General features: G+C 40.1%; 1 protein-coding gene across 4 annotated transcripts; it reads left to right on the top strand.

The window, feature by feature from the left end:
- Nucleotides 1-32266: 32266 nt before the first annotated feature.
- On the top strand, nucleotides 32267-79921 carry LANCL1 (LanC like glutathione S-transferase 1). Of its 4 annotated transcripts, none has more exons than XM_055573354.1 (10): nucleotides 32267-32388; nucleotides 32699-32795; nucleotides 36172-36289; nucleotides 54116-54323; nucleotides 66524-66659; nucleotides 67068-67214; nucleotides 70305-70487; nucleotides 75540-75716; nucleotides 76180-76252; nucleotides 76850-79921. In XM_055573354.1, exons 2-10 carry the CDS (start codon nucleotides 32715-32717, stop codon nucleotides 76924-76926), a joined length of 1200 nt encoding a protein of 399 aa, XP_055429329.1. In that variant the 5' UTR covers nucleotides 32267-32388; nucleotides 32699-32714; the 3' UTR covers nucleotides 76927-79921. The 4 variants fall into 4 exon arrangements, with proteins under 4 accessions (XP_055429329.1, XP_055429328.1, XP_055429331.1 ...); XM_055573353.1 differs by having other exon boundaries at nucleotides 32344-32490; XM_055573356.1 differs by lacking the exon at nucleotides 32267-32388 and adding an exon at nucleotides 32503-32524.
- Nucleotides 79922-121271: the final 41350 nt, after the last annotated feature.

Below are 121271 nucleotides of genomic sequence, written 5' to 3'. Positions count from 1 at the left end.
ATTCTTTTTAATGGCTGAGTAATATTCCATTGTGTATATATATACCATAGCTTTCTTATCCATTCGTCTACTGATGGACATCTAAGTTGCTTCCATGTCCTGGCTATGAAACTAGAACACTTTCTAACACCATACACAAAAATAAACTCAAAATGGATTAAAGATCTAAACATAAGACCAGAAACTATAAAACTCCTAGAGGAAAACAGGCAAAACACTCTCCAACATAAATCACAGCAGGATCCTCTATGACCCACCTCCCAGAATATTGGAAATAAAAGCAAAAATAAACATTAACTATTAATTTAAAGAAAGACTTTTTCTAGTATTTTTTGGTTTTTAACTTTTTTTGTTTTTGGTTGGTTGATTGTTTTGTTTTTTTAATGTAGATTGATATGGGATGCTGCCAGATGGAGATCAGAGTATAGTAAACAACAAGAGTTCTTCACGGGTGGACACACACGATGCTTTGCTCCACTGTTCCGGGCAGTGACCCACTGGTATGTGTCACTCAGGAAAGAAGAAAGCACAATGGTATATCCTGGCACCAACAGCAAAGCGTCTCCCTGAACGACAAGCAGCTGGGCTGGAACAAAGCCATGGAAGGAACACAATCTCTTTGAGAGGAAAAAAAAATCACAGCACATCTTCCTATTTTGACAGCCCAGGGAGAACAGGCAGCTCTACAGAATAAAGCAGCAAGTGCGCGCTTTGAGATCTTGGGATACAAAGCAGTGGAGAAGCACTCCCTATTATTGTGCAAAACCCCTACTTATATGTGCACCCAGAGGTTTGGCCCTCACCCGAATTCTGCTGTAAAAAGGAGAAGATTTTGACTGTTTTTCTCTGATAGGGCACATAAAATTCTTCCTTTCTTCCTGGATTTGGCTGATGCTGCCATAGATGTTAGAGAAGCCCCCTGAATAAGAATTTTTCTGTTGTAACCTGAATATGTTCCTCCTCCTAAAAATGCTAGATCTGAATCATTTTTAGGTTCCTGAAATTTTTATCAACCACAAAGGCAGCAAAAGAAATTGTATTCCCTCATTAGTTATTATAACCAAATTTTACACAAAGGCTAGAGGCAGAAATCAAGAAAAAAGAAGAAAGGAAAAGAGAGGCCATCGACAGAAAAAGAGAGAGAAAAATACAGAGAACAGAGAAGGAGCACACACACACACTGGAAATAAGAAAAATGTGAGCTAATAGTTATGCAGGGGTTCACTTTCTCTCGTCAGATGACAGAATGCTTATTTAATGAGTCTCTATTGTCTAAGAAAACAGTTGCACCTCTGGGCCTTTAGCTCAGGGAAAGGAACTAACATGTTATGTCCCCATGAAGCTTCCTAAGCTCAGTGTCTCAAGTATATTACACAGGGAAAACAAAAATCCAAAATAACCAGAATCTTCTCCGTCCCTAGAGTTGCTAACGCCATCTAGTGGCAGTATATAATATAACATCCTAGCGACAACAGAAATCCCTAGGGATTCTGATTTGACTTTTCACAGAGTTGGAAATCAGCCCTGAATATTCATTGGAAGGACTGATGATGAAGCTGAAGCTCCAATACTCTGGCCACCTGACGCAAAGAGCTAACTCTCTGGAAAAGACCTTGATACTGGGAAAGATTGAGGGCAGAAGGAAAAGGGGGTATTGTTGGATAGCATCATGGACATGAGTTTGAGCAAACTCCGGGAAACAGTAAAAGACAGGGAAGGCTGGCATGCTGCAGTCCATGGGGTCACAAAAAGTCGGACACGACTAAGCAGCTGAACAAGAAATATCTAGTTATTCACCCAGTCACAAGCTGTCAGTGCTGGGAGAGACATGAGTGAGACCAATGGTCTAGACTCTGGCTGCAGAAAAGAATGGTATGGAGAGCCTTTAAAAAATATCCTAGTGCTCGGGTCTCATGCCCAAATGCTTATTGCAATAAAAAATAACTTAAAAAAAAAGCAATTCATTCAAATAAAATGAGTCAGAATTTCCAAGGAGGAACTGGATTTTTTTAAAGCTCTTCATGTCACTTAAGCTGAATCCAGCCTTGAGAATGGCTGAGCTAATCCAACCCCTCCTTTTAAAGTGTGGCAAGGAAGTAAGAATTACCCTTCCTCATTCAGTTTCTGGAGGAGCTGAGTTGGAAATCAAGGCCCTTTTCAAATTTTGAGATCTTATTAGATGAAGGTGAAAATCATGACATTATGAAGGATCAAAGGGTTGGGCTAAGGGGGAGGCAAGAGCACCATCCATATGGAAATCATGACTTCCTCTTAGAGAGACTTGGTTTTGCTCTTTTATTTTTTCTCTCCCCTGTCCTAAAATATGCCCCAAAAATGTTCAAACTAAATCAATGTATGCTGATATAAATTAACATTGTATTCATTTGAAAAGATGCTCTTTACAATAAAAAAAAAGTGTAAACTTCTCCAAAAATAGAATGTGGAAATTTTTAAAAACAATTTAATTATATTTATTAAACTTCTTTTTAAAAACCTATATGTACACAAACTTTGCTGGTATGAACAAGTATAAAGATAAATTCCTTATCTACAACTTGCCCCACTTCAAAAAAGATCTGGAACAAAAGTAGATATAATTTTAAATTAGAATAAAGGGGAATGAAAATCAAATAGTAAGACAAAGTCAGGAAGGGTTAGCACACAGTTCTTTAATTAGATCTTGCACAAATTCTGCTGAGCTTATGAAAGCTAATTTTTAAAAGAGAGGGAAGGAAATACAATCAGTTAAAAAGATTCCCATTCCCAATTTGATAAAAACAGATCAATTGTTTGGTATTCCTTGACAGAAAATAAAGTAAATCAATAACGCATAGTATTAGATAGTGATAAGTGCCAGGAAGAAAAAATAGAGCAGAGAAGGATAGGCGTTAAGTATTAAAATTAAACAGGGTGGACACAACAGGTGTTGCAGAGAAAACAAGGCACAGAGCTAAGCATTGATCAGCACAATGGGTTTATCTTTTGCTCACGTGATGATTTTGATCCTCCTTCCGGGCACATGGTAATGCTTCCCATGTTGTGGCCTAGTTCTCCCCCGGATCTGCAATGTTCCTCTCTCCATTTAGCTGGAAAATGTAGAAAGAGAAAGAGTGGGGGAGGACACACACTCCTCCACCTGAGGAGGCAGGCAACATCCACTCTCATACCAGTGGTGAGGACCAGTCTTACAGCTCCTCCTGGGTGCCGTGTAGACAAGTGCTGTGCCAACCAAGGAGGGAAGAACATACACCTATTTAAGCACTAGCAGCTCCTGCCCACAACCAGGTAGGAAGCTACTGCAGTTATCCAGAGGGAAGATCATGCCGATTGGGACCAGGACCATGACAGTTGAGCTGGTGAAAACTAAAAGAATTCTGGGTATATCCTGAGTTAGAGTTGATAAGTTTTACTGAAGAGATGGATGTGGAGCACGTGGGAGAAAGAGCAGGGTCAAACTTAAAGCCAAGACAGATGAGCTGTTGATGCTTGGATGTTCCAGGGGCTCCTTGAGAAGACTGTTTGCCTGAGTTAACTCATGTGTGGCTCTTAATACCCATGTGGCCAGAGGAGGAAGAATATTTTATTCACAAAGACCAGGGAACAGAGACAGGAAATATTGACAACACAATGATGGTTCTTCCTCGACCACAAAGTTCTGAGAGGTGGATGGAGGATTTCTTTCCCCAAAGGGCTCTGGAGACAAAAACACACACCTAACCTTTTGTTAGTCACTCAGTCACTCAGTTGACACCATGGGCTGTAGCTCACCAGGATCCTCTGTCCATGGAATTCTCCAGGCAAGGATATTGAAGTGGGTAGTCATTCCCTTCTCCAGGGGATCTTCCCAACTCAGGGATTGGATCTGGGTCTCCTGCACTGCAAGCAGATTCTTTGCCATCTGAGCCACCAGGGAGACACACACGGGTTTTTTTAATTTTTCAACTAGTAAAATGTGGAGTGGGAAATTTGAGCATCCTCTCGTGTACATCTAAGATGGAAGCACATGCCAAGGATGCTTCTAGTGCATTGGAAGCACCCTGCTGGGTTGAAATTTTGGGTGAAGAACCTATATAAGACCTACTCAAAGAAATACTTGGTATTTGGTATAAGAGGGCATTTTAGTGACAAAATCATTATTTTTGAAAAATAATATAAATGCTTTGTGTTCTCCATCAATTTGCCTTTATTTTTTTTAAATTGGACCACAGTTGCTGTATACCACTGTGTCAGTTTCTGCTGTACAGCAAAGTGAATCAGCCATACGTGTACATACATCCCTTCTTTTTGGGATTCCGTCCCGTTTAGGTCACTATAGAGCCCAAGTCATTCCCTGTGCTGTACTGTAGGCTCTCGTTATGTTCTCATCGTTATCTATAGTATACATAGTAGTGAACATATGTCAATCCCAACCTTCCAATTCATCCTACTCCTCCCTCCCCACTTGCTATCCATAGGTTTGTTTTCCACATCTGTTTCTCTATTTCTGCCTTGCAAATTAGACCACCTTTACCATTTTTCTAGATTCCACATACATGCATTAATATGCAATCTTTGTCTTTCTCTTTCTGACTGATTTCACTCTGTGTCTTAGTGTCTGGGTCTATTCATGTCTCTGCAATTTGTTTTTATTGAATGAGAGGAAAGAAAGAGTGAGAGAAAGGAAGAAAGAAGAAAGGAAGGAAAGAAAGGGAGAAAGAGAGAAAGAAAGAAAAGAACTTATGATACCTTCTTCCCCCATACACACACACACACACATCACAAACTACACACACACGTACCTTGGGTAATGTATTAAATGTTCAGTGACAAAGAGAGGTGTAGCAAATTGAAAAAAAACTCAAAGTTGCCCACTAATACCTTTCTTTATATACTTTGCTTTCAAATGTCTAAATCCATTTTGGGGACAGGGATAAGACGAAATATTCTCGAAAAGATCAAATATGCAAGCCAAATATGCCAGCATGATGGCAAAAGGACTTTTCTTGGATTAAATGAGAGTTCCTCAACTAGAAGGCAGGAAAAAAATGCAGTGTTGCTAGAGAGGCTATATTTCCCACAAGGAGAATGCCTGATGATGGAGGGTATATAGCTCCTATCTTACTTTAAAATTTTGATATATTGTTCATCATGGATTTTTTGCACTAATTTATATTTTGTAAATGTTTCATTAAAATGTGATTTATGTGATAAGTGAATTTGGTACCACTCCCTTAGCCCAGTCCTGGTGCCTGGACAAAGCACAACATGGAAAGACTCCAGTGCTCCAAGCTCTGACACCACTTGACCCCAAGCATCATGTGAAGAGTGGACACCCAATGGTAACCTCACAGGACAGATGACCGACAAATAAAGAGGCTCCTCTGATCTTCCAATTTTGTGCTATTTAACAACATTGAACTGTGTGGGGGAGAGGATAAGTAAACCATAAGAAAGACTGAGGTTAATAGCAAACTTGAGATTAGCAACAAAAAATAATTTGAGTTCAGTTTCTTGACCACTTGAATTCAAGGACTGATATTCACATCTGTTTTGCCAATAATTCTCAGCAACTGCCTGCACATTAGAATCACCTAGCATATTTTAGTGCATACCGAAGACAAAGTCCCACCACCAGAGATTCTGACTCAATCGGTATGTTTTAAAAGATTTTCAAATTATTTTAACATGCAGCCAGGGCTGAAAACCACTGCTTTATGCTATTAAGCATCAATGGGGCCTGTGATGTACACTCTAGACCGTGAGCCAAGCAGAGGTCCAGCAAGACAGCAACTTCCACTGTCTTCCATATCTTCCTCTCTCTTGTGGCTCCAAAACAAATTCAGTGCATACTGCAGTGAACCATAAAACAAAACCAAGCTCACTACAAGAGTAGGAGAGCTTGAGAACATAATTAAAACAACAAATTTAAAAGAATGCCTTCACCTAAAGCTCATAAGATGTCAACTCTTTAAAAAGTGTGTTTACACTTACGTGATCATTTCTTCCAAGATGTCAAAGCCATTTTATAGTTAGACAAGTTAGGTAATAAAGAACACACGTTTAGAATAAAATAGCACAAAACTCACTTTAGTTCTTTTTTATGAAATTCATTTATTGTGATAGCTTAAATATTTTCTCTGTGCTACATAACAGTAACAAACACTGCATCACCTTTAAAACTTAGAGGTGAAGTGTACTTCCCGACTCTGTGTTGAAATGGGCCTGGTTTACACAAGGTTTAACCCTAGTTTTCAAGGTACTTATAATCTAATAGACTGTTGGAGGTTCAGCATTCCACATCATGGCCATGATGGATGTCCTGAAAATAGCTTTTGAACCCTGTTACAACCTCAGACAGCTTTGTTAACCCATCTGTTCACTCATATGAATAAAATCATTCCTCTACAATGTACAAATGACTATCACCTCAAATGACACCACTGCAAATGAGATGTTCAACTTGAGGGAGTATTTGCCTGCCCCTAGGGAAATGTTACTGCCAGGATAAGTAGAACCAAGAGCAAATGGAAAAAGAACTACTTCCTCTGTTTGCCAAATAAAACCTACACCTGGCATAGAAGTAGATAAGAAAAACAGTCAAGGAGGATGAGACTGAAAGGTATCAGTAACGATCAAAAATATCCCCTTATCCATCTACCCAAGTGCCAAGGAACCCAAAAGTCCATCACTGGCATCGGGTTCCTTTGGATTAAATAGTACCTTTTCCCTGTAGCCTGTATGTAAACATACATTCTTCAGTTCAGTTCAGTTCAGTCTCTCAGAAGTGTCTGACTCTGCGACCCCATGGACTGCAGCACACCAGGCTTCCCTGTCCATCACTAACTGCCAGAGCCTACTCAGTCTCGTGTCCATCAAGTTGGTGATGCCATCCAACCATCTCATCTTCTGTCTTCCCCTTCTGCCTTCAATCTTTCCCAGCAACAGGGTCTTTTCCAATGAGTCAGTTCTCATCGAGTAGCCAAAGTATTGGAGTTTCAGCTTCAACATCAGTCCTTCCAATGAACACCCAGGACTGATCTCCTTTAGGATGGACTGGTTGGATCTCCTTGCAGTCCAAGGGACTCTCAAGAGTCTTCTCCAACACCATAGTTCAAAAGCATCAATTCTTTGGTGCTCAGCTTTCTTTATAGTCCAACTCTCACATCCATACCTGACCACTGGAAAAACCATAGCTTTGACTAGACAGACCTTTGTTGGCAAAGTAATGTCTCTGCTTTTTTAATATGTTGTCTAGGTTGGTCATAGCTTTTCTTCCAAGGAACAAACGTCTTTAATTTCATGGTTAATATGGCTACTAAAACTAAAGCACTTACAATTACAGCTAACTGAATGGATCACATCGCTCAGAAGCAGTGAGCACCTGACTTAGAGGAAGATTAGTAGAAAGAACAGTGAATGAACAGAAAAAAAAAAAAGAAAAGAAAATCTCATCAGTTTCTAATTTGATCTAGGGTTCACCCAGTCTATGCTCTGACTGCAGTCCTCTGCTAACTCCAATCAGTTCTTCAGTGAAGCTACCAGTTTGCTCCCTATTTGAAAATCTATTGGGGACACCTATTTGAATATCATTCAGAGAAGCAGGTGATGAAAGCTGACTTGGAAACTCAAAGTTTCTTCATCGTGAACCCACAGAAAGGGGCCCAGAGATAGAATTCAAAGGATTCATGAACTTGAGTTTTTAATTAAACTACATAATTTATTTTAACTAACACTTGATTGAAATTTAGTATCTCATTCAAATATAAATGCAGGTCCCAAACCACCATAGTATCAGCAGCATTTGTAACCTTGTTATAGATAGAAATTACTGATGTTTCTATTTCTCCTTGAAATTTTTCCAGATATGTTGAAATACTGTATATGTTACTACTTTAAGTTTATGATTGTGACTTCCCTGGTGGCTCAGATGATAAAAGTGTCTGCCTACAATGTGGGAGACCCAGGTTCAATCCCTGGGTCAGGAAGATCTCCTGGAGAAGGAAATGGCAATCCACTCCAGTATTCTTGCCTGGAAAATCCCATGAACGGAGGAACCTGGTAGGCTACAGTCCATGGGGTCTCAAAGAGTTGGACACGACTGAGCAACTTGACTAAGTTTATGATGATTATTAGGCCAGCAATTAGATTGTGCTATTTAATGCATAAATAAGAAACATGTATTACTATATCAGAATTTTTAATTATTTTGATAACTGTATTTCAGTGTGGTAAAAATCCTTTGTATTTTATATTGTGCATTTTAAAACATTATGCTGAGGAGGAATGACAAGCTTCACCAGACTGCCAAAGCAGTCATAGCACACACACAAAAAACTTAAGAACCCCTAAAATAAACCCATCCTTTCATTGTAATCAGAACTTTGTGTACTCTTACCACATATTCCAAGTATATCATCCTAAAATTCATATTAGCAAGGCAGGCAAGTAACAAAATAGATTCTCTTCTACCCTCTGGGCTAGCCCTCTGGGCTTCGAGGTAGAATAAAGAAGGCAGATAGCCTTTATGCTTTATTCAAATAACACATTAAAGTTATTTTCTGCATATGATCAAATGTCAGTGATATGAAATGCTTGTGCTTGCATTTCTTAAAAAAAGGAAAAACTGTCCTTCATAGTAGTTATCCTGTTTCTGAGATCTCTAGTGACTTGCTAGAGGACTATAGCAATAACATCTTGGAACCTCTACTTCCTCTATATGTAAAAAGCAAAAGGCAAACAAACAAAAAGGAAAAAGCTGTAGGTCATTAAACTATATAACTAGATCTAAAGGTTCTGGCTGCACGGCACCAGAGAGGCTGAGAGGAGATACCCCGCATCCAAGGTCAGGAGCAGCGGCTGTGCTTTGCTGGACCAGCCGTGAAGAGATACCCCAAGTCCAAGGTAAGAGAAACCCCACTAAGACGGTAGGCACTGAAAGAGGGCATCAGAGGGCATCAGAGGGCAGAGAGAGTGAAACTATAACCACAGAAAATTAGCCAATCTGATCACATGGACCACAGCCTTGTCTAACTCAATGAAACTAAGCCATGCTGTGTATGGCCACCCAAGATGGACAGGTCATGGTAGAGAGTTCTGACAAAATGAGGTCCACTGGAGAAGGAACCACTTCAGTATTCCTGCTTTAAGAACCCCATGAACAGTATGAAAAGGCAAAGAGATAGGACACTGAAAGATGAACTCCCCAAGTCAGTAGGTGCCCAATATGCTACTGGAGATCAGTGGAGAAATAACTCCAGAAAGAATGAAGGGATGGAGCCAAAGCAAAAACAACACCCAGTTGTGGATGTGACTGGTGACAGAAGCAAGGTCCAATGCTGTAAAGAGCAATATTGCATAGGAATCTGGAATGTCAGGTCCAGGAACCAAGCAAATTGGAAGTGGTCAAACAGGAGATGGCAAGAGTGAACATTGACATTCTAGGAATCAGCGAACTAAAATTGACTGGAATGGGTGAATTTAACTCAGATGACCATTATATCTACAACTGTGGTCAAGAATCCCTTAGAGGAAATGGAGTAGCCATCATAGTCAACAAAAGAGTCTGAAATGCAATACTTGGATGCAATCTGAAAAACTACAGAATGATCTCTGTTCATTTCCAAGGCAAACCATTCAATTTCACGGTAATCCAAGTCTATGCCCTGACCAGAAATGCTGAAGAAGCTGAAGTTGAATGGTTCTATGAAGACCTACAAGACCTTTTAGAACTAATACTCAAAAACAATATCCTTTTCATTGTAGGGGACTGGAATGCAAAAGTAGGAAGTCAAGAAACACCTGGAGTAACAGGTAAATTTGGCCTTGGAGTACAGAATGAAGCAGGGCAAAGGCTAATAGAGTTTGGCCAGGAGAATACACTGGTCATAGCAAACACCCTCTTCCAAAAACACAAGAGAAGACTCTACACATGGACATCACCAGAGGGTCAACACTGAAATCAGATTGATTATATTCTTTGCAGCCAAAGATGGAGAAGCTCTATAGAGTCAGCAAAAAACAAGACCAGGAGCTGACTGTGGCTCAGATGATGAACTCCTTATTGCCAAATTCAGACTGAAATTGAAGAAAGTAGGGAAAACCACTAGACCATTCAGGTATGACCTAAATCAAATCTCTTATGATTATACAGTAGAAGTGAGAAATAGATTTAAGGAACTAGATCTGATATTCAGAGTGCCTGATGAACTATGGACGGAGGTTTGTGACACTGTGCAGGAGATAGGGAGCAAGACCATCCCCAAGATAAAAAAAAGAAAAAAATGCAAAAAAGCAAAATGGCTGTCTGAGGAGGCCTTAGAAATAGCTGTGAAAAGAAGAGAAGCAAAAAGCAAAGGAGAAAAGGAAAGATACAAGCATCTGAATGCAGAGTTCCAAAGAATAGCAAGGAGAGATAAGAAAGCCTTCCTCAGTGATCAATGCAAAGAAATAGAGGAAAACAATAGAATGGGGAAGACTAGAAATCTCTTTAAGAAAATTAGAGATACCAAGGGAATATTTCATGCAAAGATGGGCTCAATAAAGGACAGAAATGGTATGGACCTAACAGAAGTAGAAGATATTAAGAAGAGGAGGCAAGAATACCCGGCAGAACTATACCAAAAAGCTCTTCATGACTCAGATAATCACAATAGTGTGATCACTCACGTAGAGCCAGGCATCCTGGAATGTGAAGTCAAGTGGGCCTTAGGAAGCATCACCACAAACAAAGCTAGTGGAGGTGATGGAATTCTAGTTGAGCTATTACAAATCCTAAAAGATGATGCTGTGAAAGTGCTGCACTCAATTTGTCAGCAAATTTGGAAAACTCAACAGTGGCCACAGGACTGAAAAAGGTCGGTTTTCATTCCAATCCCTAAGAAAGGCAATGCCAAAGAACTCTCAAACTACTGCACAATTGCACTCATCTCACACACTAGCAAAGTAATGCTCAGAATTCTCCAAGCCAGGCTTCAGCAATACATGAACCGTGAACTTCCAGATGTTCAAGCTGGTTTTAGAAAAGGCAGAGGAACCAGAGATCAAATTGCCAACATCCGCTAGATCATGGAACAAGCAAGAGAGTTTCAAAGAAACATCTATTTCTGCTTTATTGACTATGCCAAAGCCTTTGACTGTGTGGATCACAATAAACTATGGAAAATTCTGAAGGAGATAGGAATACCAGACCACCTGACCTGCCTCTTGAGAAACCTATATGCACGTTAGGAAGCAAGAGTTCAACTGGACATGGAACAACAGACTGGTTCCAAATAGGAAAAGGAGTAAGTCAAGGCTGTATATTGTCACCCTGCTTATTTAACTTATACAGAGTACATTATGTGAAATTCTGGGCTGGAAGAAGCACAAGCTGGAATCAAGATTGCTGGGAGAAATATCAATAACCTCAGATATGCAGATGACACCAACCTTATGGCAGAAAGTGAAGAACTAAAGAGCCTCTTGATGAAAGTAAACAAGGAGAGTGAAAATTTGACTTAAAACTCAACATTCAGAAAATGAAGATCATGGCATCTGGTCCCATCACTTCATGGCAAATAGATGGGGAAACAGTGGAAACAGTGTCAGACTTTATTTTGGGGGCCTCCAAAATCACTGAAGATGGTGACCACAGCCATGAAATTAAAAGGCATTTACTCCTTGGAAGGAATGTTATGACCAACATGGACAGCATATTCAAAAGCAGAGACATTACTTTGCCAACAAAGTTCCGTCTAGTCAAGGCTATGGTTTTTCCAGTAGTCATGTATGGATGTGAAAGTTGGACTATAAAGAAAGGTGAATGCCAAAGAATTGATGCTTTTGAACTGTGGTGTTGGAGAAGACTCTTGAGAGTCCCTTGGACCGCAAGGAAATCCAACCAGTCCATCCTAAAGGAGATCAGTCCTGGGTGTTCATTGGAAGGACTGATGTTGAAGCTGAAACTCCAATACTTTGGCCACCTGATGTGAAGAGCTGACTCAATGGAAAAGACCCAATGCTGGGAAAGATTAAGGTGGAGGAGAAGTGGATGACAGAGGATGAGATGGTTGGATGGTGTCACCAGCTCAATGGACGTGAGTTTGAGCAAGTTGAGGGAGTTGGTGATAGACAGGGAAGCCTGGTGTGCTGCAGTACATGGGGTTGCAAAGAGTCGGACACAACTGAGCAACTGAACTGAATCTATATTGTGGACGGTTTCTGGGTCAGAAGTAAGTCTGTATGCATACATACTGCTGCTGCTGCTAAGTCGCTTCAGTCGTGTCCGACTCTGTGTGACCCCATAGACGGTGGCCCACCAGGCTCCCCCAGTCCCTGGGATTCTCCAGGTAACAACACTGGAGTGGGTTGCCATTTCCTTCTCCAACGCATGAAAGGGAAAAGTGAAAGTGAAGTCACTCAGTCGTGTCCGACTCTTCGTGACCCCATGGTCTGCAGCCTGCCACGCTCCTCCATCCATGGGATTTTCCAGGCAAGAGTACTGGAGTGGGGTGCCATTGCCTTCTCCAGTATACATACATACACTCCCACAATCTTTGAGAATATTACTACTAGCAATAAGGCTCCAGTTCTAAGAAGTTTCCTAAACATTGTTCAGAGCAGCACAATGCAGATAACATTGTTAGGTGCTGATAACACAACTCAGAGAATGCTGATCACAGTTGGATCACTCTTTAACTGAAGCAAGACTATATATAAAGTTAAATTTTCTTCCTCTCTTTCTCTTTCTTCTTCTTCTTTTCCTGTCTTCCTTCCTCCCTTCCCTCTTTCCTTCCTTCCTCTCTTTCACTATTAGGACAGAAAAAGGAAAAGCTAGTATGATCAAGGTCCTGTAACTGGTTTATGGCTCTGTCTCCCCATTTTATGATATTTGGCTTAAACTAGATTTCCATATCTTTGATGGCTCCTTATCTAATATTTATTCACTTGCTCCCATGACCTCCACATTGGAAAATGTCAAAGTGCTAGCAGATAAGTAGGCTAGGGAAGGGAAGTTTCTCTCCTGCTCACATGAAAAGTGGAGCAGCCTTCTTTCTGGGTTGATCCATTCATGTGGAGTCAGTGTGTAGAGAAAAGTGTTCATTCCTGACATGTGTCAGGGGTGATGCAGTGCCAACACACCCATCCATACTGCACCCAACAGGAGATGCACTCTGTCCTCTGAAAGTTCTCTAGTCAGAAATTTAAAGCAAATTCAGCCACAGTTGAATACCTTACCCCTCAAGTCAAACCAATCCTGGGTACAAAGAGTGAAGGGAGGACCACTTCCCCTTTAAATCCTGGACTAAATATTCTTCAGTCCTAAAAGGTAAATCAAACTAAAGATTTCCTTCTGGGGCTGTTTGCAGTGATCCAGGCCTCCCCCAAATTTACTCATCATCTATACATTTGAAGTCTAGATCACATTCAAATGCTAAAATAATAATTTTCTTGCTAAGCTGTCTAATGAACAAATATTAATATTTATTAATAATCTATTATATCTTTAATTACAAAGATTTGTATGAAAGTAAAGATTAGAGGGATATTCATGAAAATATGAATCTGTAGTCCACAAAGATTTCTTTCAGGTTTGCTAGGAAAATCTCAGTAAATCTACTTGGGCAAATTTATTCACTTTTTTCCCCTATAGAACATAGAAAATTATAATTTCTGTTATTTTTCTAGCTATTAATTGCAATTATAAATAAAAAATTAATCACTATGTTGTTGCTATTGTTGTTGTTCAGTCACTAAGTCATGTCTGACTCTTTGCTACCCCACAAACTGCAGCACACCAGGCTTTCCTGTTTTTCACCATCTCTTGGAGTTTGCTCAAACTTATGTCCAAACTCGTGTCCATACTTATCTGCTAGCACAACCATCTCATCCTCTGTCATAACCTTCTCCTCCTGCCCTCAATCTTTCCCAGCATCAGGGTCTTTTCTAATGAGTCAGTTCTTTGCATCAGGTGGCCAAAGTATTGGAGCTTCAGCTTCAGCATCAGCCCTTCCAATGAATATTCAAGCTTTTGATGTCCTTAAGGATTGACTGGTTTGAGTGGGAAAGGGGATGTAGGAACAGATGTAAACATGAGCTTTTAACCCCCAGTTCCCAGAGGAAACATTAATTTCCCAAGAGAGATCTTTCAGTTATTGTCTGAAAGGTGGGTAGAATTTGTACAGTCACTAACAGACGCACTGGTTTATTTCTGCTCACAATGTGCCCTTAATATTTAAGGCAATGGTACCAATGGGCACAAACCAATCAGGACCACATCAGGGGAGGAGAAGTGTACAGACAAAACAGACAGCAGGCTAATAATGAGACTGCTAGAAAAACCACAATCTGTCAAGCCCTGGAAAAAAAAAAATGTCATGAGCAATTCAGTCTGCAATGAGAAGCAGGGATTTTATGGTAAGGGTCTGAATGAGAATGATGGGCCCAGACATATTTTGTCATCCTTCTTCACTTTTCAAACAGAAAGAATGTTCTTGTTTCCACTATGGCAGTAGAGACATTATTATACCACTATCTATTGACAACTAGTTGATCTCCCAGTTAAACCAGAAGAGGTGTATCTTTTACTCCAACATGAAAGGAAAGGTTCTGCCTATGATCTAACAAAGAGTAAGATTCCGTCCTGATTTTCTCTTTTCTGTTTCTCTCTTCTCTTTCAACCTTGGAGAACAGCCAATTTGTGCAGCAAAAAAAAAGAATAATGCAAGCAAGCCAAAGTAAAAAGTTGTCGAGCAAATCAGATATTTAATAAAGAAAGAAAAAGGCTATTTCAATGTAGATTCAATTAGTTTCAAGTCCAAAGGTTCCCACAGGTCCCCAGTACAGACCCATGAGTTATACTGAGTTTCAGTTGCTTTTTCTTTCTTTCTTTTTTTTTTTTAAAGAACTAGGACATATCCCTACGGCCCCTGACACAGGCAAGCAAACTGATTTACTGGCCTAATTCCATTCTTAAAACTTGAAACTCCAGTATTGCATTGGTGCCTTTGGGGCATATTCTTGACATTTCATTAATGCTAAACTATTCTCTATTTGGCTTTTTGCAAATTGATACATATGGCTGGGAGCAAAGACATGTGTAAAGGTAAATTTACTATCCAAACACTTGAATAAGGAAATACAAATTGTGGGGGAAAGAAAACTAAAAAAACAGAAACCAAACTTAGCTTTTATAAAAGGAGTGGGAGGGTGGGGGCAGTGCATCAAAATGTAATAAACAAAATCCAAGATAAACTTGACTTCCCTGATGGTATCAGTGGTAAATAATCTCCCTGCAATGCAGGAGATGCAGGTTTGATCCCTGGATTGGAAAGATCCCCTGGAGTAGGTAATGACAGCCCAGTCTGGTATTCTTGCTTGAAAAATCCCATGGACAGTGAAGCCTGGCAGGCTACAGCCCATGGAGTCACAAACATTTGGACACATCTGAACACACACACACAAGAGAAACATAAAGAGAGCAAGTCATTCAAAGAATGCCCCTGCTAAGACATGGCTTGGAGGAACATTAGTATAATTTCCACCACCTCCCTCATCTCTCATTTCTTCTTACAAACAATTGATGCTTTTTCTTTCCTCGGTAAAGGGTTTTGCAAATGCAGGTTCAGACAACCTCATTCTGTGCTTCACCACATCACACAGCTTCCTGAGCCACTCCCATGTATGAATTATGGAGCTGCCACAAAATTCTGATGACTCAGATTGAATCTGTTGTATCATAAAATCCATGCATGATTTGCAACATGGCTAGTTGTAGGACACCAGAACATAAATCCCACTACTGAAGATCTAAATGGCTGTGGTCAGAAAAGTGACAATAGTCTGGCAGGAAGGAGGTTTGGAGGTAGGGGGCACTACAGCTAGAGCCACATGAGAGGCAAGTAGAGTGGCACATGGTTCAGTAGATCCTTCTGATAACGTAATGCATAGATTCTTTAAGGAAACAAGAACGTAGGAGAAGGTTATGAATATTCTTGTGTAAGACTTGATTTCCAGAAATTGTAACTAGGGACCAAAATGTTCTTCAATGTACATTTTTGTGGGTGTGCTGCAGTCCAGGGGGACACAAAGAGTCAGACATGACTTAGTGACTGAGCAACAACAAAAGGGTAGGATTCCATTACAGAGTAAAGATTTATAGCAAGCAAAAGCAGACACAGGTCCTGCTTTAGGCGTGGTTCCTGGAAACTGACTCAGAGAAAAACTTGCATGTAGGAGGTTATTGTAAGGTATCCTTTGGAATAAGGGCTGTGAAGAAGAGAGAAGGCAGATTGAGCAGATGGAGAAGCTGACCCATAATGTAGTCACAATAGAAGCCCCCACTCATCCCATTGGTAGCTCTGGATCTAAGAGGTCACTTCAGAGTCATCCCAGATTAAAGCAAGGGTTCTGGGCATTTGTGCTCCCCCAAATAACCAGTCAGCTTTTCAGGTATCACAAGTGGTAAAGAACCTGCCTGCCAATGCAGGAGATGGAAGATACACAGGTTCAATCCCTGGGTTGGAGAGATCACCTAGAGAAAAGTAAGCCAACCCACTCCAGTATTCTTGCCTGGAGAATTCCATGAACAGAGGAGCCTGGCCAGCTAAAAGCCACAGAATCGCAAAGAATAGGACATGACTGAATCAATTTAGCATGCATGCATGCATGCAAATAACCAGTCATTAGATGTTCTTCAAAGACACTGTTAAGAAAAAGAAAAGACAAGTCACAGCTTTGGAGAAAACATTTGCAAATCACATATCTGATAAAGGACATGTGTCCAGAATATATAAAGAAGTCTCAAAACTACTAAGAAAATAAACACCCTAATAAAAAGAGGGGCAAAGGATTTGAATAGACACATCATCAAAAAAAGGTACATGGTTTGCAGAAAAGCATATGAAAAGATGTTCAAGAGTGTTAGTAACTAGAGGAATGAAAATTAAAACAATAATGAGAAACTACTACAAACCCACTAGGACAGCTAAAACTAAAGGGACTGAACACACTCTGTGTCAGTGAATATGTGGAGGAACTGGAACGCTCATACACAGATGGTGGCAATGTGAAATGGTACAGTCATTTTCGTAAACAGTTAATTCATTTCTAAACATCAAACACATACTGGGCTTCCCTGATAGCTCAGTTGGAAAAGAATCTGCCTGCAATGCAGGAGACCTTGGTTCAATTCTTGGTCAGGAAGATCTGCTGGAGAAGGGATAAGCTACCCACTCCAGGATTCTTCAGCTTCCCTTGTGGCTCAGCTGCTAAAGAATCCACCTGCAATGTGGAAGACCTGGGTTCAGTCCCTGGGTTTGGAAGATTCCCTTCTCCAGGGGAAGGCTACCACTCCAGTATTCTGGCCTGGAAAATTCCATGGACTATATAGTCCATGGGGTCACAAAGAGTTGGACACGACTGAGCAACTTTCACTTTCACTTACATTCTACCCCGTCATTCCATTCTTAAGTTTTAAGCCAAGAGAAACAAAAAGAGTGTACCCTTATAAAGACTTGTACATGCCCCTAGAACCTTCATTTGTAAATAGCAAATAACTGGAAATAGCCCAAATAAATGTTCATAAAGAATTACTCTCATCTCACACTCTAGTAAAGTAATGCTTAAAATTCTATAAGCCAGGCTTCAGCAATACATGAACCGTGAACTTCCAGATGTTCAAGCTGGTTTTAGAAAAGGCAGAGGAAACAGAGATCAAACTTGCCAATGTCTGTTGGATCATCAAAAAAGCAAGAGAGTTGCAGAAAAACATCTACTTCTGCTTTATTGACTATGCCAAAGCCTTTGACTGTGTGGATCACAATAAACTGTGGAAGATTCTTAAAGAGATGGGAATACCAAACCACCTGACCTGCCTCTTGAGAAACCTGTATGCAAGTCAGGAAGCAACAGTTAAAACTGGACATGGAACAACTGACTGGTTCCAATTGGAAAAGGAGTGCGTCAAGGCTTATATGCAGAGTACATCATGAGAAACGCTGGGCTGGAAGAAGCACAAGCTGGAATGAAGGTTGCTGGGAGAAATATTGATAACCTCAGATATGCAGATGACACCACCCTTATGGCAGAAAGTGAAGAAGAACTAAAGAGCCTCTTGATGAAAGTGAAAGAGGAGAGTTAAAAAGTTGGCTTAAAGCTCAGAGAAAATTAAGATCATGGCATCTGGTCCCATCACTTCATGGCAAATAGATGGGGAAACAGTGGAAACAGTGTCAGACTTTATTTTTCTGGGCTCCAAAATCACTATAGATGGTGATTGCAGCATGAAATTAAAAAAACGCTTACTCCTTGGAAGGAAAGTTATGACCAACCTAGATAGCATATTGAAAAGCAGAGACATTACTTTGCCAACAAAGGTCCGTCTAGTCAAGGCTATGGTTTTTCCAGTAGTCATGTATGGATGTGAGAGTTGGACTATAAAGAAAGCTGAGTGCCAAAGAATTGATGCTTTTGAACTGTGGTGTTGGAGAAGACTCTTGAGAGTCCCTTGGACTGCTAGGAGATCCAACCAGTCCATCCCAAAGGAGATCAGTCCTGGATGTTCATTGGAAGGACTGATGTTGAAGCTGAATCTTCAATACTTTGGCCACCTGACTCATTGGAAAAGACCCTGATGCTGGGAAGGATGGAGGGCAGGAGGAGAAGGGGATGACAGAGGATGAGATGGTTGGATGGCATCACCAATTCAATGGACATGGATTTGGATGGGCTCCAGGAGTTGGTGATGGACAGGGAGGCCTGGCATGCTGGGGTTCATGGGGTCGCAAAAAGTCGGACACAACTGAGCAACTGAACTGAACTGAAATGACGAGGTGAATGAAGAAGCAAATTGTGGTATATCCACAGAATAGAATAAAACTGAACATAAAAAAAAAAAGATGTTGATATTTTCAATGTGGATAAATCTTAAAACAATTATTTTGGGTGAAAAAAAAGGCAGAGTACATATGATACAATTACATATGTATATAGTATAGGAAATGCAACCATTCTAGACTGAAATGATCACCCCTGCTGATTTTTATTTAACTCATTGTTACATTTCCTTCCAGACTCAGTTCATGTATCACCTGCCAGGAAACCTCCCAGGCTGCCCCAGGTGGGGTTAGGTGCCTCTCCTATAAGTTCCCATAGGTGCCTGCACATCTTACAGGATAACCTATATGCAGATTGCACTCATCTCTTTACTTGTTCATCTCCTTACTAGACTGATACTTTAGGTAAAACACCACATCAGTTAGTTTTCTATTCCCAAAACCTAGGAAACAATAGATGTTCCAAAAACATCTACTTGAAACACCTATTTGAAAAGTAAAGAGATGAATGAATAAACAAAAGAACCAACCCAAATGTATCAGAGAATATAATTTGGAAGCATTATAGAGGTCCAGCCCTTTACCAGTCCCCACCCCCTACCCACAGGCAGGGCTAAATCTGAGTACAAATCAACTACACGGAAACAGATAAAATGTGATTTTTGCAGGCAAGTGTAAAATTTTACCTCCTGCCACATACATCTGCATCAGTTTATTTGAACTCGAATATTCAAAGCACCTTACCTTCCTCCTAAGAAACCTGTATGCAGGTCAAGAAGCAACAGTTAGAACAGAACATGAACAGCAGACTGGTTCAAAATTGGGAAAGGAGTACATCAAGGTTGTATATTGTCACCCTGCTTATTTAACTTATATGCAGAGTACATCATGTGAAATGCCAGGCTGGATGTAGCATGAGTTGGAATCAAGATTGACAGGGGAAATATCAATAACCTCAGATATGCAGGTAATACCACCCTTATGGCATAAAGCAAAGAGGAACTAAAGAGCCTCTTAAAGAAGGTGAAAGAGGAGAGTGAAAAAACTGGTTTGAAACTCAACATTCAAAAAACGAAGATCATGGCATCCGGTCCCATCACTTCATGGCAAATAGATGGGGGAACAATGGAAACAGTGACAGACTTTAGTTTCTTGGGCTCCAAAACCACTGCAGATGGTGACTGCAGCCAGGAAATTAAGACATTTGCTCCTTGAAAGTAAAGCTGTGACAAACCTAGACCACATATTAAAAAGCAGTAGGTTTTTCCAATAGCCATGTATGGATGTGAGAGTTGGAACATAAAAAAGGCTGAGTGCCAAAGAATTGATGCTTTCTAACTGTGGTATTGGAGAAGACTTGAATCCCTTGGACAGCAAGGCGATCCAACCAGTCAATCCTAAAGGAAATCAACCCTGAATATTCATTGGAAGGACTGATACTGAAGCTGAAGCACCAATACTTTGGCCACCTGATATGAAAAGCTAGCTCATTAGAAAAGACCCTGATGCTGGGAAAGATAGAAGGCAGGAGGAGAAGGGGATGACAGAGGATGAGATGGTTGGATGGCATCATGAACCCAGTGGACATGAGTTTGAGCAAGCTCCAGGAGATGGTAAAGGAGAGGGAAGCCTGGCATGCTACAATCCATGGGGTCACAAAGAGTCAGACATGACTGAGCAACTGAACAACAAATTCAAAGCAAGAGAAATACAGATTTGGAGGAGGAAGAATAAATAGGAATTTTTAAGGAATGGCAGGGATAGTGAGTAGCTGAGAGGCAGCACTGAAGCCCTAATGTCAGTGGAGGGCAAGGGTGGAAGCGCTGAGGGCTAGAGCTGCCCGAGTCCAAGGACAGGGATCATGTGGGAGCATACTGGTTCTCCATTTGAAAGGTCTAGGGCCACCCCTTGCTCCATGGTGGCCTTGGGAAAGTGTCTTCACTTTGTAAGTTTCACCTCCCTCGTCTGCAAAAGTGGGACATTAATAGTAGTGACAACTCACAAGACTGTTCCAAGTATCAAAGGAAACTCAAGGGAAGCCCCAAGAATACCAGGTCGCCATTCCTTTCTCCAGGGTATCTTCCTTATCCAGGGATCAAAGCCAGGTCTCCCGCATTGCAGGCAGATACTTTACCTTCTGAGCTGCCAGGGAAGCCCAGTAAAGTTCCCAGCACACAGTATAAAGGCTTTGTATACAGTAGATATTATTATTAGAATGGGACTGTGGACCAGTCTCTCTTCCTTGGCCTGTTTATAGCCCTATCAGCAACACCAAATGCTCCAGCAGGTTTATGAGTGGCAGCAACCTCCTGCTCCCTTCAGCACTATCTGCCTGGTTCTCAGCTTGATGAGTCAGGGCTTTATTAAAGAGCTCTTAGTTAGCCCCAGTATGAAAAGGTGTAAAATGCAATTATGTAAAACGCTGCCTGAAGAAAAACAAGCTGAAGTTTCAAAAAGACTTGTCCTGACAAGTTGTTCTCCATCTTGCTCAAAACATGTTTAAACTTCTGGTTGAAAAATATGTAGGTTAGATCTAAGAAAGAACTCCTGGAAATATGTGTGTGTACTCAGTTGCTCAGTTATATCTGATTCTTTGTGACCCCATGGACTATAGCCCACCAGGCTCCTCTATCCATGGGATCCTCCAGGCAAGAATACTGGAGTGGGTTGCCATTTCCTCCTCCAGGGAATCATCTTGACCCAGGGAACAAACCTGTGTCTACTACATTAGCAGGAAGATTCTTTACCACTAACACCATCAAAGATGTTTAAAATCCTAATTGGCTGTCAAAAGAAGTTATGATCTGGAAGGTTCTAGGGTGAAATAGCTCCCTCTAAGTGCAGTTTGTATTAGGTTAGAATGAACGGACATTTCTTTTTCCTTTCTATTTTATTTTCTAAGGGGGTTAGTGGGGGTTGCTTTTCTATTTTTTAACAATAGCCTCAGGAAATACTTTAGTGTTATGATATATCGAATGTAAATTAGAGAATATGATAACACAAAATTTCAGTCTAATTGTTACCATTTAGAACCATAGTTTTTCTATTCTTCCTCCCTCTTTCTTTCCAGCATTTTTCAAATTTTAGTCTGCAAGAGAATCTATCAAGAACTCATTTTTTAAAAATGCAGATTCAACCCCAAACTCCTGAATCAGTCTCTGGCAGTGAAGTGAGAAAAGCTGCATTTTTAATAAGTTCCAGAGTCAGACACAACTGAAGCGACTTAGCAGCAGCAGCAGCAAGGTGACATAATTATATCAATTGCTCTAGAACTTGCAATTACCTGGGGCAAAAGTAACTCCTTAGGCTCCAAGTCCTGTCCCTCAGGGGTCAGGAAACCTGCCTGAGAATTTGCCCCTGGCTTTCTCAGCCACTTCCAAAGAGCAGCTTTGGATCTAGGCTTCAAGGTTCAACCCAGATGTTGGACAGTGGTGAAGGAGCCAGCCCATCCCCAGACTGCAGCTCTTCTCTGGACCAAAGCCACTGGTTGACCAGCAATGTGGTCAGTTCCAGATAACCCCACGTGGCAGTGGCAGGGCAAATCAGCTGAATTGTTGTTTACTTTTTATTTTATATTGGATTATAGCTGATTAACAATGTTGTGATAGTTTCAGGTGCACCCCGCTGAATTCTTGAAGTTTCCTTCTAAATCTGTAAGTTGTACAGCAAAGTTCATAGACCCTGAAGTAGCAGTTTCTCCCATCTCTTTTTATAAGCTAATCTACTCACATAGTTACTCCCCGATCCATCTGAACTGTCACCTCTTATGGCAAATACAAAGGAAAGATGAAGTACAAGTAACGTGGCTACCAGGCAAGTCGGGAAATTTTGAAGTTTCTCTTTCAAATGATTGAAAAGTACCCGCTGTGAGGCAATTCTGGAGCTTAAAATGAAGGACTGTATGAACCAGAGTGTCTCTCTGTTGGGAAGCAGGACTGCCAGAGATGCCAAAAGAACGCCTTGAAATGGGACAACATTTTCCAAGGCTTTGGTAGTAAATCATTTCATTCCATAGGTGAGTTTTACATGCTTGAGTGGGGATGGAAGCAAATATAAACCGCCTGATTAATGATTGATTGTCATCAGAAGGCTGCTCATTTCTACCTTCCTTATGCATATTAAGCATATCGAAAATTGGAGATCTGCATAATTTTAACAACCAGTAGGGGTTCAACAATAACAAAGAAAACCTCTTTTTATTTTGCTTGTAAAGACATGAACTAACACTGTTGATCAAGATCCCTTCTCAAATGTGAGGTGTAGAGAGGAAAAGACAGTTTAAATGGTTGTACTTTTTTATCAACTTTCTGTACATAGTCTTTAATCTCGCAAGGAAACCCCAGCACACCTGTCTCACAAAATAGCAGTTCTCACCCAGCAGGTACATTTAGAGAAAGGAATCTGACAGCACACTAACAACACTCCTGACAAAGGAGGGAGGAAATGCTACCTTAGGAAATACTATCTCTGGGAAATTAAAAGTGTACCGTAGCGCATGTGGTGTATGACTGTTTATGTTCTTGTTTCCTCCTCTGGCAATATAGTTCCTGTCAATCCATGAATTCTGTACTGTAAATAAAATAGAAAATTGTTTTAATATTACACAGTCCCAGATGGATGTTAAACCAATAGCATAGTGATATTAAACTCAAACTTAGATAATGCTTGCTTTATACTTCTTTGAGCTGAAATGAAAATAGGGTACTCTCCACAGAAGAGATGATACTTACAAGAAAAGTAAAAAAAAAAAAAAAAATTCATAGCCATTTGCCTGGTTTTGTGCATATGTTTCAACCTATTTTGTTTTAAGAGGGGAGAATCTTCTAGAAAAAAAAAAAAATACGGAGTCTTACAATTTGTCTTCTATCATAAGTCAGTGACCCAGTCAATGACCCAGAAAGTTCAAGGGAATATGCAGGAGGAAACACAGATGATGTGGTTGCTAGGAGGTCAGAGGGAAAGGGAACACCACAGAAATTTAAGCATGTTGCCCCTTTGATGGGAGACACAGAGTATCAATAACTAGAATTTCCATTCTGCGTTGGAGATCAACTGTCCACCACAGTGAGTCTTCCCTTTCTTTTATTCTAGGTGGGCATTAAGCAGCTCAGCAAAGGACTTCATCCCACAACCACCCAGGCAGCTGGAGGTAGCCATGTGCCTGGATTCTCACAGATGGAATACTGTGGGAAGTGATTGGTTCCACTTCCTGCTGAGGGTGAAGGCATCGGATGGGTACTTCTCTGTTTTCCTGACCCTCCCACAACCTGGAAGACACATGCCTATGGCCAGCATGGATCCTGCAGATGAGGATAGCTCATTAATGGTGGAAAAAACAAGGAACCTAAGATGATAAATGGCTACAATGAGCTAAGCTACGCTCATGTAAGAGAAAAATAAATTTCTATTTATGTCAGTGATTGTGTTTTTGAGCCTCTTTATACCTGTAACTTAGTGTTCACCCTAGTACACATCATAGAACTTTGAAATTAAGATCTTAGAAGACAACTAAGGAGCTGACTGATGATACATGTTTTCTCAAGGAAGTTTAATATAACTTCCCAGATTTCCAGAGGTATTCTTTTTTAAAGGATATAAATAATACAATAACTGTTCCCTAAGGGTCCACACAACAGATTCACAAATTAAGACAAAGAACACTATAATGATTTTTTTTAAAATCCAAATTTATCAAAAGTGAATGGTCCTTGAAAAATAATCAACAATCAATCCGGTATTAACCACAGATGTATGCAGACACCATTCAGTCAGTTCAGTTCAGTAGCTCAGTCATGTCCGACTATTTGCAAACCCATGAATTGCAGCACGCCAGACCTCCCTGTCCATCACCAACTCCCGGAGTTTACCCAAACTCATGTCCATCGAGTCGGTGATGCCATCCAGCCATCTCATCCTCTGTCATCCCCTTGTCCTCCTGCCCCCAATCCCTCCCAGCATCAGAGTCTTTTCCAATGACTCAACTCTTCACATGAGGTGGCCAAAGTATTGGAGCTTCAGCTTTAGCATCAGTCCTTCCAAAGAACACCCAGGACTGATTTCCTTGGACTAGTTGGATCTCCTTGCAGTCCAAGGGACTCTCAAGAGTCTTTTCCAACACCACAGTTCAAAAGCATCAATTCTTCTGCGCTCAGCTTTTTTCACAGTCCAACTCTTACATCCATACGTGACCACTGGAAAAACCATAGCCTTGACTAGATAGACCTTTGTTGGCAAAGTAATGTCTCTGCTTTTGAATATGCCATCTAGGTTGGTCATAACTTTCCTTCCAAGGAGTAAGCGTCTTTTACTTTCTTGCTGCAATCACCATCTGCAGTGATTTTGGAGCCCTCAAAAATAAAGTCTGACACTGTTTCCACTGTTTCCCCATCTATTTCCCATGAAATGATGGCACCAGATGCCATGATCTTCATTTTTTGAATGTTGAGCTTTAAAGCCAAATTTTTCACTCTCCTCTTTCACTTTCTTCAAGAGGCTCTTTAGTTCCTCTTCACTTTCTGCCATAAGGTGATGTCATCTGCATATCTGAGGTTATTGATATTTCTCCCAGCAATCTTGATTCCAGCCTGTGCTTCTTCTCAGCCCAGCGTTTCTCATGATGTTCTCTGCATATAAGTTAAACAAGCAGGGTGACAATATACAGCCTTGACGTACTCCTTTTCCTATTTGGAACCAGTCTGTTTTTCCATGTCCAGTTCTAACCGTTGCTTCCTGACCTGCATATAGGTTTCTCAAGAGGCAGGTCAGGTGGTCTGGTATTCCCATCTCCTTCAGAATTTTCCAGTTTATTGTGATCCACACAGTCAAAGGCTTTGGCATAGTCAATAAAGCAGAAATAGATGTTTTTCTGGAACTCTCTTGCTTGTTCCATGATCTAGCAGATGTTGGCAATTTGATCTCTGGTTCCTCTGCCTTTTCTAAAACCAGCTTGAACATCTGGAAGTTCACAGTTCACATATTGCTGAAGCCTGGCTTGGAGAATTTTAAGCATTACTCTACTAGCATGTGAGATGAGTGCAATTGTGCAGTAGTTTGAGCATTCTTTGGCATTGCCTTTCTTTGGGATTGGAATGAAAACTGACCTTTTCCAGTCCTGTGGCCACTGCTGAGTTTTCCAAATTTGCTGACATATTGAGTGCAGCACTTTCACAGCATCATCTTTCAGGATTTGAAATAGCTCAACTGGAATTCCATCACCTCTACTAGCTTTGTTCCTAGTGATGCTTCCTAAGGTCCACTTGACTTCACATTCCAGGATGTCTGGCTCTAGGTGAATGATCACACATTCGTGATTATCTTGGTCGTGAAGATCTTTTTTGTACAGTTCTTCTGTGTATTCTTGCCACCTCTTCTTAATATCTTCTACTTCTGTTAGGTCCATACCATTTCTGTCCTTTATCGAGCCCATCTTTGCGTGAAATGTTCTCCTGGTATCTCTAATTTTCTTGAAGACATCTCTAGTCTTTCTCATTCTGTTGTTTTCCTCTATTTCTTTGCATTGATCGCTGAGGAAGGCTTTCTTATCTCTCCTTGCTACTCCTTGGAACTCTGCATTCAGATGCTTATATCTTTCCTATTCTCCTTTGCTTTTCGCTTCTCTTCTTTTCACAGCTAGTTTTAAGGCCTGCCCAGACAGTCATTTTGCTTTTTTGCATTTCTTTTCCATGGGGATGGTCTTGATCCCTGTCTCCTGTACAGTGTCATAAACCTCCATCCATAGTTCATCAGGCACTCTATCTATCAGATCTAGTCCTTTAAATCTATTTCTCACTTCCACTGTATAATCATAAGGGATTTGATTTAGTCATACCTGAATGGTCTAATGGTTTTCCCTACTTTCTTCAATTTAAGTCTGAATTTGGCAATAAGGAGTTCATGATCTGAGCCACAGTCAGCTCCCGGTCTTGTTTTTGTTGACTGTATAGAGCTTCTCCATCTTTGGCTGCAAAGAATATAATCAATCTGATTTCAGTGTTGACCATCTGGTGATGTCCATGTGTAGAGTCTTCTCTTGTGTTGTTGGAAGAAGGTGTTTCCTATGACCAGTGTGTTTTCTTGGCAAAACTCTATTAGCCTTTGCCCTGCTTCATTCTGTATACCAAGGCCAAATTTACCTGTTACTCCAGGTGTTTCTTGACTGCCTACTTTTACATTTCAGTCCCCTATAATAAAAAGGACATCTTTTTTGGGTGTTAGTTCTAAAAGGTCTTGTAGGTCTTCATAGAACCATTCAACTTCAGCTTCTTCAGCGTTACTGGTTGGGGCATAGACTTGGATTGCTGTAATATTGAATGGTTTGCCTTGGAAACAAACAGAGATCATTCTGTCATTTTTGAGATTGCATCCAAATACTGCATTTCGGACTCTTTTGTTGACCATGATGGCTACTCCATTTCTTCTAAGGGAGTCCTGCCCACAGTAGTATATATAATGGTCATCTGAGTTAAATTCACCCCTTCCAGTCCATTTTAGTCCGCTGATTCCTAGAATGTTGACGTTCACTCTTGCCATCTCCTGTTTGACCACTTCCAATTTGCCTTGATTTATGGACCTGACATTCCAGGTTCCTATGCAATATTGCTCTTTACAGCATTGGACCTTGCTTCTATCATCAGTCACATGCACAACTGGGTATTGTTTTCGCTTTGAATTCATCCCTTCATTCTTTCTGGAGTTATTCCTCCACTGATCTCCAGTAGCATATTGGGCACCTACCAACCTGGGGATTTCTTCTTTCAGTATCCTATCATTTTGCCTTTTCATCCTGTTCATGGGGTTCTCAAGGCAAGAATACTGAAGTGGTTTGCCATTCCCTTCTCCAGTGGACCACATTCTGTCAGACCTCTCCACCATGACCCGCCCGTCTTGGGTGGCCCCACACGGCATAGCTTAGTTTCACTGAGTTAGACAAGGCTGTGGTCCGTGTGAGCAGACACCATTGCCATATATGAAAACATAAGCACTATTATGGGTTGAATTGTGTTCCCCCAAATTCATTTGTTGAATTCCTGACTCCCAGTACCTAAGCACATGGCTAAATTTGGAGATGTAGGCTTTTCAAGGAGATAATTAAGGTGAAATGAGGTCATGGGGTGGGTCCTAATCCAATATGACTGGTGTTCTTATAACAAGAGAAGATTAGTTCGCAGACACTTACAGAGAGAAGACCATGTTAATACACAGGAGAAAACAACCATGTGCAAGGAAGGAGAGAGGATTCAGAGAGAGCAAGCCTGCTGGAATGTTATCTTGGATTTCCAATCTCAGAACTCTGAGATGATAATTTCTGTTGTTTAAACCAACTTGTCTGATTGTACTCTGTTATGGCCACCCCAGAAAGCTTATACAAGTATGTCAGTGTCAATCACTTTTCTTCTGAGTCAGAATCAAGGAGAAATTCTTTGAGTTGCTTCTAAAACAAGACAAATGAGTTCTATTTGATTTCTAGTCATTCCAATCTTTGGAATCTTTTTTTTTCTGATTAACAAAGAGAGGACTTGTCCTGCTTTGACTATATCTGAACTTTCAAAACAATTCTATACCCTTCCAAAATAATTTTGGATCCAGGCTTTACACTATATTCATAACTTAACTCCAGAGACATTAAAGACCTAAACATAAAAGTAAAAAACTAAAAAAAAAAAAAAAGTAAAAAGCTAATAAAATAAAATGTAAGTCACCTTTGAAACTTAGGAATGGATAAAGACTTTTTGAGCATGAAGTTAATCCTGAAATTACAGTGTTAAAGTTGAATTGGTTTACCTTCATTCAAATGAAGAATTCTGGTTCAATGGAGAAAATCTTAGAAAAAGTTAACAGATGAGAAGATATCTGTAACATCTAAAGCCAAAGGAGATTAATAACTGGAATAAACTCTCCCTCCATCCAAAAAAAAAAAAAAACAAAAACAAAAAACAAAAAACGACTGCTGTAAATCAACAAGAAAATAATACAATGCCCAAAGAAAAATGGGTAAAATATGTAAGTAGGTAAATCTTAGGGAAAGGTCAGCTTGTCTAACAAGTATACAAAGAACTCAACACTATTAGCAATAAAAATCCTGAAAGTTTAACAATCAGTGAGATTCCACATTGCCCAATGGAATTGCAAAAAACAGAATACTAGATAATATCAAGTCTTGGAGAGGACATGGGAATGTCAGATGCTATTAGATACTGTTGGAGGGAATATAAACTTGTCCATTAGTTCTGGGAACTAGTACTGGGAAAGTTAAGTATGAAGAGATCCTATGATCTAGAAATCCACTTATGGTACATATCTCAGAAAAAAATCACAACCAGATTCTTTTAAGCACAAGTAGTTGGATATTCCTGGCTGTGTTATTTGTGATATGGAAGTTAGAATCAATGCTTATCCTTGAGGGAAAGGATAAGTAAGATGAGTTGGAGACATGTCATAAAAAACCTGTATGCAGGTCAAGAAGCAACAGTTAGAACTGGACATGGAACAACAGACTGGTTCCAAATAGGGAAAGGAGTATGTCAAGGCTGTATATTGTCACCCTGCTTGTTTAACTTATATGCAGAGAACATCATGAGAAATGCTGGGCTGGAAGAAGCACAAGCTGGAATCAAGATTGCTGGGAGAAATATCAATAACCTCAGATATGCAGATGACACCACCCTTATGGCAGAAAGTGAAGAGGAACTAAAAAGCCTCTTGATGAAAGTGAAAGAGGAGAGTGAAAAAGTTGGCTTTAAAGCTCAACATTCAGAAAACAAAGATCATGGCATCTGGTCCCATCACTTCGTGGCAAATAGATGGGGAAACAGTGGAAACAGTGTCAGACTTTATTTTGGGGGGCTCCAAAATCACTGCAGATGGCGATTGCAGCCATGAAATTAATAGATGCTTACTCCTTGGAAGGAAAGTTATGACCAACCTAGATGGCATATTCAAAAGCAGAGACATTACTTTGCCAACAAAGGTCTATCTAGTCAAGGCTATGATTTTTCCAGTGGTCATGTATGGATGTGAAAGTTGTACTGTGAAGAAAGCTGAGTGCCGAAGAATTGATGCTTTTGAACTGTGGTGTTGGAGAAGACTCTTGAGAGTCCCTTGGACTGCCAGGAGATCCAACCAGTCCATTCTAAAGGAGATCAGTCCTGGGTGTTCTTTGGAAGGACTGATGCTAAAGCTGAAACTCCAATACTTTGGCCACCTCATGTGAAGAGTTGAGTCATTGGAAAAGACTCTGATGCTGGGAGGGATTGGGGGCAGGAGGAGAAGGGGACGACAGGATGAGATGCCTGGATGGCATCATCGACTCGATGGACGTGATTTTGAGTGAACTCCGGGAGTTGGTGATGGACAGGGAGGCCTGGCGTGCTGCAGTTCATGGGGTCGCAAAGAGTCGGACAGGACTGAATGACTGAACTGAACTGATACAAGTATCTAAAACAACCAAGTATACATAGAGCAACATGAATAGATATAAAATACAAGTTGTTATTTATAGCACTACCCCACTTATTAAAAATGCATACCTACACAACCCATGACATATTTTCCAAATATTATCTAAAGTAAATATAATGTTGTGATTGCCTCCTGAAGGAGAAAAATGAGTGAGAAAAGGGAATTAAGGGAAAAATTGAAATAGAATATCATCTTTCATGAGTTTCAGTGGTTTACAATCAGAGTCAATTTTGTACTTCCCTTTCCCCAGGGATACTTGGCATTTGGCAAAGTCTGAAAGCATTGTTAATATCACCACTCAGTGACAAGGTACTACTGTCGTCTAATGGGCGGGGGACAGGGATGCTGCTAAGTACACTACAGTGAACAGGATAGCTTCCACAGCAAAGAGTCATCCCTTCCAAAATGTCAATAATGTGAGCATGAGGGCCCCTACACTGTCTCACCACATTATCTACTCCTTTCTTTGGTTGAGAGGCTACCTTTCAAGCTGACTAAAATGTTTCTTTCTTCTTTTCCACCTTCCTCTTCTACTTTCTCTCCCTGCATCCTCCTTCCACTCTTCTTTCATTTCTGCTCGAGCACAATGTACTGTTTTATGATGCCTTCCTTCTTCTCAGCAGCTAAGTTGTGTCTGACTCTTTTGCAACCCCATGCACTGGGGCTCACGAGGCTCCTCTGTCCATGGGACTTCCCAGGCAAGAATACTTGTGGGTTGCCATTTCCTTCTCCACGGGACTCTTCCCAACCCAGAGATAGATTCCTAGTCTCCTGCATTGGCAGGTGGATTCTTTACCACTGAGCCACCTGGGAAGCCTGACTCCTCTAGTAGTCATGAGTATACATAAATATCACTCTGATTTTAATCGCTCAAAGACTGTGAATAGGATAAACTGATAGTAAGCCTTAAATAATTAAAGAAAAACAACTGAAAATGGCTCTCATTCCATTTCTTTCCTCTTACGAGTTGCTCCTCCACATATTCATCTATTATAATAAGAATAGTTCCAATTTAAGATTCACTGAGGGCTTCTACTAAATTTTCATGAATTTGATGAAGGAGCTAACAAGTGTCCTAGTAGGGCAGTGGTTCAAAAGAACAAACTGAGCCAGAGCAAGGGCAGAAGGAGACTTTGGGATGACAGCCACAGAGGAACAAGCTTAGGCCAAGGTGGGGGTGCGCTGGGGATTGAGCTTCCATAAGAGGTTTGGGGCTAGGGAACTTCATTGAAACATAAGGAAGGAAAGAGAAGAGAAAATGACTATTTTTGATCATTTAACTGAAATTTAAAATTCTCTGAGCAACAGAATAGACCTAATGTGTACCAGGTGGGATTTAAATTTAAATGAAAGCAAAATTTTTCAAATACTAGAGACTGTTAAACATTGAAATTGAATGTTATGAATTGAATGTTATGTCTTGCTCTATCAGACATTGTTATCTTTTTAAAGGGCTTGGGTATACAGTATTATGGTCTAATTTAAACTAAAGGAGCAGATTAAAGTTCTTAAGAGTTGTGATTTGTGCTTTCATGTTATTTTCCTTGAAGTTTTAGCAGCTGCCATGTGACACCTTGCCATTGGCCACTCACATTGACTGAGTGCCTTTGAGGTTAAATTATTATAAATTATCTCCAAAGATCTTTGTCATTAAGAGTGATGATGGTGTTTTATTACATTTTTTGTTTGTTTAAGAAAAAAAAAAAAGCTTGGCAAATCTCTGGAGAGACATAATCCTCCTCAATTTTATTCAGTCCTTCAGTCCTAGCAGTAGGACTATGAATGTGTTCAGAACTCAGTTTTCTTCTCTAAATTAAAAAAAAAAAAAGAAAAAAAAAAAGAATTCTTGCGAATCATCTGGACTTGAATTAGTTTACTTGATTTTCTTTTTTTAATTTAAAGGAGAATAAGGGTAGGAAACATTACCCACAGTTGCACGTTACTCTAAGATATGTTCCCTCTCCAGCTCTCCGGGAATTAAATCACTAGCCCCACCCTTTAGAAACAACACTTCTGTCTCTTTAATAAACTGAAAATGAGAAGGGGGCGGGCCTCCGGATTGGCGAAGGCTCTGATTGGTCCAGCTGGCAGGAAGTGGGCAGTGAAAGCGTCGCTTCAGTTTTTGTCCGGAGGCGGCGGGGTGAGTGGAGAGGCCGTACAGGGCTTTGGGACCTTGCACGGGCACTTGCTTGAAATCCCAAGAGTGCGAACGTGGGGTGCAGAACGGAACCCCTTCGTCGCGGTGGGTTGGGAGCCCTGGCAGCCCTTTTGCGGAGGTGCCACACCCTGACGGCTGGGCCGCTGGGGGCCAGGGGTCCACTCGAACCGCCAGGACCGCGCAGTGGCCGAGGGACTGGAAAGAAGGTGTTCCCCGGGCGCTGGCCTCCGCCTTCGCAACGCGGCCTTGGCCCGTATCTCAACGTAGATTCTCTTTTTCCCCTGTTCTGCAGGCTCGTTTCTGGCATCATGGCGCAAAGGGCCTTCCCGAATCCTTATGCTGATTATAACAAATCTCTGGCTGAAGGCTACTTTGATTCTGCTGGGAGGGTGAGTTTGGGAAATATCTGCCTCCATCCCTATCTCCAAACCCCAGTGTTTGGAAAGAAGTTCGATTTTGCCTGAAAGAAAGGGATGACCATCCCTTTTTAAAAAATACATAATTTCAGTATAAACATATAAAATACTTTAAATATATAAAGTACATATGAAAATAGAGCTCTAACATGTTGAACTTATATAAGAAGTTGTTGATAATATTTGTAATAGAAATTGATCATTGAAATAACTTCAGTCATTGATACTTAAATTATAAAAATTGGCAGCTCTGCAATTTACTGTGTGATCTTGCCTTTTTTTTTTTTTTTTTATCATTTTTGGTTTGTTTTTTAAGAGAGGTGAGAAATCCTGCTGGCTTTTCACATGCGCAGTGTTACTGTTTTATGATTGAACTGGAGTACCGGCAGGATGAGGACGAGAGTAAACCAGAATGCAATGAAGACATCTTTAAACTGCAGCTGCTAAGAGAGGTTTGGGACAGAGGCCTGAAATCTTTGTCCCATTTCCACTCAACCCCACAACTGGAAAATAAATAAATAAATGAATACATGAAAGTGGTCAGTTAAACTGATGGGCACCTCACAAGTCACTGTAAGCTTACAAAGAGAACCTGGGCTTGAGATTCCAGAGGCCTGTGTTTTCTCATGCCTGTGAACATAATTGTTAAGAGGGTATACACCTACTCGAGAAATCTTAAGTGGGAAGAGTGATCTCTTTAAATGTGCACACATTTTCAGATTTTACCAGCTAATTTCTTCTAGGCTCATGAGCCATACAAAAAGCATTTTGCTTGTGATTGAAGGGCCTTGGAGATTCCATATCGGCCAAATGAACTTTCAGTAATTCTGTTGATTCTTTCCTTAGCATTGTAGTTTAACTTGAGTAGTGCAAGTAGGAGGAATGAAAGAGATGGCAGAGAGTTGTAAGATAGAGGGCTGCCTAAGTGTATATGGAGCTGGAATCAATATGATTCTTTTAAGACCAGAATTAACTGCTGAAACAAAGCTTCTAATCATTACCTTGAAGCCAGATGGCTTCCTTTTGGCTTTTTGGACCTGTGTTCTGACTAGCTCTGCAGATCTTGAAGCTGAACCATTTGTCTTGTCTTGTCTTTTCTTGTCTTGTCTTTTTGGAGGAAGATCTGAAGCTTCATGTTTCTTGGCAAACGGAACAGTTGAGTTTGGATCCTAATGACAGAACCCTTCAATGGAACATAGCTCGCTGTTTAGGATGTTTATAAATTAAATGCTAAAGTAAATTACAAATTTAAGTCTGTATCTAAGAAAGAAAAATAACAATACTCATAAATTTGAACTCTGGCCCCAAAATAATAGTGTAATTTATTGCCTGACACATGGTTTTTGGACAATCCTCCTCCCACTTCTAAAATTGTTTAATGTTGAACACTAAGGAACAGACCCTGGAGATCTGTCCTCCTTAACTTGTTAATGCGAATATTTCAATAAGAAAGTGCTCTGTTTTCTGGCATCTATTGAAAAAGAGCTTTTAGAAACTCTTCATATTATTGCTAGATTTGAATAATTTTTTGGTCTGCCACAAGCAATCAATATTCTTAGGCAGGTCGCTTTTATTAAATGCAATTATGTGCCAAATAGAAGGTAATGTCCCTTCTTGAGGCTGAGGCATTCTCATTATTCTTGGTCGCTTACAGTAAGGTCAGGCAAGATGATAAATTATCCATGATCTACGAACAGAATATGACATGTTCTTATGTAGATGCACTCTTCTATCTAGTTAAGATTTATAGGCCTTTTATATTAATACTGAAGTATATTTTATCTTACTAAATGTATTTTTAAGGCTTGTTGAAATCTTAACGTCTTGGCAGACATTGTTAAATGATGGGAGTGCGTCTGCCGAACAATGTGGTTTCTTCTTCAGAGTGTGAAATAAGGGATCATAGTGATGCTTTAGAATAAATAACCCAGATATGGTTGATCATCTGATTTGCCTTATCAGAGGTACTCTTAAGTTATCACTAAAATTTAATGTCTTTTATTACCACTAATAATTCTGATACTGCCTTTCCTACATTTTTTTCCTATTGCCTTCCTACATTTTTTAAAAATGCCCTTTTTTAAAAAAATGAGGTTATGATGCCTGCAGGTCATTGTTACATATGTTTTTACCGTCCTTATGTGATGAATGTTTGTACCTTTGTAATGTTCCCCAACATTATTTCACTATTTTACTGCTTGGTGAAATCCAAGTCTGAGAATCAGAGCAGATTACTAAAAATAGAGGTATATATTAAACTGACCTTTTAAGACACTTCATGATTCAATGTATCCAGAACTTTCTAAATGTTTTCCAGTTATTAGAACAAATAACATAACTTTTTGGTAACCCTCACCATTTGCCCTTCACCTATGGTCCTTTATATGGATATCACCAACCCCACACCCCAGTCTTAGTGTGTTTTCAGTCTATATCCAAAATATTTTTATAGACCATTGGATTGCTTAAAATAGTAAAAATGTCAGCATTTAAATCCCTGAATGCGAAGGGTATGAGACCCACGATCTCATTTGGTCCTCAGTGCACCTTTGACATTGGTAGTCAGGTATTATTATCTTGACTTTACAAGGCAGCTGAAGCATAAAGAAGTTACAGGTTGAGCATGGTCACTCAGCTAATAGCAGACAAGGATGTGGCCTGGCTCATTCATTGAGCAGTATTTGTGAGGCCCGTAGCCTGCCAGGCACTGTGCTGGGCATGGGTTTTTGTGTCTTGATCCAATGTTCTTTCCACTCTGCTGAAGGCTCCTAATATCTGTGAATTTATTTAGCTTTTCTTATGCTACTTCTACAGTTTTTTTTTTAATGTTTATACATTTTTTTCTAAATGGATTTTTTTTTATAAATAATCATCATTTTTTAAACAACAGAAGCAATTAGTATTTCTTTAGGGAATTAACATTGCATCTGAATACTGAAAATCCAATTGCTTGAAAACAGCAAATATCTTCTGTTTTATGCTTAGTTTAATAAAATGGTTTTTATTATAAAAAGAAATATTGATTTAAATCATAGATGATTCCTAGTAAATGGAAATTACTGTGATCCTGTTTATCACTGGCAATCTAATATTTGATTAAAATTTTTATGTAAAACATTTAAGTTACATCAAAAATATTTCCTCACTTGAGTAAGAAAATACAGAAGTACTTTTACATTTTGTTAATTCATCCTTGTTGTTTAAGAATAAAGTAATTGTCCCGTTCTCGCAGGCAAAAAAACTGCAGCTTGAAAGGAAATGAAGCACCCTCCTATTTCTAACAGTCTATAGTCTAGGACACCAAGTGGCATATATTTTTTGATACTTGTTTTCCCTTTACTATCTACAGCTGACTCCTGAGTTTTCACAACGCTTGAACAATAAGATTCGAGAGCTTCTTCAGCAAATGGAGAGAGGCCTGAAGTCAGCAGACCCTCGGGATAGCACTGTTTACACTGGCTGGGCAGGTATGAAGTGCTGACTGGGTGCTGGCACAAGCATAGGAGAGGAGAGCTGCCTGGCTTAATGGTACACCCTTAAGTGCTTCCTGCATCTGCTGGTTGAGAATTAAGGAGTGATTGCTTCTGGGGAGAATGCTGTGCTCTCAGCCTAACCTGGTATCTTCTGGATCTTTAACGGTGTCCAGAATTTAGAGCAGAGTAAGCATATTCCTAGAATTCATGCCTGACACAAATTTGGATGGCTTTCGTACTTAGGTGAAAAATTGATGTTCACTGTTACATAGTTAATTCAGAAACGGAATTTCACTGAGAAGAGTTGGGAAGATTCCCAAAATGCAGTGCATGAAACAGAATTTACCCATGGAAACTAAAACATGTCCAAAATTGTCATTTTTTTTTTTTAAGTTACCATGGAACAGGTGTCTATACAGGAACTCAGGGTAGAGTATAGATTCCATGAACTAATCCTCCAATATAGTCATTGCTCATTGATGTACATTCACTGTTTTGCTGGTCATTGAGAGGTTGAGAAAGTTTGGGAGGAAACTGTACATAGATGTCAAAAAAGTGAGAAAGAGGGAAACCAAAGAAGCAGAGCTGAACTGCAGCTGGCTTACAAATGCAGAGAGCGGGAAGACAGCTTTCTAATCTTGAAGGAAACACAGCTTGGAGACTTAGTGTTTCCCAGTTATTCTGAAAAGAGGATAATAAGGAGGAATAGGTTTTTAGCTTAAGGAGTTTGGATTTGATTTTAAGGCAATGGTGCTTATCATAAAAATGCAGGTTCTTAGGCCTCACAGCAAGATTCTGCTTCAGTAGTCTTGAGCAGGACCCAGGAATCTGCAGTTTACAAGCCTCCATGGTCCTGATGCAGACGGTGATGGTCTTTCTCAGAGCATACTTTGAGAGCTTTTCTAGGAGAGGAATTTACTGTTAATAATAGCAGTCTCTTAGTAATCCTCTGTTATGGCAAGTGATTCTGTTCCTTCTCTTGAGTATGATAAGGCAGAGAAAATCAGTAAAATTTTAATCTCTCAGGGACATTTAAAGTCAGTATTTTATAAAACAAAAGGAGTGGTCTAGATAGTGTTATTATTAGTTGCTCAGTTATGTCTGACTCTTTGAGACCCCATAGACTATGGCCTGCCAGGCTCCTCTGTCCATAGGATTTTCCAGGCAAGAATACTGGAGGAATTACCATTCCCTTCTCCAGAGGATCTTCCCAAACCAGAGGTCGAACCTGGGTCTCCTGCATCGCAGGCAGATTCTTTACTATCTGAGCTACATGTTGGACCCTCCCTTTTATAGTATAGTGTTATAATTTTTGTGGATTTAGAAGCTTAACACAAGAAATGTTAAGATGAGAATAAAATGAAAGTATTTTGTTTCAAGAGAGACATTATAGCAACAGCTGTCATTTATCGAGTAGCTATACTGTGTTCCAGGAGTGTAGTCATTGGTAAATGAATCTTATTGATTAGCATTACTCTTCTTTATTTAAAATTATGAAGATTTGAACAGAACAGGACAACTGAGACAGATGGTTGGATTTCATTCCGTAACTGATTGTTAAAAGAATGACATAAATCTGTAACTCACCTCCTTCAGGTGAGCTTATATAATTATATATCATAAGGTACCTTGCTTTAGGAGCAAAAGAACTGGTGGTTGATTTCAAGTTTGAATTGATCGTTTGACAACATAAGGAAAATCTTCACTATTAGCAGAGCTGGTTGAGAATCAAAGGAAATTAAAATTTCCTTGGAAATAGGAAAAAGAAAAAGTTACTCCAAAGTAGAATGCAAGTTTGTTTAAAATTTTTCTGGCAATATGGAGTTTTTGGCATCATTTTCTTTGAATTGCCTGTGTCTTTCACCTCTTTTATCCTTCAGTATCTGATATTCATTGCTGTCTCCTGAAGGCAGGGGCAAATTGGCATAGTAAACAGTTAAGGATTTCTTCAGTTGCTGGTTATTTTATGATATAGCATAAAGTTTTCTAGATAAATTTGATAATGGCTTTCAAGGCAAGGTCCCTAATGCCTCCTGATCAAGCACTGTTATAAAGCCATTGTTCCCACATAGAATGGATCGTCTCCTCCAGTGTTTTCCTAAGTAAAATGCTTTCCTATGCAAATGTTCCATCTGAACAACATAAAATTTGTTGGGGGAGAAACTAAAGCTGATTCAACCACAGAATATCATAATATCATATTATGTCTTATCAATATCATCTATTCATAATTGCAATTTTATTAGCAAAAATACATTCATGACCATCTTAACACAATAAAAACACTTTGTGTTCTGTCTCAAAGCAGTGTTTACATAATAATGGGTGGCTTTGTATGTTACTTTTGTGCCTCATTTTCTTTCAGAAAGTAACTCTTTTGAGGAAAAGAGGATTATATATTTTTAACTTTGTTCACCAAATTTAGGGTCGTATTTCTATAAACATTATTATGTGCACTTCTTACTAATTTTTCCAAAATAACATTCCTTTGGGAAACACGAATTATAGAAATTTTTAAAAACTTTATTTCCTTCTTCAGCATTCACATCTATTAAATATTTATTATCACATACAGTGAAACTCTTTTCATATAATATGTAGTTTACTTGAGAAACTATGATTGTAATATGATTGTTACAATTAGAACCTTAAATTTCTATCTTATTTTGTTAAGTTTCATTCCCCAGTAGAAATACGGTCTGCTTTCTGTGCTGATTTGGATAGGATTGTTTTTGGAATAGGATTGGGTTCAGTTTCATATACCCAAAATAATCAAAATTACAGTGGCTCAAACACAGTAACATCATTTTTTCTCTGACATAAGAGCAGAGTCATTGCTTTGCTGAGAAAGGTCTGTGTAGTCAAAGCTATGGTTTTTCCAGTAGTCAAATGTGGATGTGAGAGTTGCATCATAAAGAAAGCTGAGTGCCAAAGAATTGATGCTTTTGAGCTGTGGTGCTGGAGAAGACTCTTGAGAGTCCCTTGGACAGCAAGTAGATCAAACCAATCAATCTTAAAGGAAATCAACCCTGAATATTCATTGAAAGGACTGATGCTGAAGCTCTAATACTTTGGCCACCTGATGCGAAGAGCCAACTCATTGGAAAAGACCCTGATTCTGGGAAAGATGGAGGGCAAGAGGAGAAGAGGGAAGTAAAGGTTGAGATGGTTAGATAGCATCACCGACTCAATGGACATGAGTTTGAGCAAACTCAGGAAGATAGTGAAGGACAGGGAAGCCTGGCATGCTGCAGTCTATGGGGTAGCAAAGAGTCAGACACGACTTAGCAACTGAACAAAACAAAAAAGATGTAAGAGAAAGCCAGAGGGAGGTGGTCCAGAGCTATGGTGATGGCCTCAGGATGTCAAAAGGAACCCAGGCTCATTTCTTTCTCTCCATCATCCCTCAGCCAATCCTTTGGCATGGCCCTTTTTTGGATTTCAGAGAGTCAGACACCACTTAGTGACTCAGCAATAGCTACAACATCCCTAGCTTCTCTCCTTTGACCAAATAGCAACTGAATATCCAGCCATTATATCAGCTTTTCAAGGCTGCAGGGAGGAAAAAGGCAAAGAAAAAATGTATTTCTTTCCTTTAAAATAAGACTTCCAGGAAGTCCTACTCAGCATTTCAATTCTACGTTCTTTGCATTGGGTAGAACTTAGTCACATGGTCATACCCCTTAACAAGGAAGGATGGTGAATGAGTCTAAGCTGGGATCTGTTACTGAAGGAAAGAGGAGCGTGGATTTGGGGTAAGACCTAGCAATCTCTCCTATAAGTTCTGTACAACATGAAAAAGGATCCTTTTTTGTTCCTATGTTTGCACAAGGCATGTAGACAGTAAGCCACAATTTTTCTATCTGCAAAAGGCTCTCTAACCTGGCTGTCTAATTTGGGAGAATTTTTATAAGGATAAATTTATCATTAACATGAGTTTGAGTAAGCTCTGAGGGTTGGCAATGGACAGGGAAGCCTGGCATGCTGCAGTCCATGGAGTCACGAAGAGTCCGACTCTTTCTCAGACTGAACTTCTGAACTGAACTGATAAATGTTTGAAATATGCTAAGCAATATTTTGCCTACTCTGTATTTCTAGGGAGATTAATATTTGGATTTTGATCGAAAATTTCTTACAAATTTCTTACTCACAAATTAAGTTCCTTAATTTCTGTAAGTAATAGTCTTTTCATAAAGCCTGCCATAGAAAGGAAGTATTCTAGAAATGCCAAATCATAAATCATTTTTCTAGAGCCAAGTGGAGCTTAAACTTAGAAATGGGGCTCCAGCACGCTCTAAACACTGAAACATTAGTGGTTTCTCAGCCTGAGTAGACAGCTCTCTGCCTCTCCTTTCCACTTCCTCTCAAAGTCTCACTGGCTTGTCACAGGGTTATGAAGTCCTTAATTTGTTTGTAACATTTATCAATCCACAGTACACCCTGTAGTCATGTATCTGTGTTTCTGGTTCATGACTCCAAAGACAACCACAGGGCTAGGCTGCCCAACTTCATGATACTTCATTCATGCTATGCCTAGATTTGTCTCAGTTGTTCAGCTTGATCTTGAAAGAGTTTCAGTGAAGAGAAAAAGCACCCATATGTTTTTAATGTTACATATGAACTTAAAACTGAAAAACGGGATTCACATCATTTTTTAATTTTCCAACAAAAATTGAGACTAATAGTGGTAGATTACTTTTCTGCTAGAGTACCTCTGTGTGTTGTATGTGCTTTAGAAAACACGATACTGTTTTACTGGTAAGGGTGACATATACAAGTTTAAATTGACACTCAAAAGAAGCAGATCATTGCTTTAGAAAGTACTTAACATACACTTTACAAACTCTTTTACAGCTAAAATTGTCTTGGCTTTTATTTTTAAATAAAAGCAGAGGATATAATATGGTGATGCGAGTGATTAACATAAACTTTTAATAGGATTCAGATATCATCTCTGAAGCCTTTATTTATCCCTGTGGGTTGTCATAGTGCAGTTTTACAAGCTGTATTCTTTGGTGTTTATCTTTTTTTATACACCGCAGAGAGGTAATATGCTTTGATCCTTAAGTAGGAAAGAAAGAATAATTTTAAAATCCCATAACTATCTCTTATTGGCAAATGAAGCAATTTTTACCACAAATCCCTCTGGTCTCTTTTTTTGCTTATTCAGGAATGAAGTGTTATGAATAATCAATTTTTTCAGTCAGTAATTGAGAGTTAACACATTATTACTATACATTAATGTCCAAAAAACAATTCAGTACTTCAATAATAAAATACATTGATTGAATGAATTTTGGCTCCTAAAGGAATGAGGATCATCAGTATGTAATTTCATGATTATTTGACTGTGGAAAGATAAGAGGAAAAATTAAAATTTGATTCTTGTTAATAAAATGCTAATAGGATTTACATTTGAATGACAGGAGCTGGTGTGTGTGTGTGCATGTATGCCAGTCACTGATGTTATATGCCAGTCTCCATGCAAGTGCTTTGCATTAAATAACGCATCTACATCTCAAAACAACTCCGTGGCATGCATACTATTCATACCCTGATTTTGCAGATGAGAAAACTGAATCAAAGCAAGGCTGAGTACCTTGTTCAAGGTTACACAGCTAGTTAGTGACAAAGATAGAGCCCTGCTCTTTAGTCCCTGAGAGTGTGTGTGTGTGTGTGTGTGTGTGTGTGTGTGGTGGCGGGAGGCAGGGCGGGGGTTGGAGTTTACTCTCCACTCCTACATTTGGGTTTACTCCATACATTTGATAGGTAAAAAAGTGAAGACCACCAACACATAAGCTAGGAAATGAAGTAATGTGAACCATACCAACATTTTAAGAAATGGCTAATGACTAGTCAGTTATAAGTGTTTTAGAAAAAATCAGAATAAGCCCTTCAAAAACATGACAGGAATTTGGAAAGATTGAGGGAATCATGGCTTGTTAGAAAGGCAAGAATAACTACTATTAAAATGTCTATAGAAAAAAGTTATTTGAGACTGGACATAGAGTAAAAACCCTAGAAAGATTTATGGGCATTTGCAGCTAGAAATGTGTAATCTTCGGCTTTGTTCCTTAGAGCGTTCTTCCCCTTTCTAATCCTAAATTAATATATTCAGAGCATGGCTTCAGGATAGAAAATTAACTGGGCCAAAACAGAAGCTTTTCCTTATAATTGCTTGTATTTGAAAAGGCTTGTTGAGGATCCTCTTGTGTAAAACATTACCCATAGTCTGAAAGCAATCAGTAGCTCCTGCAACTGTTAATAAGCGATATTTGAAATGAACAGCCTCTGTTCTTTTCACTGAAATCCTCCTCTGTAAAATCGAATACACTGAAGTACAGTGCATCATGATATTGATGTATGACATACACCAGCAGTAAGCACTGAGTTGTTCATTTTTAGCTTTATTCCTTACCCAGTAGAGTTTCAAGAGTTCTTTGCTGTACACTCCCAGCTTGGGAGGCAAGGGAAGCCATTTAGATCTTTAGGTGCCCCGTCAAGAACCTTTCAGTGTGCCCATGCACACAGCAGACAGTGTAGAAAAATAGCAGGCGTGGAAACCCCTTAAGGTCAAATCTGAAGTCCAGCTATTAAGTGATGGTAGGTGATGCCCCTGCCAGGGACTGAACCCATGCCCCCTGCAGTGGAATCATGGGATCCTAACCACTGGACCGCCAGGAAATTCCTATACTAGTAAATATACTTAATCACAAATTGAGATTGTTTTCAAAGGTTATTTTTAGGAGATAACTCCAGATCAAAGACCCAGCAAGGGTTAATCTATTTCTGTCCAGTAGCTTGTTTTTTGAACTATCCTGAAGCACTAACAGAAGACAAGGTATCAATAACTTTTAAGTAAATTATGGGTAAATGAGTTAAGTTAAAAAAAACTCATCTAATAATTTGCTCGCATTTTAAAATTGAATAGGGACTTCCTTGACAGTGGGCTTCCCATGTGTCTCAGTAGTGAAGAATTTGCCTGCCACTGCAGGAGATGCAGGAGACACGGGTTCAGTCCCTGGGTCAGGAACATCCCCTGGAGAAGGAAATGGCAACCCACTCCAGTACTCTTGCCTGGGAAATCCCATGGACAGGGGAACCTGCTGGGCTACAGTCCATAGGGTCCCAAAGAGTCATACAGGACTGAGCATGTATGCACACCAGTGATGTCCAGGAATCTATGGGGACTCACCAGAGGACATGACTCCCCCTGCCATCTGGGTTTTGCTCCAAGTAGATTTGTTCTAGGAGGGAGAAGATTGTAAAGTGCTTTATAAAATGGAAAACATGAAGCACTGATGAGGTACTGTTATTATAAAGGATTAAGTGAGCAGATAAAGTTTTCTCGTGTTAGAAATTAGCATTTAGTAGGAAAGATTGCTTCCCTTGCAGATAACAAAGTAAGAAAAGTAAGCCCAAGGGATGGCTGATCTCACTAGTGTCTTTAAGAGGGAATGAGGAAAAGTGCTAGCCCTCATTTAATTTCATTTTTTGCCACTCTTAACTCTGATAATTCCCAAGGAAAATAATGATCGACTCACACTTAAAAAATACACACAGGACTCTAGCAGCTTTAGTTCTAAAAGACATGACCCAATCTTCTGTACCAACTCACAAAGTTAATGAAGCTAAGATTGGCATATATTTCCTCTTTTCAAGTATTAGATAACATTTTAAATAAGAGGATGTGCAGTATAATCCCTAGAGTAATATTAACTCACACTCTAAATGCAAGTTATTAAAGTGTTTCAAGATGCTGTTCCTCTGATCTGCCAAATGTATGGCCTCTGAGCTACAGTTTTAGCATGTGGGTCTTAGTTTCTGCTGATGCCAGATATTTGAAAGGAATTGCTCTGGCCAGGTGTCTTTTCTTTGCAATTTGATATTCTTCTAACTAGCTCTTCATCAGAGCCAGCATTTCAGTGTCTAATTTGAGCCTTGACCAAGTGTCCTTCGCCATCATGAGAGGCATCTGTGCCTCCCACCCAGCACAAATGGAAGCAATCAGTGGTGTGGATCTCCATTGGGTCTGTGAGGGCCCTTCACAGTGATCACTAGATAGATGAATGCACTATGAATGTTGCCTGCTTTCTTTTTGCCTACAACTTATAAGGTGCTGATGTCATTGTGCTGTCAGTGATCTTATTAATAAATGGCTGACACCCAGGCTTGAAACAGCTGTAGGGTTTAGATATTACCAGTGTACTTGGGTGAAACACAGAGCAGGATGTAAGTGTTTGTAGGTAGATCAGAAGAACTGACAGCAGGTAAAGAAAGAAGACATATATCTAAGCATTTGATTTTTACCCACAATACCAGGTGGCATGTCTTGTCAATTTCATTCCATTAACTTTAGCAGTTAACACAATGCCAGGTCCATAGTTGGTGCTCAATAAATATTTGTTGAATGAATGAATAGATGAATGAAAGGGAAATAACCTGTCTTTTACTACTCTAGCTACCATCTGTGTAAACTAAAAACAATAACAAAACTAGGCAGAATGGGGAAAGGGTGAGACTCCAACTCATTTCATGTCTCAAGGATGTAAAAGAGTTAATCACATTCAATCTCTGATGCAGTTGAGAAGTGCACTCAGCAGTGAGACAGGGCTCATACATAATATTCACTTTATACGTGGCAGAGTTGGATACAGAGCATATCATTTAGACCTGGCCATGAGGTGGGCTTCCTCCTTGCCCCCAGTTTACACTTAACTGCTCTCGTGTGCATGCATGCTCAGTTGTGTCCAGTTCTTTGTGACCCAGTGGACTATAGCCCACCTAGCTCCTCTGACCAAGGGGTTCTCCAGGCAAGAATACTGGAGTGTGTTGCCATTTCCTGCTCCAGAGGATCTTCCTGACCCAGGGATCAAAACCCAAGTCACCTGCATCTCCTGCTTGTCAGGTGGATTCTTTACCACCATGCCAGCTGAGAACTCCCTAGACTTAAAGAGCCTCTGGACAGCCAAAGAGTGGATGACAACATGAAAACAGGATTGAGGAGAAGAGAGACGGCCTGATGTGGGGAAGATTTTCAGAACATGTGCAGGGAACACTTTGCTAACCCTCCTCAGAGGAGCCAGTGAGAGAGGAGAGGGGCAGGAGATAGGAGGAAGAAGAATATGGTTCCCTCTGTATTTATGTCCCTTTAGATCAGGCATCAGTGATGAGACAAAGCAACTCATTCAGCACTCAGAATCACAGACTAATGGGGGTTGGGCATTTATTGAGTAGTTACTGGGTGCTGGACACTGTTGTACTGATTAGAATGATTTACAGTAACTATGGAGTAGCTGGGCTTCCCAGATGGTGCTAGTGTTAAAGAACCTGCCTGCCAATGCAGGAGACATAAGAGACACAGGTTCAATCCCTGGGTCTGGAAGATCCCCTGGAGGAGGCATAGCAACCCACTCTAGTATTCTTGCATGGAGAATCCCATGGACAGAGGAGCCTGGCAGACTATAGTCCATGGGATCACAAAGAGTCGGACATGACTGAAGCGACTTAGCACGCACACACACATATATGGAGTAGCTACTGTTATTTAATATATAAAGATGCCCAGGCACAGAGAGGTTTAGTAAGTGGGTAAGATCACACAGCTAGGAAGTAGCATAGATAGGCTTCAATCTCAAGCACTGATTCATGAACCTGAATTAAGTTACTCTTAATAACTATTGTGTTAAAGGATTTATCACCTATTGCCTGGAAAATTCCATGGATGGAGGAGCCTGGTAGGCTACATACAGTCCATGGGGTTGCAAAGAGTCGGACATGACTGAGCGACTTTACTTTCTTTCTATAGCTCCTTTTGGAGAAGGAAATGGCAACCCACTCCAGTGTTCTTACCTGGAGAATCCCATGGGCAGAGGGGCCTGGTGGGCTGCCGTCTCTGGGGTTGCAAGGAGTCGGACACGACTGAGCAACTAACACATACACACACACACTGTAGTCTAAGGCCTACTGGGTGGCTCAAACGGTAAAGAATCTTCCTGCCATGTAGGAGACCCCATTCTATCCCTGGGTCAGGAAGACCCCCTGGAGAAGGGAATGGCAACCCACCCCAGTATTCTTGCCTGGAGAATCCCGTGGATAGAGGAGCCTAGCGGGCTGCAGTGCATGGGGTCACAGAGAGTCGGACACAACTGAGTGACTAACACTTTCACTTTTCATGGTAGTCTGAATAACAGAAGAGGAGCACTTCCTAATTTTACAGTTAGGAAGCAGTACACTGCAGGGCACTAAGGGAAGGAAGGAGGAAAGTATAATATCCCCCTTTTTAAAAATTTTAATCCCTTTTCCTGTTTAGCTCTGGGAATAGATAATGGAGAAAAGAAGACACCTCTTCAGCGTGCTCATTTGCCTTTTTTTATTTACAATTCCACCTCTTTATTTGGGTCAGTATTTTTAAATTAAGGATTTAAAGTCACAACTAGTTTCCTCCTCAGATTACCTGTATTAAAAGTACTGGAGTATTTGGAAAGCCAGCACTACGCCCAGCTTTAATCTGAAGACAGACTGGATGTACTAGTCAGTGCAGTGTTCACATCCAGGCTTTGTGGAGAATAACTTCAGGGACTGGGAACCCTGCACTAAAGACATTGTCATTTTGTTGAGGAAATGGAAACACACACACGCAAAACACACACAAGGTTAAGATAATTATTAAAAATACTGCATTAGAAAATACCAGCCTGCTTAGAAAGCAGGTGAACATACTCTATGGGGTTATTTAGAGAAAACTTTCATTTCTCATATTTCCATTAATCTGAATGAAAAAAAAAAATTGATGAGCTTTAAAAATTTCAACTAGGGAACAGTTTGTTTGAAACTTAGGGTGAAGCAACCCATCCCCCCTCCTTTAGGAAGTCCTTGTCTCTGTATCACTCAAAACTATTAAGACCCGTTCTTGGCCGTTGACAGAACATCTCCAGTGGTTGCAGCAGTATCCATAATCTGAACGTGATTTTTCCCACCAGAGCATACATGAAGAAGAGTCTTCAAAAGAACCTAACCTATAAGGAAATAACTTGCAGAACTGAAGTACCATGGAAGAGGTTTTTATATCAGTGTAGGCTGGTTGTAAAATAAATAAATAATGTTAAGGAATAATCTCAAATGCAGAATTACAGAGAAGTGCTTTGAGAGCTTCACACATCTGTGGAGATTTTTATCATCTCCATAGACATTTGAGATGCATCAAGGTCTTGATTGGTCAAGATGAATAGGACTAATGATCCCTCAGAAATTCAAAGGCTTCCTATTAATTACCTCTCAACAGCTGGCTATATTTATAGTACTGCTGGGGATAAGTAGCTGAGTAAGGAAATTGCAGATTTAGAAGTGTCCCTAAACAATTCACCCTCCCTTGCCAGAGTTGTAGCTACAGAAGGAGACAGAAAAAAATCTGGTTCAGAGCATCTATACTGAAAGCCAGGATGGATTCTATTATAGCAAAGTTTTATTTGTTTTTTGTCTTTCAATTAAATTAGTTTTCAACAGTTTAAAGCCAAGAGATTCCTGGGATGATCTGTGAGCAGTGCCAGACATCTGAACTTTTTATATAAAGAAGGACATCTGTCCCTAACGCATTAATGTCCTTGAACCTTTCTGCAGTGATGAATCTGTTTCTTTGCTGTCCATTCAGCAGCCACTAGCCATATGTTAATTACACTAGCCATATGTTAATTACATTTCCAAGTGTTGGAAATGTGGCCAGTGTGACTGGGAAACTGAATTTTAAATTTGTTAATTTTAACTAACTTAGGTTTCTGTAGATACTTATGGTTGCAGTCTGTCATAGTGAACACTGTAGTTTTGAGCAACCAGACAGATTCCACAAGTTATTAGATCAAAGTAATGGATATCTGGGTTTCTGCTGGCCTCTGAGATCACAGGAGATAATGTAGGTTCTTTTTTTTTATTTTCTGGAGGACATTTGTGCAACCTCTCTTCCCTAAACTCAGACCCATGCATCCTGCTGCCTACTTTATATCTCCACTGAGATGTCTAATGAACATCTCAGAACTGACCTGTCCAAGATTTGGCTTCCTCTTTCTGCCACTTCCCCACCAGGCCCTGTGTCAGACACTTCTAGTGCTCATTCATATTTGGTTGTCCCTCTCCTTCTTGGTTTCCAGGAGGGTTAGACCTCTCAACTTCTTTCTACTTAGGTGAGACCACCTCTTGTGGTCCAGGGGCTGCACATGGAAGCAGCATGCAATTGCTGGCATGATGCCCTGCAGTACCCTTCATGTTATGTATGTCCCTAGTGAAGTCCTATATGTTCAATCCCATCTTGCAGGGCCTAGACTAACACGTATAGCTAAATTTATCTTTGAAAAATACTGTTTTTGAATACTCCTTCACATAAATTAGCATTAAATCTAAATTTCTGTGTCTAGTTTTTAACAATTTGAACCCCCAAGGAGTCCAGTCTTACTAGCCAGGTCATCCCCTAATCTTGTCCACGTGGATTGTTTAGATGATTCCACATGCTGGGAGCACTCTCTGCATTTGCTCTGTTTCAGGCTTCCCACAAATGAAGCTTCCCTTTCAGTCCACACTCTGCCCATACCTACTTCCTGATGATGATTTTTTATCTCTGGGGTAGAAGAGGGTACTGTGTCCACCTGTCTGTTCCTTCTCCACCAAGTCAGCATCCGAGGCTATGAATAACTACAGAATTAACATGCAATTTCTAAAACAATTACTGACTTAACCATGCTTGATTCTAAAGGACACTTTATTGATTCATTTTTACTGATACTACTTAAATGTGTCTGATATTACATGTAAACTAGAGTTGGCAGCCCAATAACAACTTTCCTGTACTCTTTGGGAAATAAAGACACCATCCAGAGTAGGAATGGTCTCTTGTTCCTGAAGAAAAGTACTCATTGCTTAACAGAATTAGAATATTATCCCCAATACTTTTTATAAAGTCACCTTTAATGACTTGAAGATTAATGGGAAAATAATGGATTCGATTTTGCTTTACTAATAATCTTAGTGTATAGTTTCATGTGGATTATTTTCTCTTTTAAAATAGGTCATTATGTTTCCTAACCAGATAGTCAAATTAAGACCAAAAAGCATTAGTTTTCATAGTTTAGTGACAGTGGTTATCATGGAGTGGACCAACTAAAATAATAGAAGAATATTTTAACTTAAATTTTATATCAATGAAAACTTTATCCAGATTCATAAAAGGTGGGGCAGTCTTTCCTTTTTCTTAAAAACATAATTCTAAAGTCTAAAGCAATCCGGAGCATATTTTTACAATTAACTGCAAACAAATTTTAAATCTCATTTCAGTCTTTTCTGGTCTAGAATTTTCTTCTAGAAAATTCTACCTTTTCGGTGAAAGGGTAGAAAAAGGAAGGAAATCTTGATTATTCTACCATTTGCTTACCAAACAGTAGAGAAGGACATTTTATCTGCTGCTCAAATTTGAACCCAAAGATATTCTTGATTATGTAACATATTCTGTGATTGATGAAAACATTAAAAAGTTTAAACTCCATATATCATCCTGCATTGAGCCTCATGACCAGTTCTGATGGGTGTTATCCTAGAAACCACTAAAAAACATTTTTTCTCATTACATTAAATGTCCGATAGGAATTGGAATCATATTTGGGGGTGAGTTTATGAATGGATATAGCTGTAGTCCTCCCTCCTAAGTGGCCCTCCCCTCGCACCATCGCCCATCCAGCCACTGAAGTTAGGCATCTGGGAGTCATCTTGATATTTCCCTCTCAGTCATTCCCCAACAGGTTCTGTTGACTTGTACCTTCCAGACAGGTATCTTTGCCATTCAGTCTTACTTTATCTCCACTACAGCTACTCTGCCTCTCACTTGTACTCCTCAGCGATCCTCCTAACTGCTCCTCCTGCATCCACTGTTCCATATATTCTTTTCCAAATCTTACAGTGCAATTGCAGTGAATTTTTTTTTTGTATAAAATATTTTTTTATTTTTAACTGAAGGATAATTGCTTTATAGTATTACATTGGTTTCTACCAAACATCAACATGCATCAGCCATAGGTTTACCCATGTCTCTCCCACTTGAACATCTTCCCATCTCCCTCTGCAATGAAATATAAAAAATGCAAATTTAGTTGTGCTCTTAAATGGTGCTTTTCAAATAAAACCCCAAATCCTTAACTGGTTTACAAGACCCTATGTGTTCTACCTTCTGCCTACCTCCTGAGCTTTGAAGAGAACTATGTTTTTTAGGATTAGGCTTGCTTGCATAAAGGGAGTACACCTAAAATAACAGTGGCTTTAACACAACAGAATTTCTGTCTTGTGTAAGATAGTCATGGTGTGGCACCTTCCCAGCCCTCTGGGTTCTAAACTTCTTTGATCTTGATGTTTTACTATCCTCATCACAGAACTACCACTTCATGGTCTGAAATGGCTGCTCTAGGTACACCATCACCTCTACATTCCAACCAGGAAAAAAGAAACAGCTGGTCTGCTCCCTTCAAGAACATTTTCTGAAGTTACTCTATTATTTGTACTCTGTCTCATTGGTCAGAACTTACCCATGCACACGTTCTTACCCAGATTGTTCTGGGTAACCGTGTGCCTAGCTAAAATCCAAGGCATTATTGTTTACAGAAAAGGGAGATAAATTTCGGAGTTCCACTTAGCTGTCTCTATTGCAAGAGTTAAATCCTTATTTTCTGGAGTGTGAATCAGAAGTATTTGATGAAGAAAAATCAAGAGAAAGCACATAGCATATTAACGGAAATATGGAGACAGATACTACAGGAAATAACTAAAATTATTGAAAGTGGTTGCTTCTGGGAGGCAGGAATAGAAGTAGGGCAAGAGACTGCAAATGTATATTAAGCGTTGCAGTACTGTTTGACTTTTTCCATGAAGAACACATTTATTTTTATTTAAGAATTCCATTTGAAAAGAGAGTTTAAAAGCCTGGATTGAGGCCAGGATTGTGAGGAAATGTAAGGACTTGAGTTTACTCTGAGAGCATTGAGGTTGTATCTTTTATTTCCCACCTTGCCAGTTATCAGTCAGCCTTCAGTATTATGCAAAGATGATGTTGTATGCATGACTATTGTCAAAGGTTACAAGATCATAATCAAGTTCAAGATGTTTGGTCACAGACAATTCCCTCATTTTTTCTATTATTAGGCTCCCTGGGGTATAAAATATTGATGGGACATTAAATGTCTTTGATTTAATGCATCGTGCCTTATTTTCCTGACCTAGACTGATTTATGCTTCTCTGGTAACTCAGATGGTAAGGAATCTGCCTGCAATGTAGGAGACCTGGGTTTGATCCCTGGGTCAGGGAAGATCCCCTGAAGAAGGAAATAGCAGTCCACTCAGTATTCTTTCCTGGAGAGTGCCCATGGACAGAGGAGCCTGGTGAGCTACAGTCCACGGGGTCTCAAAGAGTCTGACACAACTGATGACTCCCACACACACACAGACTGATTTATAATAAGCTTGCCCAGGTAGATTTTTCTAATTGGCAGTAGCACTCCTTACTCAAAAGCCTTTTCACCTTGAGTGTCTCATAGCAGGGAAGAAGGTAGGTAGTGTAAACTACAAACCTGCAGAAGATAGGTTAATCAAAATATGTGGACACAGAGGCCCAGAATGAAAACACAGAAATAGAAGCTGAAGCTGTGGAAAGCTAATTTTCTGCTGATCAAAAAGAAATAAAAAAAATTTCCATCTAAGTGAAGTATCATGAGACTTGTAAATGATTATGCTTTTTCACAAGAAATGCATCAGATTTTAAAATTGAACATACCTTTAATGAGTTTTGTTTGTTAAATGTTCAGTCCAAAAGGAATTGTTGATGAGAGACAAAGGTCTGAAAAGGAAAACAATCACTGGGCTTGTATTTAATCATTTTTTATTTTCTCAGATCTCAGTCATGTCATTATCTGGCTTTGGTGCCTGCATAACTTAATTAGGGGAGTTCAGGCAGTGATGGGAACAGGAGGGCAAAATCAAAGAGTAACAGTTTAAACAGATTGTCTGCAGACACTTGGTATGGATGGAGATGAAGCCTATTAAGAACCTAATTCTAGAAGGAGCTCTTGACGTTGATCATTTGTGAAAAGGAGAATTTTTTTTTTTCTAACCCACATGCATGGTTTTGTACACTTATGTCTACAAACCTTAAGTATTGGTATGTCTGATCAGCAGCTTGTGGAATTACTAACACCAGGCCACTTTGAAAGAGCAGACAAGGTTATTAACTTTGGCAGGAAATGAAAATTTGGCCTTAATATACATGCGAAATTGAATTGTCTGTAGCACAAAGCTTTGGAGGTTACCCATGCAAAATGAGAAAACTATCTAAATTTAAAATTATCCTCAGTACAGTGAAAAGTAATTTTGCAGACTGCATTTTTACAGCCCCAAAATCCATGAAGAGATTGGCTCTATTAATTTAGATTTAAACAGAGGCTCTGTATCGTCTAAAAATGGTAAATGAGATGGAAAATGTACTTTAAGGGAAGAAATGAGTTTCTCGAAATGCTGCAGGCAGGCAGGCTCTCTACCCCACCTCTCTGAGTCTGCCCTGAGACCAGTCGGCTTCCGAGAAAAGGCTCTATCTACTGTGACAGGCATTTGGAATGAGGACATGCACACAAGGCCTCAGTTACATATAGCAGCCTTCAAGAGCAGGATAAGAAGCAAATCAAAGCCCAAAGCAAAAGTTATTGGCAGCTTTTCTAGTATAGTTCCTAAAGTGGCTGGGTCTTCAACAGGGTTAAAAAAAAAAAAAATTGAGAAACAGAATTTATTTTCTTAGATCTCAAATAACTTAATAGTTTTCATATAATCGCTGCCTGGAACGGTACTGGGATGGAGGATTTGGTTATTACTCTACCTACCTTCTCATGCAAAAAATGATCTTCTATACAAAGAAAAATTGAGTTTTTCATTCCCCAGTCTTTGAATTTTTTCAGCTCATAAGAACAAACATTTCTTGTTTATTATTAAGGAAATTATTATTTGTAAAATAGATAGGTGATGATTTATTATACCAAAACTTGGTGACGTATAATTTTTGCTATCAAAAACAATACATCAGGGGCTTCCCTGGTGAATCAGTGTTAAAGAATCCACCTGCCAATGCAGGAGACACAAGTTTCAACCCTGATCTGGGAAGATCCCACGTGCCATAGGGCAACTAAGCCCATGCACCACAACTCTTGAGCCTGTGCTCCAGAGCCTGGGAGCCACAGCTACTGAGCCCATGTGCCGCAACTACTGAAACTCAAGTGCCCTGAAGTCCATGCTCCACAGCACAAGAGCCACCACTGTGAGAAGCCAGCGCACTGCAACTAGAGAGCAGCCCTCGCTCGCCACAACTAGAGAAAAGCCCATGCGGCAGTGAAGACCCACGACAGCCAAAAATTAATAAATAGAATAGGAGGACTCTCAAGAAACGAACACAATAGCTGGAGTGTAACAAGGATTCATAGTAAACTTGGGTTTAGAGTTCCTATTTTAATTTTGAATTGATGAGGAAACTGAGAAAAGGTGAGTATTTTCCTACTGTTCTTAGAGCTGCTTAGTAATAAAGTTGAGTCTAGAACTAAGGTCATCTGAATTTCCAGATAATTTATATATTTGCTGTTAGCTTATCAAAAATCAACACTGCTGAGTAGACAATATCCTGTGAGTATAATATAATAATATTATATATATATAATAATAATATTATATATATATATAAAATATATATATATATATATAATAATACAGTCAGCTGCTCTTTCCTTATCTGTACATGATCTTCTTTTTGCTCTTCAGGTATTGCTGTGCTTTACTTACACCTCTACGATGTGTTCGGGGACCCTAACTACCTACGGATGGCACATGGCTACGTAAAGCAAAGTCTGAACTCTCTGAGCAAGCATTCCATGACCTTCCTCTGCGGGGACGGGGGCCCCCTGGCCGTGGCTGCTGTGGTGCATCACAAGATGAACAACGAGAAGCAGGCGGAAGACTGCATCGCCCGGTAATCAGGTTTCTTTTTGAGAACTACTATCTAGACGTTTTGCCGTAACTCTGTGTGTGTTAGCAGAAAAACATTTTATTGAATGTACTTTTCTCTCAGCAGTAAATCTTACTGCTGTCATTTGATCAATTCTCACATTATTCCTGAATTGTAGTTAAGAAACAATCTTTGTAATCCTTATTTATTGCAAGATGTAATGACACTGACATGTTCCAGATCAAACATCAGTTCCTTAACATAAATGAGATCAAAAGCCTAGTCATGTGATTACTAGTCCAGGGTGCTATCCAGGATCAGTAATTGGAAGAAATGTGGTGCATGTGCTGTAGTGGGCTGGGAGAGGCCTCCCAAGGGATCACAGAGCCAAAATGGCTCTTCTTACAGAAATAACGACTTGCAAATCCAGTTTCATTTTAGTGTAAATCAGGGCAGCCCTGAGAAGCTTTTGAATAATGAAGAATTATGAAACTTTTATACCAAAAAACTACAGTTTTTGCTTTAGTAAAGTTTATTGAACGCTTTCAGAATTCTACTAAGAAGTCTGTCTGCCATACAACTCTGCATGCCATACTGTTAAAGTGAAAGTTGCTCAGTCATGTCTGACTCTTTGAGACCCCATGGACTGTAGTCCATGGAATTCTCCAGGCCAAAATACTGGAGTGGGTAGCCTCTGCCTTCTCCAAGGGATCTTCCCAACCCAGGGATCGAACCCAGGTCTCCCACATTGCAGGCGGATTCTTTACCAGCTGAGCCACCAGGGAAGCCCAAGAATACTGGCGTGGGTAGCCTATCCCGTCTCCAGGGCTCTTCCCAACCCAGGAATCGAACCAGGATCTCCTGCGTTGCAGGCAGATTCTTTACCAGCTGAGCTACCAGGGAAGCCCAAGGCTCCCCCTAAATATTCTAACACACAGAGGGCTGCAATTCCAGCAAAGGTTTTTGTTTTGTTTTGTTGTTTAAAAAAAACAAAAGTACATTTAACAGACCTGACTTTTCAGAGCAGTTTTCTGTTCACAGCAAAACTGAGAGGAAGGTACAGAAACTTCCCATACATCCTCTGCTCTGTACATGCATAGCACCACCGCACCCCCCACCATTATCGACATCCTCCACAGAGCACACTAGCTACAGCTGATGAACCTGTGTTGACATACCGTATCACCCAAAGTGTAGTTTACTCTTGGCTTTGTACGTTTTATGGGATTGGATAAGTGTATAATGACATGTATACATCATTACAGTATCATACAGAGTACTTTCACTGCCCTTGAAATCCTCTGTGCTGTGCCTATTAACTTCTCCTCCCTTCTTCCTATTGTTCTTTTTACCATCTCCATGGTTTTGCCTTTTCCAGAATGTCATAGAGTTGGAATCGTATAGTATATAGTGTTTTCAGATTGGCTCCTTTCATTAGTAGTATGCATTTAGACTTCTCCATGTCTGTTCATGGCTTGATAGCTCTTATTTGTAGCACTGAATAATATTCCATTGTATAAAGGTACCATAGTTTATGTATTCATTCACCTATTGAAGAACACTTTGGTTTCTTTCAAGTTTTACCAGCTATAAACAAAGCTGTGAAAAACATCCATAGTCAAGTTTTTGTGTGGACGTATATTTCCAGCTCTTTGAAGTAAAATACCAAGGATCATAATTGCTGGATTGTACAACAAAGGTCCGTCTATAGTCAAGGCTATGGTTTTTCCAGTGGTCATGTATGGATGTGAGAGCTGGACTGTGAAGAAAGCTGAGCGCCAGAGAATTGATGCTTTTGAACTGTGGTGTTGGAGAAGACTCTTGAGAGTCCCTTGGACCGCAAGGAGATCCAACCAGTCCATTCTGAAGGAGATCAACCCTGGGATTTCTTTGGAAGGAATGATGCTAAAGCTGAAACTCCAGTACTTTGGCCACCTCATGCGAAGAGTTGACTCATTGGAAAAGACTCTGATGCTGGGAGGGATTGGGGGCAGAAGGAGAAGGGGATGACAGAGGATGAGATGGCTATATGGCATCACTGACTCGATGGACGTGAGTCTGGGTGAACTCCGGGAGTTGGTGATGGACAGAGAGGCCTGGCATGCTGTGATTCATGGGGTCGCAGGGAGTCAGACACAACTGAGCGACTGAACTGAACTGATGATAAGACTATGTTTCATTTTGGAAAAAACTTAAACTGTCTTCCAGAGCGGCTGTACCATTTTGCATTCCCACCATCTTTGTCAGCATTTGGTATTGTCAGTGTTCCAGATTTTGGCCATTTAAATAGATGTGTATTGGTATCTCATTGTCTTAATTTGCATTTCTGTGATGACATATGTTGAGGGGCATCTTTTCATATACTTACATGCCATTTTTTTAATAATTTTAAATTGGAGGCTAATTACTTCAGTATTGTAGTGGTTTTTGCCAAACACTGACATGAATCAGCCATGGGTATACATGTGTCCCCCATCCTGAAGCCCCTTCCCACGTCCCTCCCCATCCCATCCCTCAGGGTCATCCCAGTGCACCATTTGTATATCTTCTTTGGTAAAGGTTTAGCCCATTTTTCAAGTGGATCCAAGATTTTAATGAGTGATCATCTCCAAATTGACCGTGGGTTTTGATTCCCACTCTTCATTCCTATAAATTACTGTTAGAATAGCATTAGTATTTCTGGTTTTATTTGCTGAGGATCCCTCTGCTTTAGAGGTTCGCAAGAAAGTCTCATTCAATAAATCATTCTTAAGTTTCATAAAAATAAATTGTAGTAGCCTTGAAAACTCAGCAGTGGCCATAGGACTGGAAAAGGTCAGTTTTCATTCCAATCCCAAAAAAAAGCAATGCCAAATAATGCTCAAACTACCTCACAATTGGACTCATCTCACACGAAGGAAAGTAATGCTCAAAATTCTCCAACCCAGGCTTCAACATTATGTGAACCATGAACTTCCAGATGTTCAAGCTGGATTTAGAAAAGGCAGAGGAACAAGAGATCAAATTTGCCAATGTCTGTTGGATCATCGAAAAAGCAAGAGAGTTGCAGAAGAACATCTACTTCTGCTTTATTGACTATGCCAAAGCCTTTAACTGTGTGGATCACAACAAACTGTGGAAAATTCTTAAACAGATGGAAATACCAGAGCACCCGACCTGCCTCCTGAGAAATCTGTATGCAGGTCAAGAAGCAACAGTTAGAACTGGACGTAGAACAACAGACTGGTTCCAAATCAGGAAAGGAGTACGTCAAGGCTGTATATTGTCAGCCTGCTTATTTAACTTATATGCAGAGTACATCATGAGAAATGCTGGGCTGGATGAAGCACAAGCTGGAATCAGATTGCCAGGAGAAATATCAATAACCTCAGATATGCAGATGACACCATCCTTATGGCAGACAGCAAAGGAGCTAAAGAGCCTCTTGATGAAAGTGAAAGAGGAGAGTGAAAAAGTTAGAAAACTAAGATCATGGCATCTGGTCCCATCACTTCATGGCAAATAGATGGGGAAACAATGGAAACAGTGACAGACTTTATTTTGGGGGGCTCCAAAATCAGTGAAAACAGTGAATGCAGCCATGAAATTAAAAGACACCTGCTCCTTGGAAGAAAAGTTATGACCAACCTAGACAGCATATTCAAAAGCAGAGACATTACTTTGCCAACAAAGGTCCATCTAGTCAAAGCGATGGTTTTTCCAGTAGTCATGTATGGATGTGAGAGTTGGACTATAAAGAAGCTGAGCACTGAAGAATTAATGCTTTTGAACTGTGGTGTTGGAAAAGACTCTTGAGAGTCCCTTGGACTGCAAGGAGATCCAACCAGTCCATCCTAAAGGAAATCAGTCCTGAATACTCATTGGAAGGACTGATGCTGAAGCTGAAGCCCTAATACTTCGGCCACCTGATGCGAAGAACTGACTGATTAGAAAAGACCCTGATGCTGGCAAAGATTGAAGGCAGGAGGAAAAGGGGACAACAGAGGTTGAGATGGTTGGATGGCATCACCAACTCAATGGACATGAGTTTGAGTAACCTCCAGGAGTTGGTGATGGACAGGGAGGCCTGGCGTGCTGCAGTCCATGGGGTCACAAAGAGTTGGACACGACTAAGCAACTGAACTGAAATTCTACATAAAACGTCAACCTCTCTCAAAATATGTACAGCCAAATAGTAATAGTTTCATAAGTGACGAATGTTATGAGGTATTAAATGAAAACAAGATTTGTGTATTCAGATGCAGTGTGGAAATACTAATTAAAGTTACATGCATTTACTGGCTGCTGAGAGTCTTTAGTAGCTTTTAAACACAGGGGAAACTCAGGTGACTCTAGGGAGCACAATTTGCCACAGTTGTCTTTTAGGCCACCTTAAGACATCTTAGGGTCTATTGTTCTAAGAAACACTCTTTGGGGAATAATACCATTTATTAATATTGGCTTATTATAAAACAATAAAATTTCTTTTTTCTTGATACTTTGGCATTAAAAGTGTTATTTATATCATTTTTTGTTTTATGACATTTCAGCAATATTTTATTTATAGACTTAAGGTTAAAAATATAGAATGCAGGCGTATGATAGGAAAATACCTCTTTTGGGCCTCAGGTTTGATTTTTTAGATTCCTGAAGTTCATCGCAGACCAAAAAGAAACAGAATTATTTATAAATTACTTTCACATCTCCTCCCTTTTAAGGGAAAAATGTCAAAGTCTTTTCAGTTTAACTTCAGGAAATCCAAAATTACTTGATGACATGACATCAGTTATTTAATAAACCTGCTCACTTGTTTATTAAACTTGGAGGCTTCCTTGGTAGCTCAGTCAGTAAAGAATCTGCCTGCAGTGCAGGACACCTGCGTTTGACTCCTGATCAGGAAGATCCCCTGGAGATGGAAATGGCAACCCACTCCAGCATTCTTGCCTGGTAAATCCTATGGACAGAGGAGCCTGGTGGGCTACAGTCCATGGGGTCTCAAGAGTTGGACACGACCTGGTGACTAAACCACCACCACCACTTACTTATTTCACTTTGTGCCTAACCTTCTTCCTCTCCTCACACAGTCCTTTTGTTTCCAGAGACATTCATATGCTCCATGTGCCATTCATGTACTCCACTGCCAGCGTTGTGTTTCAGCTTACCATTCCTGTATTTTCTTAATATAGCAGCCTTCCAGAACCATGATCTTGAGTTTTAGAAACCAAAGGGACTTTGGGATTAATCCTTAGACGAATTGAAATCCAAAGAAATCAGTGTTTCCCTAAGGTAGAACTTCTTAGCTTTGGGATCTTGAGAAACTTAGGGCTTCCAGGGGTATATAGAAAACTCCTTAATTATATTCAGTATGTAGAGAACATTTATACTTTTCTTGGAGGGGTCTGTGACTCCCCAAAAGGAATGTGTGTGCACGTGTGTGTGCTTGTTCAAAACTGCCCGGCAGTTGGCTGAGGCAAGTGGAGAGGAAGATAGCAAATAGTGCTGGTTCTTCTACTGCTTGATTTATACTGTTTTCTCCCTCCCTTCTACACAGAGATAGTTGGTGCTACTACACGAATAAAGAGCGTTGCCTGTTTTGTGCCCAGTTAAGTGACTTACCCTCACACACAGCATGCTTTCAAGCTAGTACTTAGAGTGACGAAGAACTTTGGATTTCTGGTCAGAAGATGTATACCCTTTCTCTTTTGTAGCAGTGAATAAGAAAAGGAATTCTTTTTTAAAAGTTACAAACCTTTTGATGATAAAAGGCAAAAACTCTTCCCAGTAACACTCTGGGGAAATACTGCTAGGAGTGGAACAGAATTAGCCTGTTTTTATGTCTTTATTCTTGCTTCAGTGACATTTCAATGACTTTTCTCTTCTAGAGATCGGTTGCTATTAATATCCACATAGCAAAACAAATACATGGAGCTGCAATGATGTGCTTCTGGGTTTGAGAGTTTCTGAAAACACATAAAGTAACCATTATGATCGATAAATGCTATCATTTCTTCATTTTGTCTTAATAATATAGCATCTAAAGCATGATGTTAAAAGTCCTAATTTTAGTAATTGTTTTAGTCTCTTTCTGACTTTGTTTTTAATTTTTATTGAAGTATAGCGTGTGTTAGTCACTCAGTTGTGTCTGACTCTTTGCGACCCCATGGACTACAGCCCACCAGGCTCCTCTGTCCATGGAATTTTCCAGGCAAGGATATTGGAGTGGGTAGCCATTCCCTTCTCCAGAGGATCTTCCTGACCCAGGGATCAATGCTGGGTCTGCAGCATTGCAGGCAGATTCTTATTGTCTGAGCCTTCAGGGAAGCACTTATTGACATATACTTGATTTTATATACATATGGGCTTCCCAGGTGGCTCAGTGGTAAAGAATCTGCCTGCTAAGCAGGAGACACAGGTTCAATCTCTGGATCAGAAAGATCCCCTAGAGAAGGAAATGGCAACCTCCTCCAGTATTCTTACCTGGGAAATCCCATGGACAGAGGAACCTGGTGGGCTACAGTCTGTGGGGTTACAAAAGAGTCAGACACGACTTAGTGATTAAACAAATATATATATATATATATATATATATATATATATATATATATATATATATGTATATGTATATGAGTTCCCTGTGCTACATAGTATATCCTTGTTGATTGTCTGTTTTATCTATAGTAGTGTTTATATTTTAACCCCAAACTCCTAATTAATTCCTCCCTGACCCTTTCCCCTTTGGTAACCATATGTTTGTTAACTGTGTTTGTGAGACTGTTTCTGTTTTGTAAATAAATTCGTTTATATCATTTTTTAGATTCCACATATAAGCGATATCATATAATATTTGTCTTTCTCTGCCCAACTTACTTCATTTAGTATGGTAATCTCTAGGTCCACCCATGTTGCTGCAGATGGCATTATTTCATCCTTTTTATGACCGAGTAATATTCCATTGTATATATGTACTACATCTTCTTTATCCATTCATCTATGCCTGGACTCTGAGGTGGCTTCCATGTCTTGGCTATTGTAAATAGTGCTCTATGAACACTGTGTTCAGTTCAGTTCAGTTCAGTCGCTCAGTCGTGTCCAACTCTTTGCGACCCCATGAGTCGCAGCACGCCAGGCCTCCCTGTCCATCACCAACTCCCGGAGTTCACTCAGACTCATGTCCATCGAGTCAGTGATGCCATCCAGCCATCTCATCCTCTGTTGTCCCATTCTCCTCCTGCCCCCAATCCCTCCCAGCATCAGAGTCTTTTCCAATGAGTCAACTCTTCGCATGAGGTGGCCAAAGTACTGGAGTTTCAGCTTTAGCATCATTCCTTCCAAAGAACACGCAGGACTGATCTCCTTTAGGATGGACTGGTTGGATCTCCTTGCAGTTCAAGGGACTCTCAAGAGTCTTCTCCAACACCACAGTTCAAAAGCATCAATTCTTCAGTGCTCAGCTTTCTTCACAGTTAGATAAATGCAACTAGTGAGTTTTATGGAGAAGGAAATGGCAACCCACTCCAGTGTTCCTGCCTAGAGAATCTCAGGGACGGGGGAGCCTAGTGGGCTGCTGTCTATGGTGTCGCACAGAGTCGGACTCGACTGAAGTAACTCAGCAACAGCAGCAGCAGCAGTGAGTTTTAATGAATTGAAATCCATTAAAAAATGAGCTACTTCCTTAAGTACTCATTATAATGAGATGCACTGACCAGTACTTTCATTTTCAAGTATTTGAAAATAAGTACTTGCCATCTCCTTTGAACAACCAAATGTTTGGTTGCAAAATAATTGGTTTGCTAATTATATATCGCCACCTAGTGGTGCCTTATGGAAGCTACCGGGCTTTCCTCGTGGCTCAAACAATAAAGAATCTGCTGGCAATGTGGGAGACCTGGGTTGGATCCCTGGGTTGCGAAGGTCCCCTGCAAAAGGGCCTGGCAAGCCACTCCAGTATTCTTGCCTGGAGAATCCCCATGGACAGAGGAGCCTGGTGGGCTACAGTCCATGGCGTCACAAAGAGTCGGACATGACTGAGAGACTAAGCACACACCTAGTGGTGATGCAGGTCATGACAATGGTAAGTAAAAGAATGGTATTTTCTAATTCACTGGTTCAAACACATTTTATTTAGATGAGAACATCATTGGAGTTAATGCAATATGTAGTAATTGTTTTTAGTAACTTCCATAGAGCAGTGTTTATTTAAAAAATTGCTAGTGATTTCACTCTTTGAATAGTTCTTTCAATAATACCCTTTACAAAAATCAAAAGTGCTTCTCTATCTCTAAATTCTATGCAGTTTGATGCCTTTATATTAATACTTTATAATAAATTCTTATGAAAACTCTGGGATGTTTATTCTGTTTACTGCAACAGTTGAGTTTGTATCTAGTTAACAGATTTTATTTATTAAGTTCTCAACATTACTGAGCTTCCAGTTCTGGAGTGAGAAAAAAAATAGAATTTTTCTTAATAAATGTTTTTAAATTATTTAAAAATATTAGTGATTTGTGGGGATGAGGGAGAGTATTAAAGTAGAAAAAAACCACCCTGTGGTTATAGACCAGATAACCCTGTTGGCATTAGAGAGGGAAAAAATCAAGCAAGGTATTACAAGAAAATTGAAAGTAACCTCTGACCACTGTGTCCCTATTACTGATAGCCATTATTCCACTGAGAGTTTAATGCCTGTGTTTGTAATAGAAAGAAATGCATGAGCCAGCATTTGCATGTTTAACCAATTTGATTGAGATGACTCCATTTGTTGAGGTATAAATATGGAAACATCTAACTCTGTCAGTAACTGCAACCAGCCAAGCTCTTGCAAACCTCTCTTTCCTATAGGGGAGAGGATCCTTAAGGATCCTTTCCTAACTTTTTCTCAGTTATTGTTTCATAACTGTCAGCCCTTTTTACTCACTAAAATCATCTCATTCCTCTGGATGTGCCACAGTTCGCTTATCCACATCACCTACTGATGGACAACTTGGTTGATTCTGAGTTTGGGTAATTGTGAATAAAACTGCTGTAAACAGCAACAAAAAAATCAATTCATTCTGCTTATTAAAGTGTGTCTTCTTCATTTTTAATCCTAAGAGTTCCCCTCCCACCACAGTCTTGTGGAAGTGGTTGGGGAGGGTTCAGGAGAGGAGAGTTGTTTTCTCTTTCACAAGTACCTTCCTTTCAGAGCTAGGACTATCTACTGATGTATAGCCTGGTGGTAGCAATTGTTAGATTCTTGTTTTACTGTTTGTTTTTGTTGTTTGTAGATATTGGTGGCCTCCAGAAATCAGAGGTAGGGGGCTGTGCACCCTCTCAGCTATGACCTTCATTTTACCACTGAGTAAATGAAGGCACAAGCAGTTAAGCAAACTCTACCAAATGTACAAACATTTATTAGGAAGAAGACACACACACAGTTAGTCCTCTGCCCTGTTCTTGTGGCTCAGATAAAGCCACATCCTTCTCTGATCCTTCTTGGATCTTACTCATCAAACAGTGGCTAGAGCCTGTACCATCTCCCAAACATCCCACCCATCTTCACCACTCACTCCACCAATATTTCCTAACGTTCTTTACTGCCCATGTTATCAAATCCTCTGGTGTAAATTTTGATAAAGTTATTTGAAGTGCCAGGTATCTGAATGTTGATTCCTTACTAGAATACTTCAGTTCACTCACTCACTCGTGTCCAACTCTTTGTGACCCCATGGACTGCAGCACTCCAGGCTTTCCTGTCCATCAGTAACTCCCAGAGCTTACTCAAACTCATGTCCATTGAGTCAGTGATGCCATCCAACCATCTCATGCTCTGTCATCCCTGTCTCCTCCCTCCTTCAATCTTTCCCAACATCAGGGTCTTTTCCAGTGAGTCAGTTCTTTGCATCAGGTGGCCAAAATATTGGAGCTTCAGCTTTAGCGTCAGTCCTTCTGATGAATATTCAGGACTCATTTCCTTTAGGATGGACTGGTTTGATCTCCTTGCAGTCCAAGGGACTCTCAAGTCTTCTCCCACACCACAGTTCAAATGCATCAAATTTTTTGGCGCTCAGCTTTCTTTATAAAATAGTTGAGATATAACCAATCACTCTAGGGGTATGATTTTTTTGTTACTTCAAATGCTTATTAAACATTTTAGTATGTAGACTAAAGTTAGATAATATGTATGCAGACATTATTTATACTTCACTGCTTTAAAAATAAATGTTTAAATTGGAAGGCATCATTCATTTTATAGTTGAGAAATTTAAAGTATAGAGATTAAATAGCATCTTTAGTATCATAAGCTACCTGATGACAAGATCATTTTTTTTTTTTTTTTGGTAAGACTGATGTCCTCTAATTACTCCTCTTTTCCAGAAGTCCCCTGACTCTCTCCCTCCATGCTTTTTTAGTATACTAAAATCATTTTGTCAAGTTTCATCAAAACCTAAATCATTTTAATAATTAAAATGATCTCACATTGAATTTGTAGGATAATTTAGGGATAATTGAGATGTGCTTTCAAAATTTCATCTGATGAAAAATGTAAAATAGCATGGACATTTTCCCTCGCTGTCATATTTCTTGCCCCTCACCAAAAGAGAAAAAGAAAAAAAATGTTCATTGTCAGAGTTCAGACAAGTATAGCTGCTTCTCTTAGCTCTTATCCCTCTGTGAACTCCACCTGCTTTCTGGTTCCCTGGAGCTTCCTTTTTTGATTCTCCAGAAAGAAATGAGGCTTTGGTTACCCTACTCAGCCACACACTTGTGCCTGCATCTGGAGGTTCAAGTGATGGGAGGCTGGAAAGAGAAGCGAGGCAAAGGGCCTCCTGCCCCCTCAACACTCCTGGGACTACAGCCTCTCCAGGCTGTGTGGACAGGTCCCTCTCTCAGAGTTTTGGCCCCTGTGGGCTCCAGCTGCCTTCACTTCTGCTGCCAGCATGAGATTGCTTGTGGCCTGGGGAGTGAACAGAAAAATGAAGTGTTTTACCACTCTCTGCTATTAAGAGTTCCCTTTCCTCTTCTTTTCTGAGACAACTGAAGGGCTTCTTCCAGGACTCTTTCAGCCCACTGATGCCCACTTCCAGGCTTCAAGTGGCACTGAGTTCATGCCAGGGAAATACCAGAGGGGAAAATGTGGTAAACTCACCACTGGTTTGGCAGTACTGCAAGTTCTGGTCATCCCCATTCTGCCGGCTACTGCTTATTTTTCAGGGTTTTCAAATAGCTTCACACATTTTCTGTAGGTTCTGGACCTACATGTGCTCTGAGAGGCAGGATGGTATGTGCTTACTCCATCTCGCCTGGGACAAGAACCAAAATTAACTTTTTTTGGGGGGAAGCTGAACTGAGTCTATCAATAGGGAACTAATAAATTATAATCCTTCAGTGGAATACTATGCACCTATGACAAAGAAGATTACTCTGTGTGTGCTGATCAGGAATGATTGTCAAGATGAATTGTTAAGTAGAGTCATGAAACATTTGGGGAAATATGTTTGTAAATAAGTTTATGTATTCTTATCTGTGCATAAAATAATTCTCGGAATATACAAGAAATTGGTAACCAGGGTTATTTCTGAAAGGAAGGACTAGATGCTGGGAGACCCAGGAAACAGGGAGCCTGACTGATCCCTTTGTGCTGTTTGTATGTGTAACTGATAGTGGTGGATCAGGCTGCTGTACAAACACTTCAGCCAGGCCATATGACACATTTCAGAAGTAAACCAGGAAAGTGCAGCAGGCATTGCATTTTATGGAAACGGATGTTTCCCTTTGAGTGTTGACTTTTGTCATTTCCTCAGACTGAATGTTATAATAGCCAGTAGTTCTTGACTTCTCGGATATCAATTACTGGTCTCCGGGTATACTGCCATGAGGGGCTAGGGAAACTGTAGGTGGTCCCAGCCACAATCATGTGTTCTTCATTCTTTGAATTTCTTGTTTGTCAGTGAACTGAAGAAAAGAAATGTAGTTGATGATTAATCACTGACCCCTGATTACCCATTTATGGTCTGGCCCAGCCTACTTAATATTTAGAGTATACTATTATAAGTTATATGTAAATATATTTAAGTATTATATTTTATGTAAATATATTTAAATATTATATTTTATATATTTAATATAAATAATAATCCCACATATGTGTGTATATATATAACTCTCTATATATATTTGTATGTGTGTGTTTTATTTGTACCTTTTTTAAGTAACTATCTCTATCCAATCCCTTTCACATTGTCTTAGGCATGTATTTTTATTCCCAGGCTAATTCACTTAAATAAGATTGATCCCCATGCTCCAAGTGAGATGCTCTATGGACGAATGGGCTACATCAGTGCTCTCCTGTTTGTGAATAAGAACTTTGGAGAGGAAAAGATTCCTCAGAGCCATATTCAGCAGGTACCACGTTTGTACTTTCTGGCGTCTTTTTACGATCCCACTTCCTGTCTGCCTAAACTGTTGGTTTCCCTGTTGGCACATCCCAGGTAGCTGGCTGGGAAGGTGTATCTTGACCTCTGAAGGTCAGGCATGATCCCAGCACCACCAGCTTCACATGGGGTGCTGTGGGACACTGAAGGGAGTGACTCAGAGTAAGAAGTCCAGCTGCTCCATTTGAGAGTTCAGGGGCCATTCAGAGGAAGATAAGGGCCAGAATAATCTCATGTGCTTCACTGAGTACAGAGTCAAACTGCCCATTCATGGCCATAAGGTGATGTCTAACTTGTCATGTTCCCCAGTACCTGTTAGCAAAAATCCCTTGTCTCCATTCTAATTCTTTCCTTATTCTGGTTGGGTTTCTCTCTGTAGATTTGTGAAACAGTCTTAACTTCTGGAGAAGATCTAGCTAGAAAGAGAAGGTTCACAGGAAAGACTCCACTGATGTATGAATGGTACCAAGAATATTATGTGGGGGCTGCTCATGGCCTGGCAGGAATTTATTACTACCTGATGCAGGTAAGAGGTGGTGATGATGAAACTAGAATGTGGTTCCTACGGTACTATCTAGGGTGAGAAGACAGGTGCTCCAGCTCAGTTTTTTCATTCTGTCAACTGCTTCATCACTCTTCTGGTAATTACCTGGCCTAGATAAACAAGAGTAGTGCCTGCCAAGGGCTTCCCTGGTGCCTCAATGGTAAAGAACCTGCCTGCCAATGCAGGAGATACAGGTTCGATCCCTGGGTCAAGAAGATCCCCTGGAGAAGGAAATCACAACCCACTGTAGTTTCTTGCCTGGGAAATCCCATGGACAGAGGAGCCTGGCAGGCTACAGTCCATGGGGTTGCAAAGAGTCAGACACAATGCAATGACTTAATAACAACAGCACTTGCCAAAGTGTATTTGAAGTATATTAACGTAAAAGGCACTGTGCTTTGAGATGATGTTTGATTTGTAGGTGACCATACTTGCCCACCTCATGCCACTTGTGCAGAGTAAGTGTTTTGACCTATTCTTCTATATGAAGTGCCCTCTGCTCTGCTCTTTCAGCAGATTCCTTGAATTAATACTGCTCCTCATTATAAGGTACAACCCATTGAAAGAAGTTGCAGGAGTAAGAACAAAATCAGTAGAAAACAAGGAAGGATCTGCTGCCTAAAGTGCAGTTAGAGAGCAAAACTAAGGAGCCTTTTCAGTGGATTTTGTGTAATTTACCTGAAAAATATCTGAACATGCCACGTTCCGGGGTTTCCCTGGTAGCTTAAGTGGTAAAGAATCTTCCTGCAATGCAGGAGATCCCAGTTCAATTCCTGGGTCGGGAAGATCCTCTGGAGAAGGGATAGGCTACCCGCTCTAGTATTTTTGGGCTTCCCTGGTGGCTCAGATGGTAAAGAATCTGCCTGCAATGTGGGAGACCTGGGTTGGATCCCTGGTTTGGGAAGATCCTCTGGAGGAGTGCATGGCAACCCACTCCAGTATTCTTGCCTGGAGAATCCCCATGGACAGAGGAGCCTGGCAGGCTGTAGTCCAAGGGGTTGTAAAGAATTGGACGTGACTGAGCGACTAAGCATAGCACATGCCATGTTCAACAGTTCTTTGGTGCTAATACTGTTGGGAGACATCAGCCAAAGCCAGAAAGACCGAGGACAAATAGAGTATTACAGCAAGCATAACCTGGAAGGGGAGGTCAGAAGAGGGCTCCTCATGAGAGCATCATTTCCAGGGGCTTGTCTAGCTCTGCTGAAGGAGATATCAGCACTTGTGCTTAAGAATAAGAATTCATGGCAAAAGAATACTGATTTTTAATGATGGTAAAGGTGCCCCCCCTCAATTTCCCAAACTACAGTGTAACATAACGAAAAATGTTTCATTAATACATTCAACAAGAGAGCTTGGATATAAATGCCCATAGCTGGTTGAGCAGCTGTAATAATGCCAAATCAACCTCACACCTGTCATTTCCCTGTAACTAAACAAGAACAGCAGAGCTGAAAAATAAAAGCTTATTATTGCTCTTCAATGCATAACCATACTTGGAGTGTCTGGCAGTAAGAGACCAGTGGTGACGTTTATTCCTGCACTTCTCAAATCAGAGTTAAATAATTAGGGGTTTTGACATTTTAAGCTTAAATTCTTTTTTCTGGCACACTTTCCTCACTGACTCTCTATTTCCAGAAGTAAATACAGGTTCTTCAAAGTTTTTAGGAAAGAAGAACAACTTCGATGTACCAAGGTGAGTTAGAGTCATACGTGTCAGTGACGGTGGCTTCATGACCTTTCTTCAAAGCAGATCATCAGGAGGTGTCTTACCCTCTGCTTCCATGCATTTGGTTATAATAAGAAATCTGGAAACCCAAGCATTGCATTTTCCATTTGTACATTATTATCTATTTGAAATGATTTAATTTTTAATCCTCAAAGTCCATTCTGATAGGTGCATAAGTATCAACATGAAATGTAGTTTTTAGGCCATATTGAGAACTTCTGCAAGTTTGAGGAGAATCCAGCCATTCAGCTTTCACATTTTAAGCTGCGCTTGAACACTGTTCTTGCATAAAGTGGAACCTGAGTGTGTCTGCAGAACTTAGTGCGTGTTCAGTGTCCATGGAAGCCTTATGGTTGGCGTCGTCTCATTCCCTGCCACCACTGCCTCCTGCCTGACTTCACAGCGCTGCCTCCCTCCCACCCCAAATGCCCAGCCCCGCCTGGCAAAGACAGCACTGCATTTGTTGTTTAAAAGGAGTATGAGGTACACTGAATTAGGACCAGGACCAAAACTAAAAATTATATCAAAAGTAGAGGCTCATATGCCATATGGCACCAAATCCTGTAATTCTGTTCATTATTGTATCTAAATAAGCCTTCATAAGTATCAGTTCCAAATCTTTTGCAGAAAGACTTAATCTAGAGTCATACCAATTGGGGATTTAGATCCTAGGTCTCCCAACTTGTTAGCATCTTCTGTTGGAAATATCACCCACCATTACTCTAAATGGGCTTCACTGGTGGCTCAGTCAGTGAAGAATCTGCCTGTAATGCAGGAGACCCAGGTTCAGGACCTGGGTCGGGAATATTCCCTGCAGAAGGAAATGACAACCCACTCCAGTATTCTTGCCTGGGAAATCCCATGGACAGAGGGGCCTGATGGGCTACAGTCTATGGGGTCTCGAAGAGTTGGACACGATTTAGCAACTCAACTATCACTGCTACTACTTTAGATGAAAGTTGTACCTGATTTATCTAATGCATCTCTTTGTGGTCCTTAAAGTGTGCTTAAGGTACTAAGACCTTAGGAAACTTCTCTTAGCTCACATTCTTAAGCATTGGCTTTGGACATTTTTATATGTATCTAGATAAAAATAAATATTGAAAATAATATGTATATAAGGTTGCAGATGTAAACTGATAGCCTAATTTTGGTTTGTGCCAGTAGGTAAAAAAATCGGCTGGAATCCAAAACCATTTAATGACTTCCAATTCATTTTGGTCATCTTTTCCTCTCTTTTTAAACCCATCCCTGACAGGACTGAGTGACTAACTCTTTGACTTTGAGCATTAAAAAGGACTGTTTGTTTCAGCAAAACTAATAATTCTCATTTTTGTTTCTAGCCCAGCCTTCAAGTGAGCCATGCGAAGCTACATAATTTGGTCAAGCCCAGTGTAGACTATGTCTGCCAACTGAAATTCCCTTCAGGCAATTACCCTCCTTGTGTGGACGACAGTCGTGATCTGCTGGTCCACTGGTGCCACGGTGCTCCCGGGGTAATCTACATGCTCATTCAGGCCTATAAGGTAATATGAATTTTCTCATTTTTAGAAATACGTTAGAAAACAGAATATAAGATTCTATCACCTTAATTAGTTTTCTGTATAATTCTTCAAGGATACATAGACAAACCATTTGTTGGACCTAAACTCATTTGGCTATATGAGTTATAATTTATTCTCACAGTACCCTTTTATACCATAGCACACATTATTTCACAGAACAAGGAACCACTTCACTTGATGGGTAGAGTAGCTAAGATCTATAGTATTAGTGGCAAAGACAAGATAAATATCCCAGGAGCTCAATTAAAAATAGAAAGGATTCTCCCTGGACATTGCTGGTGGCAATGTAAAATGGTACAGCTACTATAAAAAGCAGTTTGGCAGTTCATCAAAAAATTAAACACAGGATTAAACATATGCTCAAGCAATTCCACTCCTTGGTATATACCCAAAAGAAGTGAAAATGAGGTTTCAAACAGATATCTGTACACCAGCGTTCCCTAGCAGCATTGTTCACAGTAGCCAAAAAGTGGAAACAATCCAAGTGTCCATCAGCAGATAAATGGTTGGGCAAAATACAGTGTCTACATGCAACAGAATATGATTTATCCCTAAAAAAGAATTAACTTCTGATCCATACTGCAACATGCATGAACGTTGAAAACATGATGCCAAGTGAAACACGCCAGAAACAAAAGGGCAGATCCAGTATGACTCCACTTACGTGCTATGATGGTTAATGTGAGGTATATAAAATAGGCATATTCATAGTGAGAGAGTAGCGTAAAAGTTACCAAAGGCTAGGAGGCTGAGAATGATTACTTCATGGGTACAGAGTTTCTGTTTGGGATGTTGAAAAGGTTTTACAAATAGATAATGGTGATGGTTGTATTAATACAACATCAGTTCAGTTCAGTCGGTTAGTCATGTCTGACTGCAAACCCATGGATTACAGCACGCCAGTTTTCCTTGTCCATAACCAACTCCTGGAGCCTACTCAAACTCATGTCCATCGTGTCAGTGATGCCATCCAACCATCTCATCCTCTGTCGTCCCCTTCTCCTCCTGCCTTCAATCTTTCCCAGCATCAGGGTCTTTTCCAGTGAGTTGGTTCTTGACATCAGAGGGCCAAAGTATTGGAGTTTCTGCTTCAGCATCAGTCCTTCCAGTGAATATTCAGGACTGATTTCCTTTAGGATGGATTGGTTGGATCTCCTTGCAGTCCAAGGGACTCTCAAGAGTCTTCTCCAACATCACAGTTCAAAAGCATCAATTCTTCGGCTCTCAGCCTTCTTCACAGTCCAACTCTCACATCCATACATGACTACTGGAAAAACGATAGCCTTGACTAGACGAACCTTTGTTGGCAAAGTAATGTCTCTGCTTTCTAATATGCTGTCTAGGTTGGTCATAACTTTTCTTCCAAGGGGCAGGCATCTTTTAATTTCTTGGCTGCAGTCATCACCTGCAGTGATTTTGGAGCCCCCAAAAATAAAGTCTCTCAGTGTTTCCATTGCTTCCCCGTCTATTTGCCATGAAGTGATGGGACCATCACTTCGTGAACTAAGATGCCATGATCTTAGTTTTCTGAATGTTGAGTTTTAAGCCAACTTTTTCACTCTCCTCTTTGACTTTAATCAAGACGCTCTTTAGTTCTTCACTTTCTGCCATAAGGGTGGTGTCATCTGCATATCTGAGGTTATTGATGTTTCTCCCAGCAATCTTGATTCCAGCTTGGAATTCATCCAGCCCAGCATTTCACATGATGTACTCTGCATAGAAGTTAAATAAGCAGAGTAACAGTATACAGCCTTGATGTACTCCTTTCCCTATTTGGAACCAGTCTGTTGTTCCAACAGTTAGAACTGGACATGGAACAACAGACTGGTTCCAAATTGGGAAAAGGATACATCAAGGCTGCATATTGTCATCCTGCTTATTTAACTTATATGTGGAGTACATCATGAGAAATGCTGGGCTGGATGAAGCAAGAATACTGAAGTGGTTTGCATTCCCTTCTTCAGTGGACCACACTTTGTCAGAACTGTCCACCATGACCCGTCCATCTTGGGTGGCCCTACAGGCTGGCTCATAGTTTCATTGAGCTAGACCAGGCTGTGGTCCATGTGATCAGATTGGTTAGTTTACTGTGATTGTGGTTTTCATTCTGTCTGTCCTCTGATGGATAAGGATAAGAGGCTTATGAAAGCTTCCTGATGGGAGAGACTGGCTGTGGGGGAAACTGGGTCTTGTCCTGATGTGTGGGGCCATGTTCAATAAATCTTTAATCCAGTTTTTGTTGGTGGGCTGGGCTGTGTTCCCTCTCTGTTGCTTGACCTGAAACCAAACTATGGTGGAGCTTTTGAAGATAATGGTGATCTCCTTCAAAAGGTCCGATGCAGTCACTGCTGCACTCAGTGCCCCCAACCTTGCCACAGGCCACCACCGACCCACGCCTCTGCCAGAGACTCCTGGACACTCATGGGCATGTCTGGGTCAGTTTCTTACGGGGTCACTGCTCCTTTCTCCTGGGTCCTGGTGTGCACAAGATTTTATTTGTGCCCTCCAAGAATCTCTTTCCCCAATCCTGTGTAAGTTCTGGTAGTTCTATGGGTGGGGTTATTGGCAGCCTCCTCCTAGAGTTCTGCCATATCCAGGTCTGCTGCACCCAGAGCCCCTGTCCCTGCAGCAGGCCGCTGCTGACCCATACCTCCTCAGGAGACACTCAGACACAGTTCTGGCTCGGTCTCTGTGGGTTGGGCGTGCGTTTTGTGCCCTTTCCCAGATCTGGGCAGCTCAGATGACCAGGTTCTTGGTGAGTGCGCTGTCCAAGGTGGGCCATGCGTCTTAATCACCTCCCCGGTCCCAGCCTCTTGGTTTCCCAGGTGTGCCATAAGAACACCATCTCAGATGTGCTGTATGTCTCCTCTGTAGACCTGATCTCAGGCTGTGACCCTCCTGGCAGGTGTCAACCATCCAGAATCTTAGGAAGATTTGGTTAGCAGCTGGGAGCCTGCTCACAGTTTGGTGGAAGATGCCATCTCTGTGGCTGAGGTTGCAGCAGGCCCTTGCCTCTGGCTCAAGCCTGCCTCTCTGCCTCTGGGCAGGGAGCGGCCAGTGTGCAGGGGGCTAGCTGTACTTTGGTATTCCCTCAATCCTTTGTTCTGTGAGCAGTCCAGACTGTGCATTAGGGGTTAGGTTGGGCTTCCCTGGTAGCTCAGATGTTAAAGCATCTGCCTGCAATGTGGGAGACCTGGGTTCGACCCTGGGTCGGGAAGATCCCCTGGAGAAGGAAATGGCAACCCACTCCAGTATTCTGGCCTGGAGAATCCCATGGACGGAGGAGCCTGGTGGGCTGCAGTCCATGAAGTCGCAAACAGTCGGACACAACTGAGCGACTTCACTTTCACTTTCACTTGGAGCCTTTCATGGGATAGTTCTTTTCCGCAGTTGCAGTTAGGCATGTTTTCTATGATTTGTTTGTTTTTTTCTTTTCTCCCTGTTATGTTGCTTTCTGAGATTCCAAAACTCCCCACAGACCCGCCTGTGAGAGCATTTCCTACTGTATGGAAACTTCTCCCTCACGACTCCCTCCCCAAGACAGGTCTCCATCCCTAGCTCTTTTGTCTCTCCTTTTGTCTTTTATATTTTGTCCTACCTCCTTTCGAAGAGAATGGGCTGCCTTTCTGGGTGCCTGTTGTCCTCCTCCAGTGTTCAGAAGTTGTTTTGTGGAAGTTGCTCAGCATTCAAATGATCTTTTGATGAATTTGTGGGGGAGAAAGTGGTCTGCCCGTCCTATTCTTAAACCATCTTGAAACAACACAGGGGATGTAATTAATGCCATTGAATTGTCCACTTTATAAAATGGTAACTTTCATACATATATTTCACCATAATTTTTAAAACACAAGTATCACTTCTAAAAAAGTATTTTATGACAGAGCCATAATCAAAGAAGCAAAGGTTTTTATTTGAGGTGGGGGAAAAATGGAAGTACACCAAGATATTGATGTTCATTGGTACGTGTTCTACAAATTACAGTTTTATAGACTCTAAATAGTTTCTGGCATCTTATGGTCTGAATAAGCCCTCAGATTTTGCCTTCAGAAAGTCAAATATAATACAAAAAAATTTTTAAACAGTCTTGCTCTACTTTTATACTGTAATGAGATATTAAAAATATCTACTCAGAAAATATTTCTCAGGAATTCCCTGGCAGTCCAGTGGTTGGGACTGTGTCCTATTGCAGAGGATATGGGTTCAGTCCCTGGTTGGGAAACTAAGATCCCACAAGCTACATGGCATGGGAAAAAAATACACACACAAACACACACACATATATTTTTCACATCTTTAATCACGAGTTAGGAGGTCACAAAGATTGTAAAGATGTATCTCTATTTTTCTGACGAAGTATAGTGTTTTATAATCAATTTTATAAACAGTTTCTTCTCCAGGGTATAAAGAAACTTTCTAATAGTGAAGAGCATCATTGTTACAGAGAAAATAGTGTTTGTCCTTTGCAGAGTGACTAAGGATAATAGCAAGTTGCAAGTAAATAAGGCTACTTCACTAGTAACATTCAGTTATACAATCACCATGGCTCTATGATAAAGAATCCACCTGCCAATGCAGGAGACATGGGTTTGATCCCTGGGTTGGGAAGATCCCCTGGAAAAGGAAATGGCAACCCACTCCAGCATTCTTATGTGGGAAATCCCATGGACAGAGGATCCTGGTGGGCTGCAGTCCATGGGGTCACAGAGAGTCTGAAAAGACTTAGCAACTAAAAAAACAACACAAACACACATGCATATAAAACTTAGATCGTATGGACAAGATCATGTCCAGTTATGTATTTAGAAACAAAAAAAAATGCTAATGAATTATTGTAATCTTTTCCCACCAATATAACATATCTCTGTGTCTCTGAATTCTTTACCCTTTCTTACTAAGCCACCTCCCTTTCTCTTCCTCCCTTTTCCCATCTCCTTTTCTCTCCTATCAGGAAGGAAGGTCAATAGAAGTGTCTTTTATATCCCTTATAATAAACTCTGTCCCTTGACTCTGCAGGTGTTCAAAGAAGAACGGTATCTCAATGATGCCTATCAGTGTGCAGACGTGATCTGGCAGTACGGCTTGCTGAAGAAGGGGTATGGGCTGTGCCACGGCACTGCAGGGAATGCCTACGCCTTCCTGTCGCTGTACAGCCTCACGCAGGATGCGAAGTACCTGTACAGGGCCTGTAAGGTAGGATTCAGGACCGCCAAACAGCACACCTTTGCCCAGGAGGTTATAGAAATGGCTCTGGTTAATCTGATTTAATTCATTTATTTTTTTAAACCATAAGTCTATAGAACAAACACAGTTTAAGAAAAACCATTCAATTGAATTAGGTGTTTGTTTTTGTTTTTTTTAAAGGATATAATTCTACTCAACAGCATTGGCGGGGGGTGTTGTGTTGCTGGGAGCTGTAAGGTAGTTCTGTTCCTTTCTTCTTTGATAGCCCTGGAGACGTGACTCAGAAGCTCATTAAATTCCTCCCATGCTTTGTAGTTTCTTTTTAGACCATCCATTTCTCTGGGTTAAACCCTTTCCCTGCCTTGAGAATAGTTTTTGACTTTTCAGAGTAAATCTTAGAGACAACCTCTGTCAACTTTTAGGAGTCTCTAGAAGAAGTTATTTCAATAATTTAACTTGGTCTCGTTTTTAGTTTGCTGAATGGTGCTTAGATTATGGAGAACACGGATGCCGGACACCAGACACCCCCTTCTCCCTCTTTGAAGGTATTTTCCACACATTACTTATTTGACTTATAATATCAGCATCCACTTCTCTCCTTAGTAATATGTTGCATTTTAACAACAAGTTAATTTTATAATTATTTCTTAAACTACTTCTTTATTTCCTAATATGATAACTCAGTATTAAAAATCCATTAGCACCCAGACCACTGTGGATCCAATAGTAGTAATTATGACGACTGCTGTTTATGGAGCCAGGCACATGCTAGGCATTTTGTAGATGTCATCATAAATAATCTCATCAGAAATATGTATTATTATCCTCATGTCAGAGATGAGATCTCTGAGGCTCAAACAGGGAAGTCAGGCCATGATGACGGAGCTCACATATGGTAGATGGTAGGGCCGTGCCTTAAACCAGTCTGGCTCCACTTTCTCTCCTGTCTTCTACCTGCATAAAGAGGCTGGGCACCTTACTAGTGATCCCCTCTAATGAGCTGCAACATATAAAAACAGACACCTACTTCATTCAAATCATATAAATTATATCGTCATGTTGTTTATGGTACAAAATGAAGCCACTCTATAAAAAATATCATCTTTTGGTGTAATAACTTTTGACTCTTTCTTTTCCTTCAGGAATGGCTGGAACAATATATTTCTTGGCTGACCTCCTAGTGCCCACAAAAGCCAGGTTCCCTGCATTTGAACTGTAAAAGGAAAGCTCCCCCTCTGCGCCTCACTGCATGAACCTCTGTTATCAAACCTTGGCTAAAGCAACAATAGAGTCAAGCTCTGTATGTAATTTAGTTGACTGTTTTTTCAGAATATGTCTTTAGTTCAGTTCCTTTTTGTTATTTACTTTTATTTTAAAATATCCAAGGAAATCTTAAGTAACTTCAGTTTCTTCTAAAGGGAAGGTAAGGTGATATGTATAGTATTTTGAGGGCATATTTGTATATATTTAAGAACTTAGGGGCAATTGTATTCTTACTTAAGCTTATGAATATAATCATCTGTTACTGTTCTAAAAATATTTAAAAGAAACTAAATGTAGATAAAGACATGCTTCTTGTTTGATATTGCCCTCCACCTCTTCTCTTTAGTATTTTAATAACAGTTTTATGACTTTGCTTTTCTCTAAGTGGTTGATTATGAAAGGGGACAAAATTTGGAAAAGTTGTCAACTGGGCTATGGACCTAAGCACCATTTGTCAAATTCACAATCTTTACCTAAACATACTTTCAAATTTGCCCCTTTTAGGAGAGCATTCAGGCTCTATAATCCAACGCCTTTATCAAAAACTTCTAAAATGGGATGGTCGTTACATGAAAATTATGATTCGATGGTTATTTCAAGATAAACTAACAAAAAGTTTTTTTTTTTTCCAGATAAGCTAATATGTTTTGGAATTACTTAATATAAATGTGTTCCTTCTTTGGAATTAGTAAGATCAGGAAATGAGATTTCTATGTGTGAATATATTATGACCCAGGATTTGAGTCCACCCTTTCTGACTGACCTTCTGAACTTTAACTTGTGTTCTACTTATCTTGCAAAGACTATGCTTTGTAAAGTGTTGCCTGCTTGGTACAAGCCATAAGATATTTTCCTTCTTATCTATCCAGATGTTGGTCTTTTCACTAAATAGTAGAAAATGCTCACTAAATAGTAGAGCATTCTACTTGTTTAAAGAGGGAGGAGGGGATGCTGTATGGCAGAATCGCTAAGCTTTTGATAGAAATGCTGTTTTTTGAGACAGTATTACCCAGTGATCGTTCTTAGAACAAATAGCTTTTGTCTCTTTGCATACTCTAGGCTTTAACACTCATCAATTTCTGAGCCCTCAGGATTGGTTATTTATATGGTAGGTGAAGAATTCCTGGTGCTTTAAATTCCATACCAGTGTTTTGACTTATCAGCTCCCATTCCTCCTCCTTCCATTGCTGATTTTCCCAGGCTTGTTTCATCTTTTCTATGTATATCCACTGATTTTGAAACATTTCGCCACTTTAAAAAACAGGGTCTAAGAATTTTAAACGTGCCTATTTCACAGCTCTCTCAGTCACAAAAATATGCCATTTTTAACTGGAACTTTGAACCAAATTCCCACTGAGTGTATGTTGATTCCTGTGAGTAGAAATCCCCTATTATTTTCCATGTAGCACCAAAATAGCTAATACTGTTGGAAACTGCCTGACCCTTTAAAGGCTAATGACAGTGGGATCTAAGACACAGTCCACTGGCTCAGTTCCCAGGATTAGCTTATTCTGTGACTTGTGTTAGTCAGGACAACCTTGTGCTTCTCAGATTTTGAAGTGCTGCTGGTAAGCTGTGTGCCAGCTCTGCCTTTCTCGTGAGCGTGAGCATTTCAGATCAAAGGGGTCAGCATTCACCGTAAAGCTGATTTGCCTTTGGCTGGGTGTCCAACTGGAAAGAATAGAGCCCGTATGGTTTAGTTAAATGTCTTACTATACTCTACCTGCCCTTTTAACTACTGTATGTACTAACCAAAGGAAAAAGAACAAAAAACTCTCTCTACTAACCAGAGGACATGATCACAGTGCTTCACCAAGCATCTTAATTAGTTTAACTCCAGGAAGACATCGAGGCAGGGAGTAGAACGTTTTGAATGAGATTCTTATGTGTATTTGGGTTGCAGTTTAGCTACTGTCATCCATTAGCAAATTTATCAATATTGACATGATTAAGTTACCAGTTATTAAACAGGCAAGATTTTATACTTGTGCCATTGTTTGTTTCATTTATGTTTACAAGCGCAGAAAGTTTGATAGGATTTTAAACTCAGGCAAAGGGTATCAAACTCAGACTAATAACCTAACACCATGGAAGAAACTGAAATTTTATACTAGTTTTCTTAGTTTTGAAAGGAAGAGGCATCATTTCAATTCTGTTTCTGTTATATCATTTTTCCCTCAGATATTTTTCTCCTTGTTAAAAAAGCAAAACAAAATGAAAAACTTCTGAAAATTGCTTTCCAGAAAACTCAGTATTATCTTTTATCTCTATGTAAAAACTAAGTAGTAAAACCTTAAAGCTGTGTCAGGCAGTATTCATTTATCCTCTCGTGTGTTTCTGTGAGTGTCACATCAATTATTTACATCAATCCTATTGATCTGTGGTCCCATCAAGAAGTCAGTCTTTAATCCTTAGAGTCATTTGACTCCCTTTTCATCTTTGATGTCAGTTCCAATTACTTGGCATCAAAAGCCTTCACGGTAGGTAGAGTTTTAGGTAAAAGTGGCCATTTTCTATCTTTTATTACAGCGTCCCTGTATAACTTAATTGAGAGATATGCTTTGTTCTTATGTCCTCAAGTTAATTTGTGTCTGATTTTATAATGCCTTGCCTTCTCTTGACTGAGTTTGAAATACACGATGAGAAAGTGAACATTTATTTATCTACTCTTTCAGCCACTTGAACTCATATGTAGTCCTCCTTTATTCATGCCGAGTTCTGTCTCCAGTGCTGCCCACCCTAAATAGGTCAGAGCACCCCACTTCTGTGTTGTTAAGCTGTAGAAGAACTGCTTCTCTCCTACAGGTACAAAACAAAGCGTTTGGGATATTCAGGAATCCTACGCCAATGTTACATTGCCATTTATTGGAAAGGGCTGGAATTGTATGTATTTCTATGTTCTATAAAGGATTTATCGTACTGCTTCTCAATAAAATCTTATTATGACCATACATTGTCATGTGCTTCTTGTTTACTCTGGTTTAAACTTAACAAATATTTTCTTTCAGTGGTAAATGATGGCTTTTTCTTTATACTCATTCCCTAGGACTTGCTGCTGACTTTTCCTTCATTGTTGAGTCAAACAAGATTTGAAGTACTTTATGAATATAAAGAGGAAATATAAAGAGGAAAACATTTTAAAATCTGATCATTAATAGAATTAAGAAGAATCTACTAGGCGTCAAGCAGGGCAGTATATTAACGATCCCATACGTATGAGAATCCACCCTGTGGTTAATAAAAGTCTCATTCTAGAAATTGATTTCCGTGCTGACCAGTTCTGAAGGGTACTTTGAATGGAGGGGGAGATTAAATGAGGCGTAATTATAAAATGTGTGTACAGAGGTTGGAAAGGAGTTCTGCTCAGTCACCTGGCATGACTGTACTACTTCCTTTCATGACTCAGCCATTTAGTGTCACTTAGCACACCAGAATTTGCCAAATTATAAAATACTTTTTTCCATCCCCAAGTTATATTTTGTTCCCTGTACCTCTGATTAAAATGCCCTTCATTCCCCTTGTCTATCGTTTGAATGACTTATATTACTAAGGCTAAATTTAGTTATTTTCATTTTGCTCCTTTGATCAAATGAAGGTAGAGATGAGGGCACCCCATCTTGAGATGTGGGTACAGGGCTGTGGAGAGGACGGTGCTTTGCAGAGGCCACCCAGAGACTCCAAAATGATGTGTGGAGCATTCCCCCTGCCTCTTCACAGGATCACACTTCAGTTGGTAAGGCAGCTGGCTCTGTTCTCTGGTTTACCATTTCCTGGCTCATCTTCAGAAGAAAAACAATGACAGGTGCTTTCAGTTGCACCTCAGTTGTAATCTCATGAGCAAACAGAACTTGAAGACGTAATTCATCTCCTGCAACTTACGCACAGTGGTTTATTTTTTCCTACACTTTGCATTCGAAAAAGCCTTTGACCCCCTGCTTCCCATACTCTCTGAATAGAATAATCAGTTTTGTGTCATTTCTTTTTCCCCAAGATAGTTCCCACTGTGGACTGTGTCATAAAGTCTCATGTATTCTCGACTCTTACAGGCATCATTTAAAGTAAGAAAAAAGTACAAGTCAGTCCCCTGATAATTTGCTTTCTCATTCTGTTTCCTATCCAGATTCACCCTCTTCCTTCTGAAGCCGAGGGTCAGTTAACAAGGCAAGAGAACACTGGTCTTTTTCACATGTTGGCTTCATTGGTTCCATTATGTAAGCTTTGCAAACACTGTTTTCCAGAAGAAGCCATGTGCCAGTGAATCCTCTGGGACTTATTTGACAGTTTTGTGAGTAATGGAAGAAAGCAGCAAACACAATAAGCCATGAGGTGAAATAATGAGGATAGATGAATGGATCTTAGCAGGACTGCTGCTCATAGTCGACCAGTTTAATTTCACAGTTCTACATTATATTAACTTTTCATCCACATGCAAATCACAACCATGGTGACATTAAATCTGCAGCTAATGTTCTATCACTCTACAAGTAAGCAGCAGAGAAAGTATTTGTAAGGCACTTAGTCATTATGCAGAGAAAAGCGGGACTCTTGATAAGTCAGTTTATAAAGTAGTTGCATAATTTCTCTTCTCTAATGGAGCTGGGGTATTAAGAAAGATATCTGTAACCAGAGAAAGACTGATAACAGCTCATGGTGAAAGTTGATGGTTAATTTTGATTGAGTATCTGGCATTCAGGTATTAACATCACCCCCTTGCTGGTATAATCTGAACTGCTGGCAAAATTCATATGCTTCAGACTGCCATTTTATTTAATCATACCTGAGAAATGCTTTAAAACCATTCTATTCCCCAAATTCATTAAGCATGTATGTTATAAGCAAGATGCCTGGCGGAGGATTCTGTGTGCATGAGACACACATCCCCATCCTGACAACTCAGTCTGGTGAAGAAGATGGGGGAAGAGACAACTGATTACAAGGAAACATTTTTAAATATTCCTGTTCACCTTCCAACTAGTCTTTCCCTGATTCCACAAATTTCAAGTGTGTCCAAGTTTCTCCTATGACCTATGGTTTCTATCTGTATTTGTAGATAACTGAGTTCAGTACTAGGAGTACTGAATTCAGAGAGTTGTTATTTTTAGTCGCTAAATCTTTGTGACCCCATGGACTGCAGCCTGCCAGGCTCCTCTGTCTATGAGATTCTCCAGGGAAGAATACTGGAGTAGGTAGCCATTTTCTTCTCCAGGGGACCTTCCAGATCCAGGGATCCAACCTGGGTCTCCTACATTGCAGGCACATTCTTTACCGTCTAAATCACCAGGGAATCCCACCTTATCTGCATACAAATCATTAGGAATCTTGTTAAGATGATTCTAAAATGCCAGTCTGGTGAGCCCTCAGAGTCTGCATGTCTAACAAGCTCCCAGAAAATGCCCATGCTGCTGGCCACAGAGCATTTGAGTACGCGGGACTAGATAATGCATCACAGAATCCTGACTCTAGAGAAGAAGGAAGGAAGGTCAGAAGTTGGCTGATGAATTGAGAGAACTGATTGATGTTGTGATCAAAGAGCACATGCACTAATAGCAAGAGCATCAAAGAGCTGGGATGATTGGAGTCTGATTACTGATGTGACACAATTCCAAACCATGTCAAAGCAAAGGGTCCAGCCTTGGAAGAGATCAATTGTCTGTGATAGTGATTGTAGCAAGGGAAAGGAATGAACTTGGAACAAATATGTGTTTATAATTTTAATAGAAAAGTTGCCAAGGGTTTGGACTCTTTCAATTCAGAGTCCTAAGCTTCTGGTAATATGAGAATCATGTGGAAGATAATCTATACTAAATTAATTTGAATCACCTGGAATCAAGATTTGTATGAAGAAAATTAGACGCTTGCCATTGTTTAGAGTTTATAAGGAGCCACGACTAGTCAACTAATTGTTCAGTTCAGTTCAGTTCAATTGATCAGTCGTGTCTGACTCTTTGCAACCCCATGAATCGCAGCACACCAGGCCTCCCTGTCCATCACCAACTCCCGGAGTTCATCCAGACTCAACGTCCATCAAGTCAGTGATGCCATCCAGCCATCTCATCCTCTGTCGTCCCCTTCTCCTTCTGCCCCCAATCCCTCCCAGCATCAGAGTCTTTTCCAATGAGTCAACTCGTTGCATGAGGTGGCCAAAGTACTGGAGTTTCAGCTTCAGCATCATTCCCTCCAAAGAAATCCCAGGGCTGATCTCCTTCAGAATGGACTGGTTGGATCTCCTTGCAGTCCAAGGGACTCTCAAGAGTCTTCTCCAACACCACAGTTCAAAAGCATCAATTCTTCGGCGCTCAGCTTTCTTCACAGTCCAACTCTCACATCCATACATGACCACTGGAAAAACCATAGCCTTGACTAGATGGACCTTTGTTGACAAAGTAATGTCTCTGCTTTTGAATATGCTATCTAGGTTGGTCATAACTTTCCTTCCAAGGAGTAAGCCTCTTTTAATTTCATGGCTGCAGTCACCATCTATAGTGATTTTGGAGCCCCAAAAATAAAGTCTGACACTGTTTCCACTGTTTCCCCATCTATTTCCCATGAAGTGATGGGACCAGATGCCATGATCTTCATTTTCTGAATGTTGAGCTTTAAGTCAACTTTTTCACTCTCCACTTTCACTTTCATCAAGAGACTTTTGAGTTCCTCTTCACTTTCTGCCATAAGGGTGGTGTTAAAGGTATTAAAATTAAAAAAAAAATCACATCCCTTTCTCCAGTTTTTTTTTTTCCTTAGCATGGATGATTTGGGAGAATGGCATTGAAATATGTATAATATCATATATGAAACGAGTCACCAGTCCAGTATCGATGCACAATACTGGATGCTTGGGGCTGGTGCACTGGGACGACCCAGAGGGATGGTATGGGGAGGGAGGAGGGTTCAGGATGGGGAACACATGTATACCTGTGGTGGATTCATTTTGATATTTGGCAAAACCAATACAATATTGTAAAGTTTAAAAATAAAATTAAAAAAAATAAAAATAAATAAAAATAAAAAAATAAATACAAAAAAAATAAATAAATGTACACCAGATGTGTCATTTACACTTTATTTGCCACCATCTGTCATTTGCCATGTTTCCTAAATGAGAATTTCATAAAGTGATGTGTAGTGTCACAGAGGTCATTTTTCCAGGGACACTTCAGTGCATAAGAACAGGGCTGAACCAGGAAGCTTGGAAATGTCACTAGAAATAGGAAAATCTCATTCATTTTTAACTGCTAAATTGAAACACTGATACAAGTAAGCCTAGGCAGACACTCTTTTTCACATTAGTGTGTTCCCTGCATGTTCCGTACTCGGGCTTGTGATGATGATTAGTCACTCAGTCGTGTCCAACTTGTTGTAATCCCATTGACTGTAGCCTGCCAAGCTCCTCTGTCCATGGGATTATTTCCAGGCAAGAACACTGGAGTGGGTTGCCAGTTTCCTCCTGCAGGGGATGTTCTGTACTAGAAATTGATGTAAGATTAGATGACTCACATAGCCAATGTATTGTTTACCACTTACTATAGTGAAAGAACAGCATGTTGTATTTTACCTTTCACCAGTTCTCACCTGTCCCGTTAAGAATTAGCTTCATTTGCATATTACTGAAATATATTAATGACTATCTGATTTTGATGGTGTTTTCCTCTGTTTCCTTGAAAAAGCCAAATTCATCATCTTTCTACCAGTCACTTCAAATTGCCCTTTTTTCATGAGTTTCCTAATTCACTTAATGATTTCCTAATTCACTTACAGGTGCTCAAGCCAATAAACCTGAATTAACATTCTCAGATTTTTGGTTCTCAAAGTGCAATCTCTGGCCCAATAAGGTTAATTAGCATTACCTGGAACTTGTTAGAAATGCAAACTTTAGGACCCAACCAAGACAAACTAAGTCAGATATGCTGACATAGAAAGCAATCTGCTTTAACAACCCCAGATGATTCTGATCAAGCTTGAGAAAAAATTTTAAAATAATGAGGTTAACATTACATATTCTGTAGCCATGTAACTTAAACTTTAGTGTTTTCAATTTTCTGTTTTCTTGTTGTATATTACAACACACACACAAATCTGTTGGCCCATGAAAAATACCGCGGGGCGGTCCCAAGATGGCGAAGGAATAGGACAGGAGACCACTTTCTCTCCCACAAATTCATCAAAAGCTCATTTGGATGTTGAACAACTTCCACAAAACAATGCTGGCAGAGGACACCAGGCACTCAGAAAGGCAGCCCATTCTCTTCAAAAGGAGGTAGGACAAAATAGAAAAAAAAAAAAAAAAGAAAGAAACAAAAGTCAGCATCCTGGGGAGGAAGTTGTGAAGGAGGAGAAGTTTCCACAATAGGAAACCCTTCGACGGGTCTGTGGGGAGTTTTGGAATCTCAGAGGGCAACATAACCAGGAGAAAAAAAAAAAAACCCCACAGAATACATGCCTAACTGCAATTGCCAGCGGAGAAGTAGCCCAGAGGCTCAAGTCCCCCACCAGGGAGGCGGGAGTTGCATCATCGCTCCTTAGGGTAAGAACTGGGCCTGAATTCCCTGAGGATGATCCAAGGGAGCTAACGTGAGCTAGCAACCCAAATCATGGAATCGCCAGAGAGAAGAAAAAAAAAAACTTTGCCACAAATGCTCTAACGCACACCCTGGCATGCTCACAGAACAAAGGATTGAGCGAATACCAAAAGAGAGCTAGCTGGCTGCATATAGGCCCCTCCCCAGCTGGAGGCAGAGAGGGAGGCTTGTGAAAGCCAGAGCCGGAAAATGAGGGCTGCTGCAATCTTGGCCCCAGAGACAGCATCTTCCACCAAACTGTGAGCAGGCCCCCAGTTGCTAACCATGTCTTCCTGGGATCCTGGACGGTTGACATCTGCCAGGAGTGTCACAGCCTGAGATCAGCTCCCCAGAGGAGACACATGGCACACCTGAGACAGTGCTCTCATGGGGCACTCGGGAAACCACGTGGCCGGACCAGGGAGGTGATTAAGACACATGGCCTATCTGGGACAGGACGCTTGCGAAGCATCCAGTCACCTGAGCTGCTCAGACCTGGGAAGGGTACAAAATGCACACCCCAACAGGGTCTGAGCCCTTGCAGAGTACCCAAGAACCTGAGCGGCTTTGACCTGGGGAGGGCACAAAATGCAGGGCCCACTTGGGACAGTGCCCTTGCAGAGCACCCTGAAGCCTAAGCAGTGTAGACATGGGAAGCACATGCCACCTTGGCATGTGGCAAACAAACCCAGTGTGGTCCCTACACTGCAAGCACTCCCCACACATGCCAGCAACATTAGTTTGCAGTGTCCCTCCCTCCCCACAACACAACTGAACCTAAATAAGTGACCACCTAGCCTCCTTGTGTCAGGGCAGAAATTTGACACTGAAGAGACTGGCAGACAGAGGAAGCCAAAATAAACAAAGAAGAGGGAACTGCTCTGGAAGCACAATATCAATATCAGTTGATACTGACTGTGCATTGGAGGGGGCCTATAAACCTTGAGAACAAGTACAAGCTGGAACAAGGAACTATCTGAAACTGAACTGACTCCACACTGCCCACAACAGCTCCAGAGAAATTCCTAGATATGTTTTTACTATTGTCACTTAAAAAATTTTTTTTAATTTAAGTTCTTTATTACTCCTTCAATTTTCATTTTTATACCCTACTATTACCTTGCCAAAAAAGACCCCATTTTTAAAGCAAATTTTATAAATATATATATTAATTTTGTGATTGATTTTGTTTTGTTTTGTTTTATATTGTATTTTTGAGAGTCTAAACTCTATTCTAGATTTTTAATCTTTGTTTTTTGATATTTGTTATCAATTTTGAATTTTTAAGAATCTAATCTTCAAGTATCCATTTTTCACTTAGGGATTTGATTACTGGCTTAATTGCTGTCTCCCCTTTTCATTCTCTCTTTTCTCCCCCAACATCAGTTGGATCATCAAAAAAACAAGAGTGTTTCAAAAAAACTTCTACTTCTGCTTTATTTACTGTGTCAAAGCCCTTGGTTGTGTGGATCACAACAAACTGTGGAAAATTCTTAAAGAGATGGGAATACCAGGTCACCTGACCTGCCTCTTGAGAAATCTATATGCAGATTAGGAAGCAACAGTTAGAACTGGACGTGGAACAACAGACTGGGAGAGGAGTATGTCGAGGCTGTATATTGTCACCCTGCTTATTTAACTTATATGCAGAGTACATCATGAGAAATGCTGGGCTGGAAGAAGCACAAGCTGGAATCAAGATGGCAGGGAGAAATATCAATAACCTCAGATATGCAGATGACACCACCCTTATGGCAGAAAGTGAAGAGGAACTAAAAAGCCTCTTGATGAAAGTGAAAGTGGAGAGTGAAAATGTTGGCTTAAAGTTCAACATTCAGAAAACAAAGATCATGGCATCCAGTCCCATCACTTCATGGCAAATAGATGGGGAAACAATGGAAACAGTGACAGAATTTATTATTAAGGACTCCAAAATCACTGCAGCTGGTGACTGCAGCCATGAAATTAAAAGATACCTACTGCTTGGAAGGAAAGTTATGACCAACCTAGATAGCATATTCAAAAGCAGAGACATTACTTTGCCAACAAAGGTCCATCTAATCAAAGCTATGGTTTTTCCAGTAGTCATATATGGATGTGTGAGTTGGACTATAAAGAAAGCTGAGTGCCAAAGAACTGATACTTTTGAACTGTGGTGTTGGAGAAGACTCTTGAGAGTCCCTTGGACTGCAAGGAGATCCAACCAGTCAATTCTAAAGGAAATCAGTCCTGAATATTCATTGGAAGGACTGATGCTGAAGCTGAAACTCCAATACTTTGGCCACCTGATGTGAAGAACTGACTCATTTGAAAAGACCTTGATGCTTGGAAAGATTGAAAGTGGGAGGAGAAGGGGATGATAGAAGATGAGATCATTGGATGGCATCACCAACTCAATGGACATGAGTTTGAGTAAACTCCAGGAGTTGGTGTTGGACCAACAGGGAGGCCTGCTGTGCTGCAGTCCATGGGGTTGCAAAGAGTCAGGACACGACTGAGCGACTCAACTGATTTTTCCCCCAGGTCACGTCTATCTCCTTTCTCCCTCATCTCTTCTCTGTGTAACTCTTGAATCTCTCTGGGTCTTCCAGGCTGTGGAGAGCACTTAGGGAATTGATTACTGGCTAGATTGCTCTCTCCTCTTTTGACTCCCCCTCTTCGCCTCCTGGTCAACTCTATCTCCCTCCTCCCTCTTCTCTTCTCTATGTAACTCCATGAACCTCTCTGGGTGTCCCTCGCTATGGGGAATTGTTTCACCATTAACTTAGATGTTTTATCATCTGTGCTATATGGATGGGAGAAGTCTTGAGGCTACTGTAAGAGAAGGACTGAAAGCCAGAAGCAGGAGGCTTAACTCCAAAATTTGAGAACATCGGAGAACTCCTGACTCCAGGGAACATCAATAGACAAGAGTTCACCTAAAAATCTCCATATCTACACTGAAATAAAGCCCTATCCAAGAGCCAACAAGTTGCAGTGCAAGACATACCATGCTAATTCTCCAGCAAAGCAGGAACAAACCCTGAGCATTAAAAGACAGGTTTCCCAAAGCCATGCCAAACCCATAGACACCCCAAAACTCATTACTGGACACTTCATTGCACTCTAGAAAGAAGAGATCCAGCCCCATCCACCAGAACAGAGACACAAGCTCCCCCAACCAGGAAATCTTGACAAGCCACCAATCCAACCCCACCCACTGGGAGAAGACTCCACAATAAAGAAGAACCACAAACATCCAGCCTACAGAAAGCGTATCCCAAACACAGCAATCTAAACAAAATGAAAAAGCAGAGAAGTATTCAGTAGGTAAAGGAACATTTTAAATATCCACCAAACCAAACAAAAGAGGAGAAGATAAGGAGTCTACCTGAAAAAGAATTCAGAATAATTGTAGTAAAGATGATCCAAAATCTTGAAAACAAAATGGAGTTACAGATAAATAGAGACAAGGACTGAGGAGATGCAAGTAATGTTTAACAAGGACCTAGAACAAATAAAGAAGAGTCAATCAATAATGAATAATGGAATAATTGAGATCAAAAGCACTCTGGAGGGAGCCAACAGTAGAATAACTCAGGCAGAAGAGAGGATAAATGAGGTGGAAGATAGAATGGTGGAAATAAATGAAGCAGAGAGGCAAAAAAAAAAAAAAAGAATTAAAAGAAATGAAGACCATCTCAAAGACTTCTGGGACAATGTTTAACACCCCTACATTCAAATCATAGGTGTCCCAGAAGAAGAAGACTAAAAGAAAAGGCATTAGAAAATACTTGAGGAGTTAACAGTTGAAAACTTCCCTAAAATGGGGAAGGAAATAGCCACCCAAGTCCAAGAAACCCAGAGAGTCCCCAAAAGGATAAAACCAAGGCAAAACACTGCACTTCAGTTCAGTTTAGTTGCTCAGTCGTGTCCAACTCTTTGCGACCCCATGGACTGCAGCACACCAGGCTTCCCTGTCCATCACCAACTCAAACTCATGTCCATTGAGTCGGTGATGCCATCCAACCATCTAATCCTCTGTCATCATTGGGTGTCAAAACACCCAAGACACATATTAATCAAACTAATGAAGATCAAACACAAAGAGCAAATATTAAAAGCAGCAAGGGAAAAGCAACAAATAACACACAAGGGGATCCCCATAAGAATAACAGCTGATCTTTCAATAGAAGCTCTTCAGGCCAGAAGGGAATGGCTGGACATACTGAAAGTAATGAAAGAGAAAAACCTACAACCAAGAATACTATACCCAGCAAGAATCTCAATCAGATACGAAGGAGAAATCAAAAGCTTTACAGGCAAGCAAAAGCTGAGAGAATTCAGCACCACCAAACCAGCTCTTCAACAAATGCTAAAGGATTTCTCTAGATGGGAAACATAGAAAACATTTATAAAATTGAACCCAAAACAGCAAAGTAAATGGCAATGGGATCATCAGTTCAGTTCAGTTCAGTCACTCAGTCGTGTCCAACTCTTTGCGACCCCATGAATCGCAGCACGCCAGACCTCCCTGTCCATCACCAACTCCCAGAGTTAACCCAGACTCCCGTCCATTGAGTCAGTGATGCCATCCAGCCATCTCATCCTCTGTCATCCCCTTCTCCTCCTGCCCCAATCCCTCCCAGCATGAGAGTCTTTTCCAATGAGTCAACTCTTCGCATGAGGTGGCCAAAGTACTGGAGTTTCAGCTTTAGCATCATTCCTTCCAAAGAAATTCCAGGGCTGATCTCCTTCAGAATGGACTGGATGGATCTCCTTGCGGTCCAAGGGACTCTCAAGAGTCTTCTCCAACACCACAGTTCAAAAGCATCAATTCTTCGGCGCTCAGCTTTCTTCACAGTCCAAATCTCACATCCATATGTGACCACTGGAAAAACCATAGCCTTGACTAGACGGACCTTTGTTGGCAAAGTAATGTCTCTGCTTTTGAATATGCTATCTAGGTTGGTCATAGCTTTTCTTCCAAGGAGTAAGCCTCTTTTAATTTCATGGCTGCAGTCACCATCTGTAGTGATTTTGGAGCCCCAAAAAATAAAGTCTGACACTGTTTCCACTGTTTCCCCATCTATTTCCCATGAAGTGATGGGACCAGATGCCATGATATTAGTTTTCTGAATGTTGAGTTTTAAACCAACTTTTTCACTCTCCTCCTTCACTTTCATCAAGAGGCTTTTTAGTTCCTCTTCACTTTCTGCCATAAGGGTGGTGTCATCTGTGTATCTGAGGTTATTGATATTTCTCCTGGCAATCTTGATTCTAGCTTGTGCTTCTTCCAGCCCAGCATTTCTCATGATGTACTCTGCATATAAGTTAAATAAGCAGGGTGGCAATATACAGCCTTGACATACTCCTTTTCCTATTTGGAACCAGTCAGTTGTTCCATGTCCAGTTCTAACTGTTGCTTCCTGACCTGCATACAGATTTCTCAAGAGGCAGGTCAGGTGGTCTGGTAGTCCCATCTCTTTCAGAATTTTCCACAGTTTATTGTGATCCACACAGTCAAAGGCTTTGACATGGTCAATAAAGCAGAAATTGATGTTTTTCTGGAACTCTCTTGCTTTTTTGATGATCCAGCGGATGTTGGCAATTTGGACTCTGGTTCCTCTGCCTTTTCTAAAACCAGCTTGAACATCTGGAAGTTCATACTTATTAATAATTACCTTAAATGTAAATGGGTTGAATGCCCCAACCAAAAGACAAAGACTGCCTGAATGGATACAAAAACAAGACCCCTATATATGCTGTCTACAAGAGACCCACCTCAAACCAAGGGACATATACAGCCTGGTGGGCTGCAGTCCATGGGATCGCTGGGAGTTGGACATGACTGAGTAACTTCCCTTTCGCTTTTCACTTTCTTGCATTGGAGAAGGAAATGGCAACCCACTCCAGGTTCTTGCCTGGAGAATCCCAGGGACGGGGGAGCCTGGTGGGCAGCTGTCTATGGGGTCACACAGAGTTGGACAAGACTGAAGTGACTTAGCAGCAGCAGCAGCAACACCTATCCTACTCAAACTCTTCCAGAAAATTGTGGAGGAAGGTAAACTCCCAAATTCATTCTATGAGGCCACCATCACCCTAATACAAAAACCAAAGAACAGGCCAATATCACTGATGAACATAGGTGCAAAAATACTCAATTCTATCAAACACAATTCTAGCAAACAGAATCCAACAATATATTAAAAAGATTATACATGATAACCAAGTGGGCTTTATCCCAGGGATGCAAGGATTCTTCAGTAGTCACAAAGCAATCAATGTGATACACCACATTAACAAATTGAAAGATAAAAACCATATGCTTATCTCAGTAGATGCAGAGAAAGCCTTTGACAAAATTCAATACCCATTTATCATTTAAAAAAAAAAAATAAACTCTTCAGAAAGCAGACATGGAAGGAACATACCTCAACATAATTAAAGTTATCTACAATAAAACCACAGCAAACATTATCCTCAATGGTGAAAAATTGAAAGCATTTCCCCTAAAGTCAGGAACAAGACAAGGGTGCTCACTCTCACCACTACTATTCAACATAGTTTTGGAAGTTTAGCCACAGCAATCAGAGAAGAAAAAGAAATAAAAGGAATCAAAAAAAAAAAAAGGAATCCAGATTGGAAAAGAAGTAAAACTCTCACTGTTTGCAAATGACATGATCCTTTACAGAGAAAACCCTAAAGACACCACCAGAAAATTACTAGTTAATCAATGAATATGGTGAAGTTGCAGGATATAAAATTAATACACAGAAATCCCTTGCATTCCTATACACTAACAATGAGAAAACAGAAATAAGGAAACAATCCCATTCACCATTGCAATGAAAAGAATAAAAGGAATAAACTTACCTAAAGAAACAAAAGACCTATATATAGAAAACTATAAAACACTAATAAAAAGAAATCAAAGATGACACAAATATATGGAGAAATATACCATGTTCATGGATTGGAAGAATCAATATAGTAAAAATAAACATACTATCCAAAGCAATCTATAGATTCAATGCAATCCCTATCAAGCTACCAATGGTATTTTTGCACAGAACTAGGACAAATAATTTCACAATTTGTATGGAAACACAAAAAAACTTGAATAGCCAAAGCAATCTTAAGAAAGAAGAATGGATCTGGAGGAACCAACCTTCCTGACTTCAGACTATACTACAACGCTACAGTCATCAAGACAGTATGGTACTGGCACAAAGACAGAAATATAGATCAATGGAACAAAATAGAAAGCCAAGAGATGAGTCCACACACCTATAGACACCTTATCTTTGATAAAGGAGACAAAAATATACAATGGAGAAAAGACAATCTCTTTAACAAGTGGTGCTGGGAAAACTGGTCAACCACCTGTAAAAGAATAAAACTAGATAGAACACTTTCTAACACCATACACAAAAATAAACTCAAAATAGATTAAAGATCTAAATGTAAGACCAGAAACTATAAAACTCCTAGAGGAAAACATAGGCAGAACACTCACTGACATAAATCACAGCAAGATACCCTATAACCCACCTCCCAGAGTAATGGAAGTAAAAGCAAAAATAAACAAATAGGACTTAGTTAAACTTGAAAGCTTTTGCACAACAAAGAAAACTATAATCAAGGTGAAAAGACAGTCTTCATTATGGGAGAAAATAATAGCAAACAAAACAACTGACAAAGAATTAATCTCCAAAATATACAAGCAGCTCATGCAGCATAATACCAGAAAAATAAATGACCCAATCAAAAAAAGGGCCAAAGAACTAAACAGACATTTCTCCAAAGAAGACATACATATGGCTAATGAACACATGAAAAGATGTTCAACATCAATCACTATCAGATAAATGTAAATCAAAACCACAGTGAGGTACCATCTCACACCAGTCAGAATGACTGCCATCAAAAAGTCTACAAACAATAAATGCTGGAGAGGGTGTGGAGAAAAGGGAACCCTCTTACACTGTTGGTGGGAATGAAAACTAATACAACTACTATAGAGAACAGTGTGGAGATTCCTTAAAAAACTGGAAATAGAACTACCATATGACCCAGCAATCCCACTGCTGGGCATACACACCAAGGAAACCAGAATTGAAAGAGGCACGTGTACCCCAATGTTCATTGCAGTGTGTTTACAATAGCTATGGAATAGCTATTGTATATGTATATTGTATATGGAATAGCTATTACAATAGACATGGAAGCAACCTAGATGTCCATTGGCAGATGAATGGATTAGAAAGTAGTGGTACGTATACACAATGGAATAATAAGAACGCATTTGAGTCCATTCTAATAAGGTGGATGAAACTGGAGCCTATTATACACGGTGAAGTAAGATAGAAAGAAAAACACCAAATACAGTATATTAACGCATATATATATGGAATTTAGCAAGGTGGTAACCATGACTCTATGTGCAAGACAGCAAAAGAGACACAGAGTAAAGAACAGACTTTTGGACTCTGTGGGAGAAGCCGAGGGTGGGATGATTTGAGAGCATAGCATTGAAACATGTGTATTACCATATGTGAAATAGATGGCCAGTTCAAGTTCCATGCGTGAAAAGGCACTCAAAGCCTGTGCACTGGGACAATCCAGAGATGGGATGGGGAGGCAGGTGGGAGAGGGGTTTGGGATGGGGAGACACATGTACACCCGTGGCTGATTCATTTTGAAGTGGGCAAAAACCACCACAATATTATAAAGTAACTAGCTGCCAATTAAAATAAATAAATAAAAATTAAAAAGGCCCAGAATAAAGGGGCATAAACAAAAATAAAAGGAAAAATCCCTAGGCTCAAGGCACTATGTATTGCCTAATGGGAAAAATGATACTGCTCTGGTTTATTCTTTCTGCAAAGATGGTCCTGGAACAATGCGCACTATGTGACTGCCCTGCTGCTAAGAAAGGAAGCCCTCTGGATAGAACACATTCTGAAATCATCTGTTTAGATATGTTTTTCCCCACCAGACTCTCCACTTCTTGCAAAAGGCTCTGTCCAAGTACTGAACCTACTGTGTATATAGAGAGGGCAATACATAGAGGGCCCTCAGAAAGTGTGTATTAAACCACCAAACTGAACATGGCTCAACCGACTGGAGAAATGGACTTAGAAAACTTTTACATAGATTTACTGCTTGTTGCTGAGTGATTTATGTTTAGCTTAGTTCTATTTTCTATTTTGTTTAATACAGCTTTTTTTGATTGGTAGTAACCATCTAGTTGGGCTTCCCCGTGGTAAAGAACCCACCTACCAATGCAGGAGACAAAAGAGACATGAGTTTGATCCTTGAGTCGGGAAGATACCCTGGTGGAGAACATTGCAACCCACTCCATGCCTAGAGAATCCCATGGACAGACGAGCCTGGCAGGCTACAGTCCATGGGGTGGCAAAAAAGTCAGACAAAAGTTAGCCACTAAGCACAAGCAATCATCTATTAATAACTGTTAAATAGTAAGCATTAACGAGTTGATAATATAATGAAAAACAGATTTTGTCCAGCAGATGTCAGTAGAGCTCAGTTTAATAATTTCACTTGTTAATGAACTTGAAAAATTAATGAAGATGATGGGAGGGTGAAAATACTTGCAGCCAGAGTAGCATTTTTTTTGTTGACATTTGAGGAGATGACTTTTACATCAAAAAACCCATACAACCATTCAGGCATCGTGGAAATGCTGCAAGTATTGACTTTAAAACAAATATTGCCTCAGTGGTGAGTTTCTTCCACATCAAAGTTCAAAGCAGTTTAAATTGGACATTAACTTATTGTTAGCTACAGCCAAAATCATGAGAGGTGAGGGAAGTGCAGGGCTGTATATAGAAGATTATATAATGTGAGTTATGATGCTGGTTAAGGCTCTACCCCACGCCCAAGGTCAGGGGCGGCTGGCGAGAGGAGCAACCCCACGTCCAAGGAGCGGTGGCTGCGCGGGCCTAGAGGAGCTATTCCATGTTTAAGGTCAGGAGGGGCGGCAGTGAGGAGATACCCCTTGTCCAAGGTAAGGAGCAGCAGCTGTGCTTTGCTGGAGCAGCCATGAAGAGATACCCCATGTCCAAGGTAAGAGAAACCCAAGTAAGACAGTAGGTGATGCAAGAGGGCATCAGAGGGCAGACACACTGAAACCATAATCATGGAAAACTAGCCAATCTAATCACACTAGGACCACAGCCTTGTCTAACTCAATGAAACTAAGCCATGCCCATGGGGCCACCCAAGACGGGCGGGTCATGGTGGAGAGGTCTGACAGAATGTGGTCCACTGGAGAAGGGAATGGCAAACCACTTCAGTATTCTTGCCTTGAGAACCCCGTGAACAGATGAAAAGGCAAAATGATAGGATACTGAAAGAGGAACTCCCCAGGCTGGATGGCATCACCAACGGGATGGACGTGAGTTGAGTGAAGTTAGGGAGATGGTGATGGACAGGGAGGCCTGGTGTGCTGTGATTCATGGGGTCACAAAGAGTCGGACACAACTGAGCGACTGAACTGAACTGAACTGAAGGCTCTATAGATCAGACTTTGTTTCACTTCTGCTGGAGAAGGAATAGATTACCCACTCCAGTATTCTTGGGCTTCCCTCATGGCTCAGCTGGTAAAAAACCACCTGTAATATGGGAGACCTGGGTTCGATCCCTGGGTTGGGAAGATCCCCTGGAGAAGCGGCTACCCACTCCAGTCCAGAATTCCATGGACTGTATAGTCCATGGGGTCACAAAGAGTGGGACATGACTGAGCAACTGACTTTCACTTTCACTTATTTGAATCATTCTTCTTTCCTGAGAGTAATATTAGCCATACTCTTATACTTTTAGAAATCCAAAGGTTTTTCCATAACCTTACTTAAAAGGAGAGAGGGCAAGGTAAAAGGGAGCCCAAAATATCATTTTTTTAACTAAGATCATGGCATCCAGTCCCATCACTTCATGGGAAATAGATGGGGAAATAGTGGAAACAGTCGCTGACTTTATTTTCCTGGGCTCCAAAATCACTGCAGATGGTGATTGCAGCCATGAAATTAAAAGACGCTTACTCCTTGGAAGGAAAGTTATGACCAACCTAGACAGCATATTAAAAAGCAGAGACATTACTTTGTCAACAAAGGTCCATCTAGTCAAGGCTATGGTTTTTCCAGTGGTCACATATGGATGTGAGAGTTGGACTGTGAAGAAAGCTGAGCGCCAAAGAATTGATGCTTTTGAACTGTGGTGTTTTCCTTCAGTTCAGTTCAGTTCAGTCGCTCAGTCATGTCTGACTCTTTGCAACCCCATGAACCGTAGCATACCAGGCCTCCCTGTCCATCACCAACTCCCAACTCCCAGAGTCCACCCAAACCCAGTCCATCCTAAAGGAGATCAGTCCTGGGTGTTCATTGGTAGGTCTGATGTTGAAGCTGAAACTCCAATACTTTGGCCACCTGATGGGAAGAGCTGACTCATTTGAAAAGACCCTGAAGCTGGGAAAGATTGAGGGCAGGAGAAGGGGACGACAGAGGATGAGATGGTTGGATGGCATCACCGACTCAGTGAACATGGGTTCATGAACTGAACTGAATTGAAGGAAAATTCATCAAACCCAAAAGAGACTGAAAAAGCCATCACAAGGAAAAATTATTATAATTATCATTTGTATTATTATACTTTCTTTAGTTCTGAATATCTAATTTTTTGATGCCTAAGAAAGTTAGATATTTCTGATGAGCATGAATAGACTACTTTTATCTAACGCTGTGTTCTTGAATCAGGCCTCTATCTTTTGGCCTCTGACTCTTTCAGGCTCCTATACCCTACCATCCTCCAGTGTTCTCTCCCCACTCCAACCACACCTTTCTTTCAGTGTCTTGAGGACAGATACTACATGAAATCTCATCAACACTGTGATCATTACATAGATATCTATTAGGACTGCCTCAGGGACATAGCAAAGGTATAGGTAGAAGGCAAGGAGACCAAACCAGTCAATCCTAAAGGAAATCAACCCTGAATAGTCCCTGGAAGGACTGATGCTGAAGCTGAAGCTTCAGTTCTTTGGCCACCTGATGTGAAGAGACAACTCACTGAAAAAGAGCCTCATGCTGGGAAAGACTGAAGGCAAAGGAGAAGAGGGCAGCAGAAGATGGTTAGGTAGCATCCCAACATAATGGACATGAATTTGAGCAAACTCTGAGAGACAGTAGAGGACAGAGCCACCTGGCATCCTGCAGTCCATGGGGTCACAAAGAGTCAGACAAGACTTAGCGACTGAACAATAGGTGTGATCACTCACCTACAGCCAGACATTTTGGACTGTGAAGTCAAGTCAGCCTTAGGAAGCATCAATAGGTAGAAGGTGGATTAAGAGATCTTCAGGGACTTCTCTGGTAGTCCAGTGGTTAAGAATCTGCCTGCCATTGCAGGGAACATAGATTTGATCCTTGCTCAGGAAAGATTTCACATGCTGCAGAGCAACCAAGCTCACCTGTCACAACTACCAAAGCCTGCACACTTTAGAATGCACTCTGCAACAAGAGAGGCCACCATAATGAGAAGCCCATGCACCACAGCTAGAGAGTAGCCCTCGCTCGCTGCAACTTAAGAAAACCCACGAGTAGCAACCAAGACACAGTGCAGCCAAAAATAAATACACAGATTTTTTTTTAATTAAAAAGAAAAAAATGTCTTTCAGGCATCCTGCCTCACATTAACTAGGGCATGCATATGCTTAGTTGCCCAGTCATGTCCAACTCTTCGTGACCCAGGGACTGTAGCCTGCCAGGCTGCTCTCTCCATGGGAATTACTTTCCAGGCAAGAATACTGGAGTGGGTTGCCATTTCCTCTGCCAGAGAATCTTCCCAACCCAGGTATTGAACCCAAGTTCCTGAGGCTCCTGAATTGCCAGTGGGTTCTTTATTACTGAGCCACAGGGGAAGCCCTTTAATTAGGGCAGGTCCATTCTAACCCGGTGGCTGTTATGGTAGCTATTCCTATTTTACTGGCTTATTCCCAGCCAAAAGTAAATGAAACAGATTTCTTGATGCTGCCCTCCAGTACACACACACTGTCAAACTCAGAGCTCTGTCACAATTGTCTTCATACCCTCCTTCGCTCTCTCCTACCCTCAGTCCCTCAAATTGCCCTAAGAGTCCCTGATGTACCATGCACAATAGATAGGCAACTTTATAAAAATCACCTTCCTCTGCAGCAGCCCAGTTCCTGTACTTTTAAATTACCGTATTTTAATAAGGAGAAAAGAAGTTTGTACTCTCAGCAATATTAGAAGATTTTTTAAAAGGCAGGAAGCAACTGACTTTTATTAATAACTTTGCTGAAAAGCGGCAAGGCGACATCTGGAATACTTATTACCTATTTGGCATGCTGTTCATCTCCAGGGATAAGATTCAACATGACAAGCTCTGTCAAAAGGAAATAAGCTCTATCTAGTTAGATTAGAATGATTAGGGTCATTTAGACAGAGGAAGTTTAATTTGTATGGGTCCAGAAATTTTATACAAACTGAAATAAATACCTAAGTATTTAATCTTCCCTGAAGCTCAATTTAAATTGAAAGAGACGATTGCATAGGTCTATAATGAGATGAGACATATTAGAAATTAATCTATTACTGTGCTGTGACCATGCAACCCAAGGAATCAAAGAATGTTTCACTTGCAGCTTGTACACAATAATAGATGAAAATGTTCCACTACAATGCATTAAATGTTCTATTCTTTTGTGAAATCCTTAAATGGAAATGTGAGCATCCAGTGAACTCGAATTTTTTTCTGCTGCTTTTTAAAAATTCTTCTACCAGATTTATGCTGCAAAGTAAACATTGACAGAATTCAATCCTAACCTTACCTCCTACATCAGAGGCCTTGACTTTTCTGATGTCATGGATGCTCTTCACAATCTGTTGAAGGTGATGGATTCCTTCTCAGAATAACGTTTTAAATATATAAAATAAAATATATAGGTTTTTTAAACATATGTAAATAACATTTTAATATATAGGATTACAAAGGACATAGATAACAAAAGAGTTTTAAATGTGATGTAGTACATGTGCTTCTACATTAAGATATCTAATAACAAAATCTGGTGATACATCTAAAAACCATTGTAATATTGAAGCACTGATGAATAGAAATAACTGCTATCATATGCTATAAAAATATGGGTGATTTCAATCAATTATAAGACCTCAGGTAGTACGAAGACAATTGTGTCTGTTGTCTACATTAACAACTGAAGGAAATGCTTAATTTCAGTTAGAACTTGGTGAAAATTAATGCATGACTGTTTTCAATCCATGTTTGCAGATCAACAAATCTATTTAATGACCACCAAGGGCTGGTCAGTAAAAGTGTTAGTCACTCCGTTGTATCCGACTCTGTGACCCCATGGACTGTAGCCCACCAGGCTTCTCTGTCCATGGGATTTCCTAGGCAAGATAACTGGAGTAGGCTGCTATTTTCTTCTCCAGGGGTTCACAACCCAGGGATCAAACCTGTTTCCTGCATTTGTGGCTCAGATGGAAAAGAATCTGCCAGCAATGCAGGAGACCTGGATTTGATCCCTGGGTTGGGAAAATCCTTTGAAGAAGGGAGTGGCGACCCACTCCAGTATTCTTGCCTGGAGAATTCCATGGACAGAGGAGCCTGGCAGGCTACAGTTCATGGGATCACAAAGAGTCAGACATGACTGAGCAACTAACACTTTTAAGGGTTGGTCAAGAACTCTGATTCTATAGTAAAATGGGTATGAGGCAGTTAAGAGGGCTGAGGGGTCCTCGCTGGCACATGTTGACAGCAAAATTAGGATGCAAATGTGGACTGGCAATTTCTTAGTTAGCTAGTCAACAACCTGGACAGATATGAGGGTTAAATTACCCATCTTGATCACAGAATTGCCAAATCTATATTTCACTTTGTGTCATGTAGTCCAACCCAGACTGATGCTAATTACCTGTTTTAAAGAACTGATCAGAACCCCTAAGTCATTTAGCTAATTCTATATCTTAGGGTAGTCTCTAATTTAAAATATCCTTTTCATCTGTAATGAAGCAGTAATAAATCTGGAAGTGTTCTTGTAAACTCTTTATTACCTTCTTTAATGTAAACAGCATAATACCATCCTAGAAAAGTTGGTATTTCATTCAACAACATTTATTCGGTCCCTATTCTATGTTGACAGAGAAGGCAATGGCACCCCACTCCAGTACTTTTGCCTAGAAAATCCCATGGACAGAGGAGCCTGGTGGGCTGCAGTCCATGGGGTCGCAAAAAGTCGGACATGACTGAGCGACTTCACTTTCACTTTTCACTTTCATGCATTGGAGAAGGAAATGGCAACCCACTCCAGTGTTCTTGCCTGGAGAATCCCAGGGACGGGGAAGCCTGGTGGGCTGCCGTCTATGGAGTCGCACAGAGTCGGACACAACTGAAGCGACTTAGCAGCAGCAGCAGCATTCTATGCTGATGCTGTGAGGGCTGAGTGCTAAGGAGTGACAGCTGACTTCGGTACTACCCTGCCTTTCAGTTCAGTTCAGTCACTCAGTCATGTCCAACTCTTTGCGACCCCGTGAATTGCAGCACACCAGGCCTCCCTAGAACTCATAAATTACTGGAAGAATCAAATGGGTTCTTCAAAGAAGCAAACAAATCCAACACTAATTTGTAATTCTCATAGTAAATATTATTAAACATTTCTTAGCTAATTAACAACCTGGATCATACTATTTTACTATTGTACTATGTTACTATTGTACTATGTTACTATTGTACTAATAATATTAAGTATAAGAGAGACGGTCCTTCTGAGGCTGGAGGAATACAGATGACTGCAGAAAGGAAAGCCAGGATAGTTATCACAAATGTAGAGAAATGTGGAAGACAGGAGGGATGGACAGACCAGTCAAGGGCGTTAAGACATTTAGGGGCCATGCAAAGATGTGAAAAAAGGATTTCCCTGGTGATCCAGGGGTTAAGAATCTGCCTGACAATGTAGAGGACAGTGGTTCAGTCCCTGGTCAGGGAACTAGGATCCCACGTGCCACGGGGTAACTAAGCCTATGTGTCATGACTACTCAGCCATCACTTTAGAGCTCGTTCTCGCTCTGAAAAAAAAGAAGCCTGTGTACCACACAAAGAGTAGCCCCTATTCACTGCAACAGGGGAAAGCCTGTGTGCATCAATGAAGACCCAGTACAGCCATAAATAAATAAATAAAAGTTGTGAAAAAAGATGGCATGTTTGAGGAAAGGGGGCAGGTGGGAGGTGAGTCCAAGGACATAATTGTAAAAGGGTCTTAGGTTTCTTCTTAAGGAATCTGGATATTACCTTGTCTGCCAGTGGTTATCTGAACCAGCATCATCAGTATCACCTGGGAATTTGTTGGAAGTACATGTTCTAGGACCCCATCACAGACCTGTACTATGCTGTACTTAGTCACTCAGTCATATCCAACTCTTTGACCCCATTGACTATAGCCCCCCAGGTTCCTCTGTCCATGGGGATTCTCCAAGCAAGAATACTGGAGTGGGTTGCCATGTCCTCCTCCAGGGTATCTTCCCAACCCAGGTCTCCTGAATTGCAAGCAGATTCTTTACTCTCTGAGCCACCAGGGAAGCCCAAGAATACTGGAGTGGGTAGCCTATCCTTTCTCCAGGGAATCTTCCCAACCCAGGAGTCGAACCAGGGTTTCCTGCATTGCAGGTGGATTCTTTATCAGCTGAGCTACCAAGGAAGCCCCCATCACAGACATACTAACTCCAAAATCTAGTGGGGAGTTGTGGGGGGGAACCTGTCAATCTGTGGTTTAATAAGCCCCTCAGCTGATTCCAATTTACACTAATTTGAGAATCATTGTGATTTATATTAGGGGGCTATAACACCAATCATAAGTTTTCAGAAAAACCATCAAAATGTAGAAAAACCATCCTCTTTTTTCCTTCAGCCGAGTGAAAGATAAGGCCAGATTTTCAAATGGAAGACTTATGCATCCACATGGAAGATGAGTGAAGGAAATGAATTTGTGAGAATGGGTGGTGGCCAGTCAGACAGGGGAAAGGAAGCAAGGAAAATGTCCAGGAGGATCCATTTCTTTAACTTCCTTGAGAATCTTGTGTGGAGGCTAGCACACTGGGTTTTTGATAGTGTGGCCAGAACTCACAGTTTCTTTTATTTTGCAATTACAACTTAGAAAAGGATTACACAAGCCCAGTCTTAGTGATCAATAATGCATGTATTTGTGCTGCTTTAGGAAACAGCCTATCCAAAACCCAGGACTGTAAGAACAAAAATAACATACTAATCAAAAAGACCTGATATTGGGCTTCTTGTGGAAGTGATCAATTCCAGGGCTAGGGAAAAGAAATACAAGAGGATCCTGGAACATCCTTTGGTGCCACAAAGCAAAGAAATGCTTGAAAAAAGGTTGTGGGAACACTGACATGAAGTCACAACTCCTAAGAGCCATATGCCGAAACAATTTAGCAAGAAAATAATAGTACAAGTACTCAGAGATAATTTGGGCTTGGTTCCAGGCCACTGCAATAAGGTGAGTGTCACAAAGCAAATCACACCGATTTTTCAGTTTTCCAGTGCATACAAAAGTGATGTTTACACCATACTCCATTAAGTGTGTACTCTTACGTGTGCATACTCTTAAGTGCATACTCTGTTAAGTGTGCAATAACACTTTGTCTAAAACACAATGTACATACCTTAATTAAAAAATACTTTATTAGAAGTTGTGGCACACATATACAATGGTACATTACTCAGCCACAAAACGGAGAGGATTTGAGTCAGTTCTAATGATATGGATGAACCTAGAGCCTGTTATACTGATTGAAGTAAGTCAGAAACAGAAAAACAAATATCATATATTAACGCATATATATGGAATCTAGAAAGATGGGACCGACGAACTTACTTGCAGGGCAGCAGTAGAGATGCAGACACAGAGAACAGGCTTGTGGACACAGTGGAGAAGGAGAGGTTGGGAAACTCAGAGTAGCATTGAAACGTCTACAACTACCATTTGTAAAACAGATCGCCATGGGAATTCGCTGTGTGACACAGGGAGCTCAAACCCAGTGCTCCGTGAGAGTCTAGAGGGGTGGGATGGGGTAGGACATGGCAGGGAGGTTCAAGAGGGAGAGGACATATGTATACCTATGGCCGATTCATGTTGATATATGACAGAAACCAATACGACATTGTAAAGCAATTATCCTCCAATTAAAAATAAATTTTAAAAAAGAAAAAATATTTTATTGCTGAAAAATTCTAATGAGCATCTGAGCCTTCCATAAGTCATAGTAGTAACATCAAAGTTCACTGACCACAGATCACCACCACAACAATAAAACATTTAAAAGTTTGAAATATTGTGAGACTTACCAACAGAAGTCAGCAAATGCTGTGGGAAAAGTGGTACCAATAGATGTACTTGATGCAGGGTTGCCACAAACCTTCAATTTGTAAAAGAAAACATGATATCCGCAAATCACAATAAAGCAAAAGTTGAATAAAATGAGGTATGTTTGTACTGGATGATGATCCAGGAGCACATCACTTTTGTTGTATTCTTGCCAGAAATATATATATATATATATATATATATACACACACACACACACACATATACATAAAACCTCAATCTAATTATGAGAAAACATTGTACAACACAAACTGAGAGCCTTCTACTATATACTGAGCAGTACTTTCAAAAGTATCAAGGTCACGAAAGTAAAAAAGAGACTGAGGACCTATCACAAATAGGAAGAGACTAAAGCAACATGCCAACTAAATGTGTGGGATTGTGAACTACATCCCAAAGTAGAAATAAACTACTGGTGAAAATTTGGTGGAAAACAGGTAAAATGTTAAGAAAGTCTGTAGTGTTAACTCCCTGGTGTCAATAATTGTACATTGTAAGTTTCGTGTTAAGGGAAGGTGGACAAAGACTACACAGGTGCTCTACCTACTATTTTTACAATCTTCCTTTTAAGTCTAAATTTATTTCGAAATTAAATTTTTAAATGAAATAAATAACTTTCATCATTTGAATCCTCTGCTGACCTGTGGAACTGATTCAGCTAGATGAATAACACCAGTAGTTCTTTTCTTGGGAGGTCTAATGGCCACCGCCTACTATAATTATTTTGAAGCTGGGAAGTGGAAGTGGCAAGTGGAAGTGGGAAGTGTTAGTTGCTCAGTCGTGTCTGACTCTTTGTGACCCTGTGGACTGTAGCCCACCAACTCCTCTGGCCATAGAATTCTCCAGGTAAGAATACTGGAGTGGGTTGCCATGCCCTTCTTCTGGGGATCTTCCTGACCCATAGATCAAGCCAATGTCTCCTGCATTGTAGGCAGATTCCTTACCATCTGAGCCACAAAGGAAGCCTGTGAGGCTGGGAACCCTACCCAATGTTTCTTGATTCCCTAAAACCCTAGAGGCAGATTTACTTTGAAGCTTCATGAAGCTTCAACTTCAGAGCTGCTCACTTGAACAGGTCCCACTGAGCACTAGGAGTTGCTGGGAACTGTACAATGTTCTATCTAAGTGAGGAGTAAGCCAGGTTTCATTCACAAGCATTTCTATGTAAGCAATTTTGGTAAATTGCCTAAAGAGAGCTCAGAAGAAAGAAAGTTTTAAATCTCTAAGCTTCAGTAACTTGTTATGATTTCTTTTCTCACTCTGAATATTCACTTGTGCACCTAAGTTAATTTCTAATTCCTAATTTCTTAGTGTTTCTAATTGCATTTTTATAAATTGAGTCCCCAAATTATAGAAGATTCAGTTCCAGCAAACCTGAATAAGCTTTTGTACCTAGCACAGGTGCTCAATATACATTTCAATTAAATTATTAGAAAAATAACCTCCACTTCTAAAATGGAGTTGATTAGTCAACTAACAGCAGACTTGGAAAGGATTAATTTGAGGAAGATTTTTATACAATGACAATTGGCCACACAAATCCTTTAATCTTTAAAGGTACTTTTACATTTATACTCATAGCATGTTAGCACTTTCAAGATCCTTAGAGATCTTTGAACGCTTTCTTTTACAAATGTGTGAAGTCAGTCCCAAGGAGGGTAAGTAATTCAAGGACACACAGCTAGTGGCAGATTGCTTGGGGGTGGAGGGGTACAAAGTACCGATTTCAGAGGAGGTCAGAGGAGGGTTGTCAGAATTTCTAATCACTCCCTGGAACAAAGTCTTCTATTGTTTATTCCTATTACTGGTAACTACTATCCCAGAAGAGCACAGGGTAGCCCTGTCCCTCTTTGTATGCTTTACACAATATAACGCAAGTTTGAGGGAAACAAATATTAAGCTAGCCTAGTACACCAAGCCGCCAAGCCGCCTAGCCGCCAAGGTCTTTGCAAAACTTGCTTAAGCAATCAGTACAGCTGTATTCAGAGAATGAAGCAGACTAATGTAGGGTAGGAGTTGGAGTTGCCTTGAGATTAGAGTTAGAGAAACGTTCCTTAGGGGCTGTGCAACCTCCTCCAGGCAGGAATGTGCTCTGGAGAACACTCGATGCCCCTAGACTTTTGCAGTGACTGCAGTCTGTCACCTTCTCACAGAGACTCCAGGCTGAAACCAAATCCACCGTGAGTTCCTCCCCCCTCAGTCTGGAGCCAAGCCTAGAAATAGTTCCACTGCTGCTTGATGGCGTTTGGGAAGGGAGCAAATGTTCTACACAGTGGCGCCTGTTGGCTCTAATCAGATAAATTAAGGGGTCGAGCATGTTTCCACCATTTGGTTTAGTTTTATTTTAGTCCCCAAGTCCCCTTGCTCCCATTTTAAGGCCTGGCACTTTTTCACTGGCGAAGCCCATGCTGCCTTGTCACTGAGAGAAGCTTCCTCAAGTAGAAGGACCACATACCATAGCCGTCCTGAGGGACACCAAGGTCCCGCAAACCAATTGTGCAGCTGTTCTGTAACATCACAGAAGACATCTCTTTGTCTTCTCATGCTTACAATCATCACCCTTCAAAAATAAACTAATGAGGTCTTCTTGGGAGAGAGAGAGTGTGTGCTGGGTGACTTTTTAGAGTGAAAGGGCATTTCTCAAGAATGGGAAGTCAAGTCTGGGCAAACACACTCTGGCTCTGTTTGTAGAGAGAGTATAAGGTTAGAGTTTAAGAATAATATCTAATTTCATCTTTGAAGATAATTGCAACTCAAATCACAATTTTTCATCCATTGCAGTAACATTCAATTGAATCACATTACTGTGATGATATTCTACTGTTTCTGACCTACAAAACTATAATTTTATATAGTTCACATAAACATGTATTTGTGTCTTCAGATAATTGGTTCAGCTCTCTCCTTTTCCTTCCCTATGTAGATATGTCTTGGAATTCCTAACTGCAAGAAAAATCCCCAAAACCACAAAAAACTGCAAATGACATTGTTCTGGGGTTACTAGATTACTAAGAACCTTCCTTCTATCATTGTAGTTGATTCAGTGCTGACATGAAATAGCTTCCCTCTGTAAATTCATATATTGCCCTCAAATATATATAAAGAAAATACAAGCAGGTAAACACGGAATAAAAGAAAGCAATACTAATTGCCATTAGTTTTGTTTTCTCTCTCTTCCTATCTGCCTAGTTAGCTATAAACAGTGAACCCATGATACTGACCAGCGAAAATCTTATGCCAATAAAGTCATTTCATCAGTGATAAATCCACCTTTTATTTTAGAAATGAAACACTGGCATTGGAACAGCACTTACATTTCTAGCAGAAGATTGGTTACAATGGCAGAAAAGATTGCAATTCTTGTTCCAATACATACAAGTCATGTGTTTTAGGACAAACTGCTTAACATTTCTGGGACTTCAGATTCCCCAGGTGCAAAATGGAGACAATGACTGTTCTCCACTTTATAAGGCAGTTGTAAGGGTTTGACAAGATAATATACATGAAGTCTAACATGATGTCTGGCCCCAGGTTCCTGGTGAGCACTCCATGAATTATATTTCTTTCACCATCTTTCTTTCTTCCTCTTTTTTTCTTTCTTTCTGCCTTCCTTCTTTCTTTCCTTTGTTTCTTTTATAGAGTAGTATGTAAAACACAAACAGCTGACTGTTTACCCTTTCTGGGAGGAGTGAGGAGAAAGGAAAGCTGGATGGTGCTTATTCTTCTATGTGTATCCCACTATCTCTCTGCTTGTATTTTCCCCATTCTGCTTCTTTGCTACCTTCCTTGGAGTTATGGAAAGAGATTATCGATCCCCGCTGCTATAGCGGTTTCATGATCCTTTGAATTCAAAGGATTTGAAACCAGATAGAAAACTTGACAGTGAATCTTGATAATCAACTTCATCTGAAAATCATTCAAAACAGCTTTCGAGAGAAGCATAAAAGACCCTCTGAGGTGTCAAGAGTATTCTATAACTTGATCTAGATGATAATAAAAATTCATTGTGCACTTTAAGTAAATTATACTTCAATTTAAAAAAAAAGAAAATTAGGGGACAAAAAGCCAATTTAAGCTTCAGAATTGGTTGGTTCTTTGGCTAGATATCAGTAGCCTCTGACAGTGAGAGAGACAGGTAAGAGCCAAATCTTCTGGTAACCTGGCTAACTAGGTTGGAATATCATCTAAGAAGCAAATCTCAGACAGAATTCTGTCATTCGTATAGACATCGATTAATCAGCAATCACAAAAGCATCCATACAGTCATACAGCCAGTTCAGGGAAGCTCTGTGAAGTCTAAATCTCTGTCCTTTAGGCACACGAATGAGCACCTAGAGCAAACGGTGTCCCAAGACAGATATAATGATGCTCTAGAGGCAGGATCAGCAACTTTCTGGTCAGGGCAGTCAACTGAATTCCAGGTTAATTTGTAGAGACTGGCAAAAAATCGGTCCTTGAAATAGAGCACCTTCCAAAGGGTATGAATTATTGATTTTACCATATTTATAAACTCCTTTTCAGAAGCCCCTGTTCTATATTTCCAGCTAAACCACATATGTTTAGGGCTTCCCTGGTGACTCAGATGGTAAAGAATCTGCTTGCAATGCAGGAGACCCCGGTTTGATCCTTGGGTCAGGAAGATCCCCACATATCTTTAACACCACTCAATTTATCATCGAAAAAGTATCTCTAACTCTCCTTACAAAAAAGGTCTTAATGACCTGAATAACCACAATGGTGTGGTCACTCACCTAGAGGCAGACATCCTGGAGTGTGAAGTCAAGTGGGCCTTAGGAAGTATTACTACAAACAAACCTAATGGATGTGATGGAATTCCAACTCAGCTATTTCAATTGCTAAAAGATGATGCTGTTAAAGTGCTGCACTCAATAAGCCAGCAAATTTGGAAAACTCAGCAGTGGCCACAGGACTGGAAAAGGTCAGTTTTCATTACAATCCCAAATAAAGGCAATGCCAAAGAATGTTCAGACTACCACACAATTGCACTCATTTCACATGCTAGCAAGATAACGTCCTAAATCGTTCAAGCTAGGCTTCAACAGTATGTGAACCGAGAACTTCCAGATGTTCAAACTGGATTTAAAAAAGGCAGATAAACCAGAGATCAAACTGCCAATATCTTTTGGATCATAGAAAAGCAAGGGAATTCTGTAAGAAACATCTATTCCTGCTTCATTGACTACACTAAAGCCTTTGATGTGTGGATCACAACAAACTGGAAAATTCTTAAAAAGATGGGAATACCAGACCTCCTTACCTGCCTCCCCAGAAACCTGTATGCAGGTCAAGAAGCAATAGTTAAAACCAGAAATGGAATAATGGACTGGTTCCAAATTGGGAAAGGAGTACATCAAGGTTGTATATTGTTACCTTCGTATCACAAGTTTATAAAGGAGTTTATAAATATGGTAAAAATCAACAATTTAGAAGGTGCTCTATTTCAAGGACCGATTTTTTGCCAGTCCCTACAAATTAACCTGGAATTCAGTTGACTGCCCTGACCAGAAAGTTGCTGATCCTGCCTCTAGAGCATCATTGTATGTGTCTTGGGACATCGTTTGCACTAGGTGCTCATTCGTGTGTCTAAAGGACAGAGAATTAGACTTCACAGAGCTTCCCCGAACCAGCTATATGATTGTATAGATGCTTTTGTGATTGCTGATTAATCCATGTCCTTTTAACTTATATGCAGAGTACATTATGTGAAATGCTGGCTGGATGAAGTACAAGCTGGAATCAAGACTCTAGGGAGAAATATCAACAACCTCAGAGACGCAGATGATACCACCCTAAAGGCAGAAAGTGAAGAGGAACTAAAGAGCCTCTTGATGAAGGTGAAAGACGAAAGTGAAAAAGATGGCTTAAAACTTAACATATAGAAAACTAAGATCATGGCATCTGGTCCCATCACTTCATGGCAAATTGATGAGGAAAAAATGGAAATAGTCACAGACTTTATTTTCCTGGACTCCAAAATCACTGCAGACAGTGACTGCAGTCATGAAATTAAAAGATGCTTCCTCCTTGGAAGAAAAGCTATAACAAACACAGTGTATTAAAAAGCAGAGACATCACTTTGCTGACAAAGGTCCATCTATTCAAAGCAATGGTTTTCCCAGTAATTTTGTAAGGGTATAAGAGTTGGGTTATAAAGAAGGCTGAGCACTAAAGAACTGATGCTTTTGAACTGGTGCTGGGGAAGACTCCCGAGAGTCCCTTGAACTTCAAGGAGATCAAACCAGTCAATCCTAAAGGAAATCAACCCTGATATTAATCGGAAGAACTGATGCTGAAGGTGAAGCTCCAATACTATCGCCACCTGATGAGAAGAGCCAACTCACTGCAAAAGACCTTGATGCTGGAAAAGATTTGGGGCAGGAGGAGAAGGGGACAGGAGAGGATGAGATCACTGAATGGTATCATTGACTCAATGGACATGAGTTTGAACAAACTCTGGCAGATAGTGAAGGACAATGAAGCCTTATGTGCTGCAGTCCTTGGGGTCGCAAAGAGTCAGACACAACTGAGTGACCGAACAACAACTCCCCTTACACAAGTTAATGAACTCTCTAATGTGAATTCAAAGAGCCACATTTGCAGGCTTTATTGTCCCTGGAGTCCACACTCACTGAAGTTTCAAATGCTAAGGAACCATTCCTTAGCATTCCTGCTCCTAGGAAATATATTAAAAGAAACTATGTGCAAGTGTATCATAGTCCCTGTTGTAAAGTATTTAAGTATTTAAAATTAAACACGGACAATACATTTGGTATGTGTTATATATCTATAAAGTCTGCATTACATACTCAAGTACACACCTTGGACTGTTGAAACAGCAATAAAAATGACTCTCCAAGGATCAACATGGACTCACATTCTCCCCTCCTCTACCCTGCTCCCCAGGAACAGAAGTTTAGACCTAAGCCTTGGGCAAAATGGAGTCATAAGACATGTGTACCTGAACCCATAAATTATAAAGATTTAGTAAAAAAGTACTAGAACAAACACTTTTTAGTAGTACTTTGTGTTTCTCCTAGAATTCTCCTTTGTAAGTGCTCTTTCTCTCTCCTCTTTCTCCCCTGCAGCTGGCTGGTATAGTAAATGGGACTTGGAAGCATCTCCCATCCCATTTTGGATGTCAGACGAGACCTGAAAGTCAAAGTTGCTCAGTCCTGTCTGACTCTTTGCAACCCCAAGGACTCTACAGTCCACAGAGTCTCCAGGCCAGACTACTGGAGTGGGTAGCCATTCCCTTCTCCAGGGGATCGTCCCAACCCAGGGATTGAACCCAGGTCTCCTGCATTACAGGCAGATTCTTTATCAGCTGAGTCACCAGGGAACCCAAGAATATTGTAATGGGTAGCCTATCCCTTCTGCAACAGATCTTTCTGACCCAGGAGTGAAACCGGTGACCTGGAATCATTGTAGGCAGATTCTTTACTAGCTGAGCTACCAGGGAAGCCTGAGACCTAGTAGAACCAAATAAAGGTCAACTAAGGTTCAGGCCAGTTCTGATTGGGGAATTAAGAATACAGTCTCAATTTTCTGTATGTTTCCTTACCTCCTTCTCTATCAATTAAATGTAAGCTGCAAAGCCTCATTAAGATCTCAGCAAAAGGAAAACAGAAGCAGGTTCTTTTCACCTGCATCAAATCTTAAGGTAAAACAGTAAAAGCAAATCTAAGGTAAAAGTCATCAAACTCACATTGATTGAACAAAGTAAGATAAAAGGCCACAGGAATTTAGAGGGATTCAAAATCAAATCCCTAAAGACTAAGAAGTTGTACGCAAACTTGGAGCATTTCTCAGGATTCTAGCAAGAGTGGCTGTGCGGTGTCATCAAGACCCAAGTTTGCACCCACACACCTAGATACTTATCCCATCAACTATAGTTTTTGCCACTTATCATCTGTCTGAACAAGAATTATAACAAAGAAGAGAGAAAAAACAAACTGGTATATCCACTAGTAAAATTCATACTCAAACTTGGCAGGGCAAGTACAAAATTTTACAAATTCTACCATAACATTAACATTGCATTTGTTGAAACAATGAATAGATGGGTGACATCAGTTCCAAAAGATATTTCACTGAGATTAGGCACTTAAAAGCCTCTACACTGAAGTGTGCTTCAAATAAAACACTATATTTTTGAGCAATGTAGATTTCTAGTTGGAAAGTCTTCCTGGTTCCAGATGTCTTATTGCTATGAACATTTCCCCGCACAGTTTTCCTGGAATTTTTTCCTCATTCATTTTATTCTGAACTGCTCAGGAGAAAAGTATATTGTTCACATAATCTCTGAGAATGGAGAACAAACAGATTCAGAAATGAGAGTTTGGAAATATTCTGCTGGTGTTCAGCTTAATACCAGAGTTGAAGCTTTGTCCCTTTCCCTTTGAATCCTTCACACAATCAACAAGATGTGTTTCAGGACTAATTACACAAATACCAGCCTAAAAGCCTCATTATACTTTACAATAGCCTTCAATTAAATGCAATGGTATTGAATTTGAAAGAGAGCTTTGCACTGACTCAAAAGCTCCAGTTGGAAGCAAAATGTGCTTGTCCGGAGAGGTCCATGTGAAATGTTAGGTCTTAATGATTTCAAAGAGACCCTCAGATCTTTACAAACATTTTTCATTAAATTTAGTTATTAAAAGCACCAAATTTTTAAAATATTTAAACCATTCTGGGTGCATGTTAATTCTTATTACGAGTTACTTATTTGATTTGCAGCATTTACTAAATAAATTGATATTTACACTTTAACTAAAGAAAAACCCTGCAACTGTTGGGTATAAAATCATTATGAAATTAATTAAGATTAAAATCAGAAACCCATCAATAAGGAAAGTAGCAAAACAGAGCTGAGGCATTTCTCATGAGCTGGTGTTTCCTCTGTGTAGGAAACATTAGACTGTGGCTTAGTCCTCTACCCCTGCTCTAATTGGAACTCATCTACTATTTATGCAATAAATGCTTACTAAACACTTCTGCCAGGTCTATCCAAGTTCTGACACCCACAGTCCAGTGTGACAAGAGCTTTACCAATAACTGGAAACACCTGAGGCATTTCCTTACTATATGAATGACCCTTACTACCTTTGAAGGAAATTAGAATCCCACCAAGAACAGAACATTTGGAGTAAATTCCATGGGAAATATAGGAACTATGGGGAAGCAACACTAGTCACTATTTATCACAATCATGGAGGAAGCCAACCAGAAGGAAAAAAAAAATTTTCTCCTGTCCCTGACCCACTCACTAAAATCCGCTCAATCAGAAGATAAGATGGAAATGACAAAAGGATGGAGAAGGAGCAGTGGGAATTATAACTGTGGGAATAATCCCAATCTTGCCTGAATCTCCAGGTTGGTACAGGAGTCTACATTGAATGGGGATCCATGAACTTTCTACAACCCACATGCAAAGGCTGTATGGTTAGGTAAAATTGCTAGAAACTTGTTTTGAAATTTTCATTCAAGGACATGAACCATACAAATCCAAATAAAGATTTAAAGGGGCATAAGAAACCTTAGGTGTAATGGATATGTTTATTACATTGACTGAGGTGGTTTCACAGATACAGATGTAGATAGATGTATACATTTATAACACACTGTACACTTTAAGCAAGAAGAGATGAGAAAGCCTTTTTCAGTGATCAGTGCAAAGAAATAGAGGAAAACAACAGAATGGGAAAGACTAGGGATCTCTTCAAGAAAATCAGAGATACCAAAGGAACATTTCATGCAAAGATGAGCTCGATAAAGGACAGAAATGGTATGGATCTAACAGAAGCAGAAGATGTTAAGAAGAGATGGCAAGAATACACAGAAGAACTGTACAAAAAAGATCTTCACAACCCAGATAACCACGATGGTGTGATCACTGACCTAGAGCCAGACATCCTGGAATGTGAAGTCAAGTGGGCCTTAGAAAGCATCACTACGAACAAAGCTAGTGGAGGTGATGGAATTCCAGTTGAGCTATTCCAAATCCTGAAAGATGATGCTGTGAAAGTGCTGTACTCAATACGCCAGCAAAGTTGGAAAACTCAGCAGTGGCCACAGGACTGGAAAAGGTCAGTTTTCATTCCAATCCCAAAGAAGGCAATGCCAAAGAATGCTCAAACTACCGCACAATTGTACTCATCTCACACGCTAGTAAAGTAATGCTCAAAATTCTCCAAGCCAGGCTTCAGCAATACGTGAACCGTGAACTTCCTGATGTTCAAGCTGGTTTTAGAAAAGGCAGAGGAACCAAAGATCAAATTGCCAACATCCACTGGATCATAGAAAAAGCAAGAGAGTTCCAGAAAAACATCAATTTCTGCTTTATTGACTATGCCAAAGCCTTTGACTGTGTGGATCACAATAAACTGTGGAAAATTCTGAAAGAGATGGGAATACCAGACCACCTGACCTGCCTCTTGAGAAATTTGTATGCATGTCAGGAAGCAACAGTTAGAACTGGACATGGAACAACAGACTGGTTCCAAATAGGAAAAGGAGTTTGTCAAGGCTGTATATTATCACCCTGTTTAACAGAGTACATCATGAGAAACGCTGGACTGGAAGAAACACAAGCTGGAATCAAGATTGCCGGGAGAAATCTCAATAACCTCAGATATGCAGATGATACCACCCTTATGGCAGAAAGTGAAGAGGAACTAAAAAGCCTCTTGATGAAAGTGAAAGTGGAGAGTGAAAAAGTTGGCTTAAAGCTCAACATTCAGAAAACGAAGATCATGGCATCCAGTCCCATCACTTCATGGCAAATAGATGGGGAAACAGTGGAAACAGTGTCAGACTTTATTTTTCTGGGCTCCAAAATCACTGCAGATGGTGACTGCAGCCATGAAATTAAAAGAGGCTTACTCCTTGGAAGGAAAGTTATGACCAATCTAGATAGCATATTCAAAAGCAGAGACATAACTTTGCCAACAAAGGTTCGTCTAGTCAAGGCTATGGTTTTTCCTGTGGTCATGTATAGATATGAGAGTTGGACTGTGAAGAAGGCTGAGCACCAAAGAATCGATGCTTTTGAACTGTGGTGTTGGAGAAGACTCTTGAGAGTCCCTTGGACTGCAAGGAGATCCAACCAGTCCATTCTGAAGGAGATCAGCCCTGGAATTTCTTTGGAAGGAATGATGCTAAAGCTGAAACTCCAGTACTTTGGCCACCTCATGCAAAGAGTTGACTCCTTGGAAAAGACTCTGATGCTGGGAGGGATTGGGGGCAGGAGGAGAAGGGGACGAGAGAGGATGAGATGGCTGGATGGCATCACTGACTCGATGGACATGAGTCTGAGTGAACTCTGGGAGTTGGTGAGGGACAGGGAGGCCTGGCGTGCTGCGATTCTTGGGGTTGCAAAGTGTCGGACACGACTGAGCGACTGATCTGATCTGTACACTTTAAACACATTCAGTCTATTGTTTACCAATTAAGCCTATTAAAGAGGCTTTAAAAAGTAATTTGATGCAGATTAATAACATGGAAAAGTAATTTGAGGAAGAAGACAAAATTTTCAATGGATTTTAGAGTTATGTGAATAATTATTAATATAAAAATTTTTTGAAGAAGATTCATAATAAAAGATAATACTCTGATTCTTCAATTCCAGATTGCATAAACAAATTCTAGGAAATGAGAAGAAGGTAAATGTGTACTTAAATGTTGAGAAATCAGGGGGAAGCCAGTAAAACCACTTAATTGTTAAAGTTCACAATGAAATATATTTGTAAGTGTCTTTAATGTAAAGTTATCCAATGATGAGTGTAAAACTCCTAACTAGCAAAAAAGGACAAAAAAAATTTTTTTAAATGATCAACTTTCAAAGACAGAAAGGTTTATGTACACTAGATTCATTTTTAATAAAATTATAGTGAAAAGATGAAATATATAGAGTTGATACTAGTGACACTAATCTCCCTTCTTTAATGTGACTTTATTGGAAACACTTAATACTACCAGAAAGCACTACAACATTGGCTTCCAGAATATTTTACAATCATGTCACTTAGCATAGGCATGTTCTGTGAATATTAATAGCCTGATTCCAAGCTGTTCATCAGCAGTGACCTTCAAGCATGCTAAGTACCCTCTGCAAAGCTTGAATTTAGAGAAAGAGATCTTATAGCTGAGAATTTAATTTTTTTTTTACAATATAAAAATGAGGGAACTGGAAGGAATAAGGAGGTACCTGGCTTCTTCTTTTTATCATACAATTAGCAGTAAATGTATTTTAATTTAAACATAACTATCAACACATTTGAAAAGATACTTCTCCAAAATGGAATCATTGGAAAAAACATCCTTCTGTATAGCATGGTTACTGCACAACTACAGTGGCTGTCCCTTGAGATTTTAGTATGGGCATAGAGAAATAGATCAAAAGGGAACAGTAAAAACTCCAGAAACATTACAAGGTATATGGAAACTTGTTGTTTATAGGGGGGAAAACAGACTGTTCAATACATAGCCTCAAGACATTTTATTATTTCTATGTAAAAAAAAAAATCACTATTTTACACCATACTCAAAAACACAGAAATATAGAAGACAATATAGGAAATATTAATACCTTAAAGAATTTGGATTAGGAAATAATTTCTTTAGAATGATTTCTTAACCAAAAACCACACCCTTTAAAAGAAATGGTTAGTAAAATTGACAACTTTGAAATTAGAAACCTGTATACAGCAACATATGAATAAAAAGGTATATCACAAAGAGAGCATATTTACAAGCCATATAATAATTATTTGTATTCAGAATAAAGAGCTCATTCAAATGGATAAGAAAAAGGCAAAAAAACCTAACCATAAATTGGGCAAAGGTTATATACAAGCAATTCACAAAAGATAACTCTAAATGGCAAAAAAGCATATCAATAGTAATGTTCAACCTCATTAATAATTAAAATGCTAAGTAAAGTAAAAATATTAATTTATCCCATTCAGATTGAAATATATTTTTCAAATCTAATTATTTCCCGAGTCTTAGTGAGAACTTGGAACTCTCAAATATGACAGGACAATAAAGTCTGTCTTAGGAGATCAATCCAACAAAATGTAGCAAAGTTAATACCTGTATCCTATGAACTAGCAAGTCCATTCTATATACCTTAAAGAAACTCTTGCAGGTATACAAAGACATATATACAAGTATGCTCAAACAGCTTCAACAGGAGAGCAGATAAATAAATTATGTAGTATTTGACCAGTGAGATATTATATAGTCATGAAAATGACTGATTTGAACAACATGTATCAGTATGGATAAACTCAAACAATGCTAAATGTATGAAGCAAGATACAGAAGTGTATGCATAATTTATTATAGGTCCCTATATTTTTATATGCATTCAGTTCAGTTCAGTCGCTCAGTTGTGTCTGACTCTTTGCAACCCCATGGACTGTAGCACACCCTGTCCATCACCAACTCCCGGAGTCCACCCAAACCCATGTCCATTGAGTCGGTGATGCCATCCAGCCATCTCATACTCTGTTGTCCCCTTCTCCTCCTGCCATCAATCTTTCCCAGCATCAGGGTCTTTTCAAATGAGTCAGCCCTTCACATCAGGTGGCCAAAGTATTGGAGTTTCAGCTTCAACATCAGTCCTTCCAATGAACACCCAGGACTGATCTCCTTTAGGATAGACTGGTTGGATCTCCTTGCAGTCCAAGGAACTCTCAAGAGTCTTCTCCAACACCACAGTTCAAAAGCATCAGTTCTTCATCCCTCAGCTCTCTTTATAGTCCAACTCTCACATCCATACATGACTCCTGGAAAAACCATAGCCTTGACTAGATGGACCTTTGTGGACAAAGTAATGTCTCTGCTTTTTAATATGCTGTCTAGGTTGGTCATAACTTTTCTTGGCTGCAATCACTGCAGTGATTTTGGAGCCCCCCCCAAAAATAAAGTCTCTCACTGTTTCCCCATCTATTTGCCATGAAGTGATGGGACTGAATGCCATGATCTTAGTTTTCTGAATGTTGAGCTTTAAGCCAACTTTTTCACTCTCCTCTTTCACTTTCACCAAGAGGCTCTTTAGTTCTTCTTCGCTTTCTGCCATAGGGTGGTGTCATTTGCATATATCTGGTTGTTGATATTTCTCCCAGCAATCTTGCTTTCAGCTTGTGCTTCATCCAGCCCAGCTGGATATGCATTAAATACTTTATAATTTTATAGGCAAGGAAACAGAATAAAGACTTTTATTATGAATATAGAAAGTAAACAACCAGTATTATTTTTCACTGTGCCCCATGACACCGATAATAGGCACAGAGTTAATTCAAAGTCCAGAATGGGTTTTATGTTAACCAAAATTTCTTGAGAGAGAATTTATATTTACATATGGTTATCCATTTTAAACCACACACACACAATCTCCTTTCCCAAAGAGGTAGAGTCTGACAACATTAAAAGCAAGCAAGTAATGCAGAGGCCTCGAGAATATCCCTTTAAAGTTGCACAATGAATCACAGTGTTTTGTGACACATCTATTAGAGGCTGCATCTGAAAGTGTTAAAGAAAAATCAAAAGAAAGGGAAAAAAGATATCAACTGGACTAACTAGGGAAGGCTAACTATATGTAAGTAGGGTTGCAAGATTTAGCAAATAAAAGTACTGGCTGCTTAGTTAAGATTGGATTGCAGATAAAAAAAACAAATAATTCTCTAGTATAAGTATATCCTAATATAGAGGCTCTCTCATAACTCAGAAATTCACTCTAAACATGGAAAGTTCTTTAGGAAGTAATGTGGAGTTCAGTTCAGTTCAGTTCAGTTCAGTCGCTCAGTCATGTCTGACTGTTTGCGACCCCATGAACCGCAGCCAGGCCTCCCTGTCCATCATCAACTCCCAGAGTCCACCCAAACCCATGTGCATTGAATCAATGATGCCATCCAGCCATCTCATCTTCTGTTGTCCCCTTCTCCTCTTGCCCTCAATCTTTCCCAGCATCAGGGTCTTTTCAAATGAGTTAGCCCTTTGCATCAGGTGGGCAAAGTATTGGAGTTCAGCTTCAACATCAGTCCTTTCAGTGAACACCCAGGACTGACCTCCTTTAGGATGGACTGGTTGGATCTCCTTGCAGTCCAAGGAACTCTCAAGAGTCTTATCCAACACCACAGTTCAAAAGCATCAGTTCTTCGTCTCTCAGCTTTCTTTATAGTCCAACTCTCACATCCATACATGACCACTGGAAAAACCATAGCCTTGACTAGACAGACCTTTGTTGACAAAGTAATGTCTCTGCTTTTTAATATGCTGTCTAGGTTGGTCATAACTTTCCTTCCAATGTGGAGTAGAAAAGAAAAATATAAAGTAGACAGGAAAAACAGGGCTTGACTACTTATAAGAGTGACTGAGACAGAATGTGTTAAGAACCTGACTCACAACAGTTACTCATTGAATAGCTTTTAAAAACCAATTTAACATTTATGAATACTCAAGATGACAGCTGCTTTACCAGTATTGGGGCTATAATGATTAATTTTTAAAAATGATCTCTTGTTCCAAAAGAGCTCACTTTTTGTGTGTGGAAGATATTTACAAATCACATAAGTAAACAATCACAGTACAGCCTGCAACGTTCTGTAACAGAGTTGTGTGTGAAATATGCAGTCAACCACCTGATCAGAGATCATCAACAGACTTTCAATTTCTTTTACATCAGATGCCTAAGCCTTCCATTTAAGGGCCTCCATGATCTAGCCTGGAGATATCTCTGCAGCTTTATATTCTACAGCTTGCTCTGTACGTGTTCTTCAACTCTCACATTTCCTTGAACATATCATGTCCTTTAGGGTCACATGCTTTAGGTCACACTGTTTGTGCCAGACCTTTTCCTTACTCTCTTATCAAAATCCAACACAACCTTTGAGGTCTAATGCAAAACACACTTCCTTCCCAAAATTTCACCCATTCCCCTCAGTCAGAATTAGTCTCTCCCTCCCCTATTCTACTCAGAAAGTTCACTTAAACCACTGTTGGGGAACTTAAAACTCAATGGCTTTAAACAATATTTAACCCTCTCTGTTACCTGCATTAGACCGTGAGCAGGCACACAATTTACTCATCTTTGTACCACCCTACACACAGCAGATGTGTGTGTTCAGTAAATGCTTGTGCTGCCTTTCCAGATGGATCTAGGCTATTATTTCTGTGAATGCAAATAAACAATCATGATGAGAAAAATCCCTTCTCAGGTGCCTATGGATAAAGTTCTTTAATCCAGTTGAAACATGAAAATTTGACATACATTTTTATATGAAGTAATTTAAAACTGACCCCATATAGGTGGAAAGATAACTAGTATATATTGTGAAACAAAACCAAAAAATATCATGTAATATGTAAAATACAATCTTGTTTTTATAAAAAATACCATTATTATTATTACTAATATTAGGCTATATATAGAAAAATGTGAAAAATATATGCTAAAATATTATTACTGGGAATGGAATTATGTGAAATTCATTTTTTCTAAATTATAGACTTCTATAGTATTTAAATATACAGGTGTTAGTTATACAAAAGAAAAACAGTAAAAATTTTAATAAAATACATTAATCCAAAGACTCATGTCGTGGAGTCTTATGCCCACTATTGCTTTTTTTCTTCTTTTTTTAATTGGAAGATAATTGCCTTATAATGTTGTGTTGGCCTCTGCCATACATCAACAAGAATCAGCCACAGGTCCACTATTATATTCATGTTAAAATTTTTACTTTTGTCCAGCATTAAAAATAAGACTTTTCTGAAGGTAAATGAGTGGCAATAATTTTACTGTTAAAAAAAACCCAAACACTTCCTCTTCCTTTCTTCTCTTCCCTGTTGGAGTTCCCAAGGAAACGACCACCTGGTAACAGGACATTAGGACTCATACAAAACACAAAAATAGTCACTGTTGTTTTTTTTTTTTTTCCTGTGCTTATTAGTCTGACAAACTTAGGTACCTGTATTTTGGTCCAATCCTCCTTAACGTTAGTTGAAAGAAATTTTTCTCTAATACTCACATAATGAGTCGAGTGCAATATTAATTTAGCAGAAGGATGAGGGAAGCACTTCAATATCTCCCTACCTCCCCTGGGCAGGTTAAGGAGAACTTAACTTCAACCTGAAGTGGTGAACCATCCTGAGATGAAGCCCCTTTAACTGAAGCAAGCTGACTGCGGTCTCAAAGCGAAAGTACATCTTCTGTGAACCAGTTTACAAGAGTCTGGCACAGAGGGCAGGGGTGCCAATGTAGGGGAGTGAAAAGCAGAACAA

Source organism: Bubalus kerabau, chromosome 3 (genome assembly GCF_029407905.1).
Source record: "Bubalus kerabau isolate K-KA32 ecotype Philippines breed swamp buffalo chromosome 3, PCC_UOA_SB_1v2, whole genome shotgun sequence".
In the NCBI taxonomy this organism is placed as follows: Eukaryota; Metazoa; Chordata; class Mammalia; order Artiodactyla; family Bovidae; genus Bubalus; species Bubalus kerabau.
Note: the sequence above shows the minus strand (reverse complement) of the source record. Positions and strands in the feature narration are given on the sequence as shown.

What these genes read in the sequence shown, in the direction of transcription:
- LANCL1 (XM_055573354.1), top strand. Translation starts at nt 32,715, where the DNA reads ATGGCGCAAAGGGCCTTCCCGAATCCTTATGCTGATTATAACAAATCT. An exon ending in TGCTCATTCAGGCCTATAAG is followed by an intron (nt 70,488 to 75,539) that starts GTAATATGAATT and finishes TTGACTCTGCAG; the next exon opens with GTGTTCAAAGAAGAACGGTA. An exon ending in ACCTGTACAGGGCCTGTAAG is followed by an intron (nt 75,717 to 76,179) that starts GTAGGATTCAGG and finishes TCTCGTTTTTAG; the next exon opens with TTTGCTGAATGGTGCTTAGA.